Below are 102075 nucleotides of genomic sequence, written 5' to 3'. Positions count from 1 at the left end.
TACTGCTTCAAGCTCTTCTACTGAAGTTCTTTCCATGAAATTTTTTTCTACACTAATACATACAGTATAGTGAACTCTACTTTTTCTTTTATTTATGGTCACTTATATGGCTCAGAGTGATCACTATGGAGACTGAATTTGTATTATTTTTCCTGTAAAGAGCACAGGAGACTGTGGTGAATATCTAATGATCTTAAGACTTAACTATGGCTGGCACCCCGGCTCACTAGGCTAATCCTCTGCCTGCGGCACTGGCACACCGGGTTCTAGTCCTGGTTGGGGCGCTGGATTCTGTCCCGGTTGCTCCTCTTCCAGCCCAGCTCTCTGCTGTGGCCCGGGAAGGCAGTGGAGGATGGCCCAAGTGCTTGGGCCCTGCACCCACATGGGAGACAAGGAAGAAGCACCTGGCTCCTGGCTTCGGATCGGTGCAGCGCGCCAGCCCTAGTGGCCATTTTGGGGGGTGAACCAACGAAATGAAGACCTTTCTCTCTGTCTCTCTCACTGTCTAACTCTGCCTGTCAAAAAAATAAATAAATAAAGACTTAACTAGATTTTTTTTTTCTGACTAAATCTCTAATTCTCTTGCTTTTACTTTTGTTAATTAATGATCATATTTTGAAATCCATTTACCCTCTGGTTTATGTGTTTAGTAAATAGAGAAATTGAAAAGCAAGATACTTCCCCTTGGAGATGCTGGACCAAGCATTTATCATATAACTGACTTATTTAGCTAAGTAAATGATCTGGATTAGTTTTCCATGAGAGCACAATCTTTATAGGCTACAACATTTGAGTAATTCAGGAGATATGTGGGTAAGAGAGGCAAGAAATCTGGTTTATTGAGTGGACACCGTGCTGTACCTGGTGGATTTGAATTTTCTATTTAATTGCAGTGACTTTGGTTAGCTCAAGATTTCTGGTATAATTGCCCCTAATTTGCCCCATTCTACATTACTTGGCTATTATAATAGCTAGGATGATTATTGTAAGATATCTCAAAGGTATTTGGAATCAAGTGGAGGGGTCTAAATAATGAATGGGTACACAGAGTTACTGTTAGTAAATGCAAAGTCACTATTGTTATACTTTCTTGGAGGAATATATATACATATGTATATACAAATATGGCTCTTACATTGCTTTAAATATACTTTCTTTGTCTATTATTCATCCAAAGACATAAGAAATGCAGTGTAACTAGGGCAAATGCTAAGTCACCACAAACTTTGAGAATGCCATCAGGAAGTCTAAAGAGCTGAATGGGTATAAGGTAATGTATAATAGTATTTCCATTTGTTTAAGAAATATATATTGGGTATTTGTTATGTGTCAGTGCTGTTTTTAATGCTAGATAGTCGTGAAATAGACAACTGAAAGTTATGTCCCAGTGGAGGAGATAGACACATTTATTTGAAAATATCTAACTCTATAGATCTATATCTATATATTGTTCCAGGTAGTCACAGTCATAAATTATACAAAAGAAAGCAAAGTAATGTAGGATGAACAAGAATGAAGAAGATGGATGAGAGGCACTCCTTTAGTTAAAGAGGTTAGCAAAGGTTTCCCTAGGGAGAAATCATTTGACTTTAGCCTGAGAGAGAGAGGTCTTCAATCTGCTGAGTCACTCCCCAAATGACCTCAGTGGCCAGGCATGGGTCAGGCCAAAGTCAAGAGCCAAAGCTTCCTCTAGGTCTCCCATGTGGGTACAGGAGCCCAAGAACTTGGGCCATCTGCCTCTGTCCCAGGAGCATTAGCAGAGAATCACCAGGGAGCTGGATCGGAAGTGAAGCAGCTGGGACTTAAACTAGCCTCCATACGGGATGCCCGCATTTCATACCACAATGCTGGCCCCTACCTTCAGTATCTTGATGAAAACACAGAGAGATTCAAAGAGGATATATAAATTCAGAGAGAATAGATTTCGCCCATCTGAGAATCACAGGTTTTTCTGGTGAACTGAATCTTGAAAGACTGAAGAATTCAGATTGTTGGGGAAGGAAAGAACATGATAATAAACATGAAGACAGAAAAGTGCTGGAGTTTTTCAAAAGATAGTGAACAATCTAGTCCTAGCAAAACACAGTATGGGAAATAAAACATTGGAAAGGTAGGTTGGAGCCAAAGTGTGAAATATTTTGACTCTCAGGGTGATTTTGAATCTATTGGCCTAAAAGCTGAGTTTCTTCAGGTTAAGACTAGAGTAGACATAAATTTGAGGGAGAGCACAATATGGGAGAGAAATGTTCAGCTGAGAAAAAACAAGGGTCTGGAAGAGGAGATGGGTTTTACAGCTATATATATATGTGTGTGTGTGTGTGTGTGTATAAAGAGAAAAGGGATGGATTTGGCAAAAGAGAGAATGAGGAGCATGGAGAGAGAGGCAGCAAAGGTAACTCCACTGTAGCAAGCCTAGGTAAGTATATAGTGTTTTTATTAACCAAAACAAAGAAAATAAAAAGCTAAGGACAGGCTTAGGAAGTAAATGAAGAATTTATTTTTGGAATTAGTGAATTTGTTCTGTTCTTTCCTACACATATAGACACTCAATAAATATTTTTAAATAAGTTCATCCAGATCATTTGTCCAACAAAAAATTCCTAGTGAGAAGAACATTTTAAGGGTGTTATTGTAAAAAAAAAGTATTTGCAGAAAATTTATCCAGGGTAGAGAAAATTAAGTGCATAGAAGTATTTGCAGATTTAAACTTAAGGAATGAGTTTGGATTATTGCCTAGGAAAGGGAAAATCAAAGACAATACATACGTTCAATATTTGAAGTATTGTCTTACAGGAAAAGAGATAGACTTGCTTTAGATTGGCTCAGGGAAATTTTGTTTTAATTCCATCAAGGTTTTACGTCATGCTACCAGAAGGAATGAAGATGGAATAAACTGGCCATGAGCCTCAAAGGATGCCTCTTCTTCAAAGAGAAAATGGGATATTGTACTGGGAGATCATGAGATGAGTAAATCTGTAATAGGAAGTTCACCTGAGACAAAGAAGGCTAGAGTTTCTATAAGGAAGCATCAGTGATAATGTCAAGTAATGGGGTAGTGATGCAAATTAAGCACTGCAAAACAAAGCCTGGGGTGTGGTATTCAGAATTATTTCATAGATACAACAATTCCAGTTGTGTCCAGGATAGCACTCTCTGGGAGGAGATTTAGGAGGGGTAAGTAATGAGAAAATAGAGCCAGGTGATTAAAAACAAATTTGACATAAAAAATTTCTTACTTGGCTGAAGTTAAAGATGCAGGAGGCTGGGTAATTAGATTAATAATTTTGAATAGTAAGGGCATAGTTATATATACATGTTTCAGAAGAAAAATCATGTAAATTCACCTATTTCTAACTAAAAAAATCTGGGCTTGGAAGAAGAAATATTCTTTTTTATTATCTTAAAAACTTAGAAATTCATTTTCATCTAAAATTCTACTTTCTACTATAGATGAAATAAAAATATAGGTCAAGGAGAACAACTGAAAGGGCAACATTCAAAGGTTGAAAAAAAGTCCACATTGCCACAGGCTGTGTCAACCAAAGCGAAAAAGGGAAAAAGTTAAGCAAGGGTCTAACAATACGTTCAGCAAGTAGATGGTCCTGGTCATTTAAGTCATATGTTTAACACTTAAAACACCAGTATCTCAGTCTTGAATCAGTCTTGAAGCCTTCAAAGGATTGTTTAAACTTTCCATCTTACTTGCTATGCATGTGAAGAGTTGTGCCTTTCTATTGATATAGGGCATAATATGATATAAAAAATAGTAACAAAATGTTGTTTAGAACAAATAAAATTCTTCAGTTCCAGTACTGATTTTTTCATAATAAGATGTCCAAAGTACTCAACAACTAAGGTTGAAAGATACCATTTCACTTTCTCTAATTGTTGAAGGAGATGAGAAAATAAACAGTCATTAGATTCAGCACAACAGATATTGTAATGCTTACTTCAGGAGGAAAATATACTGTTTACTGGGAAATAGAAAATGAAAGGAATATGAGAAATTTTAGATCATGAAGTTACAAAACATCAATAAACACTTATGAGAAAAAAAGTTGAGAAGAAAATGAATTTCCAAACAAAAAGGATAGAATGTAAAATTGGATGATTATAAAAGTAATTTCAAGTATACTGCACCAAAAAATAGGTAAAATTACTATCACTGTACAGTTTAAGTATCAGCTCTCTCTATATTATTATTAAAAATTTAAGTATATATTTATGATACTACTAGAAGTGATCAAATATTTCCTTGAGCTGTAGTCACTGATGCAAATGTTTAAGTACTTTGGAAATGGTCAGGGAAAGTGTATCATTTCTTTCATGGCAATTATCAGGCACTGAGAGTTTTAACTCCTGATGAGTCATAGGATTAGGCCAAAGGTGTACCTGCAGACACCAAAAGGCCCAAATCTCATGGAATTGCTTTATAGTTAGCAACCAATGAACCAGTATTTCTGTGATCAGTCGTACAAATAATATCATTGTAAGTAATCAAGCAAAGATAATAACATTTTTGTAAGTGATATGTAACCTTTCATATCCTTGAATGTTGTATGTGGAGTTTATTCCCTCTGTGCAATACATTTCCTGGTTAGGAGATATAAAAATTCATTTTTCAGAAATATAGAATTATTTAGATTGCATACAACAATGCACAATAACAGAGCAATGTTAAAAAAGTATGTTCTCATTTTAAAAAAGAACCTCTTGTATTTCATTTCAATCAACAGGTTTTTTTCCTGTTATTTTTATCTAGTAATGATATTTCAAGCAACAGATCTGAATTGTTACTAGTATGTTGGAATATGACATTCTGGGTGAAAAGTGTTGACTATTGGTCATTAGATTTAATAATCTCTAATGCTAATGATACGACATTCATAATTTCATGAAATGAGATGTGTAAGAAAACCCAAGCTTAAGAAATGAATCCTCCCATACATACCCATACACAACCCACACCAAACACAAAGGCTACTAAATGCTATGAAAAGTAAATAGGGAAAAGCAGATTACTGAAACTGCACCTGCACAGAGTTAGTGAAACATTAGCAATGATAAATGCTGGAATCAAAGGAAAATCTTGAATTACAAACCCAGATGTCTTCATCATAGTGAATTGCATAAATTTCAGGGTTTCCCAGAGATCCAAAACCTTGGGATCTTCCAGAATCCACCCTAAAACCCTTCAGATTTCAACCTTAAGAAAATTTCCCTCATAAGAGGAAATCTTGGGATGACACTCATTCTCTCCAAAGCACTGGCAAACTGGTCTGAAAATTCTCAAATGTCTCAGTAGAGAAACCTAGACCATCATTATTCTTCTGCGACCTAGACCATCATTATTATTCTGCATTGACTGTTTCTAGTTCTCTTCCTACATATTAAATTGGAGAATCATGGAAACTTCCAACAAAACATTATGGGAGAAGCATCAGCAATCTGCACACACACACACAACACATCCTTTTTTTGTTTTTGTTTTTACACCAGCATCAGCAGCTGCAGAAGCATTAGGGCTATTTCCCCTTTAGAATCTGAACTCAGCAGACCTGCAGGCTCCCTTCGCCTCCCACATATCACTCCCTGGCTTCAGAAAGGCAAAATAATGAGGACATGCTTCTCATCTGGACCCGCACTGGAGCCCTCTCAGTTAATGCAGAGGAAAGGGGGGGAAAGTTTCGCAGGCAGCGATGTCTCACCTTCCATGCTTGTTGCCATGGAGACGAAATCCAGCGAGTAGACCTAAGTGTTGGCAGGTTTGTGTTCGCGGATCGGCTCAGGGACAACGTGAGAGGCGTGTTCTGGGCACCTGCGTGGAGTCACAGGACGGCGGCCAGCGCTCTCCTGGCCTACGTGTCACTGTCTGTGTCTGTAGGTGAGAAGCAGAGGACGTGGGCGCCCGCTGGGGCGCGCGTGTGTGCGTGCCAGCGTGTGTGTTTGCAGGAAAACCTGCACGGATCTGTTGGGTGTGCAGTGTGTACACATTCACGCGCGATCGGTGTGTATGTGAGTGGGTCTGACCGTCTGTGTAGGTGAGACTGGGAAGTGAGAGGGGGAAGCGAATCTGCGGGTACAGCAGCAACAGGCTCCATCTCATCTTCAGTTCTGCTAAAAAGCAAGCAAGTAGAGATGAGCTCTCACACTCCGGAGACTATCACTCTCTGCTTCCTCAGGCAGTGAGGGTTTAATTAGCTGATTGTCCAAAAAAAAAACCCTTGATTTCCTGTTTCTGCTGCATCCCCAGCTGTTCCGCGGGCATTTTGCTTGGCTCTGTGACAGCAGTCTCAGCTGAACAGTGGGCGCCAAATGCTTATGTTAGAATTCTCTTTGGATAAGTAAATGAAAGGTGTACTGGAAACTGAATGCGTCATTTGGAGCTCTTTCCCTTCCCCTTCCCTACTGTCTCTTCTCCCCAAACGCAGTCGAATCCCCTCCCAGTGCCTGGGAGTCCACGCCCAGGCGCTGTCCGTAGTGCTGAAGTGTCCTCTGGTGAGACCTGGCTCCCAAATGCCAGCTAAAAGGCATCAAAACAGTGCTGAGGAACGCTGGAATAGAGCCCCTAGGCAGCTGGGAGGCACGTTTGCTAGACATGTTAAATATGTAGATTTCAAGTAAAAGCTCTGAAAGCAAAGCAAAACAAAACAAAGCAAAGCAAAACAACCAACAACTCGCTCCTCATCCTTATTTTAGATGTCTGGTCCTTTCTCCAAACGCAGTTTTAAGATTCCAATTTCTTTTTTTTTTTTTGTATTAAGAATTAGATGAGATACTTTATTTATTCATAAAGAAGCTATTGAGTGAGCTCCTTACTATGAAAGAAATGGTTCCAAAAGCCAGTTATGTGGAAATAATCAAGACATTGGAACTTAGTAGAGATACAAAGATGGAAATAAAACATAATATTAAACCAATTCAGTTTAAAACAAATATGTGCATTAAAGATATTCAGGAACCAATAATTTTGTGCACCTGCTGTGTGCCAGATACAGTTTCTTATGGGCAAGTAAATGGAGGAAGACATATCTAAGAAAATGGATGAGTATTGAGGGTTATCTAGCACACCATGCTGATTGAAGGATAAATCCACCAATCGTGAAGTTCTTTTTTTCTTTCTCATCAAATACATCAACCAGAAAATTATAGTATATTAATATTATAAGATGATCTTGTTTTATCATTTAGTTATGGAAGCATTCCTTCAAGGCAATGTGCTCTATGCTTCAATACTGTATCCAGAATCTGCAAGTTCCAAGTACTTGTAGATTGCCTAAAAACTTCATTTTATGAATTTCTTAGGGGAAAATATAGATACAGAATTGGGACACTGTTCAAGTAAAAAAAGATGAAAATAATGTAAGTGTAATCAGGCTTAATACTGAAGTGAAAACAAACTTTATGGTTAGAGTGTTTACTAATTTAGGAAATTTAACAGCCTTGCAAGGGCAATGTATAGCTGGGAATTCATATAAAGTCACACTTAAAATTGTTCTTTTTTACTTAAAATGATTAAAACATCCTGAAATATAAGTGAGCTAACTGCTCACTATGGAAGAAAGTGGTAGATAAATCTTCTATGACATTTCTATAACTATGGTTTTATTTATTCTTTATTAAGCTTTCTAAGGACCACATTATTTATTTTTATTTTTAAAAGATTTGTTTAGACTCCAGGGCAGGTCCATTTCCAGTGATCCAACTCTTGGCATAGCTGCCAGGGCTCTTCACAAATTGACTTCTGCTGAAGCCCAGGCTTACCACATTGAAAGCCACTGCAGTGGACTGGCCTGTTGGGTCTCCTTGAGGGCAGATCACTGTACAGATTAGCCATTAATAGGCCTGCCACCCATTGCTACTGATGCCTAGTTTTCTTTTCCTCCTGGTTTTTGTTAAAGCAGACCAGAGGATGCAAGTCAAGGGAGTGCCCAAGTCCCATCTCTAATCTTCGGTGGCCTGAACTACAAGTCTATAGTCACAGGCATGTTCTGTAGTAGTTTTTCTAAGGTAGACAATGCCCATGAGGAAAATTATATTCTCACTTAAAAACTTTCTTTCCCTTTGGTCTGAAAGGGAGATTTTTTCTACTTAATGTTTTCTTCGCTGATGGCGAAGTAAATCTAGCTATGAGATTATTATTTAAGTTCTTATTTTGGTTATGCTATTACAGAAAAATGTTAGCCATCTCTTTTATAAGGTCTAAAGATTAAATTGTGCGTCCTACAGATTCCTTCATAATAGAATTAGTTTCCTACCTTGAGGAGAATAGAGAAATGAAAGAACAAGTTCGGCTTAGAATAGAGAAATGAGGGAGCAAGTCCTAGATCGCTTGCTGACAATAGCAATATCACATGAATACTTAGCAAACAGTTTCAACCATTAGATAACAACTTAAGAAAACATTTACCAGAAGGTCCAATGCCTTCTATAAATTATAAGAATCACGTATTTGAAAACACCTCTTAAATATCTAACATGGTGTAGTTTGTTTAACCAGTAAACTTAAGCACAACCATATAAAATGTTTTTAGTTTCTTTCTACCAAGAAGTATAAAACATATGATGCAGAGATTCAGGTCACGTGAATTAAAATGTATCTTTGATTAATTTTAGCAGCTTAAATTTATGGACAATCTTATCTATAAGCCAATTAAAATAAAATTCTTAATAAATTTTCCCATGTGGACATACAATATGTACACACATATAACATAACATAATAGACCAATATAGCAATTTTAATAATAGCTTTTAAAATCTTTAACTCTTTTTGTAGATTGCCAATTGATTTGAATTGCTTTTTGTTTTTAGTAACCTCAGTTAACCATACTTTCTCTCAGTTGGTACTGTTAATACATTATGGACCTGCCCTGGAGTCGAAGGATGCCCAGGTCAGAGCCACAGATCTTATTGGCTCTAAGCTGAAAAGCCCTTCACTCAGCCCAACTTCCAAAGTGACCACTGCAGCTGAGGTGACGGCCAAGTAGGGTCAGCAACATTGAAGGCAGAACTGTAAATTTCTTGTTAGAGATGCCACCTGCCTTTACCAGCCAGCTCTCCTCCCAGGCCAGCTAAGTAATGAAAGTCAACAGTGTGCCTTCCCCTAGGAGGTTCACACCTCCCTTAGGATGTACCCCATGTGAAGAGATAGATAGGTCTGGGCCTCTTAACTTACAAGGCCTAAAGCCCAACAGATTATTATCAATCCCCTTCTGTCAGGTTCTATTTGCCTCTCAATCAGAAAACTTAATTGTAGCTTAGACAGCACCTTTCTTAGCTCCTTTAATAATGACTCTGTCCTTTGTTCTAGACCCTGTCTAGCGCACTTGGGCCTCATTCCTTCATAATCATAACCTCTACTCTACCTCCAATGGCTCTACTCCCAACCTGTGTTTACTGATGGTCCTCTTCCCCACTTAATGCTGTATAATTGTTCAGACCTGGTTAAGGCCACTCTTAGGATCATTGGTTAATATCCTCACCCTGTCTTTTATGACCTTGTCTAAATATGATCAGAGTCAGGGAACTTGGAAGGCTTCCATAGCCTTGGCAACTCATGACGACAGCCTAGGGTGGTTACTGGCGCCATAAACTAGAGTGTCAATTTGTTTGGTCAACAACAGGAGTCACTGTGCACTTGCTCCTCATGTGGGATCTCTGTCCTTAATGTGCTGCACATTTTGATTTAATGCTATAACTAGTACTCAAACAGTATGTTTCACTTTGTGTTTCTATGTGGGTGCAAACTGTTGAAATCTTTACTTAATATATACTAAATTGATCTTCTGTATATAAATAGAATTGAAAATGAATATTGATGTGAATGGAAGGGGAGAGGGAGCAGGAGAGGGGAGGGTTGCGGGTGGGAGGGAAGTTATGGGAGGGAGAAGCCATTGTAATCCATAAGCTGTACATTAGAAATTTATATTCATTAAATAAAAGTTAAAAAATAAAAAAATAAAAATAAAAAAGACTTGTTTATTTATTTGAAAGAGTGAGAGAGAGAGAGGGAGGAGAGAGACACATACACACAGAGAGAGAGAGAGAGAGAGAGAGAAAGAGAGAGAGAGATTGGGATCTTTCTTCCACCCACTGGTTCATTCCCCAGTGGCTGCAACAGATCTGAGCCAAGTTGAAGCCAGGAGCCAGGAACTCCAACCCTTGTCTTTCACATGCATGGCAGGGGTCCAAGTACTTGGGCCATCTTCTGCTGCCTTCCCAGTCACATTAGCAGGAAGCAGGGTCAGAAGCAGAGCAGCTGGGCCTTAAGCCAACACTCCGATATGAAATGCCAAAATTGTAAATGGCAGCTTAACCATCTGCACTACAATGCTGGCCCTCCCCATTGTATTAGTACTCTGTGATAGAACAATATTTCTTGAAATTTAATCACATGCAAGTACCCTGGGGATCTTGCTAAAATACAGATTCAGATTTTAGTAGCTGTGAGGTTGGGTCTTAGATTCTACATTTCTAACAGCAGCCCTGGTGCTGACACAGATTGCCAGTTTCAAGACCATACTTTAAATAGCAAAGTGCTAGAGATAATTGTGTCCTGGCAGCACACTCATAGTGTGTAAGGAAGGTGATAATTTTCTTGCAACTATTATTCTATGAATTTTCTAGACTTTTGCAAATACAATGATTCAAATTAGTCCAGAAGTTGATCATGTAAGCATTTGATATTAACAATTTGCTTACGAATTTGATACACTTGATCTTATTTTGCCATCATCTTGACCCACGCTGCAATGAATTCCACTCTGTATTTTCCTACTATGACCCTCAGTCATTTATTCTCTTTGCAAACCTAACTCAAGGGAATAGAACTAAGTTACATGATGCTGCTATTGATGTATGAATCTGGCTCTGAGAATTTATTGTTGTGTTTAGAGTCCTTGACTTGTCATTTTATGACTTTAAATATGGCTCCATGATAAATGTTCATAAAGCTCATTTTTAAAATCTAGATGTTACAGATCCAATCCTTACCCAGTTCAGAAAGTAGGATGGGCTACTATTTCACAGATTATGTGTGAGAACATTGATCTGGCATGTCATTGACATCACACACACATGTATAGATTTTGAAGTTTGCTGTGGATGGTTTTTTGATTAAAAAAAAATCCATACCCACATTATTTGATACTTTGCTTCTGGTTAATGCTTTTGAATTTATGCCAAGAGAAAGCTTTGTCATGAATTAGGTTCTGTTATATTACTTGGTTCATGACCTTGACCTTTTTTTAAGCTAAGGGAAAGGTGATGATGCTCTCAAAAGTCTGCGAAGTAGCTCATTTAGGAAAGCATAATGGATTAAAAAATCCATTATGTTCCAGTTTCTTTGTTAGATGCTGGGATACAAAGATAAATGAGATTTCGCCTTTGCCCTTGAGGAGATAACATTACAAAACAACATGGCAAGTTCTAAAAGTTCTGTAGAAGCACAGAGATTAATATGGTATTTATATATTATTCTGCATTACCAAAGAAGTGAAGGATTGCAAAAATGTAAAACAGAATACTTGCACTTGGTGTCCTTGCTCAACTTCTATAAAATAAATTATTGAAAGATACAAAATATATCATTCACATAGTTAATTCATACTTCTAGATAGTCTATGATTTATTTTCAGAGCAATCCAAATGATTAGAAGGTAAATACATGGGGTGGCATTGTTTAAACGCCCCAGGCAGAGTTGCATTACTGTGCTTTGAAATCATGTTCCCAGCCTATGTAAAAATATTCTACATGAAATAATTCCTACTATACATAACCTACACTAAGTCTCTGACAGGGTTGTTACTAAAGTTTTGATCAGCACATCACATGCTATTCCTTACACAAGAATGTCTAAGGGATGCAAATCCCTTAAACATCCCCTCAAAAACATTTTTAATACCAATTTTATAAATGGAACCCTCAGTGTATCCTCACTTAAGCCAACCAAAGGTAAGTGATGTGTTCTATTGTTATATACAAAGAATATCATGTAAACAATCATATTGCCAGTTCTTTTAGTTACCAAGAACGTCAGAGTCAAATGAACAGCCGAAATTTAATAACTCTATTTAAGGCTTTAAGGCTTTAATATCCGTCCCTTTTTATTGCTTTAGTTGCTACACTTTTGTTTTTGAGGGTAGCAGTACATTTTAAAAATCATCTATGCTGATCTGTGTTGTTATAAACTGTCCTCATAAAATCAGAAGTGGGATAAATAATCCAAATTCTCTACTTTTTGGCCAAAAAATATTGACTATGGAGTGAGTGAGTGTGTTTTTTAAAAGATTTATTTCATTTATTTGAAAGACAGAGTTACAGAGAGAGGTAGAGCCAGAGATAGTCTTCCATCTACTGGTTCATTCCCCAAATGACCGCAACTGCTGGAGCTGAGCCAATCCGAAACCAGTAGCAAGGAGCTTCTTCCAGGTCTTCCACGTGAATGCAGGGCCCAAGGACTTGGGCCATCTTCTTCTCTTTCCCCAGGCCATAGCAGAGAGCTGGATTGGAAGTGGAGAAGCCGGGATTCGAACCAGCGCCCATATGAGATGCTGGTGCTGCAGGGCAGGGCTTTAACCTGCTGTGCCACAGTGCTGGCCCCATAGTGTGATTGTTTTATAAGTTTATTTTTAACAGGATGCTAAAATACAGAAAAATATGTCATCTAATTGGCCATGAATATAAGTATCTAAATTATAATGATTAAATATTAAAATGTTAAATTAGCAGAAGACATTTTTTATTTATGTAATATAGGTCAACTTAACCAAAACATTTTATTTCCATGCTTCTCATTCTATACCCTCAATAGTGTCCCTTATATGACTAGAAGCTCTCATTATGTCAGAGATTAAGTGTATTAATTATCTATCATGTTAGGAGACAGACATGGTTAAGAATTTAGAGAACATTACAGTCCCACTCTAACAAGAACACTCTAGAAAGAGAATGTCACAAAGACACTGAAAGCAAGAATTTCCTTCAACAAGTCATAACAGAATTCTTTCCAGAGGAAAACTTTGCTTACCTGAATTTTTCTATCTTGACTCTAGTTGACTTTGTGACTTTAAGTTTTGTTTAGTAGCATCACCTCTTGAACTTGTTAGGCCTATATATTACTTTAACTTTTTTTTAAGATTTATTTTTAATTTGTATTTATTTGAAAGGTACAGTGACAGAAAGAGGGAGGGTGACAGAAAGAGATCTTCCATTCATTAGCTCACTCTCCAAATGGCCATGATAATCAGAGATGGCCATACCAAAGCTTAAGAGCCAGGAACTCCATCTGGGCTTCCCAAGTGAGTGACAAATACTTAGACTATCTTTCACTGCTTTCCCAGGTACATTAGCAGGGAGGTGCATCATTACCTTTAACTTTTAAAGGAAATGTACACCTTGTCTGGCTGAAGTTTGATTATTGTCCCTCATCTAAGATCTTTTAATATAGCCATAACTCATTTGAATATTGTTAATAACTTAAATATTTATATTGCATTGTTCAAATGCAAAAAATATTTTAAAGTTAATTACTTTTTCTATAACTATTTTTTGATTTGCCCAATGCATTTGGTTTTCAATGATATTACATAATTAATTATATTCAAAAATTTACCATTTGTTTTTAAAAAATGCACTCCTACCTATTTTGAGTGTCATTTGTAGCTACCTATACTTTTTGCACATAAATGATTTAAAATTTTTGTAGGGAGGAGAATTTTTAAAGTTCATTAAGAAATACATGCTTACTTTCTACAAATACAACTTTTTACTCAAACCAGATAGTTATAGAAGTTCATTTCTATAAACTCAAGGAACCTACTTAAAATTTCTGCTACAAATTAATGGTTTGTGATCTCATTCAGAGATTTGTTTTTGTGAGTGAATGAGTCAGAGAGAGACAGAGAGAGAGATCTTCCAACCTACTGATTCACTCTCCAAATGGCCACAGCAGTCAGGTCTGGGTTGGGCTAAAGCCAGCAGCCAAGAACCCAATCTTGGTCTCCATATGGGTGGCAAGTGCCCAAGTATTGGGCCATTTTTAGTTGCTTTTGTAGGTGCGTTAGCAGGAAGCTGGATCTGAAACAGAGTGACTGGTACTTGAACTGGCATTTAGATATGGGATGCTGGCATCACAAGGAGTGAATTAACTTGCTGCACTACAATGCTGCCCTCCCCCTTCATTTTAAGATTTATTTATTCATTTACATGATCTCGTTAGAAGTTTTGCGACTATGTATTGAGTGGCTTACAGCCATTCTGTCAGTTTACCCTTTCTTCTTTCTTGGAATTCTTCCTCTAGGTCATTTTACCATCTGATATCTTAAGAGTATCAGCTAATGCCAAATGTGCTGAAACAGGATTAGACAGTATAGTAATAGGATGATTAGATTTGATTAGAAAATGACTGTGTGGGATTTTGTCAACAGTGAAGAAATTATCTAAGTGAGTGGATTTAAGTGAATTGAACATGATGACACTTCAGCGTAGATAATGATCTAATGCTGGTCTATTTGATGAGTCCCATTGAAAACTAGATTTTATGTTTTGCTGGTAAACTTTTCTGCAAAGAAAAATGAACTAAAGGTTTCAGTTCACAGTGATATATTTAAGTGAAGTTTCATTTAATTGGTCTTAATTTTGCTGCCCATAAGCCTTAAATTGTTTCATTTAAAGTGTGCTTTAAGCCCTCTGCTATATTTATTGTTGGATCTAATGAGTAGAACAGGGTACCTTGGGTACAGTTCCATGAATGTGTGAACCATAACCACAGTACTATGTATAGGAATTGGCCTAAGTTATTTTACATGGATAAAGAAACAGAGAAACAAAAACAGCAATTTTTTTTTCCTGCTACAATGTGTGCCTTGGTAATGTGAATCAGTGAATACCTAATTGGCAAAAGAGATGTCAACAGAATATGGAACTCAATTGTCTTATTTATGATTTCCCCCAATACGTTAATGTTATGACTACCAACTAAAAGCAACTGAGATTTCTAAGTCCGCTAACAAAGCTGAATGGAGTAAGCTGTGGAGGAAAGGAATACTATACATAACAAGCATTTACTCCTTTCCAATCTTGTCTGAATTTGACCACATGCTCTGTCTTGAAAATGCATACTGTACTATTCTCCCTGATGCTTGTTTATTTACCCTTTGGACAGAACTCAACCTTTCCTTATATTTTCCCATCATTATTTGCTATCTAAAACAAACTTTTAAAGTTTAAAATATATTGTACTACATACTTTAAATTGTATTTTTAAACGCCTTTTTGTTAGTTTGTAAATATTTTTATAGTGCTATTGTGATGTGGTACAAGTTTGACACTAGTTTTTTCCAATGATATTATCAGTTCCCCTAAATATTGCAAGTTTTAAAAAATTCAATAGGTTATGCTTTTTACAACAGTTTTGGGGCCTTAGAGAAGTCAAGCAAGGTGGGTGTTGTTGCACAGCAGATGAAGGTCCTGCTTGAGACACCCACATCCCTTATCAGAGTGCCTGGATGCTAGCCTCCTCTCTGCTCCCAATCCAGGTTCCTGCTCATGCACACTATGAGGGACATCAGATTATGGCTTAAGTACTTGGGTCACTGCCACCCATGTGGGACATACAGTTAGAGATTCTGGCTTCTGGCTTTGGCTTGTCCAGCCCTGACAGTTGTAGGCATTTGGAGAGCAAACCAGCAGATGGAAAATCTACCTGTTTTTCTGCCTTTCAAATAATAAACAAATAAACAAACAACTTTTTTAAAAAGGAAAGTCAAGGGGTCAGCAATGTGGCGTAGCAGGTAGAGCCATTGCCTGCAAAACCAGCATCCCATATTGATGCCAATTCATATCCTATTTGCTCCACATATGATCAACTCCCTGCTCAAGGCCTGGGAAAAAGCAGCAGAAGACGGCACAAAAGAATTTAGGCCCCTGCCACCTATGTGGGAGACCTGGATGAAGCTCCTGACTCCTGGCTTCTACCTGGCCCAGCTCTGGCTGTAGTGGCCATCTGTGGAGTGAATAGGAAGATGGAAGACCTCTTTCTGTCTCTCTGTCTGTCTCTGTAACTCTGACTTTCAAATAAATATATCTTGGGGCCCTGCGCCGCAGCTCACTTGGTTAATCCTCTGCCTGCAGCACAGGCATCCCATATGGGAGTTGGGTTCTAGTCCCGGTTGCTCCTCTTCCAGGCCAGCTCTCTGCTATTGCCCAAGAGGGCACTGGAGGATGGCCCAAGTGCTTGGGCCCCTGCACCCTCATGGGAGACCAGGAGGAAGCACCTGGCTCCTTGCTTCGGATCCACGCAGAGCCGGCCATGGCGGCCACTGGGGAGTGAACCAATGGAAGGAAGACCTTTCTCTCTCTCTCTCTCTCTCTCTCTCTCTGTCTGTCTATAACTCTACCTGTCAAATAAATAATAAAAAAAAGAACAACATTCAAGAATTGATGAAGCTGAGTTAATTTTTAAAATAAATAAATAAATAAATAAATCTTAAAAAACAAAAGGAAAATCAAGCAGCATTGAGCATTTGGTGTAGTAATTAAGACATGGTTGGGTCTGGCTGTTGCGGCCATTTGGGGAGTGAATCAGCGGATGGAAGACCTCTCTCTGTCTCTGCCTCTGCCTCTCTGTAACTCTGCTTTTCAAATAAATAAATAAAATTAAAGAAAAAAGATATGCTTGGGATATCCACAACCCATATCAGAATACCTGGGTTTAAGGTCTGGCTCTGCTTTCAATTCCAGCCTCTCACATGGGATACCTTGTTTGTGTTCACATTTCTTGGATTTAACCTAACCCAGTCCTGGATGTTGTGGTCTTTTGGGGAGTGAACCAGCAGACAAGAGATCTCTATCTCTCTGCCTTTCAAATAATGAAATATAAATAAATGAAATTTGAAAATGAATATAAATGAAATAAATGAACATAAATAAATGAGCAAATTCAAATCAAAAATGGGTCAAACAGTATACAGAAGATTCCCATATACTCCCTTCACTCACAATTTCTTCTATTATTAACCCCTTGTATTAGTGTGGTACCTTTGTTAACAACCAATAAACCAATGCTGAAAAGTTATTATTAAGTAAAGTTCATAGCTTTTATTAGAGTTCACTAGAGTTCATGCTCTGTATTGGTTAGTTCTAGGGGTTTCAACAAATGTATAATATATCCCATTATTTTATCAAACGGAATAGTTCCACATCTCTGAATATCCCTATTTCATCTCTCTCCACATCCAATCATGAAACTCTGGAAACCATTGCTCTTTTTATTGTCTTTATAGTTTTATATTTTCCAGACAGTATGCATACAGTCCTGCAGACTCTGCTGCTTTTTCAGATTGGGTCTTTTTACTGCATAGCATGCATTTAATATCTCTCCATGACCTTTTCATGTCTTGATAGCTCATTTCTTTTTTTTTTTTTTTGACAGGCAGAGTGGATAGTGAGCGAGAGAGACAGAGAGAAAGGTCTTCCTTTTTGCCATTGGTTCACCCTCCAATGGCCGCTGCGGCCGGCGCATCGCGCTGATCCGAAGCCAGGAGCCAGGCGCTTCTCCTGGTCTCCCATGGGGTGCAGGGCCCAAGGACTTGGGCTATCCTCCACTGCCTTCCCGGGCCACAGCAGAGAGTTAGACTGGAAGAGGAGCAACCGGGACAGAATCCGGCGCCCCAACTGGGACTAGAACCCGGTGTGCCGGCACCGCAAGGCAGAGGATTAGCCCGTTAAGCCACGGCGCCGGCCGCTCATTTCTTTTTAACACTCAATAATATTCCATTTGTTGGTTATACCAGAATATATTTTTCCATTAACCCATTGAAGAATATCTTGGATGCTTCTAATTCTGGGAATTACAAAGATGCTGTAAACATTGGTGTGTAGGCTTTTGTGTGGACATAAGCCTTGAACACAATTTGGTAACTAAGAACAAATGGCTGGATTTTATGGTAAGATTTTGTTTAGCTTTGTAAGAAACTTCCAAAATAACTTACCTTTGTTTGTTTTTACCGACAATGAATGAGTCCCTGTTGCTCCACATCCTCGTCAGCTTTTGGAGTTGTCAGTGTTTTGGATTTATTCTGCTAGGTTTGTAGTAGATTCATTTGTGCTTTAATGGATATTTTCAATTTCCTAATATGTTGTGATATAGATGATCTTTTCATCTGTTTATTTTATTTTTTTAAAAGATTTATTTATTCATTTGCAAGTCAGAGTTAAACAGAGAGAGGAGAGGCAGAGAGAGAGAGAGAGAGAGAGAGAGAGAGAATCTTCCATCCGCTGGTTCACTCCCTAATTGGTCGCAACAGCCAGAACTGTGCCGATCCAAATCCAGGAGCCAGGAGCTTCCTCCAGGTCTCCCACGCTGGTGCAGGGGCCCAAGGACTTGGGCCATCTTCTATTGCTTTTCCAGGCCATAGCAGAAAGCTGGATGGGAAGTGGAGCAGCCGGGTCTCAAACCATCGCCCATATGGGATACCGGCGCTTCAGGCCAGCATGTTAACCCTCTGTGCCACGGCGCCAGCCCCCTCATCTGTTTATTTTCACCTTTATATATTCTCTGGTGTCTGTACTAATTTTTCCCATTTTTATTTTTATTTTTTTTTAACTTTTATTTAATGAATATAAATTTCCAGTATACAGCTTATGGATTACAATGGCTTCCCCTTCCCATAATTTCCCTCCCACCCGCAACCCTCCCCTCTCCCACTCCCTCTCCCTTTCCATTCACATCAAGATTCATTTTCAATTCTATTTATATACAGAAGATCAATTTAGTATAAATACTTCAACAGTTTGCACCCACATAGAAACACAAAGTGAAACATACTGTTTGAGTACTAGTTATAGCATTAAATCAAAATGTACAGTACATTAAGGACAGAGATCCCACATCAGGAGCAAGCGCACAGTGACTCCTGTTGTTGACCCAACAAATTGACACTCTAGTTTATGGCGCCAGTAACCACCCTAGGCTGTCGTCATGAGTTGCCAAGGCTATGGAAGCCTTCCAAGTTTGCCGACTCTGATCATATTTAGACAAGGTCATAAAAGACAGGTTGAGGATAGTAACCAATGATCCTAAGAGTGGCCTTAACCAGGTCTGAACAATTATACAGCATTAAGTGGGGAAGAGGACCATCAGTACACACAGGTTGGGAGTAGAGCCATTGGTGGTAGAGTAGAGGTTATGATTACAAAGAAATGAGGCCCAAGTGGACTAGACAGGGTCTAGAACAAAGGACAGAGTCATTATTAGAGGAGCTAAGAAAGGTGCTGTCTAAGCTACAAGTAATTTTTCTGATTGAGAGGCAAATAGAACCTGATAGAAGGGGCTTGATAATAATCTGTTGGGCTTTAGGCCTTGTAAGTTAAGAGGCCCAGACCTATCTATCTCTTCCCATGGGGTATATCCTAAGGGAGGTGTGAACCTCCTAGGGGAAGGCACTCTGTTGACTTTCATTACTTGGCTGGCCTGGGAGGAGAGCTGGCCAGGTAAAGGCAGGGGGCATCTCTAACAAGAAATTTACAGTTCTGCCTGCAATGTTGCTGACCCTACTTGGCTGTCCCCTCAACTGCAGTGGTCACTTTGGAAGTTGGGCTGAGTGAAGGGCTTTTCAGCTTGGAGCCAATAAGATCTGTGGCTCTGACCTGGGCATCCTTCGATTCCAGGGCAGGTCCATTTCCAGTGATCCATTTTTAATTAGTTTATGTGTTTTTTAATGTTGAGTTCTAAAAGTTCTTTGTATGTTTTGCATATAAACTCTATTTCAGTTATGTGCTTTGTCAAGAATTTATGCTAGTTCGTGACTCGCCTTTCCATTTTCTTAAGTTGCCACTTATTTTTAAAAATATTTATTTATTTATTTGAAAGGCAGAGTTACACAGAAAAGAAGGAGAGACATAGAGAGAGAGAGAGGAGACAGAAGTCTTCCATCTGCTGGTTCACTCCCTAATTGGCCACAAAGGTAAGAGCTGTGCCGTTCTGAAACCAGGAGCTTTCTGCAGGTCTCCCGTGTGGGTGCAGGCGCCCAAGGACTTGGGCCATCTTCCACTGCTTTCCCTGGCCATAGCAGAGAGCTGGATCAGAGTGGAGCAGTCGAGAGTCAAACCAGCGCCTATATGGGATGCTGGCACTGCAGGCAGTGCTTTACCCACTACGCCACAGTGCCAGCCCCACCATTTATTTTAATGCATGATTTTGTAGAGCATTAGTTTGTATTTTTCATAAAATTGTACACTTTTAAATAAGAAACATCTGTAATCTTTAGATAAGATTGCTAGACCACAACAAGCCAAATAAAATCCACGACTTTCATATTTTAATGCAAGCTAGAGAATGAATGCTTAGCTAGTAGGATACAAAGTCATGTTTTGGCAACTATTGAAGACAGCTGAAAAGGCTAAGAATAGGCGTTAGCTTCCAATATTACTTAAAATTCAGTGAAAAATAAATTTAAATTACTGGCTATTGTTTAAAAGCTCTCTTAAAATATAAAGATTTAAAGTTTATGTAATATTCTATATTCACAAGTCATTCTTTTGTAACTGTCCCTGGGACATCAGATGATGCTCAAAGCAATAGACAGTTGGAAAGGATGAGCTCTGGCTTTTCAGAAAAGATGTTGACACTAGTTTTCTGAAATATTAGGTGCCCAGATGCAGAAATTTAGTTTGACATACATGGTCACTTATACATGCCTATATTTGTTCTGTGACTGTGGGACAGTCAGAACACCTACACTCATAATACTACAAATGTAGGCTCCTTAGTGACTTAGAGGATATTACAGAGAAATTGAAATTTGCTAATGGAGTCATAAGAATAATATGTCACGGTATTTTTGCATACTTAATCTTATTTATAAGGGCAGGCATTTCTAAATCTATCAGACATAGTGAATGAATGAATTGCTAAAATAAAACATAATAGACCAGGTTTGAGCTTCTCCTGAGCAGACAAAAACAGGCCATGTAAATGAAACTTAGGTTACTTCTTGTAAATTGCCTCTGATAATCATAAATGACACTTAAATTGCCTTCCAAAAATAGTGGAAAAGGATTACTTTTAACCAATTCTCTGCCATCCACAACCCCCCATGGTAATAGCCAATCATTCCAAAGATTAATCAGCCTCCTCATTTTCTCTCTATAAGTCAGCCTAAAATTTCCATGTCTCTGAACTGCTTCTGATCACTTTCATTTTGAGGTCTTCGTAGTTTGTAAATTGCCTTTCTGAGTGCATAATAAACTCTAAAATTCTAAATTTGGTCTTATTCTATTTTTGACAGGCTCAATGAACAAATGAATGGAGTAATTCTCTCCTCTGTCTGTGGGTTCCTCTGAGAGCATGCCAAGTGGCTTGGAAACTGTGCCAAACATTGCCTGATGATACTCAGCATCATTCTCACTCTCCTAAGCTTTCTCTCCTTTGAGACAATTCTCAAACTCTGTTGCCAGCAATATTCCAGTGCATATTCCACTGATGAGAGGCACGGTTGTGAAAGTTTGGAGGAAGAAGAGAAGAAGAAATCATTTATCTCAGTGGCAGTCACAAGTAACTTCATGGGTATCCGTAACTGGCAGATGGGATGCTATGTCAGTGGCTCCTGGGCATAAGGAAATCCTGAGACTTACCTTGCAGTTGCAGGTCACAGAGATCATTGGTGGTGGTTGCCTGTGATTCTTGTCCTTCCTAATTTTTCAAACTCTAACAATGGCTCCCAGATGTTTTCTCTCCAACCTCTAAGATTTTGTGCATTAAATCCCTTCCTACATGGCATATCCACAGCATCTGACCAAGTCAAAAGGTCTATTTCTTTTCCTGTCTACTGAAAAATTTTAGAAATGAAAATCATGGATATATATGCTATCAAGTTTATATGCATGTTGTAAGGAAAGAGGAGCAGAATAGAGAGGCAACAGAATATGAACTCACAGCCAGAACAAATTTATTCAAGGAAAAAGAAGTTCACAGAGGTAGCTAACTGCTGATGTGCACACAGAGTGAGCATGAGGCTGAAAGCAAGAATTTGGTTACCAGTTGGATTTACATGGCATCAGCCAGGTAAGGGCCCAGAAGGGGCGGAGTTGAGCTAGCTTTTCAAACTCAGTGGGCCTTCCTCTCTTTGGACTGGTGGTTGGGAAAGGATGCAGAGGGTGGGGAGGAGAAGAGTATAGGGCTTAGGACCCAGCTAGCCTAAGAATGCAGCAGCTAGAGAGTCTCCTGCAGGACTGAATCTTTTCTCAAAGAGCCAAAGTGGCTCTGAGAACTATGACCTTGCTCCATCACATATTGCATAAATGCATAAATACACATGTATTTTAGCATATGTAAGCTGTTTGTGAATTGAAATATAATGATATAAGATCACTCCAACCTACCATTCTGTAATATACAGTGCAAAACTGTATCACATTTTTGTGATACTCAAAAACCATTGCCTCCAACAAGCTGGGTCTATAAGCTGCCATCAAGAATGGTATATTTCTTGTTGAACAGGGCTATATCAGAATAAGATGATGTAACTTTTGGATTCTGTTTAGTTTCATGAAACTGAGGTAGCAGAAATCCAGTGGCAATGCTTAAAGGCAATGGAAGTTATTTTTATCCTTAAACAAGAAGTTTGGATATGCGCATCCCAGGGCTTGTTCGATGGCTCTATGAGGTCACCAATGTATGAGTTTCCTAACTTTCTGATCTGTCTTCTTTAGTTTGTGGTGCTTGTCTTCACATCTGTTGACTCATAGTTTCAAGTTTGATATACCTTACCCTCTGGCCTCATAGGAAGGAAGGAAGGCAAAGAAATTATTGGAAAAGTAAACACTCTTCCAGAATCCCAAAGTATAAGAGTATTACTACTTACAACACATTAAGTAGAGTGGTGTATTATGGCCATTCCTAGTGTTTTAGCTGAGCTAAAACATTGTTACCCTAACCAAAATTTTGATCTGTCATGCAAAAAGGAAGATTGGATATTGTATAGAAAAATTTAGTGCTCTGCAGCATAAAGCAAAGGAGCAAACAATAATCAAATCAAATGATGTCTTCAGGAAAGCATTGTTAGTGTTTGTATGACCATAGTATAGCAGAAACTATTAAGGAAATCAGTCATCTCAACTAAAAATAATGAAGACTTACTTCAGCTGTAATAGAAAGCTCTCCTTACTCCCACCCCCTGCTGCCCCATAGCAGCAATTTAATCAACATATAAATTTATTTTCTCCTCTTGAAAACAAGTCTGAGGGTAAACATGTCTGGATTATTATTGTGGCTTCAGGGTGTCATTACAGATCCAGAATTTATTTTCCTGTTTCACTGACCTCAGCAATTAGTTTCCAATAACAAGGTCACTTCATGGCCTCATGGCCCAACATGGTTGCTGTTACTGACAGACATCATTTCTTCATCCCAAGACAACAGCAGGAGGAGGCAGGAGAAGAAAAAAAGGCCATTCTCCCAGCTAAGTCAATTTCTTCTAAGAAAGCACCTACATGGTACACACGAAGTGCTTATATTTTATTGTACAGAACATAGTCACATGTAGCTGCAAGGGAAGCCAGAAAACATGGAGCATTAGTAACAGTCATAGCCACAATTTGACTTTCTATGACCACAAAAGAAGAGGACAATGAATTGTGTCAATTATTTTCTCTGTCATCACCATTTATAGGATTATCTTCAAATAGGCAAGATAGCAGGTGGGTTGAGTTTTGTAATTTATCACTCAAAGGAACATGTTTTCTCTTCTAAATGTTATAAATTTGGAATGATGCTAAAAGGATAATTAATTAAATTAAATTAATATTTGAAATAAAGCAATTATTTTCACTAGTGCTCTTTGAGTTGGGATACCAGACTAAGATAATTTAAAAAAAAAATCTTTCCATATGATATCCATGGTTTTGGACAAAGGAAGTCCAATTCATGTAATTTTTAATGAAAAAGAAGTAGCTATGCCTATAGGAAGGAAAGCAGGGCAGACTTCTTGGGAATTTGCTCTTCTGATCTGCCTTTTAAGGGTAAGATTGGGGAAAAGGCAGGATGATATCAGTTAAGGAATTAGAAAGTGGTCAAAAATTCTCAAATAAATATATAGGAATTATAGGAATCTTTCGTTTTTAAGGAAAAATTATATCCCAATATGGTGTATAAAAATCAGAAGTAAATCTACTATTGGGCAATGACCTTAGGGTTGTAAGTTGAGAACAAAACAATTATCTAAGGAATTCATGCAAGATCCTTAATATTATCTGAATTACTTGAATAATTGAAGGGAAAGTAGACTTTTTGCTTGGATTATTCAGATAATTGTCTTAATTCTAAACTTTCCTTTTTTTTGTGGAGACCTTTCTACAAGATGCATATTTGGAATACTAAATTTTTGCAAAACAGACTCCTTAAATTAAGCAGAGTGATGGAAGAAAATAGAGAGGTGATAAAGTTGCTAGACTAAGGTTAAACTTGTCTATCTATCAACAATAACCAACATCCACATTATCATCACAGAATGAATTTAGAAAAAAAGGGAAACATATAAACTTGAGGTATAACCCATAGTATTTTTAAACTTATAAATTCCCTTTCAAACTTTGGAAAAGAGAAAACTTTCTTACTTTCTATCATTTAGAGGCTTTGTGCCTCCAAATCCAGCCATTTAATTTATAGTTCAGCACATTTACTTAAAAAATCATACTTTATTTCTTGCTTTACTTTATACTGTTGGTCTTTGCTTTTTAGTTCTTAAAAGGATGATGATACCCTTAGGGCCACTCCACAGTCTTCTTCATTTCTTTTCATGTTGAGCACTGAGCCTGGCCCCCAAATTATTTGCCAACCTCTTCTACTGCTGAGTTTGTTATGTGACTACATTCTGGCCCACTGATGGAAATGCTGCGTCTGAGTTCTGGATGGAATCTTTCCTTTCTGGATTTCTAGTGACCTATAATGCCCTGCTCTTCAGTAGCCTTCTTGGGCCACAGGTAAACCTTAGTGATGGAAGCCTCACACTAGGATGGTGAAAGATTAAAGTTGTGGGTATCTGGGCCCATGAATGTGGAGCTACTATACCTTCTCCATAATCTCCCTCTGCATTTCTTTGATTTAAAGGGTGACAGCATTTATCTTGTTTAAGAGATGTGCCTTCCAGTTGCTGTTACTAGCTGATGAATACAATTTCTAAATGATACACACATAATTGAAAGTATTATAGAATTTTTGGCTAACATTTCTAGATATGTGTAAATGATTTCTCTCTTACCTGCTTTAATACACACAGACACACACCAATTTATAAGAAAACTAAGTTGGCCGGCGCCGCGGCTCATTAGGCTAATCCTCCGCCTTGTGGCGCTGGCACACAGGGTTCTAGTCCCTGTCGGGGCACCGGATTCTGTCCCAGTTGCCCCTCTTTCAGTACAGCTCTCTGCTGTGGTCAGGGAGTGCAGTGGAGGATGGCCCAAGTGCTTGGGCCCTGCACCCCATGGGAGACCAGGATAAGCTCCTGGCTCCTGGCTTCAGATCAGCGCGGTGTGCCAGCCGCAGTGCGCCGGCCGCAGCGGCCACTGGAGGGTGAACCAACGGCAAAGGAAGACCTTTCTCTCTGTCTCTCTCTCTCTCTCACTGTCCACTCTGCCTCTCAAAAAAAAAAAAAAAAAAAAAAGAAAGAAAGAAAACTAAGTTGTTATGTGAAGTTTTACTAGCAATGCATTTTGCGCAATTACAAAGGATAACACTTTTGCAGTGAGTAAACTTGAACATTACTTAAGAATTTTTTTAATGTGCATCCATGAATTAAAATAAAAACAGTGGAGAGGAAGAAAAGAAAACACAGAGATGGAATTCAGCAATATATTATTAATAGCCATCTTTCTGTATCTTTAGCAGATTTATCTATGGTCAGCACAATATTAATAGTAAGAGATAAGAAAGACAAATGATCAATCTACAGAGCAGTCCAGTGGTAAGGATTAATCATCTTCTTCTCTTCAGAAGCTGCCCCAGTTCTCCCCTTCTTCTAAGATCCAGCTCTCCTGTGAAACTCGTGCTGACTCCCCAGCAGGAACTAACTCTTGATAAATTTATCAAACCGGGACTAAAGTACAGTGTGAGTGAGGCATTTGTCGTAGGCACAACAGTTGAAGGCAGTGCCCAAGAGCTCAGTAATCAAGATAAGTATTTTAATGGAATATTTTAATTGATACACTATGGCATGTGGGCCAGTCTCTTGTGTTTGAAAACCAATTTTAAAGGCCGGCGCCGTGGCTCAACAGGCTAATCCTCCGCCTTGTGGCGCCGACACACCGGGTTCTAGTCCCGGTCGGGGCACCGGATTCTGTCCTGGTTGCCCCTCTTCCAGGCCAGCTCTCTGCTGTGGCCCCGGAGTGCAGTGGAGGATGGCCCAAGTGTTTGGGCCCTGCACCCCATGGGAGACCAGGAGAAGCACCTGGCTCCTGCCTTTGGATCAACGCAGCGTGCCGGCCGCGGCGGCCATTGGAAGGTGAACCAACGGCAAAAGGAAGACCTTTCTCTCTGTCTCTCTCTCTCTTAATTATATTTCACTTTTATCTCTATGATAGTACTCAAATAGTGCTTTTCATAAATGTGTACTCTCCCAACAGGAGTGTACTGAGTTTTGTGTTCCACGTGTGCCTACTACTCTGTTTTAAGCATAAAGGCCTCTTTAGAAATATTGAATTTTTATTAAAAGATTTTTGCAAGAAGATACTGTAGTAGGGACTGTGAGATTAAGTTTTCATTGTTAAATTCAGTGATAGCAAAAGGATAACAGAATGAAGAGTATCACTCTCAGAAAACCACCTAACTTCTCTTCACTATCAGCCTGCTTGAGCCTTGAGAGAGAGGGAATTGTGGTACCAGGTTATGTTCACACAGCACTTTGCCCTACACAAAGTGTTTTCTTTTCATCCTCACCTTAATCCTGCAAGATGGCTATTGTTATTCTTATTTATTGTGGAGAGATTGAGAGATGAAGTGACTTGCCCAGGCAGTTATAGGCTGAAAACTGCAAAACTGGGACTCAAATCCAGATTTTCTCTGCCCAAATCAGATGTTATTTCTGCTACTCCAAACACTGTGTCTCAGGTTGACTGAGGAGAAGCCATCTAGGCAGCAACTTTAATAGCATTTGTTGTGTTTGTGCAACAGAACAGGTAGAATCCTAGCAATAGTTTTTAAATTAATTTATTAATTTTTTAAATTAATTTATTTGAAAGGCAGAGTTACAGAGAGGCAGCGAGAGAGGAGAGAGAGAGAGAGAGAGAGAGAGAGAGAGAGAGAGAGAGAGAGAGGGAGTCTTCCGTCTGTTGGGTCGCTCCCCAATTGGCGAGAGCTGCACCAATCCGAAGCCAGGAGCCAGGAGCTTCCTCCAGTTCTCCCACGCAGGGGCAGAGGCCCAAGGACTTGGGCCATTTTTCACTGCTTTCCCAGGCCGCAGCAGAGAGCTGGATCAGCCTGCTGCAGCGGGTACTCGAACTGGGCCCATATGGGATGCCTGCACTGCAGGAGGCGGCTTTATCGCTATGCCACAGCGCCGCCTGCAATAATGTCTTAACAAGCATTCCTCATCATGATTAAAATGTGTATGTGTGCTTGATGAAGTAGCGTATCCCCTCAGGGTGGGATGTTTTATGATACTGGGGTGGCGTGGAGGGCAGGAACCTGCATACGGAAATTCCAAAGAACAGGGGGGAAATTTAGGATAGTATACACTATTTTAGTATTAGTTTCTAAATATAACTGTCACAAATAAGTGCCTGATACTCCGTAAAGCAGGTAAATCACATGTATGATTTCACCGTCTTTATGAAAAGAAGTATTTGGGAGGAAGGTTTTGAATTTTTTAGCCAAAAGGTTAAATATTTTATTTTTATTTATTTGAGGAGTTAGACAGTGAGAGGAAGAGACAGAGAGAAAGGTCTTCCTTCCATTGGTTCACTCTCCAATTGGCCGCAAAGGCCGGAGCTGCGCCGATCTGGAGCCAGAAGCCAGGTGCTTCCTCCTGGCCTCCCACGCAGGTGCAGGGCCCAAGCACTTGGGCCATCCTCCACTGCATTCCCGGGCCACAGCAGAGAGCTGGCCTGGAAGAGGAGCAACTGGGACTAGAACTGGCGTCCATATGGGATGCCGGCGCCGCAGGCGGAGGATTAATTTAGTGCGCCATGGCGCCAACCCCAGCCCCAAGGTTATTTCAATGTGAAATATCACTTTAGTACTCAGGAGTTGGTTAAGTTTAATGGGTTTCTTTTTCATACTTATAGGCGGAAAAAAAAAATCTATGCCTCTATTTTAAAACTCCACATGGTAATTACATTTGTTTGAGGGCCTATAAACTCTCTCGCATATACTTTGCAAAGGCATGTAATAAACACAGACCTCCAAACCAAAACGCCTATTAGCAGCCATTCTAATAGCTTTCTCACGAAAACTATAGATTCCTCCTATTGATTGCTGTGCAGAGAATTAAAAAAAAAATCAAAAAACTTCAATGTTCTCTTTCTAAGCTGATTGCTGCGTTTCAAAGACATTTTCAGTTTCAAGAGCAGGCAATGCTCAAAGAAATTCAAAGCCATTCAAGTTGGCGAAGTGCGGTCATCAATAACTGTTTGCAGAATGTCCACGGGGTGCTTACGCTTTGAAATGGCCCAGATGCTTTCTTTGCATCAGAGGCCGGCTGAAGACTTGCAGGCGTCTTTAGAGATGCAGAGTGTGCCTGCTTCTCTAACTTAGGCTGCCCCTACCTGGGGAGACTCGAACAGTCCGGGTTTCAACGATTTCTAACCTCGCTCTGTGAGCCAAGACCACCACCGGGTGCCCTGCGCCAGGCTGGCTGGTGCTCGGAACCCGGCCCCACCGCGGGGTTCAGGACGGGTCAAATCCTGCCCCGGGCAGGTGCAGGGCCGCGCGCCCCAACCGTGGTCCCGACCCCCTCCTCCAGCCCTCCCCTCCCCCACCGCACTCCCACCCCCCCGCGCCCGGCTCGTACTATCTCCCAAGTCGCCCGGGCTCGACCGGTTCTCGCGAGATCCGGGCAACTGAGCGCTCGGGGCCTTTTCAAATCGGGATCCGTTACCGCTTCCCCGGCTGCCGCCATTGTCGCGCTCGGAGCCCCTCAGCGCAGGCGGCCGAGGCGGAGGCAGCGGCGGCGGGATGGCGGATGCCGACAAGGCCGAGGTGGCCGGGGCGGTGGGCGACGACAGCCTGCCCCAGCAGCCCGCGGAGCCGCCGGGCGAGCCCCGGCGAGAACCGCACCCCCCGGAGCCGGAGAAGCAGCAGCCGCCGCACAGCAGCAGCTCCAATGGCGTTAAAATGTATTGTCTTTTCCTCCGGGGACCGGGCGCGGTGGGGGGCGGGGAGGCGGCCGGGGAGCCGGGGGCCGCGTCGGGCCTCGGTAGGGGACAACCGGCCCTCGGGCCCCGGCCCGTCCGCGGGCCGTCGGCGGCGCGAGAAGCAGGTGCAGCCGGGACTCTCCCAGGCCTTCCCCGCCCGCCAGGGCTGGGCCGCGCCGCGCACTGCCCCGGGAGCCAGGGGTGGGGGGCCGGGGCCCCGCGCCCCTTCCGGATTTCTAGTGCGAGACCTTGGGACAACCCCCACTTCCTTGACTTCAGCTGGGAAACCTTTGAGCAAAGCTTGGCGAACGCCACCTTTTGCAGGAAAATGGTCCCCCCTTTTAAAGGCCAGTAGTTAGTGTTCATCACTAGGGAGTATCTAGGGATGACATCATCGGACCTTTCCTCTTAACCACCGAAATCGTATTGGAAAGGAATATCCATCTCCCCGGCCTAATTCCGAGCTTTGCGTATGGTTTTAGTGTTCTGCTGTCGTTTTCTAACGCAGAGATTCAGCCCTAAACCGCTAGATCCCGACATGAAGTTTAATAATATGCTGTTCTTGGGAATCCATTGTGTTCCCCGTGAATTGGCTGGAGGTACTTTAAAAGGGGAGATGTGCAACTACTTCCCCACCCACCAGGTGATGTTTGTCAGCTGTGCGGACTATTTTTAAAAACCCAGTGAGTGATGGTCTTAAATCTGGTATAAGGGTAAAATAAAATTATTATTATTATTTTTTTAATTTAGGATAACCCTACCACTTTGTGAGTGCAGCTATCAATCATGCCTGTAAAGGATTTGCCTCAAATCCATAATCCCTTCCAGTTAGAAGGAAATGTTACACTCACCTTCCTTGGTGTCATGTGGGGGCATACGGAGTCAGGTGTTTATTGTCATAGGCCTCCCCCTTGGGACCTGAAGTTGAAAGTTTGATAATAACTTAGTGAAAACACTACCCTCTCTCAGTTATGCTCAGAGTGGAAAGCAGTGAATATGAGTCACACTAAAATAGGAAATGGAGATGTGTTTCTGACTTATTTCTCTGGGGTAAAAACGTGTGAAACAGTGTGGTGAGATCTGTGTAGGGGTTGATTGTGGATGAAATGGGGTGGTTCTCTTCAGGTTCCTTCTGCCCCCTTGGCTCTACAGTGGATTTGAATAGATAGAATCTTCTAGGCAGAATAGAGGTGGCCGGTCCGAGATCAGAACTCGATGGAGTTTGTTCCTGGATGAAAAGTGGTGCACGTTAGTAATTGGGAAACCAGGAAGTGAGCATGTCATGGCTGCCAAAATGTTGGTTTTCGGGGATATGACATTAAGAATACAAACTAAAAAACAAACAAAAAACAGTGGAGTGATGAACATAAAAACAGAGCCAATCCTCTGTGCTCATATTTGCAGGTTCCATATCTGTGGATTCAGCCATCCTGGGATGGAAAAAACAATTTCATCTATATTACACGTGTACTGACTTTTTAATAAAATAACTATTGAACAATACAGTGTAACAAGTACTTATGTAGTATTTACCTAGTATTAGGTGTAAGTAATGTAGAGATGATTTAATTATGCAGGAGAATGTGCATGGGTTATATGCAAATTGTGCAGTTTAGTATCAGGGACTTGAACATCCTCAGCCTTTTTTTTTTTTCAAAAATTTTAATTTATTTGAGAGGTTTAGAGGAGAAGTTACAGACAGTGAAAGGGAGAGACAGAGAGAAAGGTCTTTATTCCTCTGGTTCACTCCCCAAATGGCCGCAATGGCTGGAGCTGCGCCCATCCAAAGCCAGGAGTCAGGAGCTTCTTCCCAGTCTCCCACCCAGGTGCAGGGGCCCAAGCACTTGGGCCATCTCTACTGCTTTCCCAGGCCATAGAGAACTGGATGGGAAGAGGAACAGCCGGGACAAGAACTGGTGCCCATATGGGATGCTGGGGCCAGAGGTGGAGGCTAAGCCCACTAAGCCACAGCACCGACCCCCCTCAGAGTTTTTATCTGTGGGGGTGGAGTGTGGGGCCCTGGAATCAGTCAGTATCCCCTGTGGATACTGAATGATGGCTGCTATGTACAATATATTAGTTCATATCTAAGCATAATTGTGCACCCCCTTCTACCTTTGTCAACAAAAAAGAGGAGCCTTGAGTTACAGAGAGAAGTCCTACCACACTTGAGTAAGATTAGTGCAGTATAGTTGGTACAGGTTGAGTTGGTATTTAAACTATGATTTTTTTATTTTTTAGATTTTTAGATATTAAAAATGTCTAATCCCTTTTGAAATCTCATCAAGGGTACATGAGAAGAGAGAGGTGAGAAAAGAATCCCTGTCTAATTTAGGAAGCAAAAAATGCAATGTAGAAAGTAAGAAATGCTGCTGATAACTGTAGATCTTTCCATGTTGCTTGTTAACTCGTTTCTCTTCCTATCTTTTTCCCCAGAAGTTGAACAGAGACTCTGGTACTGTCTATTCCGTCAGAATTTGTGATGATCTACTATGCGTTATGCACGCTGCATAACAAGGAACTTTCAAACCTTTTTGAGCTTTGTGAACCAGTAGGAGTAGTTGACAACCCTAATACATAAATTTTGAGTTGATACTGTATGTTTTTAATTGTAGGAATTCATTGGTGATGATAAAAATTATCAGAAACAATGCCTTAAGATTTATACTGCTAAGTGAAGAGAATACTGCTTATCATCAGGATTGAAATGACTTGTGCTAAAGTTAATTCACAGTTACTGAGAACAGAGACCACTATGTCATGTTCATCTGTATGTCCTCAAGGCCTTATATTTTAAAAGGTCCATACAAGTGAATTTTTATGGTCATGGAGCTCATATACAGAGAATTTAGTTGCCATATTCATATCATTAGACAAGAAATTAAAGATGTGTTTCTATAAATCTAGTCTTTTATGTTGAAATGATATACTAGCTCTGCTTTTATTAAGTGCATAAGAACATGTATTATTGCATAAACCTTAGTTACTTCAACCATGGAGTTACTATACCATACATTAGGTCTCCAGAACTTAATTCATTTTAAAACTGAAGGTTTGAACCCTTTGATCAATACCTCCCCACTTCCTCCACTGCTTGACCTCTGGTAGTCATTCTCCTTTCTGCTTATATGAGTTTGGCCTTTGAAGATTCTACATACAAGTAGGTGTCTTGCAGTATTTGTCTTTCTGAGTCTGGCTTATTGCACTTAGCATAATGCCCTCCAGGTTTCTCCCAGATTGTTACAAATGGCAAGATTTTCTCTTTTTTTTTTAGGGTTAAATATTTTGTTATGTGTGTATTATATGTATGTTCTTTATCCATTCATCCATCAAGGAACATTTGGCTTGTTTTCATATTTTGGCTAATGTGAGTGCTGCAGGGAACATGGGAGTACAGGTAATTCTTTGATACAGTGATTTTATTTCCTTTGTATATATGCTGAGAATTGGTATAGCTGGGTCATATGGCACTTCTGTTTTTAATTTAAAAAAATTGGGAGGCAGACGGGATGCAGGGGAAAGTGCACGAGAGAGCGAGTACTCCCCTACACTGGTACCCTGCTCAAGCGCCTAGAATAGGCAGCCCTGGACCATGCTGAAGCTGGGAACCAGGAGCTCATCCCAGGTCTCACATGGGTGACAGGAACCCCAATTACTTGAACCTCTCTGGTCTCCAGCACATTAACAGGCAACTGAAAATGGGAGCAGAACTTGACTTGAACCCAGGTACTCCTGATGTGGGATGTGGGTGTCCCAAGCAGTGTTGTAACCATTACAGCAAACCTCTGCCCTATTTTTAATGTTTTGAAGAACCTCCATACTGTTTTCCATAATGGCTATATCATATACAAATATTTCCACCAACAGTATATAATGATTCCTTTTTTTTCTATATCCTTGTCAGTACTTGTCATCTTCTGACTTTCTGATGATAAACATGTTAATATATGTACAGTGCTACATCATTGTGATTTTGAATTGCATTTCCTTGATGACTAGTCATATTGAAAACTTTTTCACATACTTATTGACAATTTCTGCTTCGGAAAAATATCTGTTTAGGTCCTTTTCCCAATTTACTTGGGTTATCACTATTGTGAGTCGTACGAGTCCCTTGTATGTTGTTACCATATATAATATATATGGGTTGCTAATATTTTCTTCTGTTCTGTGGGTTGCCTTTCAATTCTGTTGATTGTTTCCTTTGCAATACAGAGATGTTTTAGTTTAAAGTCGTTCCACTTGTTTATTTTGTTTTTATTGCCTGTGCTTTTGGTGCCATATCAAAAAAAAAAAAAAATCATTGCCAAGACCAGTATCATGGAGCTTTCCCTCTAAATTTTCTTTTAGGAGTTGTATGGCTTCAGATATTATGTTTAATCTTTAATCTTTGCATTCATTCCTGTTGTGTATTTTAAGATAAGGATCTAATTTCTTTCTTTTTGATATATGGATATCCAGTTTTCCCAACACCATATATTGAAAAGGCTATCCTTTCCTTATTGTATATTCTTGGTGCATTTGTTGATTATTAGTTGAATTTATGTGTGTAGATGTGTTTCTGGGCTTTTTATTCCGTTCCATTGATCTGTGTGTCTGGTTTTTTTGCCAGTACCATACTGTTTTGATTACTGTAGCTTTATAACATAATGTGAAATCAGGATGTGTGATGCCTCCAGCTTTGTTCAAGATTGTTTTAGATTTTTGGGGAGTCATTTGAGTTTCATAGAAATTTTTAGGATTTTTGTATTTCTGTGAAGAATGCCACTGGAATTTTGATTGGAATTGCATTGACCCTATACAGCATTTTGAATAGTATGGACATTTGATAACATTGATTCTTCTGAACCATGGATGTAGTATAATCTTCAACTTCTTTCATTCATTTTTTTAAAAGATTAATTTGTTTATTTGAAAGGCAGAGTTACACACACACACACACACAGAGACAGAGAGACAGAGATCGTCCATCTGCTGGTTCATGCCTCAGAAAGCTGCAATGGATAGGGCTGGGCCAGGCTGAAGCCAGGAGCCAGGAACTTCATCTGAGTCTCCCATATGGGTGTAGGATCCCAAGAATTTGGGATATCTCCCCTGCTTTCCTAGGCACATTAGCGGGGATCTGGATCAGAAGTGAAGCAGCCAGGACTTGAACCAGCACCCATATATGGGACACCAGCAGCAGCTTAACCTGCTACACCACAGTCCTATCCCCTCATTAATGTTTGATAGTTATCAGTGTACATCTCCTTGGTTAAATTTATTGCCAAGCATTTATTGTTTTTGGTGCTATTGTAAATGGGATTTTATTATTTATTCATTTTTTGAGTAGTTCATTGTTAGTGTGTATAAACACAACTAATTTTTGTAGGTTTTATATGCTGTGATTTTACTGAGTTAGTTTCATTAGTTCTAATAGTATTTTGAGTCTTTACAGTTGTGTCTATAGAAGAACACATCATCTGCAAGTAGAGATAATTTTACTTCTTCTGTTCCAATGTGGATGCCTTTTATTTCTTGTTCTTGCCTAATTTCTCTTTCTAGAACTTCTAGTACTATGCTAAATAGAAGTGAAGTGAGTAGGCATCCTTGTCTTCCTTTTGTTCTTAGAAGAAACACTTTCAGCTTTTCACTGTTTTGTATGATATTAGCTGTGTGACCTTTATTATATTGAGGTACTTTCCTTCTATACTTGATTTATTGAGAGCTTTATATCAGGAAGAATAGATATTGAGTTTCCTCAAATAATTTTTCAGAATATTGAGATGCTTACTTGTTTTTTAGCCTTCATTCTTTTAATGTGGTGTATCATATTTACTGATTCATGTCTGTCAATCCATCGTTGCCTTGATGATGGTATATGATCCTTTTAATGTGCTTTTGAATGTAGTTTGATAGTATTTTGTTGAGGATTTTTCATGTGGGTTCATCAGGGATATTGGCCTGTAATTCTCTTTCCTTTTACTAACACTGTCTGGCATTTGTATCAGATTAATAATGACCTCTCAAAATGATTGGAAAGAGTTCTTTCCTGTTCAGTTTTTTTACAAGGATTTGAGAAGGATTGGTATTCTTAAATATTTGTAGAATTTACTAGTAAAGTCTTTAAATTCTGGGCTTTTGTTGGTTGGGTAATTTTTGATTACTAGTTCAAACTGCTTTCTCATTGGTCATTTCAGATTTTCTATTTCTTTATGAGATAGCCTTGATGAGTTGTGTGTTTATAGGAATTTATCTGTTTCTCCTAGGTTATTTGATTGTTCATAGTGGTCATTTAATGATCCCTTGTATTTTTGTGCCACCTTTATAATTTCTTTCATTCTGATTTTAGTCTTTTTTTTTTTCCCTCAGTGTCTACCTTAATATATGTATTTGTCAGTTTTGGTTATATTTCCAAAAAACCAACTCAGTTTTGTCATCTTTTCTTTTGCTTTCTAGTGTATTTCATTTATGCTGTGATCTTTGTTATTTTTTTCCTTTTACTAATCTGTTTTTTTTTTTTTAATTATTATTTGAAAGGCAGAGGGGCAAACACAGATCTTCGTCTGCTTACTCCACTAATGCCTGCGACAGCAGAGGCTGGGCCAACCTGAAATCAGGAGCCCAGAGCTCCATCTGGGTCTTTCCATTCTTTTCTCTTTTTCTAGAATTAGGTTGTTTGAAATTTCTTTTCTTCATGTAGGCATTCATCACTATTAACTTCCTTCTGTAACTGGGACTAATTTTTGACCTTGTACTATTATGTTATGCTTTTAAAATCACTCATTAGAACTATATTCCTCATTTGGTGTTGAATATTGACTTTTTAAAAGAAATTTGTTATAAAGTTTTTGTGACTTTTAGAATATTTTAAGAACATTTAAGAGAGGGATTAACAAATAGTTTAGGAATTAGTACATGGAATTTGGGGTATAGAGCCAATATTTTCGCATATATTTTTACTTTCTATTATTAATAGATTTCTGATAGAAAGAATTTAGAAATTGTAATTATGGCTTATTAATAACCAGATCATTCTAGCCATTAGAGTGACATGCTTTACATAGATAATATTACACACTGTAGAGGTATAGGTTAGCAGTATTTTAAAGATGCTCCTAATTGGGGAGAACTTGAAGAAGTAATTTTTTCTGGTCATCCCTTGGGTAAATATTTTAAAGAAGGTATATTACTGCTTTTTAATGGAGTACTCAGATTATTGTAAGCAAATGTTTAATATCCATGTACCTGCTCAGGTCAAGAATTTCAGAACTCTGCATTTCAGAACTTTATGTGTTTTCACAATTGGATTTATCCAGGAAGAAAAAAGCAGGGGGTGTATTTGGCTAGAGATTGTGTAGATAATCTGCTCACCTAAACAGAGACTTGCTTTGAATTCAGCCTCCCCCTGTTGTGCAAATGGGTCCTTTGAGAGGTGAAAAAGAAGGGTTTGTTGTTGAATGTGCTGTGCACAGAAACAAGAGGGAAGACCTCCTTTGTAGAGTTGGTAGTTGAGAAGACCCCTTCAGGGTTGTGCTGTTTCTGCTGAGGCCCTGTGTTTGACACTGAGGATGTTCCTATTAAGTTCTGAAAAGGTGGCAGAGCAAGTTTAGGCTGAATGTTTCTTCCTGGATTGTAGCAGCTCTTCTGGCAGACAGTGGCACCATCTGTGCTCACATGAGTGTGAGTTCTTAATTGACTGTTCATTCATTCAAAAATTACTATTTATTGAGCACATGTTACATATCATTATGCAAGATGCTGCTGCTACCTATGCAGATAGTATATATACCATATTTCCGGTGGTATTGCTACCTGCTCAGAAGAGTGGTGTCTAACAAGCTAAGCAAGCTGTGTAACAAGGGACTCGTTTAAGAGGTGCATGTAGAACTCTCCTAGAATTGCTTGGCTTAGAAGAGCATGTAGAACCTGGATTATGAAACCTGGTTGGTTGTCAGAATAATATAGAAAACTTTAAAGAATTTAGGCTCCTGTGTATCATTCTCAGAGACCTTTATCTGTGTATTTGTGAAAAATGGCTTTAAATGGAAATTTTTTAATTACTCTAGTGGATTTAAAGCTATTAGTGATTTAAAATAAATCTATTGTTGCTTCTGTAAAAAAGAATCCTTTTGAGAAGTAAATCAAGTCCAGATTTTTATCAGTATAGTTTATCTTAAGTATATATATATATATATATATATATATATGTATCTTTTTTTGTACCTATATCTTCTGGTTAAGATAGTATCATATAGTTGCATTGTGAGTTTAGACTTATAAATTAAAATTTTTTTCCAATTAAGGCTTCATTTAAAAGTAGATTTATAAATTCTGGTTCATGTAGCATTAATTACTATTCCCTCTTCCAACTTCATCCCATTTTATAGACAATATTATTATTAAAAATACTTTGATTCTATGAAATACCCTGTCCTAGTTTACTGGTTAAAGAAGAAAAAATATTCAGTAGAAAATATTAGTATACCTTCTAAATTTTTGTTTTGATCGAAGTTGGGAATAGAAGAGATTTGAGGGTCTTACAGGAGTGTATATATACCCAGGCACTTCCAAAAGTTTGTGGGCAATGGAATTAAAAAGTAATACGCATTTCTATGGCCTTTTTGAAGACCCTGGTATAGAAATGTAAATCAATAGACATAGTTGTGTACTTAGTTTTTGTTTTTAAGAAATGGAAGAGTAAGTTCTGGGAAGAAACTTTAACCATTAAGAGATGACCTTTTTCAGAGTATTATTTGTTTTTTAGAGTTTTGAGTGAAGCCCAGAAAGTTAATTCTGTGATCAAGGGAGCAATTTTATGTGTTGTAGAAGTAAAGTCACTGTACTCCGAGGCCCTCTGTTTGGATCTAATGACATTTACTAGCAGTCTGATGGGAAATCCTTGGAGATTGTTTGGTTGGATACTTGCATCTATTCATATTTACTATGGAGAAAAATGAGGATTATTCATTGAGAAGCTTGATAACATGTCCAAATCCATGGTTTAAAATAGCATTGGGTAATTTTCAGAGCTATCAGGCTGATTCTCCAGCTGCTTTGCTGAGGTCTAGCTTAGTGGGATTTTGTGAGTAGAGTTACAAGTATGAATTACTTAATGTAGACTTCCACTCTTAGAAGCGTAACTGAAGAGTTTTGTCATTTTTTTTTAAATTCATAGGGAGAATGATGACTCAGTGAAAGAAGAGAAATCTGACTTAAAAGAAAAATCTACAGGAAATAAGAAGGCCAATAGATTTCATCCTTATTCAAAAGACAAGAATTCCAGCACTGGAGAAAAGAAGGGTCCAAATCGTAACAGAGTTTTCATTAGTAACATCCCGTATGACATGAAATGGCAAGCTATTAAAGATCTAATGAGAGAAAAAGGTAACTATCTTTGAAATAACCTACTGTTGGATAATTTTCATATAGAAAGGGGAGGAAACTAAGCAAATTTTTTTATTCTTCTTAGCCACATAGACTCAAAAACTAATTTTTATTTCTTGACATGTGAACTAATCTTTTCCTCTTCTTTCACTTGACACAATTTCATTACAAGGTAGTATGGATAAATGAAGTACTTTTCTTTTTGCCATTTTAGTGGGACAGTAGTGAGCCAGCCATATGCATGCCACCAAGAATTTTGTTAAAGTGATCGCTTTGTCTAGTTGAAGTTTTCATAGATTTTAAAGGACTATTGCATTAGTTAAGCAATACATTTAGTGTGTTAAAGTATGAATAATAAGGTTTGATTATTTTTTTTCCAAAAGCTGTTTTGTTATTACCTTGGTGGAGTCTGGAATCTGGCTGTGGAATTCATTTTGTGTGCATTGTCATTACTGCCATGATGCTGTCTTTGCAGTTCTATATTAAAATTGCGTTACTGCTGTTGCAGTTTTGCTTTCAGAATAATCTGAAAACCTTCATCTTATATATATGGTTGGTTTTGGGGAAAAATAACTTTAATATTTGATCTTGTAAAAGTTAGTTTTGTTATCTCTTGAAAAATTGAGTTTCAACAGTCCTGCAAACTATGTCCTTGGCTTTGAGGCTGATCTTTTTTAATAAATAAAAAAATTGCATTGGTGTATCTGTTGTAAGGTGACAACTATTTGATTGGTTTTATTCATTGACTTTATTTAGAAAGTGTGTGGCTTGCTGTGAAGCATGACTTGTAAATTTAGTTTATTGATGGCAAACATGATTGAAGACATTCAGGTAGAAAGTCACCTTAAAACAGCTGTTGTGTGTAGGCTGACCAAAGTTACTTGAAAAGTGCTAATGTTGATGTTTTTTAATATGATAGGCTAAGGGACCATTTGTATGTATATGTGCATTTGTTCACCAACTATATCATGCTGGCCAAAATATGATCTGTAGTATGAATTAGGTTAATATGGTTGTTAGCTTTTTTAGAGAATGTGGATGATGTACACTTCTGAAAACCAGTTAAATTTACAGAGCCATTGACAGGAGGTATGTTGGTCTGGTTTTGATCGTTGGTGAATAAGAGGTGCTTTTCTGTAGAGTTGTGCACAGGTGTGCAGTAAAGCAAGACACTGGTGTTTAAATGTATTGTTTCTTGGTATCTTCCTTTTGTATGTCTTATGTAGTTGGTGAGGTTACATACGTGGAGCTCTTTAAGGATGCGGAAGGAAAATCAAGGGTAAGTGCTGTGGGCAATAATCTGCTTGAGGTTTAAAAGTTCCTCAGCAGTTTACTTTTTGTATAATACTTGTACCAGATTTTGGAAACTTAAGTTTCATTTTTCTGTTTTACTTTATTATGCAAGATTTGAGGCTTCATACTAGCAAGTCTGACACATTATACAAACCAAACTAGCTGCCTGGAAGGGATGGGTTTTGTAACTATTCGTAGAGGGCATTCACTTTTCTAACAACTCTAAGGTAATACTTCTTCTTAGCCAATAAGATTTTAATGTAGTATTTTTGGTTGTTTTTGATGTCTTCAAGGATATTTTAAAAGTTACTGAATTGATAACTTTCCCTAAAAGTTTTATAAGAGGACTGTAGCTTAAAGGTGTTAATATAGAATGCATTTTTGAAACTTTTACTGAAAAGCTTAATTTGCTAGCCTGCAGGACCATAGAAGAGGCAGTGCTCTGACCAAATGGTATGAAAGACATTGATGATTAAATTCACATAAAAAGAATTGGTTGATAGTAGATTTTTTTATTTTTTAGCAATGTGAATGCAATATACTGAAGAATACAATGGGAAATTCTTAGCAATGTTTAATTATATTAGCAAACACCAGTTGGGTACATGAGAAATAAAGACTTTGTTATCATATTTAAATGGCACTTTGAACAGTAATCACAAGGAATTGTTTTATAAAATGATTCTGCAAATTAGGTTTCTTTGGCATAGGTAATTTTTCCCATACTTAAAACTGAATGCTCTTAAATTGTGTGCAGCCAGTTTTAATCTGACAGGGAACTTGATTAAAAATGAAATTAATGTTTATTTGGTATTTTGATCTTAATGGAGTAAAAAAAAAATATGGTACATAATACTTACTTTGAACATGTTTGTGTCTAAGTAAGAATAAATATTTTGGAGCCTTCAGTTATTTCCTTGAATTACTGTTAATTGAATTTTACAGTGTCATTAGTTTTAACTTAATGGAAAGTCTTCTAAAAGTAAAAATGTGCCCCAAGCTTGTTACATGCTAGATTATACTGTCTTAAAAAGATGAACTTAAAAACATTATAAAAATGTTTTTGGTCATTTGCCTGTTATGTTCTGGAGGTATAAAAGATGAAAAGTACTTATAATATTGAATACTTTCAATGACAGATGTTAGACTATACATTAACTTCATCTACTGATCTAAAATCTTTTTTCTTTTGCATGTATTGACAAATCTACCTGGATATAGGGTTGTGGGTAAGATTTTTTTTTAAACTATCTTAAGTCAAATTAAACTTATGATTGTAAAATAATCTTAGTACATAAATGTTTTCTGTGCATTTTTCCTCATTAAGTGTTGTTGAATTCAAAGATGAAGAATTTGTAAAGAAAGCACTAGAAACTATGAATAAATATGATCTTAGTGGAAGACCTCTAAATATCAAAGAGGTAAGATTTCTTATATTTGGAATTTAAGTATTTGACTATAACAACATATTTTGGATTTTTAGTTTGGGAATGTATTTGCTTGCTACAACTTACTTTAAATATAGATGCTTTTAAAGCACTGAATATCGATGATAGTTTTACTTGCACATGACCTTCTATTTGCCCTTAATCAGTTATCCTTATTTGTTTTATTTTAAGTTGTTGTAAACAAAGTTGCATGATCTAAAAAAATATGATATCTGGAAATTTAAAAATGGCAAACTTCAGTTGTTGACTATTTGGTATATACATTTTCAAATTTTATATTGTGTTAATTTGAGAAATAGTAGAGATTCCCATAGTTGATAATTAAAGGTTGCTTAATGCAAATACCATATGGATTTGAATAAAACTGATACTCACTTTAAGTTAATTAACTTGTAAACAACAACAGATTAAAATTTAAGAAAAATTATAACTATTAACAAAATCTACAGCTAATACTTGGAAATCACTAAAATGGAAATATTCTTTGTATGGAATTGTACTAGTATAAATAGGTTGACAAAAGTATGATATGGAGATATGAGGATACTTCAGAGAGTTTGTGAGAAAATGGAATTAATAATAGGTTTATTTTGGTACAGAAACTTTTGAAATCCATGTTTTTTTTCATAGTACTTATTTTCCATGAACTTTAAAAGAATTTTGTTGTTTATTTGAGAGAGAGAGAGAGTCCCCCTCTCCTTTTGTTTACTCCCCAAAATGACCCCCTTGACTGGGTGAGGGCCAAAGCCAGACCATAATCCAGGCTTCCTCAGCTGGGTGGCAGAAATCCAGTTACTTGAGCCATCACTGCTGTCTCCCGGGATCTGTATTAGCAAGAGGCTGTAATCAGGAGCTGCAGCCAGGAATTGAACCCAGATACTCCTTTGTGAGATGCATGCATTTTAGCTGCTAGACTAAACTGATCTCCTCCTAGGAAGTTCTTTTTTTTTAATATTTATTTATTTGAGTCAGAGTTACACAGCGAGAGGAGAGAGGAGAGAGAGAGGGAGAGAGAGAGGTTTTCCAGCCGATAGTTCACTCCCCAATTGGCCGCAACGGCCAGAGCTGCACCAATCAAAAACCAGGAGCCTCTTCCTGGTCTCCCACGCTGGTACAGGGGCCCAAAGACTTGGGCCATATTCTACTGCTATCCCAGGCCATAGCAGAGAGCTGGATCGGAAATGGAGCAGCCAGGTCTCGATCTGGCGGCCATATGGGATGCTGGCGCTTCAGGCCAGAGCGTTAACCCACTGCGCTACAGCACCGGCCCCACCTAGGAAGTTCTTGAAGACCCGTTGTATGTAAAAGAACTATTTTCAGCTAGTTATAACTGGCTTTTGGGATGATTAGAAATAATTCTCAAGGATTCCTATATTTTATGTTATTAACCTTATTGTAGTAGTTTGATTTCAGATCAGTTGTGCACATATCATTGTTAACATCTATGTTAAAAGGATAGACAGTGTAACTTTGGGACCCTTAAGATTTTCTACTAACTCTGATGTTAATCCTTGGTTGTAGAGTAGTATGTCCATCAGCCTTGATGTTTAATAATAAAGTAGTGAGGCTGGCACTGCAGCTCAGTAGGCTAATCCTCTGCCTGCGGCGCCGGCACCCTGGGTTCTAGTCCCAGTCGGGGCGCTGGATTCTGTCCCGGTTTCCCCTCTTCCAGTCCAGCTCTCTGCTGTGACCCGGGAGTGCAGTGGAGGATGGCCCAGGTGCTTGGGCCCTGCACCCTCATGGGAGACCAGGAGAAGCACCTGGCTCCTGGGTTTGGATCAGCGTGGTGCGCCGGCTGCAGCGGCCATTGGAGGGTGAACCAACGGCAAAAAGGAAGACCTTTCTCTCTGTCTCTCTCTCTCACTGTCCACTCTGCCTGTCAAAAAAAAAAAAAAAAAAAGAATAATAAAGTAGTGAGTATGAGTCCCCATCCATCACTGTAGCTGTGTGACTGGGAATGTTATTTAATATCTTAAACCTTAGTACTACTGATAATACTTACCTGTTAGGGTTTTTAAATGAAAATTAAATGAGTAACATGTAAGGGACTGAGGCTCTGACATCAGATAAACTGTGTGACCCAGGAAAAATTACTTCACCTGTTTTTTTATTTCCTTATTATTAAAATGGAGACCAGGAAAAGCACCTGGCTCCTGCCATTGGATCAGCGCAGCGCGCCGGCCGCGGCAGCCATTGGAGGGTGAACCCACGGCAAAGGAAGACCTTTCTCTCTGTCTCTCTCTCACTGTCCACTCTGCCTGTCAAAAATAAAAAATAAATAAAAAATTAAATAAAATGGAGATAATACTAGAATCTAAGTATTATAAGAACTCAAAGAATAAATCTCTGTAAGCCATTTAATAGCTATTTATTTTATTTGTGATATTTTTATTATATAATGCCTATTTAGCACAGTGCTCAAAATATTGTAATTATGTAGTTTTAGAATTAGATTAGAATTTTGTAGATTGTAATTATGTAGATTAGAATTTTTAATAGTAGCTATAATGATTCTTATTCCTGTCCAACAGTCATTGGGTGATAGCTTGAAATTAAAGGCATAGCACCAATATAAACATGTTTTCCAGTCCTTTGATTGGAGTTAGCTTCCAAATCCCTCTAGTCCTACTTGATCCAGATTGATATTTTTTTCTTTAAATTTTGACAGGGATATAAAGAATTGGTGAAGAATGATTAGACTTTTGTAGTTCGCTTAGCCATTTATTTGGTGACATTTATGCATAAGCCAGGACAAGTGCTTCAGAAATATATTGACATCCAAAATAATTTCTCTCAAGTTAGAACCCTCCAAAATGCTAATTTTTTTAAAGAAACTATATATGTACATATAGTTTTTAAAAATTTTTTAAAAAGATTTTATTTGAGAGGTAGAGTTATAGATAAAGGGACAGAGAGAGAGGTCTTTCATCCACTGGTTAAATACCCAAATGGCCTCAAGGCTGAAGCTGGACTTATCCGAAGCCAGGAGCCAGGATTTTCTTCTGGGTCTCCCAATTGGGTGCAGGAGCCCATCTTCCACTGCTTTCCCAGGCCATAGCAGAGAGCTAGATCAGAAGAGGAGCAGCCTGGACACGAACCAGCATCCACATGGGATTCCGACACTGCAGCTGGAAGCTTAGCCAATTACACCACAGCACCAACTCCCAAAATGCTTATTTTAAGGATTAGAATTTTAAATTTTTTTCTTTTTCTCTTCAAGGAAAAAGTATTATAGCTTCCCATTGACTTATTTTTAACATTAAAGAAAAGTTTTTAAGATGCTGAAGGCCAAAGCCATGATATTGTGATCCTTTAAATGTTAGCACATTTTAGATCTCAGTAATATTTCCAAGATCCTAGAATAGAGTTATGTGATCCAGGTTGATACAGGATGCCTCCATTTTTAACTTTTTAAGGAGAAAAAAAAAGGTTATATTTGGCCTTGCTAAATGGTGAGGGAGTTATTAACTTTTTTAGATTAGTATCACTAAAGATAGTCTCTAATCTGGGAATATCTGATTCTGGCTGGAGTGAATATCTAGAACTGAGATAGAAGTCTAAGGAAAGTATATTTCCTATGTTCCTTAACAGACTTTAGAATTAGATTTTTTCATTTAATTAAATGGGGATCAGTAGCGGTTAGAAATGGATTATAGGCCCTCTAATAGCAATAGTACTCAGTGACTGGCAGCTAGCAGAAAAGCATGAAAATCATTTACTTAATAAATTATTTGTTTTACACATTGTATACATTATAGCTATATATATATTAATCATATATAGAAGAGACATTAAAATTAGCAGTATGATTTATTAATGTTAGGCACAAACAGCCTATCTTAATTCAAGAAACATCTTCCATACTGTGTTATCTTCCTTTCTCCATAGGTAACCACTATCCTAAAATTTGGATTTTTGGTACAAGTTTTTGAATCATCACATCTGAACCATTTATTATTAACTTAAATATTTTTTAGCATTATTTGATAAAATTTCTTTAATTTGTCATCCTTTTTGTTTCTTCATGGTGATAAAATGGTTGGAAGCCAGAATAGCTTTATTCTTGCATTTACCTTTTTACCTTCTGTTCTCCCAGTTGTCCTAGAAAATTTATAAAGTCATTCAACTTTCTTTCTGGTGGTATTCACAGACTGAGGCCAGCAGGGTAGAGCTGATGTTAACCTTCAGCATGATTGTTTGGCATTGCAGATGATAGGCTACCAACATATTTACGTGGTTCTTTGTTTTTGTTTTTGCTTTCCACCTAGTGCAGTGAATGAGAAGTGTGTTGGAACTTTTTTTTCTTTTGTTTTGTTTAAAGGTAGGATATTTATCTTATAAAATCAATGAAATTAAAAAAAAAAACCCACAATGTTTAATATCATTCTTCACTTGGACACTTAGCCTTCCTTTTCCTCTCTCCTGCCCCCATCTCAGATCATAATCATTGTTGAGGAAGATAAGAGGTTCGAAGGCAGATAATTGTATTTTGTCCAGGAATAAAATGTACAGATTTTAATAAGCCCCACTGTAGCCCAATATTTCTGGGTTTTGTAACAGTCTATGCCACTATTGAAAAGCGTTGAATTACTCTGAATTTGGCATTCCCTGGGGCATCCAGAGGTGAGAATGTACCATTACTGCATTTTTGGAAGAAAAGTGTCACAGTAAGTACTTTGCTTCTCTTTGAGTTACATGTATTTATGTGTATGTGCCATACTTGTATACTAGCATGAGGGAAAAATTAAACTAATTTCAAGTTCTTAAGTGACTTTAGTGATTGGAAGGAGGTATTTAACTGACATCCCTGGAGACTGAAATCTTCTGTTTATCCTATCCACAGGTTTTTTATGGGACTCAATTCTTGGATGAGAAAAAAAGCTCACTCTTCAGGAGGGTTAATGATATGAGCCAGATGGGATAGCTACTATAGAATTTGAAGTTGTTATTTCAATTGTGTAGATCTACTGATGTATTTAGTGGAATTTAATGTTCGATATGTGTTATAGGATCCTGACGGAGAGAATGCTCGTAGGGCATTGCAACGAACAGGAGGATCATTTCCAGGAGGACATGTCTCAGATATGGGATCGGGGTTGATGAATTTACCACCTTCCATTCTCAATAATCCAAATATTCCTCCTGAGGTTATCAGTAATTTGCAGGCTGGTAGACTTGGTTCCACAATTTTTGTTGCTAATGTAAGTTTAAGCTTTAGTCTAAAATTTATCATTCAGATACTTCATTCTAACTATCAGAATTAATGGGTTATAGGTTTATAGAACGTTTTGTGAAATAGTAATTATTGTAAGCTCATACCCAATTTAAGTCTTTATATGAGGTTAGTCTAAATACAACTACTTAGGACTTTTAATCAGAGAGCCAAGGATTTATAAACATTTGAGTTCTTGAAATTTTTAATTGTGTGAGTGTTTGTTAATATTAGTAAATGGATTTTGTTCTTGCAGTTTTGATATTTGTGAACATGCATGTTGTAGTTGGCTTACCATTTTTTATAAGCTTTTGAAAGTCAGTGGAATCAATAATGCTTTTCTAAAATCTGATTTTATCTTGGAAAAAATAGATGTGCAAGCTTCAAGTGTATAGAACAGGATTGATCAGTTGAGAGATGATTTGGAGAATTTAAGTAAGGATAAGGAACAATGAACATAGATGTAGCTTAACTGATTTTAAACAACTTAAGATATCTTTTATTTGATCACCATTGATATGCTGTTGGGCAAAAATTACAGTTCTTACAGTTTTGAGAGTTTAGAAAAGATTGTTTTGTATTTACATGTGCAAAGGGCTGTAGTGTAACTTTGTATAATTTTATATTAAGCTTGACTTCAAAGTTGGTTGGAAGAAGCTAAAGGAAGTGTTCAGCATAGCTGGAACGGTAAAGCGGGCAGATATTAAAGAAGACAAAGATGGCAAGAGCAGAGGAATGGGCACTGTCACTTTTGAGCAAGCAATTGAAGCAGTTCAAGCAATTTGTATCCTGATTTACATTTTAGCATTATTTAATGAGGTTGGAGAAAGAAGTTCATGAATTTAAGTTTGCCTGGTTTAGAAATGTATGTTAGACTTTAGTCTCCAGTACATAAAACCTTAACTGTGTCCAAGTACTAAAGTCACTCTTAAAACTTGAATTAGCTATATTCTACAGGGGTGGTATGAACTCTTCTTTGTTATTATTCTGCCTCAACTAATTGTATGTATACCTGCTTTGAACAGTTATATAATCCATTGTATATCAATTAATGCAATTGCTTTAATTGAAGGCTTGTTTATCCAGTGGTTGAATTAAAAGAATATAATAATTTATTTGAGTATATGGAAGAAATTAGTACAAGTAAGTGTTAAAGATACTAGTTATAGTAGGGCTTTAAGATTATCACAAGTTAGTTTGTGTTCAAATATAATTTTATAGTCATCTAAACTGGTTTTCCTTGACTGAACCAACAGCTATGTTCAATGGGCAATTTTTATTTGATAGACCTATGCATGTGAAAATGGTGAGTTCCGTATATCATTCAGCACTGCAACCTCTTCAAAACTTTGATTGGCTCTTTTCTACTTTCCACATTACGGTGTTTTTTTGTTTGTTTGTTTTTGTTTTTGTTTTGTAATGTATTAACCATATAATAAACTTTTTTGCAATTAGGATGACAAGTCTGTCCCTCATGAAGACTACCGTTCACATGATAGTAAAACACCACAATTACCACGTAAGTTAAAGTTATAATTAGAAACAACACAGACTATTCTTTTGTTGCACATAGTTTGGAGTTAGTGTGGAGTTAACAGAGATAGTTTGGTACTGCTGATTAAGAGGACTGAGAAGATAATGTTTATGTGTCATATTTGGCAGGGGGAGGTATTTTTTCCCCATTATTTTTTAAGCAATACGTACTAAAACATTTAGTAAGATCCTATACTTGAAGGAAAGAAATTCTCTAGTAATTTCACCACCCATGCGTAACTACCATTATAATATTTTTGTGTATTTTCTTCTAGTCTTCTATGTATATTTTAAGTACCTGACAACTATCATATAAATAAGTCTGTATTATTTTGTGTAGCATTAGACTATAAGCATTTGTTCATGTTGAAAATTCTTTGCAAATATACTTATTGAGAATGTAGTGCTTTGTCATACAGATGCTCCATAACTATTTCACTGTTACGTATTTTAGGAGTTTTAACTTTTATTTCTTTTAATAACCAATGGAATAACATGTGCCTTTTTACATACAAATCTTTTGCATATTTTTGGTAATTTCTTAAGTTATCCTGAAGATTTACAGATTCTAAAGATAGACGTATTGCTTAGTATTACTAAATTGGTTTTCAAAGGATTGTAAAATAGCAGTGTAATATACTTAATGTCTTTGTCTCAATTCCTTATCTAAAAAATATGGATAATATTGTAGCACCTACTTCATAGGGCTAACATGAAAATTATACGAAGTAATAAATGTAAAGTACTTAGAACAGTTCTGGCATAAAATAAGTACTCAAATATTAGCTGTTATTCTTATTTCACAGTACCCTCTCTGGTTATTATTAAAATTTTTGTATCATAAAATATTTAAGTGTCCAGACAAAAATAAAATTATCCATTTACCTATCATACGCTATATTCTGTTTGACAATCTTGCTTTAGAACAAGTGAAATTTTGCAGATAAAGTTGATTCTCCTTTATCTTATACACCTGCAGTTAAAAGAAACTATTATGAATATAGTTTTTATCATTTAAATTTTAATAATTTGAGTACACATTTGTATATACATAAAGATTTGATGTGAGTGACATCATATTCTATTAATTATTATATAACATACTGTTATTTGGTTAAAATTGTTTTAGAGATTCATTTATGTTGATAGATATAGCTCTAGAGTTTCTTTTCATTTTAACTGTGAAGCTCACATTCTGTACACTTTTCTGTTTTTTACATTATTCTAATTTTTAGTTTCTAGAAACAGTATTGAATTAGAGAGTACCTGTACTTTTTCTATTAGAATTGTCATACTCTTAATGTTTATTAGAAGTTGTGAAACCATCTGGTTCATACTGTTTTGGAAAGAGTTTTACCCATTGATCATATTTTCTATTGCTTCTTGAATTGATTTTGATAAATTTCTATTTTTCTAAGGATTTTTCTGGTGTTGATTATTTTCATACTTATTGGCATAAAATTGTCAGTCTGTTAAATTTCTGCTATATCTATGGTTCTTTTTTTAAAAAATATATATAATACAAAGGCTTTCAATTTCTCTTTTTTTCTTGGCCAATTTTGCTTGAGATTTGTCATTTTTATTAATTTGTTCAAAGAACTGAATTTGGTTCCTGTCTGTTCAGCTTGTGCTCTTAGCTTTACTTAGTACTTTCTGTTTATTTGGGTTTAGTCTCTTGTTTTTGTCCTCTTTAGTTAAATGTTTACTTCAGTAATTCACAGCCTCTCTTTTCTAATATAAGCAATCAATTATGACTATAAATTAAGCCACTCTACACAGGTTTTTCTATGGAATATATTTTGGTTTAGTTTTTAAAGTACTTAAAAACTGCCATTATGATTTTTCTTGAGCCATGTATTATTTGAAAATATAACTTTTGAATTTCCAAATACAGGATTTTTTTCTTATTAATTTCTAACTTCAGTGTGGTCAGAGAATATGATCTATATGATTGTGATTCTTTGGAATTTATTTGGACTTGCATTATGGATGGCCCTACCATATGGCACATATTTTTAAGTATTACAAGTGTGCTTGGTGAGTGCAGTGTTCTATATATGTCCATTAAATCAAGTTAATCATTTAAATTGTCTGCTTATGCTGTCAATTACTGAAAAATGTACATGGTAAAGTCTCTCATTAGAATGGTAGATTTGTCTGTTTTTTCTTTTCCTTAAATATTTAGAAGCTGACTTATAGATGCATCTACAATTAAAATTGATAGATTTTCCTAGTGAACCAAAAATGGTATCATCGGCCGGCGCCGTGGCTTAACAGGCTAATCCTCCGCCTTGCAGCGCCGGCACCCTGGGTTCTAGTCCCGATTGGGGCGCCGGATTCTATCCCGGTTGCCCCTCTTCCAGGCCAGCTCTCTGCTATGGCCCGGGAAGGCAGTGGAGGATGGCCCAAGTGCTTGGGCCCTGCACCCCATGGGAGACCAGCAGAAGCACCTGGCTCCTGGCTTCGGATCAGTGCGATGCGCAGACCGCAGCGGCCATTGGAGGGTGAACCAACGGCAAAAAGGAAGACCTTTCTCTCTGTCTCTCTCTCTCTCACTATCCACTCTGCCTGTCCAAAAAAAAAAAAAAAAAAGGTATCATCATAGATTGATTCTTTTGTCTAATATTAATGTAAGTACAACTTTATTTTATTAATTAGTATGATATTGTTTCCTTTTTAAAAATTTTATCCGGAGTCCTTTTTTTTTAAAGATGTATTTATTTATTTGAAAGACAGATTTACAGAGAGGCAGAGAGACTTATTTATTTATTTATTTATTTTATTTTTTATTTTTTTGACAGAGTTAGACAGAGAGAGAGAGAGAGAGAGAGAGAGAAAGGTCTTCCTTTTTCCGTTGGCTCACCCCCCAAGTGGCTGCTATGCAGGTGCGTGCTGCGTGGATCCAAAGTAAGGAGCCAGGTGCTTCTCCTGGTCTCCCATGCGGGTGCAAGGCCCAAGCACTTGGGCCATCCTCCACTGCACTCCCGGGCCACAGCAGAGAGCTGGTCTAGAAGAGGAGCAACCGGGACAGAATCCGGTCCCCCAACCAGGACTAGAACCCGGGGTGCCAGCGCTGGCGCCGCAGGCGGAGGATTAGCCTAGTGAGCTGCGGCACTGGCCCGAGAGAGGTTTTCCATCCACTGGTTCACTCCCCAAGTGTCTGCAAGGGCTAGAGCCACGCCGATCCTAAGCTAGGAGCCAGGAGCTTCTGGATCTCCCACAGGGGTGCAGAGCCACAAAGACCTGGGCCATCTTCTGCTGCTTTCTCAGGCCATAGCAAAGAGCTGGTTCGGGAGTGGAGCAGCTGGGTCTCGAACCGCAAGGGCCTCACCCACTACACCACAACAGTGGCCCTTCTTGAGTCCTTTATAAAAAGTGTTACAGCTGGGATTAGATTTTTTGAAAAATCAGTTTGACAATCTTTTGCAGGAAGTCAAAAGAGTTTAATGTATTCACATTTATTCATTTAGATTAATTTTCATTATCTTTTGTGTTCCATTTTCCATGTTTTAAAAACTTTCTTCTCATACCTTTCATTTTTATTGGTTATTTTGGATATTTTAATGTCCATAAAGCTTAAAATTAATATTATTAATATCATTCTTCTACAGAATGACCTTCGAATGCTTTGATTCTTATCACTTGCATACTAAATTATGTACTATTGTTGTTCAGTGTTTTCTTTCTACATTTTTTTTTTCAATCCCACAGATTAGACACTTTTATTATTTACTGTTTTCTTGTCTCTTATGCTTTCACTGTCCCTGGCAGTAATTTTGTCTCTCTGAAACATATATTTAGAAGCTGTTTTTAATTTTAAAAGAGGATCCATTTTTAATTCTCTCAATTTGGCTTGTTTGTAGATGTCTTCAAATATAGTTTCATTTATTTTTATAGAGTAAGATTAATGGTTATTGTCTCTCAGCCTTTTGAAAATATTCCCTCATCTTCTGAATTCTGTTGGCACTATTAAGTTAGCTATTTGTTGAACTATCCTTTCTTTATAGTAATCTGTGTTCTTCATGTAGATGATTTTCATATTTTTGTCTTCAGTGTGCATCTTTGCTATAGAGTTTGATTACCATTTATTGGATTTTCACAATCTGAAAATTCAAGTTTTAAAAATAAATTCTGAAAAGCTTGGCCACGTCTTTGAACATTTCCCTTTAATAAAAAGCATTTCGCTCCTAAATTGTCCTCATCAGGATATTGTCTTTCAAGATCTCACCTTTATGCAAAGACTTTTGAGTTTTCTTTTCCACTATTAATGCTCTTCTGTTTATTTAAATAAAATACCTATCCTTATTAATGATCATACTTCTATATTCATCTGTTCTTTTAGAGATTTACATTGTTTTATACTCTATACTGAGATATAATATAAACTCTTGGACTTTGACAGAATCATTTAAGTTAATCATTATTTGTGCCTCTGTCCCCTCCCCACTCCTTAGCCTCTTGCCCCCGCTTCCTGTTTTCCTTTGTACAAGTTTCCATAACTTGGCAAATAGTAGCCTCCTCATTCCCCATGCCTTTGATATTCTTTTTGATAAAAATGTTATTTCTGAGATCCATTCTGTTTTTTTTTTTTTGTGCAAAGGCATTGGATTAGGCCTGCCTTAATGGATTTCTCATTCTTCTTAGTGAAAAATGGTATCAGAGGTGAACATAAGAGAGCTTGGTATATATATATATATATATATATATATATATACATATATATATATATAAGCATTGGTGATGGTCATGTTGCTATTGCTTCTGGGTGTACTGTTTAAGGACAGGTGGGAAAAAGATGTTTCCTTTATAGTGATCATTACAATTTAATACAACATACTCTCAACTCATTTTTTTTAAGGTTGCAGGTCCAAAAAGTTTCCTTCATTTTTATTTTTTAAAGATTTATTTATTTGAAAGTCAGAGTTACATAGAGAGAGAGAGAGGTCTTCTATCCACTGGTTCACTCCCCAGTTGGCCACAATGGCCAGAGCACAATCTTCTACTGCTTTCACAGGCCATAACAGAGAGCTGGATCCGAAGTGGAGCAGCCAGGTCTCAAACCAGTGCCCATATGGGATGCCGGTGCTTCAGGCCAGAGCGTTAACCCGCTGTGCTACAGTGCCAGCCCCTCAAATCTCTTTTTAAAAATTAGAGTATATGGGGCCCCTGTTGTGGTTCAGTGGGTTAAAGCCCTGGCCTGAAGCGCCAACATCCCATATGGGCACCGGTTTGAGACCTGGCTGCTCCACTTCCTATCCAGCTCTCTGTTATGGCCTGTGAAAGCAGTAGAAGATGGCCCAAGTCCTTGGGCCCCTGCACCAGCATGGGAGACCCGGAAGAAGCTCCTGGCTCCTGGCTTTGGATCGGAGCAGCTCTGGCCGTTGTGACCAATTGGGGAGTGAACCAGCATATGGAAGACCTCTCTCTCTGCCTCTCCTCTCTCTGTGTAACTCTTTCAAATAAATAAATAAATCTTTTAAAAAAATTAAGAGTATATGGTTTTCTCAGCCCCTAAGACTCAGTTGCTGCTTTGGCTAGTAAGAACTTAAAAACCATATTCAGATTTAGTAGAATAAACAATCCCCAATCAGATGTTAATTTTACTGTTTTAAGATCATCAACTTAATTTCTAAAAGTTTGTTTTCAACTGTTAATTAGTTTAAGAAACACAGGAAAAGAATGCTGAATTTAAAGACAGAAGATTTAAGTTCTAGTCCTAGCTAAATGGCATTGTGCCAGTAACTTAAGGTCTTAAAAATTTCCTTGTCTATGGATAATAGATGTGAAAACCTAAAGTGAAGGTGCTATACAAAACAAATATTTATGTCAGTGACAAAACTAGGTAATATATTATCTGTTTTATTCAGTGTTACGTTTTCATGGTTGCTGAGTCTTTAGTTTGATTTGAATGATCTTAAAGTAATAGTAAGATTTTAAGTGATTCTACAAATTTGGGCAAGATGCCCATTTTCATATATGCATACAAGTTTATAATGCTATATGTTGGAAATTCAAAATTGTCTTGGTATTTGGCTAGTTCTTTGAGTATGCCTGTAAGTTGGATTTAAGATGAAAACCTGCTTCCCAGAACATTCACATAAGTAAATGGTGTTCTGTTCACACTTTTGTTTGCTGCTTTCTAGATGAAAACAAGAACCAGGGCTCTTATTTGCAAATGTTTAAGGAAACTGCTATAGGATTATAGTTTTTTTTTGTTTGTTTGTTTGTTTGTTTTTTAAGCTTTAGTCTTAGTTAATCATGCCTGGATCTTGGGAATAATATTCTTACTTATGTTTTAGGTGGTCTTGGAGGCATTGGAATGGGGCTTGGTCCAGGGGGACAGCCTATTAGTGCCAGCCAGTTGAACATAGGTGGTGTCATGGGAAATTTAGGTCCCAGTGGTGAGTATTTTAACTTTCTTATTTCCTTTTAAATCATATGTTTCATAGATAGTAAAGCTTACATTTGCCAGTCTGTAATAATGCTTAAGTGATTCTATGTAAATCTTTATAAAATTTTAAGCCATAACATTGTACATAATAAATTGTACAGTGTGATGTCTTGATACATGTACATATTGTATAATATCCAATTAGAATAAAATACTTATTTCCTCAAATATTCAACATTTCTATATGGTGAAAACATCCGAACGCCTGTTTCATAGTTTTTAATAGAGAAATATGCAGTACCTTAACATTTTCTATAGTTACCTTATTGTGCAAACTCCATAGCTTCTTACTTCTATCTAGCTATAATCTAGTACTCTATAATAATACATTTTTTCCCTATTCTCCCCTCTCCTTTTCCCTCCTCAGCCTTTGGTAATCACTATTTTCCTTTTAATTTCTTTGAGATCACATATTTCTTGGACTCCACAGAGGACTGAGATCATATGATACCTGTCTTTCTGTGCTTGGCTTATTTCACATAACATTTTTATAGTTAGGTACTTATGATATCATTTCTTTGTAAAGTCTGAAACCTTAAGAGTAGCTAACAAGAAAGAAGGTAGGCAAAGATCAGGAGGATTCCTCTGGGGCCAGCTGTGTTGTTGTTAGCCTTTGAGCTCTGTGGATTTTGAATTGTCTTTAAGGCAAAAGAAGAATGTTCAACACAGTGGCTTGTCTATCCTGGGTATAAAGTATTTGTGGAATGGTTGGAATGCTACCATGTGTCATAGGCAACTTCAGTTTGTACAGCTAGCTGGGAAGGTAGCTTTTCAGGGAGCTGTTTGGCTGCTCAGAAGACTAGTTAGTAGTTTATCTTTGGAGAATGGGTTTTAAGCCTTTGGGTGTGAGGACTGTTTTATACTCTTAACATTTGATAGGGACTCCAGAGTACTATTTTTTATGTGGTTCTACTTGTTGGTATTTACTGTAGTATAAATGAAAACTTAGGGCACTAGGGGATAAGAAATATTTTCATATTTATTTAAAAAAATAATGAACACAATATGTGTTAATTAAGCATAATTTTTAAGAAAGTAAACTATTTTCTGATAATTTGCGAGAAGAGTGGTATTTTTTTTTTTCCTTCTTATACATCTCCTTAATGTTTGGCTTAACACAAGATAGCCATGCTGTTACATATGCATCTGCATTCAGTTTGTTGTAATATCATACAAGACATAATCTCTGGCAAATTATACTTTATACTCATTAAAGAATGAGGTGAGAGTAAAATAGTCAAATAATTTGTTAGTAGTATTTGGTGACTGAAGTAATTTTGACCTATTAGACCTTAAAGGATTCTCAGACTATATTTGAGAATTACTGTTTTAATTTAATTGAGGGCCTAATAAATGATACCAGGTTCCTATTTTTATTGAGATGCTTTAGTAACACTTTGGATTATTATGTGGTTACAGATATCATTACAATCAAAATAATTTTCTCCCTTACTCTGAGGCTGTCATATCCCTCACTTTTCATAAACACATACTATTTATACTGAATTTTTTACTATTCTCTTAGCTATCATGATTAGAGAGGTTCTTACTTTCTGATTTGATCTCTGAATCTGCTATAGTGATATTTCTGTGTCTGTCCTGAAAAAAAATTGATTACCTCATCCTAGATATTCTTGTGTGTTAGCTGAATGTTATAGGTGTGACGCGTGAATTTTGCTTTCTTGTCTACTATATGTTGAAAGAAGCCTTTTTTGAGGACTCATGGTTTGACAGCTGCTATGGCATAGTGCTTTAAACCATCCCTCCTATACCCGTTTTTTCTCTAATGTTCCATTCTGACTAGACCAATGGTATCTATTTTGCTATTATGAGTTATGTCATTCTTTAGTTATAAAAATAAGATTTACTGAAAGAACATACTGTGTATTTTGTTTGAGGTATGGGAATGGATGGTCCAGGTTTTGGAGGCATGAATAGAATTGGAGGAGGTATGTATAAGCATTTGTTTTTTGTATGTACTCATCACCTCTTTTAATAAACTAGAAACTGTGTTGAGAATCCCAAGGAAAAAAGTCATGGTTTATTGTTGGCTCATGTCCTAATGACTGCTAACAGAAATTGAGCCTGATACATACTTAAAGAAAGGTGACGCCTTAAGAAGTAGCTGCACAAGGTAGGATGAATGAAGAGCTTACTAGTGAGATTTAACATTTTCAAAATGTTCAACTGTATAACTGACATGTAAATCTCAAAAATTAATCTTTATTTCATAGGAATTGGGTTTGGTGGTCTGGAAGCAATGAATAGCATGGGAGGATTTGGAGGAGTTGGCCGAATGGGAGGTAAGTAAATGTATACAGTGGAACATGTACACTGTGTCTAGTTTTGCCTATTATTAAACTTTTTTCCCCTTCACTTAGGAATGGGTGACCAAGGAAGGCATATGGGCACTAGGGGATAAGGACAGGCATTGTGGGAATGGGGATGGTGCATTTGGCGTGTGAGGTGAGTTGGGTAAATCAAAGACTATTTTTTATTTATTACTTTTGCTGTCTTTTCAGATTAGTATAGATATATTCCTGAGTGGCTTACTATGCATTGATGTACTTGAAAAGGGTTAATTTGTTGCACAATCTTTTCAGAACTGTACCGTGGTGCGATGACTAGTAGCATGGAGCGAGATTTTGGACGTGGTGATATTGGAATAAATCGAGGCTTTGGAGATTCCTTTGGTAGACTTGGTAGGGCTGGCTGCATGCTTCTCCTTTTCTTTTTGCAGGTTATATTTTTCAAAATTTGTTCTCTGTTTTTGGTTATTATTACATATTACCTGAAGAAAACTTTAGGGATATTAATGTACTATCTCTTTAGTATCTTGTGTGTTTGAATCCTATTTCCAGAATACTGTATACTTTTCAGTTATTGTACATCTTCGGAGAGTATAGTGCCTTGGGAATTTTAAAGTATGGTAATTTAAATTAATTAGTATATTATTTTTCCATCCTTGTTTAGGCAGTGCAATGATTGGAGGGTTTGCAGGAAGAATAGGAGCTTCTAACATGGGTCCAGTAGGATCTGGAATAAGTAGGTTTAAATTTTACTAGAATTTATTCAGTAATATTTGAGTGCTTGCAAAGACTTTTTAAGAGTAGTTATTGTAGTATAGTAATGCTTTATTCTTATTTGTTAATGTGTCTTGTTGCAATTTGAGAAACTTTTGACAACCATTGAACTAATAAGCCTGTTTGGTATTTCTAAATTAACTGTTTGAATTTTACCTTCATTGATGTTTCTAAACTAACATTACAGTGTATGTTAACTATCTTCCCATCTAAGAACCTTTTCCAACCAATGAATCTGAGGATTTCTCTGATAGTGTGTCAGGAATGACTTTTGCTGTAGCACCAACATTGTTTTCCTTACGTATTTTCTATAACAGCCATTAGTGACTATCTTATCTGGAATATTTTATGTGTTCTGGTAGATACAGGCATAACACTTTTAGAGAAGTCCTGAGGTTGAGGATTAAGTTTGAAAGAGGTACTTATTTCCTCTTCTCTTAAGCCTTTCCTGTGAAACGTGATACTGGGCAATGCTGAATCTCTCCTGTCTGTTTCTGCTCCCACACTTTAGGCTTTAACACCGTAAGCCTTAACACAGACCTTAGTTTTTGACCTCTGTTTACTGGGCCATGTCTCTGTAACCTTTTCATATTTTATTGACTTCTTTTAGTTGATGAAATTTTGCAAGTAGGAAATGCATCCTACTTGAATTATTCTAAGAGTAAATCCTAAAATCCTGTCAGCTGAAGACATCTACTTTAATGGTACCTTACCTCCTACTTTGTTCCTTATTTCATCATCTTTGAGACTTGGAATATTTCTGTTAATTTAACTTCCCTAACTTCCTCTTATCTCAGCGTTTATACTTCTGTTTCCCTAATTTCATATTTGCTTTTCATAGAAAGTCAGTTTGAAGGTGATATTAATTTTAAGAGTTTCCATGTGTGGCAGTAGTAGATACAAAAAAAAAGGGGGGGGAGATACATTTTAATAATGCAATAATTGCAATAATTAAAGGAGACAGAGTCACTATATAAGAATGTAGGTATGAACTAGAAGCTAAATTTTCAAGCTTTGGCTAAGAAGGAATGATATTTCCTCTCTCCATGAGTTCTATTTGCGAATAAATGTCATGTTTTCCTACTATTACTGAAAAATGACTTGATATAAAAGGTGAAGTTCTATGGGAAACAGAGATTATAAAACTGAGGTGAAAGGTAAGCTAGGAAAGGAATGTGTAGGAGCGCATGAAGAGAGCAATGTGTTCTAGAGTTGCAATAATTTGAATTTAGCTCCACATAGCTTTGTTCTTGCAATTATTATACTTGGTGTTTTGGAAAATAATAAGAATGAAAACTACTACAAATTAATAGATAAAGTGATTCCAAAGGAAAAAATAATTTATATGATATATTTTATATCATACCACATATATCAAAGATAGAGCTTTTTATGATGTATTTTATAATTTGTAGAGATTTATATAGTGCCTAGAATTAAAATTTCTCAACTAAATGTATACCAAATTAAATTTTGTTCCTTGGAAAATTGTTATATTGTTTGTATGAAAATAGTTCTATTATTATCTAATTATATAAATTAATTTTTCTCTCCCCTTCTTTCTCAAAATGGTTCTCTCCTTCCTCTTTCCTTTCTTTCCTTCTCTTCTTACTCCTTCTTCAAAATAAAAATACAAAACTCCCGAATCCTTGCCTTCTTGAAAATCCAGGTGGTGGAATGGGTGGCATGAACAGTGTGACTGGAGGAATGGGGATGGGACTGGACCGGATGAGTTCCAGCTTTGATAGAATGGGACCAGGTATAGGAGCTATACTGGAAAGGAGCATCGATATGGATCGAGGATTTTTATCGGGTCCAATGGGAAGCGGAATGAGAGACAGAATAGGCTCCAAAGGCAACCAGATTTTTGTCAGAAATGTAAGCAAATAATTGTAAAGGATACTTAAAATTCTTCTATTTCTTGTATATATGTTACTAACACCTCTTTTCATTCTAGCTACCTTTTGACTTGACTTGGCAGAAACTAAAAGAGAAATTCAGTCAGTGTGGTAAGTATGCCAATGATCGTAGATATGTTAATATTGATTATGGAGGAAAAACTAATTTTAAACTACACTGTGTTTAGTCTTTTGCCTGTCCAGATGCCTATTCCTGCATAGTTTGGAGAGTGTTCCAGTTTCTAATTTCACTTCAAACAAATGAGTGATTTTGCTATCTTCTGGCCTTGAGCAGTTTATATTACTACTAAAAATAAGGCTGCCCATTGCTGTTTCCTGTCAGTAAAGAAAGCTCTTGTTTTATTATTTGATTTTAAATGGTTTGCATTGAGAGGGTTTTTTTCTTTAGAGAAACATTAATACATTTTATATATATTTTGACAGGCAGAGTTAGACAGTGAGAGAGAGAGACAGAGAGAAAGGTCTTCCTTCTGTTGGTTCACCCCCAAATGGCCACTATGGCCGGCGCTGCGCCAATCCAAAGCCAGGAGCCAGGTGCTTCCTCCTGGTCTCCCATGAGGGTGTAGGGCCCAAGCACTTGGGCCATCCTCCACTGCACTCCCGGGCCACAGCAGAGAGCTGTACTGAAAGAGGGGCAACTGGGACAGAATCTGGCGCCCCGACTGGGACTAGAACTTGGGGTGCCGGTGCTGCAGGCGGAGGATTAGTCTAGTGAGCTGCGGCGCCAGCCAAAACATGTTATATTTTACGTCCTTGTTTATAGTATACTGCAGTAGATTGCCAGCCACTGAGATGTTGACACCCAACTGATAAGGCATAAATAGGTGGAGACCCATTCTGCACACTCTGTATTGTCTACATAATACAGGAAATTTATCAGGTGGCATAGAATTCATTACCAGGCATACCCAGGGCATGGCTACATCCTAATGATACTTTTAATTCTTTTTTAAACTATTCTTAGCTATCATACTACCTATAAAACCTTAATGTGTTTATTATCTTTCTAAACAATTTTATTTTTTTTAAACTTTTATTTAATGAATCTAAATTTCCAGTGTACAGCTTATGGATTACAGTGGCTTCCCCCTCCCATAACTTCCCTCCCACCTGCAACCCTCCCCTCTCCTAAACAATTTTATTTAAGGTATGCAGGTTTCTTGTATTTCCTATATACAGATTCAGGAACAGGAACTTAGTGATACTTTCTACCCTACCCTCCTTCAGCTCACATTCCTACCCTCTTCTCTCTTCCCTCTCCTAGTCCCATTCTTAATTTTTACGAAAATCTATTTTCAGTTTACTTTATACTCATAAGATTAACCATACACTAAGTAAAAAGCTCAACAAATAGTATGAAGAACAAAACACTGTTCCTCAACTGCCAAGACAAGGGCTGTCAACAGTCATTGAATCTCAAAATATCGATTACCGATTTCACTCCTGTAGATGACCTGTTTCAAATCTAAGGTCTGTAGATGATTTAGGTTTATTACATTTAAAAGAGAGCCTCTTGTAGTACTATGCTTATTTTGTTATAAAATATCTTTTTTTTTTTTTTTTATTTTGACAGGCAGAGTTAGACAGTGAGAGAGAGAGACAGAGAGAAAGGTCCTTCTTCCGTTGGTTCACTCCCCAGATGGCCACTACAGCTGGTGTGCTGCTGATCTGAAGCCAGGAGCCAGGGGCTACTTCCTGGTCTCCCATGCAGGTGCAGGGCCCAAGCACCTGGGCCATCCTCCATTGCCTTCCCGGGCCACAGCAGAGAGCTGGACTGGAAGAGGAGCAACCGGGACTAGAACCCAGCACCCACATGGGATGCTGGCGCCACAGGCGGAGGATTAACCAAGTGAGCCACGGCGCCGACCCCATAAAATATCTTAATTGATAAGTTTTCACTCCCTCCCCTCCAATAATGGGAGAACTGGTGTGATTTTTTTTTTTTTTGTACAAAGTAACTGATTTCCTGCTAGTATTTTTCTGCTATTGCACAGAATTCCAGAGACTATAATCACATTGTAAGCTACATAGGTAACATACAATGATAAAAGTGGTACATTCAGCCTAGTAGAATAATAGAAAATTAGGAGTATTTGGTTGATGTTTCTAATTTTTTATGATCATGGAAGAGGTAATTTTAATGATCTCCTCTGTGGCCACTATGAGAGCTATTATTATCTTCTGAGTTCTCATAGTCCTTATGCATAACTCTGTGGTGGTTTTCATCATGTTCACATTTTCTTCTGTCCTAGTTGGAAGCTCTTGAGGACAAAAACTGTCATCTTTTGTCCTAGCACCTTTCATTGCCTCTCTACAGATAGTAAGAGTTTATGAGATGTTTGTAAGTTCAGCATTCTGAGCAGATCTTCATTTACTTGGTTATTTACTCATTCATTAAATCTAAAAACACCATATTTTTGATATTCCACTAGTCAATAGAATTATGAAGGTGAATAAAGTCAGATACTACTGTTCTTAATGAACATACCAATGTGACTCTGTCCAGAATGTTGTGTTGGCACTCTGTTGGTCAGCCTTTATTTTGCACTAATCTAAAATTCAAGGAAGGGAAACTTTGTATTCTTTTTTATAAAAAAAAAAAAAAGTTGAAAACAAGTCAGCTAGTAAATAGTTACCACTAAGAGAAAGCAAAACAGTAAAACTTGTTTTGAGGCATCAGTAGCCTTTGTAGGGGTAGGCAGAGCTACAGAATGAGTGATGGGCATCCATTCATGGTCAGCCATGAATCCTATGCACCACGTATTAGGTGCTTAGTGATATACACCAAGTGAGAAAGAGTGTCGGTAAATGTACACAGCTGTGGAAATTACCTGGCTGGCATGAACTGAACCAGCCATTTTCCCACCATATCACTTCATTAATGGGTTAATTTATCAGTCTTAGGATTTTATTTGATTTTTTTTCAAGATTTTTTTTTTTAATTTATTTGAGACAGAATTACAGAGAGAGGTAGAAACAGAGAGAGAGAGAGGTCTTCCATCTGCTGGTTCACTCCCCAGATGGCTGCAACGGCCAGAGCTGTGCTGATCCGAAGCCAGAAGCCAGAATCATCTTCTGGGTCTCCCATGTGGGTGTAGGGACCCAAGGACTTGGGCCATCTTCTACTGCTTTCCTAGGCCATAGCAGACAGCTGGATCGGAAGAGGAGCAGCCAGGACTAGAATTGGCGCCCATGTGGGATACCGGTGCTTCAGGCCAGGGCTTTAGCCCTCTGTGCCACAGCACTGGCCCCCAGTCTTAGGATTTTAAAAGAAAAAGGACGGCCAGCGCCGTGACTCACTGGGCTAATCCTTTGCCTGCGGCGCCGGCACTCTGGGTTCTAGTCCCGGTTAGGGCACTGGTTCTAGTCCCGGTTGCTCCTCTTCTAGTCCAGCTCTCTGCTGTGCCCCGGGAAGGCAGTGGAGGATGGCCCAGGTGCTTGGGCCCTGCACCCGCGTGGGAGACCAGGAGGAAGCACCTGGCTCCTGGCTTCGGATCGGCGTAGCTCCGGCTGTGGCGGCCATTTGGGAGGTGAATCAATGGAAGGAAGACCTTTCTCTCTGACACTCTCTCTCTCACTGTCTAACTCTGCCTGTCAAAAAGAAAAAAGGAAGTAATGGGATTTTTTTTTTAACTTGCCACAAGCCACTAATGAGCTCTTTGGCAGTACGAGACAATCGCCACCCCAGCCCCCAAACCCAAGATGAGTAACTATATTCTGTTAGTTAAGAGTCTGTTGGTACTCCATGCATTTCCCTTAAACAGTATCTGCCTGTAAATAACCCCACTGGTAAGCCTCCTTGCTTAGAAAATGTCTCCAGTGATTAACTGTCCTTGATGAAGCAATGAGAAAGGCCGAGAAAATGTTACGTTATGGATTATAGTACTCTCAATACAATATTTTCTCAGTCTTTATTATTCAGGAAAAAAATGTTTTCAGATATCCCCAGATATAGCAAGATGAAAAATAAGTATTTTCCAGTTCTTTGTTCTAAATAGAGTAAACCCCACAAGGTTGTGTTTTGACCCCAGGCTGGTAAGACACATCATTTTTACAGTAAAATAAATGTTTTTATCCCACCTTATGTAATTTCCCAGTGACATGCATTTTCAAGAAGGCTGAGTATAAATAAATTTACTGACTTATATTGAGGTGGAACCCACATTTGTTCAGCATGTGTTAATGGTGGGGTCAAATAGACATAGTCTTTCAAACTCGCTCCCATGTTTCTACGTACCTCAGCCATATTCCGGCCTCTGGCTGAGTAAGATGCAAGCTAGAACACCTTAGAACAGCAGTGGAAAGAAAGACTATTCTCATTTCTTCCTGCTAGAAACCAGGTAAACAAATAGAAATTTAGTCCACGAATTTCCACTATGTAATATTTCTACATCATTATTAGATCTAATTTAAAATTCAAGGAAGGGAAACTTAGTATGTTAACTGCACAGAATGGACGTTTGCGGTAGATTTTATTTATTAAAGCACTTGCTACTTCAAGCATGATTAGTGGAATTTAACTCAAATAACTTAATAGTAAAAATAATTTATGAATAAAATTCATTGATTGAATCACTTATTGTTTATAAAAATAAAACTTTGTTTTTCGTCCCTTATGTCATAATTATGCTTTCTTAAAGTAGAGTGAGTTTGCTTTTTTCTCCCATGGATATGTTAAAGCATCACTTAGCAGATTTTATGGAATCGTTTATTTAGTGATAAATACTTTTAATTTGGTCTTTTTTTTTTTTTTTAAGAGATCTTGTTTATTTGAGAGGTAGAGTTACAAACAGTGAGAGGGAGAGAGAGAGAAAGGTCTTCCATCCGCTGGTTCACTCCTCCAATGGTCACAACAGCTGGAGCTGAGCCCATCCAAAGCCAGGAGCCAGGAGCTTCTTCTGGGTCCCTCATGTGTGTGCAGGGACCCAAGCACTTGGGACATCTTCCACTGCTTTCCCAGGCCATAAGCAGAGAATTGGATCAGAAGAGGAGCAGCCGGAACACAAACCAGTGCTTATATGGGATGCCAGTGCTGCAGGTGGAGGCTTAACCTACTATGCCACAGCGCTGGTTCCCAGGTCTATTTTTACATGTTTTTACATCTGCATTTCCCAGTATATAGTGCATAAGATAGTAATAGGCTTGATTGAGTACAGTAGAAATATTTAACTTTTTATTGCACTATAAGTAATTTTATTACTAGTATACAGGTGTATAGCAATCATATGTTTGACTATTCTATGAAAATGATTTCTCATGACATACTGAAAAGTCATATTTTTCTGAAAACAGCAGTTCTATTTTTGTTTTCTTGGAATCATGTGACACAAGATTGAGTCCTCTCCAGAAGATTTCAGTTGAGGAAGTCCTCAGAGCATGTACAAAGTCAGGCATGTGTGATTTTAATCAATTATTTGATGTCAGCTTTTGTCCCTTCTGAATTATGTATTTTTATTAGGAAAAAACCTAGAAAACTTACAACTCTTTCTGGTTCCATCCTACTGGGATTTTTTTTGACAATCTAAGCATGAAACAGTATCTGCAGAGCGTTCTCTGTATAGCCTGATTGTCCAAACGGTTCGATATTTGGAGTATCTTACAGTGATCTTGTCAGCTGAAAAGCCTTGAGATCATTATGAGAGCAAGAATTTGGAGCTCTGTGTTGTGATTCCTAAACTAAGGGAGACAATTTAAGAGAGGAAAAAAGGAGAGAAATTTGTTTTGAAAGATTAAAAGACAAAATCTGCAAGACATAGTATATTGAAACATTTTCCTTTGAAGTTTTGGAGATTTCTTTCTTGGATGAACCTTATATTTTCTAATAAACTTATTATATGATAATTACATCAAGGAAAACCATAAGTTGGTAGGTAAAATTATACTAAGGACAAATCTTTAACATGAAAGCCCTTGAAAATTCTCCATAGTCCCTTTCAAAAGCACTATCAAGTGCTGCTGTTTACCAAGGTTTGCTTTTTTAATTAAGCTTGCTTTTTTTCAGGTACCAGCATGCATGCTATAGAGAACCCTGGAAATTGTACTGCCTGTATATTTAGAGTTTTTTTTAAAAATATTTTTCCAGTGTCACTTTAGTGATGTTTATTATTTTAGTGTGATTGCTGTGTTTCTTTCTTTTTTATTTTTTTTCATTTTTGCCATTTGTGTTTATTGCTGTTTGGATCTACTTTATTATAATGTAATTTATCTGAGGATTAGTCTGTTTTATAATTTTCAAAACACATTTAAGGACTGCCTATCCTGGCTTGCAAGATTATGGTTTGGCTCATTATGGCATTTATTATCTTAGTTTAATTAACGTTGAATAGGTGAGCAATTGACTACAAATTGGTTTTTGTTTTAAGATTTATGTATTTGAAAGCACAGTTAGAGAGAGAGAGAGAAAATAGAGATCTTCTATCTTCTGGGTTACTGTCCAAATAGCTATAGTGGCTGGGGCTGGGTCAGGCCAAAGCCAGGAGCCCAGAGCTTCTTCCATGTCTCCCACATGGGTGTAGGGGCCCAAACACTTGGGCCATTTTTTGCTGCTTTCCCAGGCATATTAGCAGGGAGCTGGATCAGAAGTGGAACTGCCTGGACTCCAACCGGTGCCTATATGGGATGCTGGCGCTGCAGGTGGCAGTTTACCTTGTATGCCACAATGCTGGTCCTACCAGTTGATTTAAAAAATACAATAGGGTGGTGCATGAAAAAACAAAAGTAGAAAAATGGTCAGGATGTTGCTAATAAAAAAAATCATTCAGATCAAGATTTTAACAAAAAAATTCTTAAATATGCAGTGAGATTAAAAATGTATCTTCTGAAAGGGCTTATGTAATTTTTTGACAGGCCCTCTTTTACCTTTCCCCTTCTTCCTTTATAGAAGTAAATATGTCTGGCTGTCTGATTTGGTTGCCAGACTAAAATTAGCCCATACTGATCTGGCAACTATACTGTTAGATAGATGTCCTCCAGCTTACTTTGTTTTGACATGTACATGTAGGTGGGAGTGAAATGCTGTGGTAAGTAGTCACATGCTAAATTAGGACCTGTTTTTATCGGAAGATCATGCACTCCATTTGCCTGAATATAGTCTCAGCTGTTATTTATCTGCAATTACTAATTCATCTTTTACTCTCCAGAATGCTCTGATTTAGATGATGGATTTTTTTTGTCCACTTTTAATTTTGATACATGATATTGATTTGCTTCAAATACCAGTCTCTAGGGTTAGCAATGGTAATAGTCATATAAGAAATGGTTAAAGCTTCTTTAAGGTTCTTTATGCTATTACCATTACTGTTTATTTTTTGTTTTTTGTTTTTTTTGGACAGGCAGAGTTAGACAGTGGGAGAGAGAGACAGAGAGAGAGAGAGGTCTTCCTTCGGTTGGTTCACCCCCCAAATGGTCGCTACGGCCGGCGCTGCACCGATCCGAAGCCAGGAGCCAGGTGCTTCCTCCTGGTCTCCCATGAAGGTGCAGGGGCCCAAGCACTTGGGCCGTCCTCCACTGCCTTCCTGGGCCACAGCAGAGACCTGGAATGGAAGAGGAGCAACTGGGACAGAATCCGGCGCCCTGACCGGGACTAGAACCCAGGGTGCCGACACCGCAGGCAGAGCATTGGCCAAGTGAGCCGTGCAGCTGGCCACCATTACTGTTTTTACTTTTATTGATTTTAAATCTATGCTGTCTCTTCCATAATAACCCATACATTATTTGGTGCCATTTTTAGAATTTGAGTTCAAATGGTGATATTCAATAGATGACTTTGGCACTGTGGTTGAAAAGCAAAACTATTGGGGTCCTTTATGATCTGGTAAAAATTAAATTCCTGGGAAGTTGCTCTTATTTGCAGGGGACAGAGAAATGAAATGAGGATAAAAGGGAAAGAAAACAGATTAGGGGCTGGCGCCGCGGCTCACTAGGCTAATCCTCCGCCTTGCGGCGCCGGCACACCGGGTTCTAGTCCCGGTCAGGGCGCCGGATTCTGTCCCGGTTGCCCCTCTTCCAGGCCAGCTCTCTGCTGTGGCCAGGGAGTGCAGTGGAGGATGGCCCAAGTCCTTGGGTCCTGCACCCCATGGGAGACCAGGAGAAGCACCTGGCTTCTGCCATCGGATCAGCGCGGTGCGCCGGCTGCAGCGCGCCTACCGCGGCGGCCATTGGAGGGTGAACCAACGGCAAAAGGAAGACCTTTCTCTCTGTCCCTCTCTCTCACTTTCCACTCTGCCTGTCAAAAAAAAAACAGATTAGATAGATCAGGCCATGATCTAAAAATAATTTTGATTGTATGCCTACAATGTTATGGGGCATGGTGAGTTGGTGGCATTTGTGCCAGCTTGCATTGTTACTATAAACTTTCTTCAGAAATTATGAATGAAATATAAATAAAATATATTAAATATTTGGCAAATTTATCTAAGTTCTGATTTTGTATATTCTAATATGTGTGTATACATTACTTTATATGGATTCTATTAGAATGTGAAATGATGACAATGATGGTTATTTGATTTTTAAATCATTAAGGTTCATGTTTTTAAATAAATTACCACTTCATTAGCTGTGAGGAACTTCAAATCTGTACAGTGGAATGGTCTCCCTTTAAACTAGGAATTCTGTCACTTTTATTTTACAGGTCATGTAATGTTTGCAGAAATAAAAATGGAAAATGGAAAGTCAAAAGGCTGTGGGACGGTCAGATTTGACTCCCCAGAATCGGCTGAAAAAGCCTGCAGAATAATGAATGGAATCAAAATCAGCGGCAGAGAAATTGATGTTCGCTTGGATCGTAATGCATAATTTCAAACGAGGGCTGGAACATTCCTGCATCTGTTTTGCCGAATCTTCTAGTAAAAGTCATTTTTTAAGTAATACTGTATGCTTACAAAAGCTGTAAAAATGAACTTTAAATTCCCACCAGCTTTTAACAAGATAATGTTAAAAAATACTGTGATTTTTGTTAATCTCCAGTTTGGGTTTTTAAAGGACAGCAAGTCTGGTCATTCAGTTTAAATGAATGGTTACACTGTTTTTAATGAAATAAGTCATCTTCTTGTTATTGTTTCAAGTACTACATAGTGGGATTTATTTGTTCTAGTTTCTCCGAATTTTACCAACTTATTGTAAGGTAACGTGTAGACGGTTGTTTCAAAATTTCTGCTTTATAATATGTAATTGTCCATGAAATGAAAGGGCTCAGACAAAATTAGGATGTGATTTTTGTTGGTTTTAAATTGCTTTTCTTTGGTGGAAAAAGAATTACTGTAAGTAAGGTTTAGATTCTAAAGTTCATGATGCTTTTTATTTGACTTAAATGAAGAAATGAATTTTTCATTCTCTGTTCTTTGGAACCATTTACATTTTCCGCATAACACTATTAATAATATCAACCTCCACAGCCCCTTATTTTATTGTTTCCAATAATTCCAAGTTCATGTAGAACTGACAATATAGCAAGCCCCAAGTATAATACTAGGCAGACAACTCCTAATTTCCTATCTAGTTTCCACCCATTGAAGTGAATTGCTAAAAAAAGAAAAATAATTGAAATGTTGAGAGAGATGGTTATGTAAGTTAGTCCTCTGCTGTTCACCTCAACAGGAGTTAATGGATTTATAAACACAGTTTTAATAAACCATGGAACACCTAGGCATAGCATATCAAACACATTGGATCCCACGATGTTAGACATAGCCATATCTCCTTGACCTGCAAAAGAAGCATGTTGTCAAAATGTGCATACCAATGCTGTATTTTATTAATAATCTTCATAAGAAAAGAACACTGGATGCTCTTTGTTGTTGATTGCTTTTGGAAAGTTGTTATTAGAGCAAAAGTCTTAATTTGTAATTTAAAATTCTTCTTGGGTTAGTATTTAAAGTCTTAACATTTATTTAATAATTATTTATTAAACCATTTTTTTTTTCATAAGTATGTAGCTTACTCATTGCTTTTCATTCTAATTTACCATGGTTAGTTATTTAATACATGTTTCAGATGACTTCTTGGGGGATTAGAACGAGTGAAATTAACCTGCTATTAAATAGTATACTTCAGCTACTTTTTTTTTTTCATTCAAAGTATGTTACTGAGGGAGAAATATTTTGAAAGCTACCTTTACATAGTGTATTTCAGTCAGGCTTGAAGAATGGGCTTTGCAGACTGAGGGTCCTAGATCTTACCTTTTCTTGCAACCAACACACTTGCAACTGTGTCTGGTATGCTTGTTCCTGCTGCTAATAAAGTGAGGCCCATTACTGTGTCTGGAATTTCTAGTGTTTCTCCTGCAATAAACATAGATTTTATAAGTTATGAACCTTAAAGATCCAGTTAACACTCTGCAGGTATTTTAGATGTTTTTTTCTTGAATAAAAATGAAGTAAGCAGTTAGGTTTCAGGCTAAGCCAAATAATTTGAATCAGGTTGGAAATTTGGGGAACCCAGGTAGCACAGATTTTTAATGACAAGTATTTAAAAGCTAAAATTCTACCCCCGAAAAGTCCCCCTATTTGTATCTTTAGTGAATTTATACTTGCTGTTTTCAGGGCTGTTGCTTAGTAGATGCTAATGACATAGGTCATCTCCTCATGTGAAATTTAAGTAGAATTAAAGGAAATTATTTCTAGTATTTTTAAAGCTATAATTGTATTAACATGTACACATTTTTTTTAAAGTCCTACCTTAGTAATACACCTTTATTTACTGTTTCTTTGGCAAAGTCCATAAATCTTTGAGGAAAACATGACCTATTTGTTTTCTATTTGAGCCTTTTTAACATATGGTCCCAATTTATTAATACTTTTGTTTAATTTGATGTCTGTTCAACATTTTTCAGAAATGTATTCATTATGGGAAACAGAACCAGAGGAAGGTTAAAAAAAAAAAAAACCATAAAAGGACATGTAACTACTCTTTTAATGTTGTAATTGGTAACTTGATTTAGAATCCTTCCATTTTTCTTTCCTTTATTTTTCTTAAAATGTCAAAAGAACTTAATTAGAATGTAGCTTACTTATTGCATGCTTCTCTGTTGATACTGGAATTGGTTGTTAATTTTTGTTACTTTGCTAGAGTTCATATGGACATAAATAACACTAATACTTATCATCTTGGGGGCTGTTCTGTGATCTATTGCTTGACTTTGCTCTCTTCATATTTTCCTGGTATCAAATGTGTTCTGACTTAAAGTTAGGATAGATTTAACATGCAAACTAATGGGATTTCAAAAACATCTTCCTCACCAAAAAAATGCAAAAAGAAAAAGATATTGTGTTCTTTGGTAGCAAACTATTGAAATGCTTATGTTTTAATTTGGGAAAAGCTAGGGTTAGCAAATTTCTTTTTTGTGTGTGAAGGACCAGATAGTAATTATTTAGGCTTAATAGCCTTTATAGCCTCTTTTGCAGTTATTCAGCTCTGCCAATGCCGTGTGAAAGCAGTCATAGATAATATGTAAATAAGTGGCCCTATGTGTGCAGTAAAACTTCAATATTAAAAATAGGCCAGGTGATTTGGGCACACAAGCCATAGTTTGTTTATTTCATGTAAGTCAATGTAGCTTAATCTTTTTGGGAGAAATTTCTGATTTTTTTGCCTATATTTGATTTTTCAGTTGGGGAATAGAGTGAATAATAGCCAGGCAGTATAGTTAAATTTTAGCCATGCACATAGTAGAAATCTAAAGTGAAACTTTATTTTAAACCCTTTTCACTCATATCATACTATAGAGTACAACCAGTTAAACATGAGCACACATTGTTTTCCCAAAACACTGATTCCCTGTCTATTTTTCACAATTCAATATAAAGAATCTATTGTGGACTCCTATGCAATGTGATTTAATTATTCATATTAGCATGAAGGAAGCCATCCTGTGAATTTAATTCCATTTATAAGGTGATCCCTTGAATTATACCCTAGTCTGTATAATAGTGAGAATACAGCTGATATATGCAACTGAAAACTCTTGTTATATTAATATTTAATCTTTTTGTAAGTAGTCCTAATCTTTAGGCTTGCTGAAAAAATTTGCTCCCTAGCTATGTTATTTTAAGAACACATGCAATTTTTTCTTATAAAATTGTTTTATTTTTAAATTATACTATTGTATTTTAAATACATACCTGTTATTGTGACCATCCAAACCAGTATATATGTAAATGCAGATATCCATAATGCTGACATGAGAAAGGTTATCATAAAGTAGTTTCTCCAAAATTTTCTTCTACAATCTGGTGTGGTTAGAAAAAGTAATGTAATAATAGGAAGTGATAATACCCAAAAAATTCTTTTTACGTCTGCTTCAGGCATGCTGAAAACACTTGGTGGATCTGTTGTGAAAAAAATAAACAATTTTGAGTTTTCTCAAATGGCCGATTAAGTTAGAACTGCCCATTTAGATGCTATATTGAAATAAATTAGCTGTATAAGTTTTTAAAAGGCTATTTAAAACATTTGAATACGTCATTACTGATATTGCTGGCAAAAAGAAGCTAATTGAAACTCCAGGGCAGTAAGACTTAACACTCAGCATTTCTTGATTTGGGGCTTTCAATCCATCATACTGTCTTGGGCCACTCACTAAGTATGTTATTGTGTTTATGAAGTGACAATTTGAAATCTCTTGGTTTTCTGCACCATGGATTGGTTTCAGTAACTTTGTGCTTATGCAATTAACCTGGTTTCTGCCCCAACTACTCCAATTGCCTCCGCTTTCCAATACTGATGATGCTTCCGGCCTGCTTTATGTATCTGACAATACGTACTTAGAAAATATAAAATAATTACAGCACAATGTTTTTATAAAGTTGCACATTCCTTGCAAATTCTTATTGTGATTTTTTTGGCCTATTTCTTTGATTCTTTTTATTTACTAAATTCACACTTAATGATTTTTGAAAAAAATCTTAAAAAAATAGACCTAGGATACCATCTATAATCCAGTTTATAAAACTTGGTTGTCTTATTCAGTTTGTTTTAAGTTAGTGGAAGACCAGTATAACAACATATTGGACAAAAATGAGAGTTCACTTTAAAATTGTTTGAAATTTGTATTGCATTTACAAATAACATGAGTCACACTACAGCTAATTGCAGTAAAAATAAACTTTTTATAAAAAAGGTTGCCAAGCCTCAACCAGTGCACCATTAAGTAATATTACATATATTTTTAATGTAATACAAGACTTAGACTGGCTCTTTTGAGTGTCTTGTTATAAAACTTAAGAGATGCTTGCCCCTCAAACCTGAAAAACTAGAAGCTATAAGATGTGTAACAATGGAAAAATGTCATGATTAAATTGCTTTAAGTAGTGAATTAGAATAATTTCTCTTCCTAATGCACATAACTAAAGCTAGGATCTATTTTATAGGATCATTTATCAAAAAGGAACATATAAAATTATATTTCTGGCTGTAGCTGAATTTGACTTTCTATGGAACATACTTAAATAAGTATTTTGCAATTGCTTTAAACATGTCTAAATCTCACTGGTTTTCTTCTTTCCTTCAAACCAGCCCCTTTGCCTAAATTCCCAGTTTTTCTGTTATTTTCCCACCTTCTCAATCAAGATCAAAGCACTGGGGTTGTATTTGCTCTTTTTTCTGGCTGAATATTGTGCCTCAGTTGCTAAGTCTTGATTCTTTCTCTGTGTTTTCTCACATCTGTTCTAGTTCATTCACACTGTCTTCATTTTGTCCAGACATCTAGTCAGCTTGTCAGCTGTAATAATTTAGTGCTTCTGTGAACATCATTTCAAGGAAATATTTCTGAAGTACAAATCTCCTAATTTCCCTCCTCACTAATCTTCCAAGTTTATTACAGTAGCATTAAAAACTCTTCCTGCTTTCCTCTGCTCCCTTACAATATTTATAATCATACAGGTTGAGCATCCCTAATCCAAAATCAGAAATACCGCCACGTCTGAAGCTTTCTGAGTACTGGCAGGACACCGCAAGTGGAAAATTCCAACCTGACCTCACGCGATGGGTCAAAGTCAAAACACAGGCACAATAAAATTATTATATAGAATTGCCTTCTGTGCATACGACATATATGAAACAAATGCATTTTATTTAGACTTCGTCCTATCCATAAGATACCACAATAGGTATATGCAAATCTTTCCAAATCCCCAAATATTTCTGATCCCAAGCATTTCGGGTAATGGATACTCTACTGTGCTCCAGTTATGCTACTACATGAACAAGTCTTTGGCTTATGTTGTTTCCTGGGCTTCAATTCATAGAATATACTCTTAGCTCTGCATCACTTATATAATAAAGATTTCACTAGCTGTTTAACATCTTATAGTTAAAGTCTTACCTGTTCTCTTTTCTGTAAAATCATCCTTATCAAGTTTTTTTTTTTTTTTTTTGACAGGCAGAGTGGACAGTGTGGTTCACCCTCCAGTGGCCGCCGCGGTAGGCGCGCTGCGGCCGGCGTACCGCGCTGATCTGATGGCAGGAGCCAGGTGCTTCTGGTCTCCCGTGGGGTGCAGGGCCCAAGCACTTGGGCCATCCTCCACTGCACTCCCTGGCCACAGCAGAGAGCTGGCCTGGAAGAGGGGCAACCGGGACAGGATCGGTGCCCCGACTGGGACTAGAACCCGGTGTGCCGGCGCCGTGAGCGGAGGATTAGCCTATTGAGCCTCGGCGCTGGCCCCTTATCAAGTTTTATACCATCTGTCCCATTTATGAACTATAGATATATTTTATTTCTGAATCTCTTTATAGTACTTAGACCTTAACATTTTAGTTTTTTTCCCTTGCCATACCAGAAGCACCTTAAGGGTAGAGGCTCTTTCTTTAATATCGGCATCCCCAGTGTCTTTTACATAATAAATCGTAGTGAGTAGCAGTACTTGCTGAATTGAAGTGGGATTCTCTTTTTTTTTTTTTTTTTTCTCCCAAAGAAACCTTTTATTTAATGAGTACAAATTTCCTAAGTACAACTTTAGGAATATAGTGATACTTCCCAGCATATCCTCCCTCCCACCCCCAACTGATGTGGGATTCTTAACATTTCAAATGAATAGACTTAATAATAGGATATAGTTATTACCTTCAGAACCCTGACTAAGACCATGTAGACTTATGGAAAGCTGGGAATAGCCAGAATCTTCATGAAAAATTCCACTTTCAGTTCTTGATTGCCGACGACTGAATGGTTGACCTTCCTCTTCCCATCCCATCAGTGGCTGCTGTTCAGTTCTCTCCTCCATAGCTTTAGCAAGACAGGTGCAGCAAGAACTGCATTTCTTTACTATATATTGGTTAATTTTATTGTCAAAACATAGCACCAAAACATACAATCCATATATCAAAAGGAGTAAAGTCCCTTCATACCTATAAATTAAAGAGAGATTTGTGTTTTTCAGTTAGCAAAATTCATTTTAGAGTTAATAGCTTTTAGGCAGCATCTGCTTAATTTTCTAATAAAGACATTAAAACGATCAAATGAAGACTTCTACATATTTGTGTTTTGTAGACTTGTCCAAACTGGAGTATAACATTGTCAGTTTTTTCATAAAAGACTGATACTTCTTTCTATATAAAATATTATAAATATCTTCATTTGTAGATTCCTTCCAACTGGCAGGCATAAGACTGCCTTGAAAGTAACCTTTGGGGGTTTTCAAAATAAAACTAATGAATAGTGATGGCATTTGCCACCTCAGTTCACTGGCATAATTAGTGCCTAACACTGTGTGATAGTTAGAAAAGAATGTAGTACCTATTCACTCACTTTCCAATATGGAATTTTTTATAAAATATTCAGAATGTGTTAGATTTTGTCTGGGGCCTTTCAGTTTTCTATGTAGAGATTTTTGGGTGATTTTAATATAGGTGCATTTGCTTGCATTCACAAGAGAACTAAAGTTGCCTCTAAAATTACCTCTTAGGTATCAAAAACTATTTCCTGGTATTCTGGTTTCCTACTTAAAGAACTGTAATTAGCTAACACAAGATCCCTAATTCTTGCATTTACCTTTTATTAATAGCCAGTAAATCTCTACTACAACTCAAAGAACAGAGTTCCTGATTTTCCTAGTGGAGGAAGCATTAGCTTGGACACTTTGACTGTTACAGTCCCTGACAGACAACTGCTGAATTCCAGAAGGATTCCTGCTATACCAATGCAATGTTTTTTGTTTTTGAAGACCGACTGGATGTCAGGGAGATTGATTTTAAAATTCTCTGTGCTAGATTTTATTTCTTGATAGCAGGTATGATGCAGTGCTGTTAAGTTGTAGTGTTCCAACATACACATTTACATTGTTTTCATGTCCTGGAAGTTCCTATGATGCCTAACATAGTCATAAATACCTAGTGGATGCCTGGTGCTTACTAGTTGAAAAGGTTTATCCACTCACTAACCCTTTTTTCATTTTCTTGTACAAACTGGGCACAGGGAGATTATGGGAAAGCAAACAAGTTTTAATAGTGACGCTTAAATATTATTGGTTCTTAAAGAAGGCTACAGTAACTCCTGCTAACCAAGAAACAGAAGTATTTGGAGGGATTTAATGGGAATTCTTTTACTTTCTCCATCATCTTTTTCCAATATTTTGTGACCATGACCACTTATCATCAAAGCAAGGTAAGCAATAGCCCAGTAAAAGAAAGAAACAAACAAGAAAACCAAACAACTCTTCAGGCTTTAATGGACAACGAAAGTTGGCAAATTCTGAATAGGCAGCCAGGATGGAAGGACAAGTGTTAGTCTCCAGTGACCAGTGACAAAGAGGAGAAGCTGGCAGGTGACTAGAAAAAAATCACTAAGTTGTGAGAAGAACCCAACAAGTGATTGTGATGAGGAAGTTGCTTCAGAGACCCCTTAGAATATGGTGTGGAAGTAGTAACATTTCTGGAACAAAAAATACTGAGCCATCAATTTAGTAAAGTCCTCTCTAATTGTTTTACATAAGAGTAAAATTATTTCAACTTACCAGTAAACTTGGTTGTCAAATATTATGCCAAAAATGGCTGCTACACTAATGGCATATGCTGCACAGTCTCTGAATAGGGGCCAACGTGATAGTGTTGAAACCTGTAAGATGACAGTTTACTGTTTCCATTACAGGGTAAGTCATTCAAGTACAATGCTTAGTACAATACTAAAATTGTATGTTTGTAGTTAAATATTGTTACCTTTTTCATATTGCTTAGAGAAAAAAGAAAATTGTGTTTCTGAACCTATGCTGACTTTCATAAATTTGACAAAGAGCTGTTAGTGGGTTAACCTTTAAATTGAATATATGTTGTTTTTCTACTAATTAATAAATTTGATTGAACATGTTTACTAGTGCTTTGTTGTTCCTCCCAGACTGTAACAAGTACTTTTAGACTTTACCAAGACAATAACTCTTGTTGAATAAAGTTTTCTTACCACATTAGATAGCAAACCACAGGCTGCACAGATGCCAAGGAGATTATAAATTGCAGATCCAAGGATAGTGCTAATGCCAATATCTCCTTTTGTGATAAAAACACCTGTGAGCAAGACAGTAGTGGCAAATTTAATTTTAATTTCAAGAAAATAAAATCACATAATGTAAGTAAAACATAAGAAGCAATATTTACCTAGGAAAGCCGTAACTAATTCAGGAGCTGAACTACCCGCTGCCATGAAAGTTGCACCTGCAACATCCTGAGACAATCCAAGAGCTGAAGATAAATGAAATTATTGTTATACCTGATAAAGTAACAAATGAAAGAGTGTATATTTATACCTTAATACAGTATATATTCAAAACCATTCCTTCACATAACACTAGTATTGACTTAAGCTGGAAAAATAAAACATGCAGGTTATTACATAGAGGAATCCAGTGTCTTGGTTTATTAATAAATCCATTAATGTTTCTCTGTAAAGGGTAAAGAAGCCAACTAAAGGGGTACTTCAAAAAGTTCATGAAAGATAGAATTCTTAAAAAAAAAAAAAAAAAACCCTGGGAATACATTTAAGGAAATGAAAACATTCGGCAATGAAAACTCTAAATCTCTGATGAGATTGACTAACAGGACATAAAGAAATGAAAAGATACCCTGTGGGAGCCGCTGCTGTGGCACAGCAGGTAAAAATCGCTGCCTGCAGTGCAGGCATCCCGTATGGGTGCCAGTTTGTGTCCTGGCTGCTCCACTTCTGATCCAGCTCTCTGCTATGGCTTGTGGCCCAAGTCCTTGGGCACCTGTACCTGTGTGGGAGAGCCAGAAGAAGCTCCTGGCTCCTGGCTTCAGAGCGGCTTAGCTCTGGCCATTGTGGCCATCTGGGGGAGTGAACCAACAGAAGGAAGACTCTATCTCTGCCTCTCTGTAACTCTTGTCTTTACAAATCTTTATTTTTTAAAGGCAGAGTGGACAGTGAGAGAGAGAGACAGAGAGAAAGGTCTTCATTTTCCGTTGGTTCACCTCCCAATGGCCGCTGCCACCTGTGTGCTCCGGCCAGCGCACCGCGCTGATCCGAAGCCAGGAGCCAGGTGCTTCTCCTGCTCCCATGCGGGTGCAGGGCCCAAACACTTGGGCCATCCTCCACTGCCTTCCTGGGCCACAGCAGAGAGCTGGCCTGGAAGAGGAGTGACCGGGACAGAATCCGGCACCCCGACCGGGACTAGAACCCGGTGTGCATTTTCAAATCTTAAAAAAAATTTTAAAAAGGTATCTTGTGTTCATTGATTGGAAGAATCAATATCAAAATTTGCATACCCAGTGTGATGTAAAGACTCAATACAATCCCTATCAAAATCATAATGGTATTTTTCACAGAGCTAGAAAAACATTACTAAAATTTGTATGCAACCATGAAAAATCCCAAGTGGGACTGTGTTTGTGGTGTAGCAGGTTAAGCAACCACCTGTAAGGCTGGCATCCAGTATGGGCACTGGTGAGTCTTGGCTGCTCCACTTCCAATCCAGCTCCCTGCTAATGCACCTGGGAAAGCAGCAGATGGCCCAAGTGCTTGGGCCCTTGCATCCATATGGGAAATCATGATAAGGCTCCTGACTCCTGGCTTCTGGCTTTAGCCTGGTCCACACCTGGCCTTTTAAGCCATTTGAGGAGTGAACCAGCAAATGGAATATTTGCTTGCTCATTTTCTATAATCTGCCTTTTAAATATATAAATAAATCTTAAAAAAAAAAAAACAAGTAGCCAAAGCAATCTTAAGCAAAAAGAACAACAACAAAAATAATAAACGATGCTGGGAAAGCAGTAGAAAATGCTCCTCTTCTGATCCAGCTCTCTGCTATGGCCTGGGAAAGCAGAAGAAGATGGACCAAGTCCTTGGGCCCCTGCACCCATGTAAGAGACCTGGAAGAAGCTCCTGGCTCCTGGCTTCGGACTGGCGCAGCTCCGGCCATTGCGGCCAACTGGGGAGTGAACCATCAGATGGAAGACCTCTCTGTCTCTACCTCTCTCTGTAACTCTGTCTTTCAAATAAATAAAATAAATATTAAAAAACTAAGATATTTTAAAAAATGCATAGCAACCTTATCCATTAAAAAAAAGAGTGCACAGCAAAGCAAACAACAGAATGAATAAACAATCTCTGGAATGGGAGAAAATATATGCAATCTATTACATCTGACAAGAGGTTAATATCCAGAATATCTGAATAACTCAATAGCAAATGGGCAATAGATAATAAAATGCTGTTTCTCAAAGGAAGACAAAATGGCCAGCAGGTACATGAAGAAACGCTCAGCATCGCTAATCATTAGGAAAATGCAAATCAAAACCACGGTGAAATATCCCCTCACTCCTCTAAGAGTGACTATTTTCAAAAATAAGATATCAGGTGTAGGTGAGGATGCGGGGGAGAGGGAACATTTGCACACTGTTGGTGGGAATGTAAATTAGTACAGCCATGGCAGAAACCAGCATGGAGATTCCTCAAAAGACTAAAAACAGATGTACCATATGATCCGCCAATCTCGTTACTGGGTATATATCCAAGGGAAATGAAATCTCTCGAAGACATCTGAAGTCCCCTGTTTATAGCAGCACTATTCACAACAGCCGGGAAACCATCTCAGTGTCCAGCCAATGAAGAATGGGTAAGAGAAATATGGTACATGCACACAATGGAATACAAGTCAGAAGAATGTTGAAATCTTGTCATTTGCAATAACATGGACAGAATGAGGTCATTATTTTAAGTGAAATAATCTAAGCATAGAAAGACAAATATCACATGATCTATATGTGGACGCTTAAAAAAACAGGTGATCTGGGACCTTTGCTGTGGCTTAGCGGGTAAAGCTGCTGCCTGCAGTGTTGACATCCCATATGGGCGCCGGTTTGAGACCCGGCTGCTCCACTTCCCATCCAGCTCTCTGCTATGGCCTGGGAAAGCAGTGGAAGATGGCCCAAGTCCTTGGGCCCCTGCACCCACGTGGGAGACCGGAAGGAAGCTCCTGGCTCCTGGTTCAGATCAGTGCAGCTCCAGCCGTTGCGGCCAATTGGGGAGTGAATCAGCGGATGGAAGGCCTCTCTCTCTCTGAATCTCCTTCTCTCTCTGTGTGTAACTCTTTTAGATAAATCTTTTTTTTTTTTTTAAAAAAAAAGGTGATCTTATAGAAATTAAAAATATAACTGTGTTACCAGAAGCGGTAGGGCAATGGACAGGGAGGGTTTTGGAAACGTTGACTGATGGGTACTAGCTAGATAAGAGTCAAAGATCTGGGGTTCTATTGCCCCGTAGGGCGAATATAATATAGTATCAATGTACTGTGTATTTCTCTATTTAAAAATTAGAAGATAGGATTTTTGGATGTTCTTATTAGAAAGTAGTGTTAAATGCATGAAAGAATAATATATTTACCCATATTGGATTTTATGCAATGTATTCATTTAACAAAATGTCACATAATGCCCAATAAATATGTACAATTTTTGTATGCTAAATCTTTTTTTTTTTTTTTGACAGGCAGAGTGGATAGTGAGAGAGAGACAGAGAGCAAGGTCTTCCTTTGCCGTTGGTTCACCCTCCAATGGCCGCCGCGGCTGGCGCGCTGCGGCCGGCGCACCGCGCTGATATGATGGCAGGAGCCAGGTGCTTATTCTGGTCTCCCATGGGGTGCAGGGCCCAAGGACTTGGGCCATCCTCCACTGCACTCCCTGGCCACAGCAGAGAGCTGGCCTGGAAGAGGGGCAACCGGGACAGAATCCGGTGCCCCAACCGGGACTAGAACCCGGTGTGCCGGCGCCGCAAGGCGGAGGATTAGCCCAGTGAGCCGCGGCGCTGGCCTGTATGCTAAATCTTTAAAGTGAAAAACATGTGCATAGTTTTTTCATAATTTTCTATGAATCCTTTGAAGATCCTTCATGTATATGGTTTTCAATTTTTTTTGGCACCAAAGAAACATCCTTTAATTTCATTTTCCATGGACTTTTTGAACTGTACTCATTATGTATCCTGAGTGCCAAGATTTAACATTTCTTTTTTTTTTAAGATTATTATTTATTTGAAAGTCAGAGTTACACAGAGAAGGAGAGGTGGAGACAGAGAGAGAGAGAGGTCTTCCATCCGTTGGTTCACTCCCCAGTTGGCCACAACAGCCAGCGCTGCGCCGATCTGTAACCAGGAGCCAGGAACTTCTTCCGGGTCTCCCACATGGGTGCAGCAGCCCAGGGATTTGGGCCATCTTCCACTGCATTCCCAGGCAATAGCAGAAAGCTGGATCGGAAATGGAGCAGCCGGGACTCGAACTGGCACCCATATGGGATGTTGGCATTGCAGGTTGCAGCTTTACCCCCTATACCACAGTGCCAGCCCCAAGATTTAACATTTCAAACCCAGGAAACCTCCATTCTAGCTGAAGGGCTTGTAGGGGAGTGTCAACAACATGACTTTTTTACAAAATAAATTAAGGTAATTTGGGCAGCCCAACTCAATTTGAAAGAAGACAGAAAGTGGAAATTAGTAGTTTTTAAGATCTATAAATGATGCTGAACTGAGCTTCACAAATTTCTAATTTCAAACTTGTCTAATTAAAAAAGAGAAGAAATTACATAGTTAACTAAAAGCCCAATAAATAAGATTCAATATTGCATAAATATAGGATATTGATTTAAAACATAGATTCATTAAAACTTTAATCGAGAGTGGGAAATACAAGGAAGTGCTGTACAGTATTTAGGTAGTTTGTGTATATCCTCCAGACTTACAAGCATGGAGGTCCATTAAGTTGAGTGATTGATAGGATGGGAGTCTTAAGAAATTCTTGGCTTTCAATTAGCTGAGAAACCTACTATGGGAAGGAAAAGAGAAAGCCAAGCTACTTTGCTTTTGCTTTGAGAAGGCTGATTCAAGGGTGTCTCAGGCTTAACTGTATGACTGAAAACTAGGCAGCGGAGGTTGTTGAGGCAGTAACTACACTAGGTTCCAAAGTTAGCGTCACAGCCTGAAGTTGAATTCAGGTGTGCCAGGCCCTGGATGGTCATCTTTTATGTTAATTATTGTTTACTACACCTAGTGTTACTTGACACTCCAGTCTCCCCACGCACTCAAACTCTGCTGTGCTTTGGTGATTCCATCACTGTGTGTTCAGTGTTCGCTTATCCGGACTCCTTCCCCTTGGAGACCATTAGCTGTTGCATGCTCTCAGGTGCATCTCATTTTCTACTTCTCCAATGGAACAATGGCCTTGGATTTTAGTGATTCCTTTTTGTTTCTTGACGTGGCAGATTGTATTTTACCGAAGTAGCTACAGTATCTCTGCCCCACATACTTTTCCAGAACCTTCCATTCCCTGTCCACGGAAAATAGGTAAAGCAATATCTATCTCCTGCACTCCTGAATAAGCCGGTGTAACTGCTGTCACTAATAAAGCATGGGTATGGCAAAGCCATAGTCCCAAGATTTGGACATAAAAGGTGATATAACTTAGTGTTGTGTCCTGGGACATTTGCTTTAGAGCCCTAAACCAACACATAGGAAGTTTTGCTACCTTGAAATCCATACATAGAGAGCTCTGAGGGGTCCACGTGGGCATACAGATGGCAGAGGAAGCTCTGCTGTTTTAGTTCCCAAGTTTCCAGTCTTCCCAGCCTGGGCACCAGACATGTGAGGGAGTGAGATTTCAGAAGATTCCTCTGACTCTAGAGGCACAAAGACCCAGTGAGCTGAGCTCACTAGACCCTGCACATGTAAGAAGTAAGAGAATGTTGATTATCTGAAGCCACTAGTGTCGGGGTCATTTGCTAAGTCCATTAGCCAATCAGTGAGCAGGTGCTCCATTACTGGCTGCAGCTGTTGAGCGCAGTGCCAGATGCTTTTCTATGTGCTGAGAATATGCCAGTGAATAAAACGCAAGCGTTCCTGCTCTCGGGGAGCTTCAATTCCAGTGAGGGGGAGGGGACAAGGAAAATATACAACATTCTAGAGATAAGCAGCAAAGAGCAAAAAGGCAGGGAGAGGAGATCGGAGTCTAAAATACCATGCAAGAAGGATTGAAATTCTCTATAGGTAACCAGGAAGGACTTAATCGAGCAGGTAACAGCAGGCCTTGCAGTGAAGGCGCTATCACTCATATACCTGGAGTAAGTGTTCTAGGCAGAACAAACGGCTGGAAAGGTTCCGACGCGGAAGCTAGCCTGTGTGTTCAAGAAATGGAAAGTGTGTCTGGAATGAAAAGTGTGAAGGGAGAGCAGTGGGTGCTATTAAAAGTAATACGCAGATTATGTAAGGCTTTAAGGATCCTGGTAAGGATTTGGCTTTTATTCTGAAAACTATGGAAAGTATTTGCAAGGTCATCTACTGATGGATGCTACCAGCCCTAATCATGAACTTGATCCCGTGGGGTTTTTTTGGTCTCAGAGACTCAACCAACTCCAGCCTGAGCTGTTTTGCCAATTGATAAACCTCCATTGTCAAATGCTCTCTGCAGATAGTTGCAATTATCAGAATAATTGGAATTACTGGTTCGGGCCCCCATTCTATTTCTCACTATATGCCTTCGTTTACGTCACTTGATGAACATCTATGTGCAGTGACTAATGAAGGAAGAAAAGCAACGATTTGTGTAACCTACACTTCAAAGCATTTCTTTTACTGCTTACATATGGTATGTATACATATACATACTACATATGTGTGCATATATATAAAACATATATTTACAGCATTATATTAATAAGACCAGCTGTCCATAAAGTTAAAAAATAGGCCACTCTGTGATTACCTTTTTTTCATTTGAGAAATGATATAAATATCTTACATTCATGGCATCTAATTTAGTTTTACATACATAATTTAATAATATCAACTCAGATATGAGTATTGGTATTCATTTTATGGCAAACAGGGTTAGGAGATTACATGGATAATGTAATCTAAATGTAGGAAGTTATTGCATAAATCCCAATTCTAAGCCCAATGCTATGTCTATTTCACCACAGGAACCCAATATTTCAGTGACACTTCGGCCTGTTCTAATCTGGTGGGTGACTGAGTTATTCTTTTCCCTACTTGTGATATTGGCATCATAACTACTTCCATTTCATTCTTTTCTAGGGAAAAAACTAGTTACTGAGTCAGAAATACTTTGGAAGTTTTTAGTGTATTTATCAACTTAGTGTTACTGCATAGTATCATGAATTATCTTCCCAATATGGCTAGATAATATGTAGAATACATTGAAAAGAACAGAATTCTTTACCTTTACATAATTGTCCAAACTTGGTGTAGCTGAGCCTTACCAATCTTTGCTTAACACTTGCTGAATGCTTCACTAGAAAAAATTCAATCTCGAGAGAAAAAAGTGATCTTTTGGGTTACTGCAATGTAGGAAAATAGGTGGTCCTTTAGAACACATTCACTTTCCAAAGGCAGTAAGAATAAAGCTGGTTGCTATTCACTGAGCTCTACTGAATTATGAAAGCAAGGATTCTACATGGAGATTGATGTATAAAACCTCAAAGATATGCCGGCGCCGCGGCTCACTAGACTAATCCTCCACCTTGTGGCGCCGGCACACCGGGTTCTAGTCCTGGTCGCGGCGCTGGATCCTGTGCCGGTTGCCCCTCTTCCAGGCCAGCTCTCTGCTGTGGCCAGGGAGTGCAGTGGAGGATGGCCCAAGTGCTTGGGCCCTGCACCCCATGGGAGACCAGGAGAAGCACCTGGCTCCTGCCATCGGATCAGTGCGGTGCGCCGGCTGCAGCGCGCCAACCGCGGTGGCCATTGGAGGGTGAACCAACGGCAAAGGAAGACCTTTCTCTCTGTCTCTCTCTCTCACTGTCCACTCTGCCTGTAAAACAAAAAACAAAACAAAACAAACAAACAAACAAAAAAACCCTCAAAGATATTTAACAAGTTATATCTTAAGGTTCCAAGAATGTTTTGTAAAATGGTTTATACCTTTGAACTTTAGAAGAGATTGGCTTTGTCTTCTCTGACCTTTGAGGAGCATTTCTCTCTGCTGTAGTTTATTATTAAAAATAAATTGTTCTTTTTTTTCTCCATAGCTTTTACTCTTTTCCCTCTCTATTACTCTGAAGTAATAACCACACTTCATTCGGAATATAGCAGAAATGTTGAAGATGAGTTTTTTTTTTTTTTTTACAGGTTTAGATATCAACACATTGTTTATACAAAGTGCAACTTTATAATAATGAACTGATTATTAAATTCATCAGACTTCTTCCTCAAATGAATTTTCTTCTCTTATGCTGTATTTTTTTAAAGATTTATTTTTATTTATTTTACAGAGTTACAGAGAGAGGTAGAGCCACAAAGAGAAAAGTCTTTCATCCACTGGTTCACTCCCCAAATGACCCCAACAGTCAGAGCTGAGCTGATCCGAAGTCAGGAGCCAGGAGCTTCTTCCGGGTCTCCCATGTGGAAGCAGAGACCCAAGCACTTGGGCTATCTTCTACTGCTTTCTGAGGCCACAGGAGAGAGCTGGATTGGAAGTGGAGCAGCTGGGACTCGAACCAGCACCCAGATGGGATTCCGGCGCTGTGGGCTGGGGCTTTAACCTGCTGTGCCACAGCGCCAGCCCCTCTTATGCTGGATTGTAAAGCTCAGAACAGTCTTTGCATAGCCCCTTCTGGAAATCTGATCTTTAGCAGGAGGAGTACAAACTGAAACTGAGACCTGGATTCTGGCACTGCCAGTAACTTGGTATGAGAAAAGCCTCATGCCGCCATCCGTAAAACAGGGTTGGACTACAAAATCTTCAAGTTATCGTCTCATTTCTTCAATCTTTATTCAAAATGTACACTGTGATTCCTATGATTTAAGATTCCACACCACTTTTACTGTTAATTAAATTTCTGTTATAGCACTTAATCACGTATTGTTGGAAATTTGTAAGATGGAAGAGGAAATGAAAGGAAGAAGAGTCAGTTATACTTTTATCATTATATTTTAACCACTGTAACAACTGTTTATAAAGATTTTATTTATTTATTTGAGAGATGGAGTTACAGAGAGGAGAGACAGAGAGAAAGGTCTTGAAACTGCTGGTTCACTCCCCAGAATGTCCACAACCACTGGAGTTCCACCGATCCAAAGCCAGGAGCTAGGAACTTTTTCTAGGTCTCCCATGTGGCTTCAGAGGCCCAACCACTTGGGCCATCTTCCACTGTCTTCCCAGCCCATAGCAGAGAGCTGGATCAGAAGTGGAACATCAGGGACAGAATCGGTGCCCATATGGGATTCTGGTGCCTCAGGCAGAGGCTTAGCCCGCTCTACCACAGTGCCAGTCCCATTGTAGCAATTTTAATGCATTTCCAATCCTTTCCACAGCATGTATTTTGGTATAGATACAATTATAGGCTCCTTGCAATTTGGTGTCTCTGGCACAATTTTGGGAAGTCTGTAATTTTTGATGTTTGTGCATGGATCAGAGTCTTGGAAAAAACAAAATTCATTCAACTCCATTAGTGACTAAGGTGAAAAATCATGTTGAATAATTCGGTGTAGAGTCCACAATGAGGTGTGACAACAAAGTAATGTGTTTTTTTAATGATTTGCAAAACTAGGCCTGAAGTTAATTTTATGTGATTTTGAGTAAATTCAGCATCATTGGAACAAATGCTTAGTTTCTCAATAATATGTAACTGGCTCTCAATTAACTGTAAGTGCAAGTACATGCTCTGTGGTGTGTTCTTTCAAAAAACTTATCAGAGAGAGAGAGAGAGAGAGAGGGAGAGAGAGGCTTTGTCAGTGGTTCATTTCCTAAATATTCACAATGACCAGGGCTGGGTGAGGGCCAAAGCCAGCAGATAGGAACAGAATCCAGGTCTCCCACGTGGGTGGCAAGAACCCAATTACTTGAGCCATTACTACTGCCTCCCAGGGTTCTGATTAGCAGGAAGCTGGATTTAGGAGCTGGACATTATTCTCAAACCCAGGTTATTCTGATATGGGGCATGGGCATCTTAATCTGCATCTTACTGCTAGGGTAAGCTCCCAGTCCTGTGTAGTGTTCTTAACAATAAATCAAAACAAATTGATTATCTTACATAAATCACCCATATTTTATCTGTGCTATAAAGGAATGACTTCTGAACTCTTGTTAACGTTTTTAAAGCTTGATTCCCCTGAAAATGAAGGAACCCCTGCACCCCCGCCTACAGCCCAACAGTTCTAATTTTATGGTGGAATGCCATCTGCCCTTAGCCTATCCTACAAACCATACACAAGACACATGACCTTCAAACCTCACAATTACCCAAGTTTTGGCCAAGGTCGCATAGGCAGTAACTGCAGAGGAGGAAAGGGAACCTAGATCATTCTGACACCAAGGAGCTGTTCTGTTATCCATGCTGGTAAAGTGAAGAAATTAACACATAGCTTTATTCTTCTTACCACTACTATCAGTGCTTGTTCCTGCAGTAGCATCTTGCTAATACACAGACTACTTAGCACTTGTTAGAGCCATCCACTTGGTGTAGATTTAGATGCAATCCAAGGGGTCCACAATTTAAATAAAAGAGAAAAGAACAACAAAGAGGATGAAATGCCCTTAAGAGGGAGCACTAGTCTCAGTGTCTTTGTTCTTGGGGAAGGCTTTGCCTCTGTAAATTTCATGAGGATTAAGGCCCAAACAATCCCCTGAAACGATAGGCTATCCAAATGCCATACTCAAGGAGAACTTTGACTCCCAATTTTTTCAGTTTAGAACTGACTCCACCTGGAATTGAAGTGTGCAGTTTTTTCTTATTGTCTATTTCTGACACACAGAGTAGAACATAAGCAAATATTAGTTTAAAGCACTGAGGGAAAATCATTTTTAAATAAAAAAGTAATTATTTTATTGAACTGTGTTTCTCCCCAAATGGTACTGAGACTGTTTTCACTTAAGTGAAATACATGTTGTAACTCAAAGCGATCAGCATGGTGGAGGGATTGGAATTTCTCGTTGAGTAATATATTAAAAATCTTTAAAAAAAATGTTTCACAGCTTATTATGGAATTTGGGCCATATCGAGTGATCAGTTTGAGGGATTCTGGGAGTTTTCTATGTAGAGAGCTTGAAACAAATTTTTAAAAAATCTGCTGTAGACACTGTTCAGTATCTCTGAAACCTCTGATACATATCCAAAAGACATTTTGTTTTCATTTTATTTTAAAGTTTTAGGTTTCTAAAAACAAACTGCTTACAGAGAAAAGAGGTAATAGTCCTATTTTGGCTTTAAGTAAATATAGTTTATATTATATTCAAATTTATATGGTATTTACATTTAAATGTGACTTTAAAGGAATCTTTTGAATAATAGCAGATTGCTAAGGATGGACTAAAAAGGTATAGATACTGATGTAAAAGAAATGAGAGGCCAGCATTGTGGTGCCACCGGTTAAGCTGCTGTCTGGGATGCCAGCATCCCATATGAGTACCAGTCTGAACCCTGGCTGCTCCACATCCAATACAGTTCCCTGCCAATCAACCCAGGAAAAGCAGCTTATGGTGCCCAAGTGTGTGGCCCCTGCCATCCGTGGGAGATCTAGATGAAGCTGCTGGTTTCTGGCCTGTTGCTGCCATCTGGGGAGTGGACCAGGGGATGGAAAATCTCTCTGTCTCTCCCTTTCTCTCTGCTACCCTGCCTTTCAAATAAATAAATCTTAGAACACACACACACACACACAGAAATGAAATTTTAAACAGAATGTTACAGAGATACTTAAGGCATAAAGATGGATTATTAGATAAAGTAAAAGAATGGGGTTTCATAAGTTTACTTCCTACTTTCTGTAATGGAAATTGCCTTTTATCTACCTTAAACTTGAGTTTCAAGCCCTCGCAAATGCACCGTAGATTTGGCATTTGCTCCACACATTCTAATATCGACTTGGCTCATTCACCTTCTCCACTTCCTTCTCTCCTAACCTTTGCTCTTATGTAATAACGAGTATTCCGTTTGGATGTCTCCTATGTGTTAGGAACTTGTAAGCAGTTCACTGGTATTTCCTCACGTATTCAGCACACAGATCTATGAATTAAGCATTACAATTATCCTGTTTCACAGTTGAGATAGCTTGGGCAGAGAAGTTAAGCATTTTGCCTAAGGTCACAAAGTTCACAAATGGCGGAACTCAGATTTAGATTTAAGTTGTGTCATTTCACTACAGTAGGATGGGGCCTGGAGCACCTGCTGGCATGGTGTATTCCCCCTCCAGCTCCCTGGGGATTCTCAGCATTGTCACGGACCATTCAGCAAGTATAACACTGTAGAAATGCAGAAAAAGAGGGAAAACCTCAGGCAACAGGTACGGCTAGTGGGCAGTGTGACTAACTTCACAACCCATGCCTGGGAATCTTAGAAAAGCTCCTTGAATCAGGTGTACACAAATGACCAGGGACCACTGAGGTTCCCCTTTCTTCCTTATTTGGAATCCTCTCAATTTTTGTCTCTCTCAGCCTCTGTTTCTGTAACAAACATTTAGAGCCCCCGGTTGGATCACCAGAAGTCTAAGCTGGTTTTTCATAAATAATTCAGTGTATTCTTTTTATTTTGCAGTATATGTCCTCTGAAGTTAAGATGGGTATTTTATATATTCTGTCATATATTTATATATTTTGGTGGGGGTAGGTATTTGGCATAGTGGTTAAGACACAGCTTGAGGTGCCAGCATGCTAAATCAGAGTGCGTGGGGTCTGAGTCCTGGCTCTGCTCTTGAATCCTGCTAATGCTTGGTTTTCTATATTTATTGCATTATAAATAGCTGATGAGTAAACAAAAACTAACACCAGGCCGGCGCTATGGCTTAACAGGCTAATCCTCCGTCTTTTGGCACCGGCACACCGGGTTCTAGTCCCGGCTGGGGCACTGGATTCTATCCCGGTTGCCCCTCTTCCAGGCCAGCTCTCTGCTATGGCCCGGGAAGGCAGTGGAGGATGGCCCAAGTGCTTGGGCCCTGCACCCACATGGGAGACCAGGAGAAGCACCTGGCTCCTGGCTTCGGATCAGCGCGATGCACCGGCCGCAGCGACCATTGGAGGGTGAACCGACGGCAAAAAGGAAGACCTTTCTCTCTGTCTCTCTCTCTCTCTCTCTCTCTCACTATCCACTCTGCCTGTCAAAAACAAACAAACAAACAAACAAAACAAAACAAAAACAAAAACAAAAACAAAAACTAACACCAAAGTACATTAAACTGCTTTGAAGGTTATACTAATCATTGCTAATTGACAAAATGGGTGGGGGCTGGAGCTGAGGTATAGCGGGTAAAGCTGCTGCCTACAGTGCCAGCATCCCATATGGGCGCCAGTTCGAGACATGGCTATTCCACTTCCTATCCAGCTCTCTGCTATGGCCTGGGAAAGCAGTAGAAGATGGTCCAAGTCCTTGGGCCCCTGCACCTGCATGGGAGACCAGGAAGAAGCTCCTGGCTCCTGGCTTCGGATCCACGCAGCTCCTGTCGTTGCAGCCACTTGGGGAGTAAACCAGCTGATGGAAGACCTCTCTCTCTCTCTCTCTCTCTCTCTGCCTTCCTTCTCTCTCTGTGTAACTCTTTCAAATAAATAAATAAATCTTAAAAATAAAAAATGGGTGGAACGGTTACAACTCAAGTTCATGAAGGGCCTATGGGGAAATGCAATGAATTTGCAGATTTTTCCTAAGCCAGTTTCGGGGGATGTAAACAAATTGCAGGGGAATTGTTTTTTTATTGCTCATGTCGTAATTTAAATGAAGACCATGCTAGACCTTGAAAAGGGAAATGACAGAATTAATTTATAGGCATTTATAACGAATCGAGCTAGCACTATTTCTATTTCTTTCTGTTGCCAGTATTTTCGATATTCAAGACGGGGGTCAATTCTTAACAGCTGAAGAAGGTCTGACAGTGGCACAGGCATCCATCAATCACACATCCATAAGAGCTACTCTATCATATTTCAGGGCAGAGTGAATCATCCGAGAAATGCAGGTCTGCTGACGGTGTTTCACAGTGATTCCTCCAGTGGAAGTCATTATTACATACATATCATTTAATGAAGATTAGTTCTAATTCATAATCTAAATGTTCATGCAGTAGTTCATTCTGCAAGGCTAGCAATGTTTTTTAATTTTTTTTTTTAACCAAGACAATTCTTAAAAACAAAATTGACAGATTTATTCTTTGAATTGTGCCTTCATGCAGTGGAATCACTGGAAACTGATATAACAGATTAAAATTTAAATTTCTGTCCGGTGCCGTGGCTCAACAGGCTAATCCTCCGCCTTGCGGCGCCGGCACACCGGGTTCTAGTCCCGGTCGGGGCACCGATCCTGTCCCGGTTGCCCCTCTTCCAGGCCAGCTCTCTGCTGTGGCCAGGGAGTGCAGTGGAGGATGGCCCAAGTGCTTGGGCCCTGCACCCCATGGGAGACCAGGAGAAGCACCTGGCTCCTTCCATCGGAACAGCGCGGTGCGCCGGCCGCAGCGCGCTACCGCGGCGGCCATTGGAGGGTGAACCAACGGCAAAAGGAAGACCTTTCTCTCTGTCTCTCTCTCTCACTGTCCACTCTGCCTGTCAAAAAAAAAAAATTTAAATTTCTTTGTTTTCTATGATTAACATTTTTCTAATTATATGTGTAGTATTGACAGTAGAATGAATAAATATATTAGTAGGGCTGAAACAATAGAAACACATATATATATGAACTTTGTATATGAAAATTGACCAGCTTTTGGGAAAAGTACCATTGTATGCTATAGCAAGCCAAATTATTATTAGAATAAATAAATGTTACGGGGTGGCACTGTGGTGTAGCGGGTAAAGCCGCCTGCAGTGCCAGTATCCCATATGGGCTCCGGTTCGAGTTCCGGCTGTTCCACTTCTTTTTTTTAAAATTTTTAAAAAAAATTTATTTGACAGGTAGAGTTATAGACAGTGAGAGAGAAAGACAGACAGAAAGATCTTCCTTCCATTGGCTCACTCCCCAAATGGCCACTATGGCCCATACTGCGCCGATCTAGTCAGGAGCCAGGTGCTTCTCCTGGTCTCCCATGGGGTGCAGGGCCCAAGCACTTGGACCATCCTCCACTGCCCTCCCGGGCCACAGCAGAGAGCTGGACTGGAAGAGGAGCAACCAGGACAGAATCTGGCGCCCCAAGGTGCCAGCGCCACAGGAGGAAGATTAACCAAATGAGCCAAGGCGCCGGCCCCGCTGCTCCACTTCTGATCCAGCTCTCTGCTATGGCCTAGGAAAGCAGTAGAAGATGGCCCAAGTCCTTGGGCCTCTGCACCCTCATGGGAGACCAGGAAGAAGCTCCAGGATCCTGGCTTAGGATCAGTGCAGCTCCAGCCATTGTGACCAACTGGGGAGTGAACCAGCAGATGGAAGACCTCTCTCTCTCTGCCTCTCCTTTTCTCTTTGTGTAACTCTGACTTTCAAATAAAATAAGTAAATCTTTAAGGAAAAGAATAAGTATATTTTAAAAAATCACTGTAAGTAGGAGAAAATATGATAATTTTTCTGACCTAGTTATAAGATTAAAAGGTGAGTCATATTGGGGAGGGTTTATAAATTTACTTTAAAATATCTAACTTCAATATGATAAACACAAAAAATGCAAAAGGAAAAAAGCCATGAAACGGCATATGATATAAAATTATATAGTAAAGGGCTAATATCCTTATATGTTTTTTAAAAGTTTCGGAAATCAATGACAAAAAGACAATGTCCCTCAATATATAGACCCTGGACAAAAAAGTACTAAAGCAAAACTGTAAGTTTGATAAACATATATAAAATGTTCAACTTCATGAATAACAAGATAAATACAAATTTTATAAAATGAAGTTCAGGGGCAGGCGCTGTGGCATAGCAGGTAAAGCCACCGCCTGCAGTGCTGGCATCCCATATGGGTGCCAGTTCCTGTCCCGGCTGCTCCACTTCCTATCCAGCTCTCTACTGTGGCCTGGGAAAGCAGTGGAGGATGGCCCAAGCCCTTGGGCCCCTGCACCTGCATGGGAGACCTGGAAGAAGCTCCTGGCTCCTGGCTTTAGATCGGCACAGCACTGGCCATTGCGGCCAATTGGGGAGTGAACCATCGGATGGAAGACCTCTTTCTCTCTCTCTCTCTCTCTCTCTCTCTCTCTCTCTCCCTCTCCCTCTCCCTCTCCCTCTCCCTCTCCCTCTCCCTCTCCTTCTCCCTCTCCCTCTCTCTCTGTGTAACTCTTTCAAGTAAAATAAATAAGTCTTAAAAAAATGAAATTTCATTTTAAGTCGATCAAATATATTTAAAATAACACTGTTTAAACTGGCGCCGCAGCTCACTAGGCTAATCCTCCGCCTGCGGCGCCGGCACACCAGGTTCTAGTCCTAGTTGGGGCACTGGTTCTGTCCCGGTTGCTCCTCTTCCAGTCCAGCTCTCTGCTGTGGCCTGGGAAGGCAGTGGAGGATGGCCCAAGTCCTTGGGCCCTGCACCCACTTGGGAGACCAGGAGAAGCACCTGGCTCCTGGCCTCGGATTGGCACAGCGCCGGACGTAGGGGCCATTTGAGGGGTGAACCAGCAGAAGGAAGACCTTTCTCTCTCTCTCTCTCTCTCTCTCTCTCTCTAACTCTGCCTGTCAAAAACAAACAAACAAACAAAAAAACCCCAAAAAACAAAAACACTGTTTAGAGTTTTCTGGAGTGGAAACTGCTATATTATGGAGATATAAATTGCCACATCCTTCATGGACTGCTTTTTTGGCGATACATATTGTAAGTCTTAAAATATGTACTGCTCTCCTTCTTAATCAGGCAATGATCAGAGAGGCGAGCAAAGAGTTTATGCAAGTGTGGACGAAAGTGTAGCTAAAAAAATTCAGATGTCCAATGGGATTAATAGTTTTAAAAATTATGAAAAGGTACTAAGTACCTATCAGATATAAGAAACAATACTATACACTAAAATTATTTATAGAATCATACACTATCATTCTAACACAAAAATCATATATTTGAAGATTAATGACATGGGAAAATGTGTGCACTATTAGGAAAAGGAAAGGTCCCAAACTACATATAGCAAGATCCAAACAACTGAAAGAACTTACACAGAATGGTAACTGTGGGGGTCTGAGTGGTGAAATGTAAGTGCTCTGCACTTCCAATTTTTCTTGTATTTAACTAATCGAAGTCAACTAAATAATTTAATCTGATCTACTAAAATCAGCAACAGTGTAACAAAATAAATAATTGCATCTACTTGTAATAAACTTATAGCAACCTATTCCATAGAATTTTTTCAACAACTAGGTGTTGCCAGGTGCTACTCAAAGTCCTAAGAATACTGCAGTACTGCCGTGAACAAGGGGTGGGAGAGAAGCGATGGGAAAAAAATAAAGAGTTTCCATTCCTGCCCTTTCTTTTTATGAAACAATGGTGGTAATGCATGTGTGTGCCCTCTATGGGTTTGCAGATGCTACTGTTTCTGGGTTGTCCTGAGAACATGCAATAAGAAACCCTGGCCTTAATTTTGCCTTTCTTTAAGTGAGCATGATCAATCAGCGAAACTAATCAAGCAGAAGACAGAGGCTGGAAATGCTGGCACGTTTGCTTACATTGCATAAACCCTGACTGATATCCTGCTGTTAGGGACCTATGAAGGTCAATGTTCAGAATTTTGGGCAATGCACCCTGCTAAAAGCGTAGCACTAGAGACTTGGATTGGCTGACCTTACTTTCAGAAATCAGTAATGGAGCTTGAGCTTTAATAAAAGAATTTACGAATATCTGATACCCAAGGTCACTTCGTGTGGAATGCAGGACTTATTTATTTATTGATTCTTACATGTCAGTTAAGTTCCCCATGGCAGGATGCTAGGATAGGAAGTGAGAAGGAGGAGAGTGGTCTTTAATTGCATTTATTTATCACCTACCTCTTTTAAAAAAGTTATAGTGGTCTTAGAGTAAAAATGAAAACCAGTTTTGAAGTATAAAATGGCAAGTATTAAGAGTTCCATCATGTTAGCAATACACAAGGACATACATGTAAAACCATGGACGAGTTCTAACTGACAGCCGGGCAGTACAGAAGACAAACAGGAAATTGCTAGAGATAGACAGTATAATAATAATTGCTGGCCACTCACTTATAGATCCTCTGCTGCACTTTACCTACCAAGAAAAAACACACTTGATCAGAGCCAATTCCTTCAGACAAGGGACCCATAAAACAGACGTCCACACTCCCCAGCCGCTGGAGAGGGACAGAACTGTAGCGGGGCTGTTTCAGAGAGAGCCGTGTCTCTGTCGTGCAACTGTTCTGGCAGGTTATTCGGGAGCTTTCCAGCCACTTACATTCACTGATGATTTCCAGGGAGGGGAGGAAGTACTCGTCACAGACAATAGACACAGCCAGGAACATGTACAGGATAATGAGGAAGTAGATTATGATGCCTCCATCCATGCGCTCTTGTTTCGTGAAAAACCCTTCAGGAAACTCCGATGATGGAGAAATAACACACTGGGTGCCATTTCCTGGTAAGGAAAAGGAAGCAAAAGTTTGAAGAATGCTGGAGTCACACTTTCTAAGCTCATAAAAAGTGTTTCCTTAATAAAACCGTACTGTTGGGCATCAGGGTAGAATTAGAAGAACCCAGTATAAATATATAAAGCACTTTGGAACGTGATGCAACTATAAAGTCTTAAAACATTTGTCTCTGACACCAGAAAGAGATGCTTTAATGAAATAAGTGGACGTTGGTGGAAGACTTAAAAAGAAGAAATCATGAAGTCACTCCCTTTCGTTTTATTTCTAAAAGGGAATTCGGAACTCTTAAGTACAAACTAGATCTCTGGTGAGTGAAGATTTCTAATGTCTGCACAATTTCATTGTCCTATTTCAGAGTCTAAGATGTCCGGAAGCCTGCAGAATCATCCACTATTGCAGAGCTTCTAGGATGAAAGTTTTTTTTTCTTTTTTTCTTTCCTGATGGAGTCTCCAGCAATAAAAACCAGAGGCTTGCCTGCTTCTTAATCTCCGTGAATTACTTTGGAGCTATCTTTAAGAACTTATCTGAGAGATCAAAACTGTTTGATATCTTTCCAAACATGAAAAATCTGAGCCAGCAGAGCAGGCAGCATAAGCCACAGCGAATTAAGTGAGACTTGCGCCCTCTGTCCCTTCATCTGAATGTGGTGCAGCACGAAACGAGCTGACCCCTGTGTTCACTTACCTGTGGCCCTCGGGAGGCGCTGGGGCAGAGAGGCCCCTGGAAGAGGCAGGTATTGGACGGCCCAGAAGATGCCAAGCAGCAGGGCCCTTCTTGCCCATGGGGAGCCCCCTTTTTTCTGCATTCCTGCCGTGCTTCTGCCGCAGTGTTCAGCTTCACGGAGGGAGAAAAGGAGGATTAAGCTGGATCATGTGAGGAGTCGCCTTCCTGCCCAGTGCCCTGCCCAGGGCATATCTTAGGGGGCCAGCACAAGACAGAGGAGGTTTGGAGCAGCCAAGTTTCTCTAATCAGGAGACCCAAGCCCAGAGAGGCTGGAGGAGTTAGGGAGGAGGGCAGACAAGCATTGTCTATAGCTATTCATGTGGCCCATAGTCCCTGAGGATGGACTCAAGCAGTTTGCACTCTATGCAAAGGCATGGTTTCATTCAAGGTCTTGTAAATTGGTTCTGCTGTCAATTTTCCCCAGATCTGTGAAGACCTGGGTTTGCAACTGCTTTCCTCTTTCTCTCTGCTGATCTTGTTCTTAGCAGCTGTTGGGGCTAGTGGACATATAGCACATTCTTTGGCTTGCTTGGTGTCTTTTTATGTTTCTGTTTTGTGACAGCCAGGTAGGGCTGGGGGCAAGAAGGTCAGTTTGGAAGCAACTACAATAATTTAGCAAAAAAAAAAAGGGGGGGGGGCTTGAACTAAGGCATTGGCAACAGGAATGGAGAAAAGTCCATAGCTTCCAATAAATACTATGGAGGTAGAGTGGATGCTCTTTGGTCATTAATTGGTTGTGTTTCCTTCCAGAAAGCTACCTAAAATGCAATTTGACAATCCAGGTAGTGTTCAAATATAGACCATTGTCTTCCCTACTCTCGCATTTAGGAGATTTGCTAAGAACTTGAGACAGGGTAGTAACCTGTGGCTAACAGACACAAGGAGCCAGATGACATGGTACCAGTCCCAGCACTACTACTTAGTAGCTCCATGACCTTGAGCAAGTTACTAAATCTCTCTACTCCTCTGTTCTACTATTTGTCAAGCAGGGTTATGGTGAGGATTACTTAAATGAATGGTTGTAATATATTTAGAACAGCCTCTGACACATACACAATTCTTATGTATCTAATCTTTTATTATTTATTCTACTCTTGATTGTAACACTAGAGTTTTAAGTTAGAATGGAATTTTGTAGCTTTGCAACTTTCACAATTCTCTTGCAGAAAAAGCATAAAATAAATGTGCATGTTAAGTTTTAGATTTAGAAACCAGGTTTAGGGGCTGGCATTGTGGTACACCAGGTTAAGCCACTGCCTGCAATGTTGGCATCTCATATAGGCACCAGTTTGAATCTCAGCTGCTCTGCTCTGATCCAGCTCCCTACTAATGTGTCTGGGAAAGCAGCAGAAGATGGCCAAAGTACTTGCCCCTCTGCCACCCATGTGAGAGACCTGGGTGAAACTCATGGATCCTGGCTTCAGCCTGGCCTACCTCTGGTCATCGCAACCATTTGGGGAGTGAACCAGTAGTTAGAAGATATTATTTTCTCTCTCTGTAACTCTGTGTTTCAAATATATAAATAAATATTTTAAAAAAGAAACTAGATTTATCTGGTGGAAACCAGTAGGTTGCTTCCTGATGTTTGTGATCTTGGGTTGGTAAAAATTCTCAAACATCTCCCCACCCCGTTTTCTGGGAAATGCATTGTAAACCTCTCTGAAATGATCATTTCTAGGAACTAAATACCCAGACATATGATGTGGTTGTGTAACTAGGGTGATGAATCACCCAAGTGGAACCCAGCAACATCAGATTCTCAACAAGCAAAGTCCCAGCTGTTGAATCCTACAGGAAGCAGCACCCTGGACCACTGGACTGTGGCCGTGGTACAAACTGTGGCTAAAACTAGAAGAGGGCAGGAAGTGTCTCATGACCCTCTCTTCTTCAAAGCAATGCTTCAATCATGCCATAAAACACACTATAATAGACACACACACACACAAATGCCAACCATAGAAAACACTCAAACCTAAACTTGCAATGTATATTGTCACCTAACCCAAGAAAAGGGGCATGTTTCTGAAAGTACAAGCCAACTGCAATGGAGCAGGAGTGCCTTCGTGCAGCAGGTACTCAGTCAGAATTTGTTGATTGATTACATTATAAAGGTTCATTTTTAAAGTTTTATTTATGTATTTGAAAGGCAGGGCAGCAGAGGGAGAGGAAGAGGAAGGGGAGCAGGAGAGGGAAGGGAAAAGGGAGAGGGAGAAGAGAGGAGGGAGGGAAAAACAGAAAAGGAGGGAGGGAGAGAGATTGATTTTCCATGTGCTGTTTCACTCCTCAAATGGCTGCAACAGCCAGGGCTCAGCCAGGCAGAAATCAGGCACCAAGAACTCCATCCGGGTCTCCTACATGCATGGCAGGGGCACAAGCACTTGGGCCTTAATCTGTTGCCTTCCTAGGTGCATTAGCAGGGAAAGAAGAGCAGCCAGGACTCAAGCAGTCACCCTCTGACCTGGGATGCCAGCATGGTAGGCAACAGCTTAACCCACTGCACCCCAGTGCTTCTTTCTCCTAATGGTTCTTAGAAACACATTTCAAGAAAATGTCTGTCCTTTGCCTCAACAAACTATGCAATTAAGTATGGATTTAGCAAGAAAAGAGAATTTAAGAGGCCAATTAGATTTGCTCTACACACTTATTGATTTTGCAAAAAGGATCTTAAAAATTCTATTGTAAAATAAAACATAGACAAAGATCATTTGTTATTTTTATTCTTAGAAGAACTCACCTGTAAATACTCCAGGTCAATCAACTGAATTTTGTCAGTCATGCTAGAAGCCCTATCATGTGCCTATGTTGAACCCCACCCTTTTTCTGAAAATAACCACTCTTCCAACAGTCATCATATCCCTATACTTGTGTGTCTGCTTTTTTTTTTTTTTTTGGTCAAATACTTTTAAAATTTATTTAAAAAAATTTTAAATATAGAGATGATAGATTTCATAGGTACAATCCTAAGAAGATAATCATTCATATTTCTCTCCCTTCCCCTCTCCCTCCCTCTTTCCTTTTCTTTTTTCTCCAATTTTTGCAAAGACATAATTTAAATCCACTGTATAATCACAGACTTAATTCACCACTAACCATAATATTCAACAAGTAAACAGGAAGACCACAGTTCCACCGGAGTATAAATAAGGGCTAAAAATGGCAATCACATCACAAGATGTCCATTTCATTCCTATACATTTTTTGCATTCTATATTAACTGGCACCTATCAGAGAAAATATATGATATTTTTATTTTTGAGACTGGCTTATTTCACTAAGCATAATGGTTTCCAGTTGCATCCATTTTGTTGCAAAAATGAGTTATCTAACAAAAAAACAAAAAGGAAAACAACTAAAACAAAAAAGAAAAAACAACAACAAAAAAAGAGTTACTCCCATGCCATTGTGGCTTAATTCACAATAGCTAAGATAATGAATCAACCGAGATGACAATCAGCTGATGATCGGATAAACAAAATATGGTATATATACATTATGAAATACTGCTCAGCCATAGAAATGAATGAAATCCTGTCTTTTGCTTGTGTGTTTTTAGTAGTCTATCATCCCTCCCTAACTAAGTATATTCTCTTTTTTCAGCTTAAAAACAATTTTTGTTAGAAACCTCTACATATATTTTTTTTACAGTTACAATCATACATTTTATAATTACAACTTTAGGTGAGTGCATTCTTAAGACACTATCACTTAGTCTTGCCTTCAAAAAAAGTCTTTGAAGTTTCTTTTAGCCTATAGTTCTCCCTTCTTTTTTTTTTTCCATGTAACTTAATGTGTTGGGAAACCCCAGGGCATTTGATGTATGGAGTTTCCCACAGTCCTGATTTTTGATCACTATGTTCTCACGATACAGTCCGCTACGTTCCTCGGTTTCTATATTTTTGTAAACCAGCAGCTGGATGCAGACGCTTGATCAGACTCAGCTTTTTCCCTCCGGAAAGACCATACGTGGCCTTCTTCTTTCACAGGAATCACCCAATATCTATTCATCTCTCCTTTTGCAATGTGAGCAACAACTCGTGCTTATTACCTAGGTCCATGGATCCTGTGGGAGTTGCAGAAGGGTGACATTCTAATTCTAAAACTTTTTAAACTTATTAGTTGGAATAATTCACAAACATTCTATCTATTGTCCACTTCTTAAATACCCAGGACTACTCAACTTCTATCAGAAAGACAAAAGGCATGCTTGATTCATTCTCTTTATTTACAAGTTCTCAAGACAATTGGTTATTTATTTTCATCCTCAAATAAACAATTCTGTTTTAAAGTTATTATAAATGATAATTTTCAAGTGTATTTTTAGAGTTGCAATCAGTTACAATTGTTAGCCTTTTTGAGTCTCAACTTGTTTCATTTTTAGCCAATGGAAGACTTGAAGGTGATTTCTGAGCATCTTCAAGGTGATGTTAATAGTCTTGGATAGTTTCCTCACTATCTGATATATAAGAAGACGGTCCATGTTCATCTTATACATGTAATAAGCCATTCTCTTCAAAAATCTTTACTTTTTTCAAGCAGAAATTATTTCAGGAATATCATCTGAGAACCTGGGCTGCTAGAGATCATTGACACTGGATTGGCCATTGTTTCTGAGACTCTGTCTTGCGTACATTCCTACTGCAACACTCATACACCCCTACCTCTTCAACAGATAACCTGGTAAGTTCATACTGCTACTTCTCATTCAAACTAAGAACTACTGCTTTTCATTTGAAGTTGAACTTTTTTCTATGCTTTGTACATCACTTTTTTCACACCAAGTATTCTTGTTTTTGAGAACACAGTGGGTGATAGAATTAAAACATCAAATATTTTATAATTACTCAATTGCAGGTCCTACATTACTTATAGTCCCAAAATAGCAACATTAAAACTACCACTGGGGCCAGCACTCTGGAGTAGACTAAGCCTCTTCCTGCAGTTCTAGTTTGAGTCCCGGCTGCTCCTCTTCTGATCCAGCTCTCTGCTATCGCCTGGAAAAGCAGCAGAAGATGGCCCAAGTGCCTGAGCCTCTGTACTCTCATGGGAGACCTGGAAGAAGCTCCTGGCTTTGGCTTCGTATCAGCCCAGCTCCAGCAGTTGAGAGCATTTGGGGAGTGAATCAGCAGCAGATGGGAAACCTTTCTCTGTCTCTGCCTCTCTGTATGTAACTCTACCTCTCAAATAAATAAATGAAATCTAAAAAAAATACTACCATTAATATAATTATGAAAAGGAGTTTAAAATTCCTGCATATGCTCTTCCATTTTCCTATTCTTTTATTTTATTTTATTTTTATTTTTTTATTTTTTGACAGGCAGAGTGGACAGTGAGAGAGAGACAGAGAGAAAGGTCTTCCTTTTGCCGTTCGTTCACCCTCCAATGGCCGCCGCGGTAGCAATCCGATGGCAGGAGCCAGGTGCTTCTCCTGGTCTCCCATGGGGTGCAGGGCCCAAGCACTTGGGCCATCCTCCACTGCACTCCCTGGCCACAGCAGAGAGCTGGCCTGGAAGAGGGGCAACCGGGACAGGATCGGTGCCCCGACTGGGACTAGAACCCGGTGTGCCGGCGCCGCAAGGTGGAGGATTAGCCTAGTGAGCCACGGTGCCAGCATTTTCCTATTCTTTTTAAGACCAATAGCCTATCTACATTGCCTGGGCACACAGTCATTAAATCCAGTGTTTTTCCCATTTAACCTTCATTTGCTCTTGATTCTGTAATTATGTGTTTACTGTTTTCCAGTTATCTTTAGATTGATGTTTGTCTAGATACTTTTACCCCTAAACCTTCTTT

At 38.6% G+C, this 102075-nt stretch overlaps 2 protein-coding genes across 2 annotated transcripts; one reads left to right on the top strand and one right to left on the bottom strand.

Moving 5' to 3' along the window:
* Window positions 1-29153: 29153 nt before the first annotated feature.
* MYEF2 (myelin expression factor 2) lies at window positions 29154-75363 on the top strand. Its single transcript, XM_062205861.1, has 16 exons — window positions 29154-29329; window positions 38505-38713; window positions 39940-39992; window positions 41228-41235; window positions 41334-41427; window positions 46464-46655; window positions 47297-47450; window positions 47923-47972; window positions 48122-48185; window positions 54499-54600; window positions 56549-56599; window positions 56885-56953; window positions 57254-57352; window positions 59403-59611; window positions 59691-59742; window positions 68285-75363. Exons 1-16 carry the CDS (start codon window positions 29169-29171, stop codon window positions 68446-68448), a joined length of 1731 nt encoding a protein of 576 aa, XP_062061845.1. The 5' UTR covers window positions 29154-29168; the 3' UTR covers window positions 68449-75363.
* SLC24A5 (solute carrier family 24 member 5) lies at window positions 68978-96367 on the bottom strand. Its single transcript, XM_062205857.1, has 9 exons — window positions 96247-96367; window positions 95369-95548; window positions 77233-77316; window positions 77039-77142; window positions 76599-76699; window positions 74711-74994; window positions 71772-71978; window positions 69831-69932; window positions 68978-69357 (listed from the first exon to the last, which is right to left on the bottom strand). The coding sequence occupies exons 1-9, from the start codon at window positions 96365-96367 to the stop codon at window positions 69035-69037; spliced, it is 1506 nt and encodes a 501-aa protein (XP_062061841.1). The 3' UTR covers window positions 68978-69034.
* Window positions 96368-102075: the final 5708 nt, after the last annotated feature.

The sequence above is a fragment of the Lepus europaeus genome, chromosome 11 (assembly GCF_033115175.1).
Source record: "Lepus europaeus isolate LE1 chromosome 11, mLepTim1.pri, whole genome shotgun sequence".
Classification (NCBI taxonomy): Eukaryota; Metazoa; Chordata; class Mammalia; order Lagomorpha; family Leporidae; genus Lepus; species Lepus europaeus.
This window is presented reverse-complemented; position numbering and strand designations above follow the sequence as displayed.

Bases quoted from the DNA above. Each gene is read 5' to 3' on its own strand.
- MYEF2 (XM_062205861.1), top strand. From the start codon at position 29,169: ATGGCGGATGCCGACAAGGCCGAGGTGGCCGGGGCGGTGGGCGACGAC. The intron at 54,601-56,548 runs GTGAGTATTTTA...ATTTTGTTTGAG, and splicing joins GGGAAATTTAGGTCCCAGTG to GTATGGGAATGGATGGTCCA. The intron at 59,612-59,690 runs GTAAGCAAATAA...TTTTCATTCTAG, and splicing joins ACCAGATTTTTGTCAGAAAT to CTACCTTTTGACTTGACTTG.
- SLC24A5 (XM_062205857.1), bottom strand. From the start codon at position 96,367: ATGCAGAAAAAAGGGGGCTCCCCATGGGCAAGAAGGGCCCTGCTGCTT. The intron at 77,317-95,368 runs GTAAGTGGCTGG...ATTTATCTTCAG, and splicing joins CCTGGAAATCATCAGTGAAT to CTCTTGGATTGTCTCAGGAT. The intron at 74,995-76,598 runs GTAAGTTGAAAT...TTTAATTTATAG, and splicing joins TTTGACAACCAAGTTTACTG to GTATGAAGGGACTTTACTCC.